The sequence below is a fragment of the Rhineura floridana genome, chromosome 4 (assembly GCF_030035675.1).
Source record: "Rhineura floridana isolate rRhiFlo1 chromosome 4, rRhiFlo1.hap2, whole genome shotgun sequence".
Lineage (NCBI taxonomy): Eukaryota > Metazoa > Chordata > Lepidosauria > Squamata > Rhineuridae > Rhineura > Rhineura floridana.
The window spans coordinates 159,641,244-159,773,645 of record NC_084483.1 but is presented as its reverse complement, the minus strand read 5'-3'; the positions used below and the strand labels follow the sequence as shown (position 1 = coordinate 159,773,645).

At 41.3% G+C, this 132,402-nt stretch overlaps 1 protein-coding gene, 2 long non-coding RNA genes and 1 pseudogene across 5 annotated transcripts in view; 3 read left to right on the top strand and 1 right to left on the bottom strand.

Annotated features, from left to right (window-relative positions):
* Positions 1 to 15,598: 15,598 nt before the first annotated feature.
* PPP1CB (protein phosphatase 1 catalytic subunit beta) lies at positions 15,599 to 60,465 on the bottom strand. 3 transcript variants are annotated; one of them, XM_061624952.1, is made up of 8 exons: positions 60,002 to 60,465; positions 33,655 to 33,786; positions 31,067 to 31,297; positions 30,700 to 30,804; positions 21,873 to 21,944; positions 20,389 to 20,540; positions 19,542 to 19,676; positions 15,599 to 18,696 (listed from the first exon to the last, which is right to left on the bottom strand). In XM_061624952.1, exons 1-8 carry the CDS (start codon positions 60,051 to 60,053, stop codon positions 18,592 to 18,594), a joined length of 984 nt encoding a protein of 327 aa, XP_061480936.1. In that variant the 5' UTR covers positions 60,054 to 60,465; the 3' UTR covers positions 15,599 to 18,591. The 3 variants fall into 3 exon arrangements, with proteins under 3 accessions (XP_061480936.1, XP_061480937.1, XP_061480939.1); XM_061624953.1 differs by lacking the exon at positions 60,002 to 60,465 and adding an exon at positions 59,902 to 59,956; XM_061624955.1 differs by lacking the exon at positions 60,002 to 60,465 and adding an exon at positions 37,993 to 38,062.
* LOC133383724 (uncharacterized) lies at positions 59,673 to 80,189 on the top strand. The gene is made up of 3 exons (XR_009762399.1): positions 59,673 to 59,751; positions 76,686 to 76,795; positions 79,600 to 80,189. It is a non-coding gene; the product is annotated as an uncharacterized LOC133383724 (long non-coding RNA).
* Positions 80,190 to 119,097: 38,908 nt separating this feature from the next.
* On the top strand, positions 119,098 to 119,217 carry LOC133384629 (5S ribosomal RNA; annotated as a pseudogene).
* Positions 119,218 to 125,441: 6,224 nt separating this feature from the next.
* Positions 125,442 to 132,402, top strand: part of LOC133383722 (uncharacterized) — a 67,238-nt gene continuing 60,277 nt past the window's right edge. Inside the window, exons 1-4 of the long non-coding RNA XR_009762398.1 lie at positions 125,442 to 125,588; positions 126,071 to 126,144; positions 127,078 to 127,185; positions 128,138 to 128,284. This is a non-coding gene — a long non-coding RNA (uncharacterized LOC133383722). The remainder of the gene's footprint in view (positions 125,589 to 126,070; positions 126,145 to 127,077; positions 127,186 to 128,137; positions 128,285 to 132,402) is intronic.

Here is a 132,402-nt window from a genome sequence, read left to right as displayed (position 1 = left end):
TAATCTATTAAGAGACAGGTTTGTTATATATTATAGATTTATAGCTGAACTATGATAAATCGGAAGTCAATACTTTTATATGTTTTTTTTCTTTTTTTATTGTATTAGTTATTGATTTGTGTTTTTTCTTTTTGTATTGTTTTGGTTTTGAAAATTTGAATAAAAATTAATTGAAAAAAAAAGATTGAAATAAATTTAGAATATAGAGTAGTTGTGTTAAATTGAATATTGCTGATCCAAAGATGTAGGAACACTGATTAGTAACTGTAAAGGCCATTCAGTAAGTGGTAATACTTAGCACACATTGCTAAAACCTCACATAGTGCCTCTTAGAATGAGTTTCATGCATGCAAAACTGGTAAACATGAACCATACCATGTGAATATTAGTATTTTTTTCCTGCCTAGCTTGCACTTTTATCCCTTGAATTCCTGCGGATGGGTGAAAATGAGAAGAGTTTTAGAGTGACTAGACTCAACTGAGGTCACATCATAAGTGCTCCTGCACTAAATATAACTTCTTTACACCCACATAGCTTTTAGTGTGATGGAGGTGAACATTCCTTGCCAGTGTAAAGCATGAGTCTGTATGTCTTGCTCCTTGTACTAGTTGCCAGTGCTGGAGATTACAAAGAAAATATATTTCCCCTTTATGTTTTTTTTTTACCTAGTTCCTGCCCGTCCCCCCAGAAAACAGTTTGAGGGAGGGAAAGCTAAGAGAAAGTGGTGCAGGGAAAGCTGTATCAACAGCATGAAGAAAGAAGAGCCTCGCATCGAGGTAAACTCCTCAGTGGGAGATTTCCACCCTTTCTGCACAATATCCATTTGTTGTGCTCCAACAGAGAGCTGCATGAGCAGAAGTATGAGTAAATTAAGGTGGCTATTTGTATCTGCCTTACCATTTGCCTCCTTCTGTAATGGATTTTATGTAGATCAGCTGCATTGCCTTTTGGACCTTTCAGCAGAGAAAAGTGTGTGAAATATAGGGTGTGTAAGGGAGGCTATTGCCATGATAAAGTATGACAGAGCTATGCATCCTTCTACTTTACAAGGAAGATTGATAAAAGTTACAATTTTAGGAGAGCCCAAAGTCATTGCAACAGCATTATGGAAAACTTACTTGGAAAAACAATTTAGGCGGCCTCATTGTCTGCCTTAAAATGGCTGCCAGGAGAGAGCAGTGATGGTAGTGGCAGTGGCCATGTTAAAAAAACACACAAACATCCTTTCATATAAAGAACAATCAAATCTGTTAGCTTGTATCCTTCCGTGTTTGTAATATAAGTGCCTCTGTGGACGTCATCCCCTCCTGTTTTGAAGGTAGTTGGTTTGCGCAAGGCCAGGGATTTTGATTTTGAGGGTCAGGTTTCTTTGGCCCACAGGATGGAGTTTTTACACACCTCCCTGTGGGCCACAAGTTCTTAATGCCAATTATAATAGCAAGACTGCAGCATTTTCTCTTATGAGGAGCTTGCACTGTGTTGAATGTGTGTCTTTGACGGAGAAGCCCTACCTACTCTTTTAAAAGGAAGATTATCCTTGCCTCCTTGGTGCTGTGGTTAAAGGAGGCAGCAGTGATGTGAAGGGGCAGAAAGTACTTAAACTTGTTCTGTTGCTCCCTGAAAATAAGTATTAAAACAGGGACATTCCCCATAGAGTTCTCTGGACTTGTCTTAGACAGAAGGTATGATGAGGTCCATTCAAGCCTTTTGTTTTCCTTCATGAAAATCTGTGAGCCAAAGACTAAATTAGGATTTGTGCCTAGTGGCACCTGAAAACAATAGATATCAGAAATGTGTAACAGTTACCTCAGGCTATGCAACATACACAGGGAAAGAAAAACAGGCTAGCTCACAGCCTTGCTCCACCAATCAAAAATCTCCTCAGATTGACATCTTCCTTCGCTATAGAAGTGAAGTCAACATCATCCAGGGTAAGGAACTTCCTTCATTTCTTTTCCATCCAATCAGGACCCAGACATGATGGGTCTCAGCCAATTAAAATACAAGGGACTCAGCACTCTACTCTGGTAAGCAAAGAATACCTTAAAGCACTAGGCCAAAGGGATATAACATCAACCAATCAAGGAAAAGCGAGCTTTGTTGCTAAGATGGGAGACAGACTCAAATGCCGTCCTCAAGTCTGCATGCTAACTGCGTTACTAAGGAGATGTGTGAGTGGAGAAATTTGGAATCCACACAGATCCATCTTCCTGATATGTAATAAATTTATTTCTTTTTTATTTCAAGGATTTATAGGCCACCTTTTAGACCAACCCCTCTCAAGGTGGCTTCCAACATTCAAATTCAGAATATATAATCAATAATCAGCTATGAACATGAAATACCATAGCAATAAAAACAACAATAAGATAGAATTCAATAATAAAAATTATTGTCACTAATTATCTGTAGTCTCATACACAGGGAAAGTAAGGATTGCAAAGGAAATTTAGGAAAGCTTGTTCAGTCACCAAAGAAACACTTCCATCTGCCTATTGTGTGCTTTGCTTGGCCAATAGACCCATAGAAGCAGTCAATTTATCTGCTGCTGGCTTGATGAAAACTATCAAGGAACTAATTGGATGTAAAGCAAAATAAAGGCTGTTATGTTACATGGAGAATTCTCAAAGTAGTTTAACAGTCAGTCTGTCTTCCCAGGGAACTTGAGAACTGTAGCTCTGTGGAGGGAATGGGGTCTCCTAACAACACTCAGCTCCCTTAACAAACTACAGTTCCTAGGATTCTTTGGGGGAAGCTATGATTGTTTAAAGTGGTATGATTCTGCTTTAAATGTATGGTGTTGATGTGGCCTAGAAATTTGTATGACCCCCAACAGTGCCACAGTATGTAAAATATATCTTCCACAGCAGTTAGAGTTGCAATTTTAAAATGCAAAAAAACAGGTGTGTGTTTAACAGAGAGAGAGAGAGATCTGGGAAGGGTTGCAACACTGACAGAAGCAGCTTAATTCATCCAAGGCTGTGGGACAAAAATGTACCCTAGTGCACTTTTAATTGTGCAATTTACACATAAGTCGACCTACAGGGTTGTCCTTCTACAACATTGTCACAAACTGTCACCCATAAAACATCTCTAAATTTCAGCCAGTTACCACTTACTGTTTTCCTTCCACCTGGGGCATAAAATATCCCAGAAATGCATTGAATTTTGCCATGAGGGTATACCCCAGCCAATGAGTGGGGTAGTGAAAATGCCTGATTGGTTTTTCATAGAAAAATAGTCAGGGGACAAGTCTTCAAAGAGCACTGGTCAAATTTCCCCTCCCACCTTTGCAAGAGCAAATGAGTTTGCAGTCACATGACAAAGGACCCATCTAGTTACTATATGTGCAAGTGTAAAGCTATCAGGTGACCAACAGTGCTTTTCTTTAATATCGATGTTGCTGCCATTGGTACCAATGTGCTCTGGGTATTCAACTATCTGGAGTGGAAGTATACATCTCTATGGCTTTGAAGGCACCTATGCTGTTAACTCTGGGGAAAGACCTAATTGGCCCAGAGACAGAGTAAAGGTGTGCCTGCTCCAAACCCAACCATCCGGGCAGTGACATCTATTCTTGGTTATGGAGCCCAACCTCCACCTGCATCATCTTCTCAAACAAGTGGATGCTGCTACTGTTGCAGTAGAGTGGAAGATAAGAAACCCAGCAGATGGTGCAGCAGATGTGGGAAGTTCTGTTGAGGATCTACAGCATGATGGAAGTTAAGTGTGGGGGACGTCAATAGTTTGGCACAAACGATATAATGTTGTTTGGGGACCTTTCTCTAAGGGGTTTCTTAACAGGGTAAGAAAAACACACCACAACACCATTAACATTAGTTCTCAGTTGTAATAAAAGTTTTTTTCCAATAAAGTTTACAATATTTTCATAACATTTTGACTTTAAAAGATACAAGTCATATTCAACAACATACAATAAAAAGAACAAGAATACATTTCAAATACATTTTCAAGATTTCAAGATACTTTAAAATATAGCTTTTGTTGTTTGTAACTGAAAATAAAAATCATAACTTTATTAAAGGAACAGAAATTGTGTTGCAATATGCAGGGGAAGGGGCAAACATTTACTGCAAATAAAAAATCTACCCCCTGTAAATGAATGCTTTCTGGCTCTGGTTGCTTGGGTATTGTCAAGCACACCTCTTCTGACATTAGAGACACAAATATGTGGAGTCAAAATACTACCCACCATACACTGGAAATCTCACTGGAGTATAAATACCCCCCAAGAAACATTAGTGTGATCCCCCCAACACTGAATGAAGGCTTTAAGGGTGCAATCCTATGGTGCTAGGGAGGGCATCCCAGGGGGGTGAAGATTTTGCAGATTTCCCACTTCACTGGCATGAGACTGGCAGGACCCAGGATTTGGTGTTTCTACCACCAGAGATTATCTCTCCCCCATCTCTTTAAGATTGTTCTGTAATTCTGTCTAATTTACCGGTCCTTTCCATGGCACTCCAGCTAGCTCTATCTCTGAAGCCATTAAGGACTCATCTACACGGTGGTTTACTGTGTGTTTGGTGCTACTCTCATCTCCTTTAAATTTGAATGGTTCACATGATGCTACCAGCAAACAGAAGCTATCACACTAACCCACTGATAATACAAAAAGTGGAGGAAAAAAGGCTTGTGTACAGTAAGAGGAACTGAGGGAACAGCTCTAATGGGGCCCAGTAACAGTCTTCATAAAAATATAGGAAGGAAGCCAGGCTGCAAATCACATGGTCTTCGATGTCTGTATACTAATGCCCAGATGGGAAACAAACAGGACGAACTTGAACTCTTAATACAGGAGAGTAAATATGACTTGATAGGTATAACTGAAACTTGGTGGGATGACTCCCATGATTGGAATACAGCAATTGAAAGATATAACTTGTTCAAAAAGAATAGAAGGAATAGAAAGGGAGGTGAAGTCACGCTATATGTTAAAAATATATATCCCTGCACAAAAATACAGCAGGATGAGCTTAGTAGCTCCACCAATAGTATCTGGATTAAAATTAATGGGGCAGGAATAAAAGGAACATGATAGTTGGAGTCTATTATCAACCACCCAATCAAGGAGAAGACAAAGATGAAACTTTAGTAAAGCAAATTGCCAATGTTTCAAGGAGGCATGATATAGCAGTAATGGGGGACTTCAATTACCCCGATATGTGTTGGGAGACGAATTCTGCCAAATATGGCCCCTCCAAGAAATTCCTGACTTGTGTTGGAGATAACTTTCTCCTACAGAAAGTGGAGGAAACAACTAGAGAATCAGCTATCCTTGACTTGATTCTAACAAATAGAGATGATTTGGTGGATGAAGTGGCAGTTATGGGAACTCTGGGGGAAAGTGACCATGCTATACTTGAGTTATTGATTTTAAAGGAAGCAAAAGGTAAGAGTAGCCATACGTGTAGCCTGGACTTCAGGAAAGCTGATTTTAATAAGCTCAGAACAATAATAAGTAAGGTTCTGTGGCAAGTGACCCTAATGAGAAAAAGAGTCCAAGATGGGTGGGAGTTTCTGAAAAAGGAAAGTCTAAAGGCACAATGGCAAACAATTCCATCAAAGAAAAAAAGGGGAAGCCAGCAGAAGCCAGTGTGGCTTCACAGAAAGCTTAGAGCTGACCTGAAATCAAAAAAGTACATATACAGGAAGTGGAAGGAAGGCCAGACCACAAAGGAAGAGCACAGACAGGTAGCACGGAATTGCAGGGATGGCATCAGGAAGGCTAAAGCTGAGAACAAGCTGAGGTTAGTGAAAGATGCCAAAAGAAACAAAAACTCTCTTCAGGTACATCCATAGTAAAAGACAGAGAAAAGAAATGGTGGTACATCTACTCAGTGAGGATGGCAACATTATAAAGAGATGACAAAGACAGAAGTGCTCAATTCCTACTTTGGCTCAGTCTTCTCCCCAAAAAGTTATGATTATTGTTGTTATTTATTAGCCTCTTTTCTTCAAAAAAGTGAACCCAAATGGACAGAGTTCCTACTTGCCAAGCCCATACTACATTATGAGCTTTCATTCTGCAATTTAAACACACACAAAACAGAATTGTTGACCATGATCTGTTAAAATTAATAAAATCTAAAGCCTTCTTATGAAGGGCAGGATCCATGAGGGCAGCCTGTTATTTCAAAATTTGAGGATGTCACCCACACCTTCTAAATTGTGTCAATACTGAATGTGTAGAGGGGCAAGGGATCACTTACATAAGCTCTGCATGTTCAACAGATGGGGTCTGTATGTGCATGTCATCCATGCTGTCAGGAATCACTGTGATAAGGGTTCCTGGTTGCATGGAAGTCCCTATGAGCACATAGTCATATGTGCAGAAAGACCCCTTTCACATAAACTGCTGAACATGAAGGGAGCAAGGGCAGCTGGTTAGCACCTCCTGTGTGTATTTAATACACATTAAACACACAATTTTGAAGGTGTGAGGAGTATCTTGCTATGAAAATCAGTGGGTAGTTTTTCCAGATGTGTTGGAATTCAGTCAATTTGATTAGCTTCCAGTATGGAGCAATTCAGTCATTTTTTGCAGGAGTGGGCAGACATCTATGCCTCCAGAACACTGCCATACAACAAGCGGTCTTCTGTCTGTGACCTCTCTCGAGGCCAGTGTAAAACATGAAATCTAATATGTGCTCTGAAACACGGCATTCAGCCAGTTATCATCTGGAACCCTGCAAGAGCATAAGCAGGAATTCAAGGGGGGAAATAGTGGGTGTGGAGTGGACCGGGTTAAGCACCCCTCCACTCCACCTTGTCACTTCTTTGTTTAAAATACCTCCTGAGCTGCTTGTTCCTTAAAAAAAGCAGCTGTTATCATTAATTTAATACACACATATGTGCAGGGATGTAGCCATCCAGGGTCTCAGGAAAGGGTCTTACCCTTACTTTTTGGAAGCAGGGTCCCAGCAGTGTCCCTATGTCTCCAGCATTCTGTGAGCCAATAAGCATGGAAAGGGAGCCTGTTATCTGCTGAGAAGAGTCTTCCAACATGATTCCTTGTCCTTTCCTTCTGATTGGAGCCAGAGTGAGAGGTGAGTCAGCAACTGAGAAGATTCTTCTCAGTAGCTAACACTCGCATTGGCTCCTAGGGATGTATGTTGTTGTGGGAGAAGGCATTAATAAGGATCTCATTCTTAACCCAGCAGCATATTCTTCCTAAGAAGGGAGCACATCTTTCAGTGCACATATTTGTGTAGAAAAGCAACTAACAAATTTAATAAAAATGGGGAGGGAGTGTGGCTGTGACTAACATGAAGAGACCCTGCACTTCAGAATTTGTCACTACACTACTGCATATGTGTAGTGTGTAGTTTGTCCCAAAGTGATCTATTACTGAATGTATTTTTATAGAATTCAATAGCCAAAAATGAAATGAAATAATCTTTGCAGTGAACTTTACAGTTAGCTGGACACTAGGGGGCAACATTAGATCACTGTTAACATTGTAGCCAAGCTACTAGTTGAAGCCAGTTGGGCCTCTGTAACACAGAAGATAATTAAGTTATCCTCCAGATGATCTCTGTATTTGCCCTTCTAGAAAGACTACCATCCATAATCATATTCATTATCAGGACATAAAACTGCATGGCTAGCTTTCACTACAATAATGCTGCTTTAGCACTGCCTTTATCCTTCTGTCCCTGGTCAGATATTTGTGCTTTCTATACCTCTTAAACAACCTGTATTTATGGACTGAAGCGATTTTTTTCACATCATAAGCAATTTTTAATGTTATCAGCCATTCATATTTTCTTGGGAAACTTCTTTTGTCTTAAGGGATCAAGAATACTATGAAGATCAGTGCAATCTTAGAGACGGTAATATTTCAGTGAAGCCAGGGACTTGCTGAATTGTAATGGTCAAGGCAGTGTCACCTAAACTCAGTTCCTGCATCTATAAAATGATGTGGAGCAAGTCCATTGAAACTATCAGTGCTGTGTATGACCTAAATAGGGTGTGTTGGGATGGAAGGAGCTGCATGTTGCTTATCAGCAATCAGTCTAAACGTTGCTTAAGGCAGTTTCTACAGGGAGAGGACTTCGTACAAAATAATGGATGCAGATTTTATATTGGACAGGACTACTCTCAGCTATCAAGAGGCCATGATTATATGGAAGTACATGTAGGAAATCAATCACAATTGAAGCACTCCTGAACTTTAGGAGGTAAAGTTTTAACAAATGAGTATGTTTGCAATGTGCAGGAAAACTTCATATTCTGCATATGGTATACTATGCAGATTTTGATGAGCTCTTCAGAAATAGTTCCTCTTCAGTGGCTTCCTGACAGTAGCCCCTGCCCCCCAAAAACACCAGGTAAGAAACAATCCAATACAGCATTAGACACTTATATGGAGTTAAGTACAGGAGGCTGTTTTGAAAAATACTTTAAATTTGGCTTATCTACATATATGCAATATTATACTTTGGACTTAAATCTATGAACATGTGGATTATTTCATTGACCTAATACCTTTAGAAAGCATTCACAGAGCTATGTTTGAACAGTATGGAAATGTTGCTTATTGGAATGGGATAGGACAAGAGACTTTCATTAATGTGACAGAATTTGCTCTTCCCCTCCTGTTTCCTCCAGCCCCTTGCACACCCTCAAAATCAGTTCTGGAGCGTTAGGGGACCCTCCATAGCAGATTTTGAGCATGCAGCAGGAGAGGAAACAGGTCTGTTGCACCAGTGGAACCAACCCTAAAAAGAGGCATTCCAGTATAGTTGCTGTTGGGATTACCCTGACCATGAGTACCATATCCCGTGCATTACAATGGTCCTTGAATAATAATCCTCAGGAACAGTCTCTTGTACCTAATAAATATGTGACTTGTTTAGCCTTTTGCTATTGCTGCTAAGACAACTAGAAAAAGATATTTACTTATTTAGAGACAGCTATTAATTGCGCAGAGGATGACTTCAGTTGATAAGATTCTTTTCTTCTGGCTGGAACTGGTGATAACAAATGGTAGTGATATAATTTTTTAAAAATTGTAATTTGTATTTTGCATTTTATATTTTGTTTTTGCTTGTATTGCAAATGTTGCAAAGGCCTTTGGCTAAAAGCAATAAACATTTCTGACTGGCACTGGACACAACATACATCCATAAGCAAAAAGACCTGTGCACACAGTATCTTAAGTATGTATCCATGGGGCTCTTTGAAACTTCACCTATGTTTTTAACCATCATAAATTATATATTGGGAAAATTTATTTTGTGTGGCCTTCGCACCCAGCCAAAATGTGTGGTTGTCACTGACCTTGATCACAGGACAGGTTCTTGTCTGACTTCATGCTAAGTTCTGGGGGCACTCAGAAGCAAGGGAAGGGCTCTTTGTTTCTAAGGCTCAGCACCATTGAAGGGGCAAGCCCTCACCTTCCTTCAAACTTGTAGATGCAGGAGTATAGGAACTTGTCCCTGAGATCCACCTAAGCTTTAGAATGCTTATCTCATCACTGCTTTCAAGTGTATCCAGCTAGCACTGAGTTAAGACAAGCCTTAGCCAGCCAGCCTTTCATGCCAGATACAGGTGCCAGAGTGAATGGCAAGTGCCTTTTTGAAGCTCTAGCGGAGAGTCTTGAAAAAAATATCAAAAAAGACAGTTTGACCCCAAACTAGAGGTGAGAAGATTAAAAAAAAAAACAGAAAAAGGGAAAAAATCAGGAAAAACCGTTTTTTCCAATTTTTCCATTTCTGAAAAAATGACAAAATTCAGAAAAAATGATGTCCAAATTTTCCTTTTTGTCCCCCTTTAAAAAAAAAACAGAAAATAACAGAGCATGCCCCCATTTCCCTCCCAGGCCTTCACATCTCTACCCCAAACACACAATTCTTTGTGAGGGATAGGCAGCTACCAACCTGGGTTTCCAGTGGAGCCCCACCACCATTCTTATCATTGTGTACCTTGGCCATTTTTTCCCTTACATGCCATAATAAACAGATTATGCAATCACATAGTCCCCAACATGAACTGCGACAGACAGAATCTTCTTATGGTCCTTAGCTGCTTTATCAAAAACACAGACAAAAGATTCTTAGGCTGCAACCATATACAAACTTACATACTGGCAACAACTGAATTTACTTCTGAGTAGACATGGATAGGATTGCACAAACTCAGCAGCAGGTTAAAGAGAAAAGTAAAGGGTGATGTGATAACAAGATAACAGGGATGAAGGGCTTAAAAATCCTTTTGACTGTGTCTTAACTGTTCTTGGAATCAGATGCTGGATGGAGCTGACACTGCTTCCTTGGAGCCCATGGTTGACTCAAAATACAACTCCAAACTTCACTGCTGAGCAAGTTTTTATGTTTATCCAAAGACAATCTGGCTGTGTATGGTTAGGAACTTTAAAAACTGGTTGGGTGGTACTTTTGCAATACAACTGAAGGAACACACCTTTACGTAGGCCTCTAGTGATGGAAATGCTTGCCAGAGTGATGTGGGTGGAACCTGGTAGCTAATCATTAAAATCCAGTGAATCCCAGCTTTTTCTTTAAGAAAAACAGAACTATTTTTGTGCTAATCTTTAATAGCACAAATGCCTGTCTAGCACCCTTTTAAACAGGAGTTTAAGATATGCGTGGAGTTAGCACATTTTTTTTTCTAGGCCTGGCTCACATTTCTCCCATTTGAAGGCAAGAGTTTCAAAATGAAGGCATAGCGAAACAATACTTCTGTCAGCTGTCCATGCAGTAGGCATTAACTTTCTTATTCATATATTGTATTCATCAAGGTATATTGCACCTTACAGAGTAACAGATACGTCCCTTTGTACAATCTAAATTTTGACAGGTGAAAGATTAGGACAAGGGGTTGCAGAAAGAGTGACTATTTCAGCAGAGGAATGAGGTCTAAGGGGTTAAGCCAAAGGCTTTACAGAACAAGCAGGTTTTGAGAAGGAATTTGAAGGTACAGTCACTATCCAACAGTTCTAGGAAGGAATTTAAGGACATCAATAGCAGAATTGTTTAAGGAAGGACGACATCTGAGGGTGGCAAAGTTGGAAGAAAAAATCATGGACAAGAATGTATGAGAATGTGAGGGTGGAACAAGGGAGACAGGGCCATGGAAAGCTTTGGAGTTGCTGCTGAATTCAGGAGGAGGGAGTAAACCAGGGAAGGGATTTGAGGGATGTTGCATGATCTGCCCAAGGAGAACTGCATGATTGATCTGGGTGGCTGAGATTGGATAGAGATGAGGGGCTGAAGTGTCACAGGGAATGAACACAGCACGAATCAGATGATTTCCAAAGGGACAAGGGCTGTATTTTGGCTACATAATAAAGGAAGAAGTGGCAAGGCTTGGTTATAGAGAGTAAAGGAGAGAAAGTCTCAACGTTAAAGCCAAGACTTTGTTTGTAGTCAACAGATTGGATGGTGACCTTTGCAATGGGCAGAAAGTGTGAGAGGAAGGCTTTGGAGAAAGATGTGAAGTTTGGTCTTGGGCATGCAGTTTGAGGCAGTGATACAATATCTAAGTATCAAGTAAGAAATACTCAGAATAGGTGATATTTAGAAAGAACCTGGAGTTAGGGATGTGTAGTAAAGTGATCATGTTTGCATATGACACCAAATTAGTCAGGATGATGAAATCCTAAGTAGACTGCAAAGAGCTCAAAAGGACGTCTCTAAACTAAGCAAATCAGCAATGAAGTGGCAAATGGGGTTAAAGGTAAGGTTAAAGTGTAAAGCGATACACATAGGAACAAAAAAATCCTATCATATGTGCACTGATGGGGTCTGAACTAGCAGTGACTGATGAGCAAAAACATATTTAGGATTGTGGTAGATAACTTATCAGCACATTTGTGTGCAGTAGCTGTGAAAAAGGCCAATTCTATTTAGAGTTGGGAAAGATTTTTGTAAAAATATCAGTAACATAGCTTACTGGTTAGCTTAAGTTCTGTTCCAGGAAACGTAAGGAAAGCATTATTAAAGATATTACCAGACAGAAGAACAAGTCTTGCTGAAGAACCAGTATGGCTTCTGCAAAAGTAAGCCCCACCTCACAAACATTTTGGAGTTCTTTGAGAGTATTAACAAGCATAGTATATAGAGGTGGATTCAGTCAACATGCATACTTAGAATATAAAATGTTTGATAATGTCCCTCATCAAAGACTTCTGAATAAGCTTAGCAGTCATGGGTAAGACAGATCCTCTTCAGAATCAGTAATTTAAATAATGAACAGGAAGCAGACAGCAGGAATAAATGGGCATTCTCTCAATGGAGGGAATGTAGAAAATGGAGTTACTCAATAATCAATTTTGGGACCTGTGCTTTTTAGTGGCGTCATTAATGATTTGGACTTAAGGGTAAGCAGCAAGGTAGCCAAGTTTGCTGACATTTATTTATTACATTTGTATACCGCCCCATAGCTGAAGCTCTCTTTACACTGCTGATGTATAAAATTGTTAAGGTTGGTTAAAACAGAAAGGGATTGCAAGATTTCTTCAAACTGGTGAACAAGAATGATTCAATATAAGTGTAAAGTGATGCACATTAGGGCAAAAAAATTCCAATTTCTCATATTTTCTAGTAAGCTCTGAACTGACAATGACTGACCAGGAACAAGATTGTGAGGTCATAATGGATAGCTTGATGATGTTAACTCAGAGCATGGCATCTGTGAAAAGGCCCAGTTCCATGTTAGGGATCATTAATTATTTGAATCTATTCCATATATTGCAGATCTGGCGATGGTCCTGTCAACATAAATGACATATTTGTATACTGCTATTTCATTTAAAAACATCAAAGCAGTTTACAAGTTAAAAATCTTGTACAGTAAGAAACATTAAAATATGATATAAACAGAGGTCAACTACTGAAAAAAGACATCTTATTAAGCCTACATAAGCCTGGCAGAACAGAAAGGTTTTCAGCAAGTGTTTAAAAGTTAAAACAGAAGGTGCCTGCTGAATCTCTGTTGGCAGAGCATTCCAGAGAACTGAGTCGATGACACTGAAGGCTTGATTTCATATCGATGTTGAATTAGCCTCACCAGCCACAACCAAAGATGCTCCTGCAGATGACCCTAGTGATCGAGTTGGGATATAAGGGTTCAGGCGGTCCCTGAGATACCCTGGTCCTAAGTTGTTCAGGGCTTTATAAATACATACAAGGACCTTGACCCTGGCTCGGTTGTGGATGGGTAGCCAGTGCAGATGATTTAAGAGTGGTGTCACATGTTGTCAGTCACGTGCCCGATCAGCAGTCTGGTCACCGAATTTTGTACCAGCTGAAAGTTTTGAACTAGGGTCAAGAGCAACCCCACATAGAACGCATTGCAGTAATCCAGCCTTCAGGTTACCAGTACATGCACTTCAGAGGTCAGGCTATCCCTGTCCACAAATGGCCATAGCTGACAGACACAGCTGGTAAAAGGCACTCCTAGCCACAGAGGATACCTGGGCCTCTAGCAACAAAGATGAATCCAGGAGTACCCCTAAGCTATGGACCTGCTCCTTCAGAGAGAGTGTGACCCCATCCAGAAGAGGTGACTGGCGTATTTCCCAGGAACCATCCATTATGGAAGGGACTAAAAATAAAACTGCCAATATCCAGAGCTTGGAAGAGTACTTTTTAAAAGGAATAAATTACAGTTACATGGCCCCAAAAAGGAGTAATTACTATTACCATTGTTTTGGAAGGAATTACTTTACCGTTACTCAAAAGTAACCATTATGATTACAGTGAAGTTACTTTTTAAAAAACCTTAGAATGCCTACAGTGTGCTGGCCTTGGCTGTTGCACATCTAAATACCCTAAAACAACATTAAAAATAAACACACACACATACAGAGGATAGTACAATAAAAATTTTAATCCGTAAGATAGCAGTGGTGGTCTCCCCGCCGGTAAGGGAGATGGGGAGGGAGAAAGGCCACCACTCAAGAGCTCCACACACCAAACCAAGTGCAACCACACCCACCCACCCACCTATTCTTTCTTAGCCAACAAGTGTCTCTCAGTCAACCACCTCCCGGACCCTGCCCTGCCACTAAGTCACACCCACCTAAGCAAACATTTTCCCCTGGGGTGCAAAAAAGTTAAAAACACTGCAAATGCAGCAAAGTAGCCAGGGAGAGCAACAGAGGCTGCTTCACACACCAAGTGCAAACACAGTATTAAGATGCACGTCATCTCTCACCTCCACAGTTCATCTCCATTCCACTGCTACCTCCTTCATTCACATGCTTGTCCTCCGGCTCCTTTCTCCCTCCACTCCATTCTTCTGCACCACCATCCACTTTAACTTTCCCCCCCCTCCACTCCACAAAACTACTCCTCATTCTAGTACAATGAAAATGTAAAGAAATTACTCACTTGTTCCTCAAAAAATTAGTAAATTATAAGTTATTTATTTTTCCCAATTAATTACTTCCAAGCTCTGCATAACCCCATTATACAAGTTTATGGAGTGGCTACATTTGGAACACTGTGTGCTGTTCAGGTCACCCCCACCTCAAAATAGCATCATAGAGCTGGGAAAGGTGATCAGGGAATTGTAGCACTTTCCCTAAAAGGGCAGGCTACAGCTCTTGGGTTTTTTATTAAGGAAAAAGAAGTCATAATAGATTATAAAATTATGCATGGTGTATAGCTTTCCTTTTTTCATATGACTAGATGAGTCATCTAATGTCATTGATTGGCAGTAGATTCAGAACCTGAAAGTAGTACTTCAACCAAACTACAGTTTGTGCAATTCACAGGCATAAGATGCAGTGATGGGTTAGATATCTTTAAAAGAAAATCAGGCCAACTCATGGTGTATGACTGGTAATCATGATAATTATGTAGAACAGGGATAGACAACATTATGGCCTCCAGATGTTGGAATACAACTCCCATCATAGGCCATGCTGGTTGGGGCTGATAGTTTGCAACCTGATCTAGAACCTTCTGCTAGGGAGTAATGCAAGAGAGTGGTTGCTTCTAGGAAGCCTACAACCAGGGCATGAAAGCATCTGTTTGGTTACTGTGAGAAACAGGATGCTGGACTATTATATGGATCTTCGGTCTGATCAGGCAAGGTTCCTCTTAAAAATTCTTAGATCAGAAATATCACATACATGGTTGGAGATGTGAGATTGGAGAAAGGACCATACCCTGGTAGAGGTAGAGCTGGGTGTCATTGACACATCAATGTTATTAAAACCATGGAATTTGATAAGATCACAGTATGAAGCAAAACAGTAACAGAACGCTGAAAACAATTACTCAACAGGAGTCCTGTAGAGAAGGGACAAGGAGAGGAACAAGATTTTGTAAAACAAAAAAGTACTTAAATTATGCAAGCACATTTCCATAATTTAGACAGGTCATAGCATTCAGCTGGTCTGTCATAGAATTTGTTACCTTGGATCAAAATTGGGTGGTATTCAGTGCTAGTCCTACTCAGAGTAGACCCACTGAACTAATGCAGGTTCATTAATTTCAGTGAGTCTACTTTGATAGGACTTAGTTGAACATAACCTCATGTAAAGGTACATGAACTGAGATTGTGTCAACTACAATATACAAAATAAGAGGCTTGAATGCAGAATCAAGAGGTTTAGTAATGTTTATTCCTAAAACTCAATTTCCTTCCAAGCAAACAGGACATAGCCAACTCAGATGTGATGTTTTGTATCCACAAGATGGTTTTCAAACAATTTCTGTGCATTCACACATGAAAAAATAGGCCACTTATACAATTTGTTCAAAATCTATCCTGTGAACTAATTGCATTTAGGAATCCTGAAGCCTAGCCTCATTTGCACAAGATTGTCTTTGAGCAAGTTGCCTACGTGACAATTGGATGGAACAATGTAGATACTAAAGCTTTCTACCACGACTAATGGTCACTTACAAGTAAAGTGTGGTAGAATGCTACAAAAAAAGGCACACAAGCTTTTGGAGGGATAAGAAGAGAGGTTTGTTTCCTTTTATTCAAAAAAGAAAAAAGGGGGAAAGGAAGGACAGTAAAGTAATATTTAGAACCATGCTTAAATATACCACTATTTCCATTCTGGTTATACAGAAAGGATACCCTTTATTTAACGCAAATTGCAAAGCCAAGAAAATGACACATCTCACTTGATCCCTGGAGGCATTTGTTAGCAAGGGCTCATGCCTACAGGGACTGGCATTTGTATTCATGAGCAGAGTCTAAAAACTGATCATGAGCAGTCTTAAATAGCTTCAAAGAAAATACTTCCAGAAATGTTGTTTATAGGGTAAAGATAATAACTGATGGTGTTAGCCATTACATTTGCCATTGCTTTCAGTGATATTTTAAAATTTGCAGTATGTTATCAGAGATTAAAAAATGACAAGTAAGGTGGTAAAGGGAAAAGAATACTACGTACAGCATCAGTAAAAATGTTACTGTCTTTCAAGATGGCTTCACATGCGTGCTTGTATACATGGGCAATGTTGTAATAGTAATTTCCCAAAAGTTTTTGTAAAACCCAATTTTACTGTCTTTAAACAGATTTTGGGCTCTCATATATTATCTGAAATGAAGAGGCTTCTACAGTGTAAAAATGACGTTACTCACTTTACGAAAAATGCTAGATGTGGCAAAGTTTTGCTACCATCCTGTGACATTCCCAGTTTGGCCATTTGCCTTCTCTGAGGATACTTTTCACATAATAATGACTCAACAAGTTTTATTTTTGTAGTCAGATGATAACAATTTAGACACCACTGCACTAGGGAGTAACAATTGCCAGTTCCATTAATCTGCAGGTGGCGTTTTGTGAGGTGCTTGGCAATGAACATTACATAATCAAATTCTATTATTTCAGAACAGGATAACAGGGCTGCTGTATTTTTAATAATCTATTAATGTACATCTATATTAGGACCAATATTAAGCTTTTGTTCACATGGCACCTAATGTATGCTATCAAGGGCAAATTATTTCACAACGATTGTAATAACCAGTCAGACTTCAAATCAATTAAACAACTTTACTAAATGAAAACTCTACATTGAGTATGTGATTTAAAACAAAATGGAATTAGAAAAGACTTAAACACATTTAAGAACTTTTTACTTTGCCAAAAAACCCTTGTATAGTAAGTGCCAGTTCATTAAATGTAACTCACTAGAAACCTCAATTTAACATTTGCAAAGACAATATTAAAGAGTTCTACATTGATGCACATTGAGAATGGTTTAAATTGGAAGCTTCCCTTCTAAATAATCTTATAAATTTGACCATGTTCAATAAAAAAAATTGAAATCTTCTCCAATCACATCTCTTTCTTTCAATGTTTATCCTCTTACAATCTTTGCACTTTTTTTACACTTTGCCATTTATCAATATGAACGCTTTAAGGAAAGCAGGAAAAGAAATACTGCATTAACTCTTGATCATGTACAGAAATTATTGCTACTATCGTACACTACAAAGCAGAAGTTTCTACAATAGTATATGAACCTTGATCATGAAAATCCAGAAGATATAAATCTTTAGTGACATAAGCCTTACAATCATGTAGAACATTCACATGGCAATATTAGACAGTTCAACCACCACTAGCCATAGTTAACCTACTGCTCACTGATCAACATCCATTTAAATATACCCTCCTGGAGGGTGGGGCAGAGTGCACAGTGGGGGAGAGGGGGAAGGGCTAGCTTTTCCAGGCTTCTCAGAGAAAGATCTTCATGTTTGGTGAGCTATGCAGAATGCACGTTAATGAAAGTATGGCATTACCAGGATTATAAGCATGCCAAAAGGTGTTTCATGCTAATAAAATGTAATGCAAGGTAACACATAATCAAGTTACCAACTAATAAGTAATACCATTCTTGCCCTATTTTAGTTAAATGAAGTGCCATTGTGAGTGTAATGTTAGTTTAAAATGGTGCAGTGCACAAAGTTATTCTATGGCAATCTAAGATAAACAGCAAGATGTCTTGTCATGAGAAATACTGACTGCTGGGCTATGTGGATAAGGAGCATTACTGAAGTCACTAACTTGAGCTCAGTTTGTCTTTAGTCACTAAACTCCTATTAGAGGGGCACACATTTAGTCAGCAAGATTACTGGGAAGAGGGGAAACAGCAGCAACTGCCTCAAAATTCCCTTCCACAACTCATTTTCAGCCAGGTAACATGACTAGATACTTTGCCATCATTCTAGCTACAAAATAATAGAAATAAAAGCAATCAAGCAACAGTAAGACCACATTACACAAATGAAACATCATGCTCTCATCTGATTTAAGTATTACATCAAGCTTAAATTGGGATGTTGGTCAATTTTAAAACTGATGTGAATATGCACCCAAAGGAATTTGTTTAGATCTGATTTTACTCTATGTTGGTTATTAGAGCTTGGAGTATACTTGTTACAATACAGTGTTGCACATCTGTCAACTAGAAAATATTAAAGATCCTTTACCCGTCTCTTTAAGTTAAAGATGTGACATCATAAAGGGTGTCAAATGGCTGGATGGTTTTACAGTGCACACTTATTATATACTGTATATATGGAGTTTTGTCCTAAATAGTTCTGATGGTTCTTCTATGGTATTCCTTTCTTCACCTCTTCTTTGGTGGATTAGCTGTGCGAGGTGGAGTGACTGGACGTCCAGAGTTCAGTCCACCATACTGGTACTTTGCTTTCTTTTCAGATGGTTTCAGAATCTTAAGGGGAAGAAGAAATTTCTCTTATAAGAAGTCTTCAGCCCAACATAACATCTCCTTTAAGTTATGAACCACTCTGAAGATCCAAACTTCTTGACTATTACGTGAGCAGCTTCCAGGAAGCTCTGTGTAGGCGCACATGCGCATGTATGTAAATATAAATCAGCCTTCCTGTTATATATAAATACATAAATTGCTGTCTATCTACGAGGAGGCTTCCCATTTCCAACAGCTTCTGAACATGCACTTGTGAAGTACAAAAGGAATTATTTAGCAGATATAGCTACTCATTCTGCTGACTAATCTAATGAGGGAAGGACAATAGCTCACTGTCACAGCATCATAGTTTGCATACAGATGGTCCCATATTTAATCCCCAGCATCTCCAGTTAAAAGATATGGGAAAGACTTTTGCTGGAGACCTTGGACAGCCACAGCGAGCCAGAGTAGAAAATACAGGGCTAGATGAACCAATGGTCTGAATTCATGTAAAACAGCTTCAGAGAACCAGATACATTCAACCTATCTTGTTCACAGCAACTCATTTGATACATTATTTCTCAAGAGACTCCACCAACAGAGTTCTGCCTTGGCTTGATCCCATTTTATTCAGGCAAATATTTGCCTTGGCTTGGGAATAACCTAGCAACAAGGTATTAGAGAATTACATCAAGATTGCAACATTTCCTCACAATGTTAGCCTTCAACCAAACTTCAAGCACAAACATGCACCTTTAAAGTTTCCAAATATGTTTTCCTATTTTAGTTCTATCCATGCTATACAATGCTAATGATTCTTTGACATATCCTCCTAAAATAGAAATTATAATCCAAGTTTACCATACCTGAAAAGAGCACATCAAAGTTTCATCCACGCTCATCATCCCACCAGCATTATCAAACTCTCCACAGTAATTAGGAGCAGAAAATAAGGTAACCAGCTGTCGTTTAGCAAAGAATTCATAGCCATCTTCAACTACCTGTCAGTGAGGAAAACACATAACCAAGATTAATATAGCTTAAAATATTTCTGTAATCTGCGTTAAAATGTTTACCCCATAACCTGCAGTCTAAGAGTTTTCTGAGAACACATAGCAAAATGAATGAAACCCAACTGTGTGACATCCATCACTGTGCAAGCTGACTTTTGCTGGCGCAATGAGGCTTCTTTCTTCTCTGCTCCCCACACCCTCTCCAAATGTTTGAGGGTACCCCCAACCCTCTAGAGCAATTTTGGAGGTGCATTTGGGGGCTGTAAGAAGAGCACCAGGATAACTCCTAATGCACATGTCTGCTCCATGGTGGGCAGGCAGCTAAAATTGACTGAATTTTTAACTTTGGATAGCAAAATAATTAGAAACATATAGAATACAAATATGTTTAAGGGAATTACTTGTGCTGTCAGACTACACAAAGACCTCCCAATTTTCTGTAACATTTTAGAAACAAAAGACTCAAAATCCAGAGACATCTGTGCAGAGAGGGTATGACAACTTGGACTATATGCAGTAGTTAGTAGGGACAGCTTTGTGTTCAACAGGATATATGCGGCCAGCAGAGGTGTACAGCTATTTGCAGCCGGATCTGCCCTGGCTCACCTGTTTGTCACCTGCAGTGGCTTGTGTGAGCAAAGAATAGATCTCTGAAAACTACAAGGTAAAGAGCCCAAATTAAGAAGCAATAAATTCATACCTGATGAGCTCGACAAATCAAATCCAAATCATGACGATTCAAGAACTTGCTGACCACATCAGCTCCAAAAGTGAAGGAGACTCCACGATCATTTTCACCCCAGCCCTGCACATCCTTGTCTGGATCAGACCACAGCAAATCACAGAGCAACCCTTAGAGATAGAGAGCACTAGTGTTAGAAACTGTATACTTCAAGTGTCCTTCTTGGTAAAAACATTTTACCTACCATGATTAAGATTTTGGTAGGCAGGTTGTGTACACTGGATGCTACAGACATGTAAGTGTTATAGATTTGCAATGTACTCCTATGGGAGACAACAGCAAGATTTCTATTTTAATGAAGCAGGATTGCAGCCCACATTAATTTTCAAAGCCCCATTAGCTTATAAGCATACATAGATATCAAATGACAGTGCAACATTTTTCTATAGTCAGTGGCCTGATCTGTACATCACATTAAACCACGGCTTGTTTTAAAATATGATTTAATGTGATGTGCAAACTGGGCCAGTATCTCTTATTTTCTTCTAACAAGAAAAATAATGTTTAGAATGAATACAATTCAATGAATGTCCATAGATGAAAAGAAAATTATGAAGTCTTTAGCCTATGGATGTCTCATGTTGATGGATCCAGCACTAACCTCACTCTCTTAAATCACTGATTCCTGTTTAATGCTGGAGTAGCATTAGAGCTACAACAGAACGCAAAATTTTCCCCATATTTATGTGCATTTTCCTATCACCTTGCATATCGACTCAGACTGAACTTCAAATCAGTAAATCTTCTGTTTGAATCTCTGGTTCTACAAAGACCTGTACACACATTTATATCTTTACTATATTTAGTTTCCAAGGCTACTACTTCTACCTTACAACCAAATTGTTTCAACCCATGCTCTAGAATGTAATAAGGATTTACAAGAAAGCTGGTAGTACACGCACATGCTAGAAATAACCTCAAATAAGGGTCCTAATTAACAAGGTATCCTGCTTGACTGTATTATAGACACATACACCCCTCTACCTTCTTCAGCATCCAAAAAACAATTTAATATAGGTTTCAATGAAATCAATGGAACTATATCAGATCCAATTGTGTTCAGAACTAGCCAACTTCTACATCGCACTTTCCAGTCTGCACCTCAACTGGAAAGGCAATAACTATTAGTTTCCAAGTAGCACAAATATACCAGGGTTTGAATCCCCACAAAGCCATGAAGCTAACTGGGTGACCGTGGGCCAGTCAGTTCCTCTCAGCCTCAGAAGGCAATGGTAAACCCCCTCTGAATACCGCTTACCATGAAAACCCTATTCATAGGGTCGCCATAAGTCGGAATCAACTTGAAGGCAGTCCATTTCCATTTTCTCAAAAGTCTTCAGATAGAAAGATTCATTATCTCTTTGAACACACTATTGCTACAAGCTAGAAGACAATTTCAAAATAATTTACAGCGACCAGCAATTTGTGCAGGTGGGTCTCACCTGTATCAGGAACATCTGTGGGTCTCATAATTCTTCGAATTTGTTCCATTGATTGCAGATCTGGCGACAGTCCTGTCAACATAAATGACATAACACATTTTCATTGTGTGTAAAAAGAATTTAGACAATACTAGCCTCCTTTATTTTCCACTGTGATAAAGTCCAACCACTATCCATATCTCTTTGGGTTATTTTATAATCAAACCTCACGTCATGGCACAATAGCTACTACAACAAGATAGATACATCTCTAAGGTTGTGCAAATGGATGTAAAAGTAATTGCATCACAAAACTTTGCTGACAGACGACACACAATTGTGTTCTAAACACTTAGGAACAGGCTGCATAAAAACATCCATGCTTTATTTGAACCACAAAGAGCTCGTCATTTAACTACTGCGTTTTTTGATACAGGCGCAGAAAGCTACTTAAGGTGTGCAAGATGCCTAAGGAATACTTATTCCTCATATGAAATAACTTTAAGATAAAATAGTCCTTACTTGGGTTGCATTGTTAAACAGATACATTTTAATTTATTTCTGAGGACAAGAAAAAAAACCCACTACACAAAAAAATCTAATTCAAGTAGCACTCCATCCCCCAATGATGACAATTACTTGGATACAAAATAGCCTCACTAAACCAATATAGATTTTTTAAATTATTTTTATTCTATACCAAACTGTATAAATGTACTATATCTAAACCAACTATTTTGAGGGATGGTTCCATAACTTAACCTATGAATGGGAAAGACTCTAAGCCAAGCCTGTTTAAATACATGTATTTATAAACTGCACTTTCATAGAAAATATAACAAGGTGATATACAAACATGAAAACACAATTACTACAAGCGGTCCTTACAGTACTTTGGACCCAAGTTGTTTAGGGCTTCGTAAATTAACAGAAGAAGCTTGAACCTGACCTGGTAACAAACTAGCAAGGAGTAACATGTTGCCATTAACCTGCTCCTGCGAACACTCTGGCTGCTGCATTCTACACTAGCTGTAGCTCTGGACCAGATACAAGGGCACCCCACGTAAAGTATGTTACAGTAATCAAGTCTACAGGTTACCAGTACATTGACCACTGTAGACTGGTTAGGCTATTCTGGTCCAGGAATGGTCATAGCTAGCATACCAGCCAAAACTGGGAGAAAGCACTTCTAGCTACAGAGTGTCACTTGAGCCTCTTGTGAAAAAGATGGATCAAGGAATACCTTCAAACTGCAAACCAGCTCCTTCAAAGAGAGTGCAACCCCATCCAAAACAGGCAATTGACCTACCTCCTAGACACAGGAACCACCCACTCACAAGACCTCCATCCTTCCAGGATTCAGGCTCAGTTTACTGACCCTCATCCAGTCAACCACTGCATCCAGACACCAGTCCAGGGCTTGCACAGTCTCTCATGACTCAAATGTAAGGGAGACACAGAGCTGGATATCCGCATATTGATTACAAAACCCCTTTGCTCCAAAACCCCTAATGACTGTTTCCAACTGCTTCAATACAGATGCTGAATAGCATTGGGGACAAAATAGTGCCCTGTGGCATCAGGGGGCTGAAGAGGACTCAGTGCTATTCTCTGGACAAGACCCTGCAATTAGGAACAGAGCCATCATAGCACTGTGCCACTGATACCCATCCCACAGTCAGTCCAGAAGGATACCATGGCCAACAGTATCAAAGGCCTCTGAGAGATCAAGCAACAGCAGGATTGCACTTTTGCCATTCTCTCTATAAAAGTCATCCATCAGGACAACCAATGCTGATTGACCAACTGGTCTGAACCCAGACTGGAATGGATCCAGATAATCAATCTCATCCAGAAGTGTCTGCAGCTGTTCCACCACGATCCTCTCAACCACTTTCCCCCAAAAGGGAGTATTAGTGACCAGGGTGTTAGCGACCAGGTCACTGGCTTTTTCAGTAGTGGCCGCATCACCAGGTACCATTCCCTCACATAATGAAGTGTTCACCATACCCTGCTCCCTCCAGCTTGATTTCACTAGCCATGATGGGCAAGCATCCAGTCGAGTGCCATCCCTGCAAGACTATCCCTATTATTGAGCTGCATAAACTGAAATGGTTAGTTATTTTTTAAGAAGTTTTACTGGTATAACTATTTAAAAAGATACACAAGATACAAGACAAGTTAGAACTGCCTGTCAGTGGTTTTTTTTGCATGTCTGTTCTGGCATGCAATGCATGTGTTCCACAAATGTTCTGGGAAGCAAACAAAACATTTGTGGCACTTCATTAATGGATGTATGTACTGGTTTCTCTACATGGTGATTATTTCTACGGTGGGAAGAGCAATGGGCAAAACAAATCCTGAGAACTTCTTCTGAATCTGGCTTCTTCAACATGGGTACCATGACAACAATCCTAGGTTTAGAAGTGAAACAGGTCCACTTTTGTTCTGAATTGGTTTACTCTCCCAAGTTCATTTCCTTTTGACTGAGCAAACTAGCTCGATTGTTCATGCCCAGATATTAACAGCTCAAAGAGATGTGCCTTTCCACCTAGCTGAAAAGAAGCAGGACATCTTGAGGATTTGGTTCTCACTTGTGGTTCCCTAGCTGAGAATCCTCCAAGGATCCATGAAGATGAACAAAGGCAGTACCTACAGTAGACTCCTTACTAGTAAATGCACTTCCTTCTTAAAAGACAGAAGCACTTAGCAAAATTGTCACCCAGGAGCTGCAAGTCACCGAGATAGAATTAGGTAACTTGAAAATTCCTGTTCACTAGAAAATTTTGCTTTACTTCTAGCATCTTTCAGCGGATCCCTAGGCTACTCTCCTATGCCGATGCCCTTAAGGCCAGCAAAGAATAAAAGACATATGCCCTCTTGCCTTGGAAGTGCTATCTAAGATTAGTTATCTTTGTAAATAGCTTGAAAACTGAGGGAAAAACCAATGATAAAGGACTGGTATTAAAAACTTTACAGTAAAATCAGATGAAAAAGGTCCAGAGGTAAACATACCTAACTCTTCAAATCTATAATCTCTGCTTTCTTCAGGACTGGGGAATCATAGAATTATAGAGTTGAAAAGGGCCTATAAGGCCATAGAGTCCAACCCCCTGATCAATGCAGGAATCCAAATTAAAGCATATTTGACAGGTGCCTGTCCAGCTGCCTCTCAAATACCACCAGTACTGGAGAGCCCACCACCTCCCTAGGTAATTGGTTCCATTGTCCTACTCACTATCAGTTAGGAAGTTTTTCCTGATGTTCAGTCGAAATCTGGCTTCCTGCACCTTGAGCCCATTATTCTGTGTCCTGCAGTCTGGGATGATCGAGAAGAGATCCTGGTCCTCCTCTGTGTGGCAACCTTTCAAGTACTTGAACAGTACTATCACATCTCCTTTCAGTCTTCGCAAGGCTAAACATGCCCAGTTCTTTCAGTCTCTCCTCATGAGGCTTTGTTTCTAGTCCCTTGATCATCCCTGATGCCCTCCTATGAACGCCTCCCAGTTTGTATGCATCCTCCTTAAAGTGTGGTGCCCAGAACTGGACGCAGTACTCAAGATGAGGCCTAACCAGTGCTGAATAGAGGGGAACCAATACTTCACTCAATTTGGAAACTATACTTCAGTTAATGCAGCCTAAAATAGCATTTTCCTTTTTTGCAGTGACATCACGCAGTTGGCTCCTATTCAGCTTATGATCAACAACAATCCCAAGAACCTTCTCACATGTAGCATTGCTGAGGCAAGTATCCCCCATCTTATAACTCTGCATTTGGTTTCTTTGTCCTACATGTAGAACTTTGCACTTATCCCTGTTAAATTTCATTCTGTTGTTTTCAGCCCAGCCTATCAAGATCCCTTTGAATCTTGTTTCTGCCTTCCAAGGTATTAGCAATCCCTCCAAATTTTGTATCATCTGCAAATTTGATAGGCATTTCCTATACCTTCATCCAACTCTGAATCCAAGTGTGGTTATAGGACTGAATCAGCCTTGGTTGACCTGATGGATGACCTTTATCGGGAGAAGGACAAGAGGAGTGCGACCCTGTTATTCTTACTTGATCTCTCAGTGGCTATTTATGCCATTGACCATGGTATCCTTCAGGGTCGACTTGGTGTGATGGGTATTGGAGGCACTGTTTTACAGTGGTTCCGATCCTATCTCCAGGGTCATTTTCAGAGAATAACATTGGGTGATTGTCTTTCGTTCCCCTGGCAGCTGTGCTGAGGTGCCACAGGGTACCTTCTTGTTCCCCATGAGTTTAACATCTATATGAAGCCCTTGGGAGCAGTCATCAGGAGATTTGGGGTGAGGTGTCAGCAGTATGCTGATGATACCCAGCTCTATTTTTCTGTAACAACTGAATCAGGAGAGGCCGTGCAAGCCCTGGACCGCTGCCTGGACTCGGTGGTGGGCTGGATGAAGGCCATTAAACAGAGTCTGAATCCTAGCAAGATGAAGATGCTGTGAGTTGGTGGTTCCCAAGTTCAGATAATTGGTCAGTTGCCTGCTTTGGATGGGGTTATACTCCCTCTGAAAGAGCAGGTCCATGGTCTGGGGGTGCTCCTCAATTCATCTTTGTTGCTAGAAGCCCAGGTAACCTCAGTGGCTAGCAGTACCTTTTACCAGCTTCGGCTGGTAAGACAGCTGCGGCCGTTTCTGGACCGGGATAGCCTGACCACTGTTGTTCATGCACTGATAACCTCTAGGCTCGATTACTGTAATGCGCTTTATGTTGGGCTGCCCTTGAGGTTGGTCCAGAAGCTGCAGCTGGTGCAAAATGTGGCAGCGAGACTACTTACTGGGGCAGGGTATCGCCAGCATATCACCCAGCTGCTGAAAGAATTGCACTGGCTACCTATTAGCTACCGGACTAAGTTCAAGGTTCTAGTTTTGAGTACAAAAGCCCTATACAGCTTGGGACCAGGATACCTGAAAGACTGTCTTATCCCTTGTATACCCAGTCGATCACTGTGCTCTGCAGGTGAGGGCCTCCTGCAGATACCATCATATCAGGAGGTCTGTTCTGCACAACACAGGAAACGGACCCTTACTGTAGTGGCACCTACCCATTGGAATCCCCTCCACTTAAATATTAGACAGGTGCCATCTCTTATCTTTCTGGCACCCACTGCAGACCTTCCTCTTTCAACAAGCCTCTTAAGTTGAAATCTTATCCCAGTCTGTGTCGGAATTGCTTTTTAATAGTTTTCAGACCTTTTTTTTAAAAAAAGAAAGATGTTTTGAAAGCTTTTTAAAAAAACGTTTTTAAAGATGTTTTGTATTAATATATTTTAAAGTCTGTTTTTATGATGTTTTAAAGTGTTTTTAGTATTTTTGTTTGCTGCCCTGGGCTCCTACTGGGAGGAAGGACACGATGTAAATCAAATAATAAATTAATAAATCATTAATAAAAATGTTGAAGATCACTGGGCCCAGGACCAAGCCCTGTGATACCCCACTAGTTACTTCTGTCCAGTCTGAGAAGAAACCATTGATAAGCACTCTTACGATTCTGTAGCCAACTGTGGGTCAACCTGATAGCTCTTCACCAGCCCACATTTAGCTAGCTTGCTAATTAGAATATCATGGGGCATTTTGTCAAAAGCTTTGCTGAAGTCGAGATATATTATGTCCACAGCATTCCCACAGTCTACCAGGGAGTTACTAATCTTCTCATTTTTTGATCAGGTCTGGCAGGATTTGTTCTTGATACATCCATATTGGCTTCTAGTAATCATTGCATTGTTTTCAAGGTGTTTACAGATTGACTGCTTTATTTATTTATTACATTTATACCCCGCCTTTCTTTTCATGATAGAAACCCAAGGCAGCTTACATATGGTTCCCAGGCGGTCTCCCTTCCAGGCAGTGACCAGACCTGACCCTGCTTAGATTCAGCAGGGAGCTGGCCTTATGGGCCTTCAGACCATAGCCTGGGACTTTATAATCTGCTCCAGAATTTTCCCAGGGATTGATTGTCAGACTGACTAACTGTAGTTCACAGGTTCTTTCTTTTTGTCCTTTTTGAAGATAGGGACAACATTAGCCCTCCTCCAGTCATCCAGCACTTCATCCATCCTCCACAATTTCACAAAGATAATAGACAGCGGTTCTGAGAGTTCTTCAGCGTTCCTTCAATATTCTAGGATGCAGTTCATTGGCTCTGGAGATTTGAACTCGTTCAAAGTGATTAGGTATTCCTTGACCATTTGTCTATCAATTTCAAGCTGCAATTCTGCTGTATTGCTAATCTCCGCAAGAAATCTAGATGTAAATTGAGGAGGTGTAGAGTGGCATGTGCATGGCCTCTGTCTCATAATTCATGCCTCATACCTGAGTTATTGGGGTGCCGATTGCTTTGCACACTGTAATTGCAACGTATTGGAATGTGGAGAGCTCAAAATGCAGGCTCTCTGACAATAAGTTGAGAAATGCTCCATTCTGTCTGTATTCAGAAACAGCATTTGGGAATGTTGTTCAAGTAACCAAAACAATCTAGCTTGTCCCACACTCCTGCTCTGTTAGGTGGGCTTGTGTATAGCTTTCTCAAGCTTTGAAGAGACAGTGAGCTAATTGGCTTATGAATGTTCTCATTTTGCTTATGTAAACAAAGCACATGATCATCAAAACAAACTGTTATGCCTATGAAGGCAAAGCTGGGGGTGCAGCTGCATTCTCAAGCCAAAGCTGTACCACGTGCAGGGTCAGGAGAGGTCAGCAAAAATCACCTGAGGTGGAAACCAGCAATCTAGGTGCTGGGAAAATAATGATCTCATAGGAATAAGGTGCCCCACCCCAGAGGGTCTGTTGGATATAAATAAAGGACCCCTAGCTCAGGGAGATTAAGACTTCAGGGGTCTTGAAAGCCTCAAAGCAACATCCAGCAAGACGTTTCGGAAGACTCAAGATAACATCAGGAAAAACCAAGCTTAAGCAGAGTTTACAGCAAGAATCCTTGCTGCGCTGTTCGTAAGGCTTCCACCAGTGAGAAAGATAAGAGCACAGACAAGGGGGGAGGGGGAGGCAGAGAGTCATTTGCCATTAGTTCCATTTTAGTGTTTTACTGCTTGCAACTGACAGCAATGTAAACAGCTTGCTTAATAAACTATTTAACCTCTTCACCACCAGTAGTGTTCATTGCCTTTTGAAATTTTCAACTAATTTGTCTTGTGCTTGGCCAGGGCTAGGCATTTGGCAAAACACCTGCCCCTCAGCTTCATGCTTCCCAGGAGGGTCATAGACCCTCTTTTGGGAGAAGACTGAGCCAAAGTAGGACTTGAGCACTTCTGCCTTTGTCATCTCTTTATAATTTTGCCATCCTCACTGAGCAGAAGTACCACCATTTCTTTTCTCTGTCTTTTACTATGGATGTACCTGAAGAGAGTCTTTTTGTTTCTTTTGGCATCTCTCGCTAACCTCAGCTCGTTCTCAGCTTTAGCCTTCCTGATGCCATCCCTGCAATTCCGTGCTACCTGTCTGTGCTCTTCCTTTGTGGTTTGGCCTTCCTTCCACTTCCTGTATATGTACTTTTTTGTTTTCAGGTGGTCCCTAAGCTTTCTATGAAGCTACATTGGCTTTTTCTCCTATCTTCCCCTTTTTTCCTTGATGGAATTGTTTGCCATTGTGCCTTTAGACTTTCCTTTTTCAGAAACTCCCACCCATCTTGGACTTCTTTTCTCATTACGGCTGCTTGCCACGGAACCTTACTTACCATTGTTCTGAGTTTATTAAAATCGGCTACTCTTAGCTTTTGCTTCCTTTAAAATCAAGAACTCAAGTATAGCATGGTCACTTTCCCCCAGAGTTCCCATAACTGCCACTTCATCGACCAAGTCATCTCTATTGGTTAGAATCAAGTCAAGGATAGCTGATCCTCTAGTTGCTTCCTCCACTTTCTGTAGGAGAACGTTATCTCCAACACAAGTCAGGAATTTCTTGGAGGGACCGTATTTGTCTCCCAACAGATATCGGGGTAATTGAAATCCCCCATTACTACTACCTCCTGGAAACATTGGCAATTTGCTTTACGAAAGTTTCATCCTCGTCTTCTCCTTGATTGGGTGGTTGGTAATAGACTCCAACTACCATGTTCCTTTCATTCCTTGCCCCATTAATTTTAATCCAGATACTCTCAGTGGAGCTACCAAGCTCATCCTCTTGTAGTTTGTGGGTTTTTTTGCAGGGATATAAATATATATTTAACCTATATCCCAACCTTCCTTTCTATTCCTTCTGTTCGTTTTGAACAAGTTATATCCTCCAGTTGCTATATTCCAGTCATGGGTCATCCCACCAAATTTCAGTTATGCCTATCAAGTCATATTTACTCTCCTGTATTAAGAGCTCAAGTTCATCCTGTCTGTTTCCCATACTCTGGGCATTAGTATACAGACAGCAAAGACCATGTGATTTACCAACCTGGCTTCCATCCTACATTTTTATGAAGACTATTACTGGGCCCCGTTACAGCTGTTCCCTCAGTTCCTCTTACTGTGCATTAAATGAATTAAACTTCTAAACTCTGTTGGTAATCTTTATTGCTCCCTCCTGAAGGAGCTGACCTGCTCCTTCATCAGGATTTCTCTGGATGGATTCCTGGAAAGCAATGATATTCTAGAAGACAAGTATATAATGCCTTTCAAATCCACATTGTGACCTGAACTTACAAGATGTGAACAAGGTGGCTCATGACAGATGCTATTGGAGGTTGCTAATTCATAGGGTCACCATAAGTCGTAATCCACTTGAAGGCTCATAACGTGACAAAATACTCCTTGGTTGAGTTTTTAATTAAACTTTGAAGCAACAAGTAAGACTATTAGGAAAGGGATTTTCTACTTACCTCCATGACAGCAGAAAATCTTCTCATCTACAATGGCTGCAATAGGCAGGCAATTGAAACAGTCTGTAAATGTCTTCCAGAGCTTAATGTTAAATCTCCGTTTACCTGATAGAATTGAAAGAGTAACACTTGTCACATTACACACTGTAGCTTCACCATTCAAAAAGAGTGCCAGAAAATCCTATTGTCCATCTACACTCAGAAGTTACTTAAATAGTTACTTCAGAGAATGTTGCACAAATTTAAAGAGAATCATAAAATAGTATTTCAAGCTTTTCAGGCAAATTATGTGACCAAGTTTAAAAGCAGTGAAGACAATTCATAAAATGGTTAACTACTGGAAAAATTCACATCAGGTTTTACTTACATTCATCATAGAATCCATAGATGCGATTAATACTAGCACACTCATGGTTTCCTCTCAGGAGGAAAAAATTCTCTGGATATTTGATTTTATAAGCAAGTAATAAGCAGATGGTTTCCAAGGACTGTTTGCCTCTGTCCACATAGTCCCCCAGAAAAAGATAGTTGGCCTCAGGTGGAAATCCCCCATACTCAAACAACCGAAGCAAATCTGTGTATTGGCCATGAATGTCACCTATGAAAATTAAGATTGTAGATATATTTATGAAGCATTTATAATAACAAAGTCATGTCAAAGTGTTGGTAATAAGAACCAAACAGATATACTCTGTCTCAGATCCTTTGGTGGTAAAATGCAACAGGCTGTATTGTATTACGTTCTACTCAGAGTAAATCCATTGAAATTACATGACCAAACTTAGTCATGTCCATTACTTTCAATGGACCTACTCCAACTGAGACTAATGCTCAATACAACCCTAAGTTTATTAAAATATTTCTCTCCCACTCTCTATCTGAGCTCAGGGCAGGATATATATTGCATAAAACAGGTAATACAATGAAATCTATAACAATAAAATCACTATCAACAATGAATTCAGCTATTTCACAGATCCTACTTCAAGCTAGAATTAGCATGAGCCAGAAACCAGTGTAAAAAGCCAGATTTTAATCTGGACACCAAAGAGAACCTACCACTGGCACCTGCCAAGCCTTCAAGGGGAAACCATTCCATAACTGGCATGCTAAAGTGGGAAAGGTCTTCTCCCGCATCCCCACAATGTATAGCTCCCAAAGGAGGGACATAGAGGACACACACATACCCCTTTCCAGGTAGATTTTAATGCTCAGTCAGGACACAATGGGAAAAGAACACTCCCTCAAGTATCTAGGTCCCAAGTTGTTTAGGACTTTGTAAGGTAGTATTAACTCTCCGAAGTCAGACGGTACATGTGTAGGCAGCCAATGTGGCTCCTTTAGGACTGGTGATAAATAGTACATCTTTTAAGAACTATATAACAGTCTTGCTGCTACATTTATAGGGCTGTACCAACCATTATCCTAGTTTACTTTTCACCTTGAAAACTGAAGCTTCTGTACTGATGTATTAGTTTAAAAAGGTAGTATCCAATGTTAGTTCTGCTCAGAGTAGGTTCACTAGAATAAATGGGCATAACTAATTTAGGCCCATTAATTCCAGTGAGTCTATGCTAAGAAGACCTTAGCTGGATACAACTCTAAGTATTTTAAAAAAATCATCACCATATTTTATCAACGTGTTACCTCTTTTTAAGCTCAGTATGCAGTTTGTATTAGAATGTTACAAGCTATTCAGGGACTAAAATGAGCCAAGGGTTTGCTTTGGATCTAAGGGTTCAAGATACAAAACCTTCTTGGCCTGTTCAGGTTTCACTTGGCATATGAAGATTGGTGCACTACTGACCTTCCATAATAGTACCTCTCAAACATTCCTATATCACTGCTAATAGTAAGAGAGCAGTATTGTCTTTCTAGTATTTTGTAATCTCCACGTGCGTAGCTGTTGCACGCTACTAGTTTTCATCATGTTGCACGTACAATAGTTCTTGCAAGACTTCAGACTTTAATATTCAGATTTTATAAAGAATAGGGCTTTATTATTAAAGTCATTTCTACACTGTTTTATATTTTTTAAAAGTGTCAAAGAGGTTTATGATCTAACTTAAAGCATCAAACAACGTCTTCAGCAGCTTGGAAATTGTTGTACATAAAATGTACTTTTAGTTGTTGCATTGTAATGATTTTAATTATGTTGTGTTTATGATTTTGATGGGCTCTTTTGTTAGGGAGGGCAGGATAACAATAAAAATAATACTTCCGTTACAATGCCTCTATTTCTACCATATAATTTAAAAGGACTGAAAAACAGTCAAGCTCTTTTAAACCTAAAATCTCAAGTACTAGTTAAAACTACTGTATTTGGGTTTCTAGTGCATGTACTGTCCTGTGCATCCCCATCCTTCCAGCCTCTCAAAGAGCTGAAGCTCAGTTAGTAGTAGCAGAATTCTCCCTGTTGGATGCTGATTCAGGAGAATGGAAGCATCCAGACAGCAATTGCAGTGGCATGTTGCCATACCTCCAAAACCTCTAAGTTGCCTAGCTATCATTCTGGGACTTTAGATCAAAAGATAAGGCACTCCCTTTTTGGGTGTTACTCAAAACAGAATGCACAAGTAGGCTGAAAAGTAACTGTGAAAAATATGAAGCATTTTAGCACTTAGCCATGTCTTCTAAATTACTTTAAATAAAGTGGAAACTGATCTTAAATCGAAGAGTCGTATTTATTATACATTAAATGCAATATTACTTTGTACAGCAGGTTCTGAATTAACATAAGAGTGTTTAGCAAGAGTATTTAGGATATAAATCACTTAACATAGTAAAAGTGTATAAAATTAACACATTCTAATTGGGTAAGCAGTCCATCATATACAGTTAAATGCTTTTGCTGCTCTTTACTGTTTACATCTTTGAATACATAGCAACATTAGGTAAATATTATGCAAGTTAAACCCTTTTCTTCTTTAGTATATATCATTTATCATCACATACCACAGATCTTCAATGGTGCCTCTAGCTCCAGGAGAATAGGCTGGCTAAGAAAGATTTCTCGTGATTTTATACACAAGCCCCGAACTTCAGCTTCTGTCATCTGCACAATCTTCCCAGGACGACATCCTCGCACTGAAAAGAGACAGTTAAATGCTAAATTATAGGTCTCTAAAAATATGTCAAGGAAAACAGTATGTTTCAAATAGTAAGCCCCTTGCTGTCCTCAGTATTTATAAAGCATATCAAACTGAAAAGTATTTAAACATATAATGAATCTGATATAGGTTAATAGTTATCCAGGTATAAAGTTCATAATATAACTGCTTGTCTGAATCAGACCATACCGATTTATCAAAGAGCCATATTAAAGTATAAATAACATTTAATGTATGCTATTGTTCATCATCCTATTATCTGCAGAAGGTATAAAATGTGCTCAGTGTAGAAGCTATAATATCAAGAACTTGCTGCATATCCAGAGAAGGAAAAGAGAATAAGCTTTCACAGTACAACTTTGTCTCACAGGTCAATGATTTCACAACTGATATACTAATGAACTTCCCCGATTTCATTTCAGCAACCCCTAAGATACTTAAATTGAGTTTAAGTTTGCATGCAATCTTAAACACACTCACTCTGAAATTCCAATGAAATCAACAGTATATTTAGGACTAAAGTGTTACAAGTATAAAATGTTGCAACATAATGCCTATTCCTAGATGAAGTGTTCCAGTTCAGGGCTCCAGACAGCCTGAAAAATGAAACTTGCTGTTAAGCCTGAAGGGGGGGGGGCTGAGAAAAACAAAAGGGGAAAGGGACCTGCAGATTTGTCTCCTGTTGTGCTGAAAGATATCAAGTGACTCTCTGACCAAGACTAATGAACCATTAGTCATTCCTACAATGGTAAAAGCTTAGTTCTGGGCATAGTATTTTATAGCTATAGTTGGGAGAGGTGGGGAAGAGATTGAGAAAGGGAGGAAAGTATCCCTTTTCTTCCTACTAAAGCATCCCTGTTTAGTTCAAAGTAGGGATTTTTTTTAAACTTCATGGCATCCATCCACCCCATCAATAGTTCTACCTCCTTCCCTTGGATACATGCTATCTATCAGCTGTTAGGAGGCTAATTCCCTGTCATACTCTCCTACCTTGTCACCTTCCCCCTCTTCAACCGACACCTCAACGTTTTGTATATACCAGCAGTTGATAGGTCCTTGTCAGGTCACTTTTTAAAAAGTATCTTTTAATTTACAAATGTATACATTTCTGCATATTTAGGGAGTGTGTAGAAATTTCATTTCCAAATTGATAGAGTTGGCCACCTAAGTTTGCTATTAGAGAATTACTGTTATCAAGCAAAAACAGACTGCAGATTTACTTGCTTTTATCTGCGAATCAGGAATCAGCACTAAGGAAAAAGAAATAAAGCCACATAGACCCATAATCAATCTATCATTATTTCACTTGCCAACTTTGCCTTAGTAAGTTTTCCAAGCAGATTGGATAAGAAACCTATGGGCAGGTCCGCCCTTAGCATGTGCAGGGCCCGGGGCAAAAGCATAGTTGGGTCCCCCCACATTCTTTCTGTCTATATATGGGGGGGGGAGAGAGAGAGAGAGAGAGATTTTATTTACGAATATATGTAATTATAATATTTAATTTACATATGAGGCTAACAACCTATTAAATACAAATATGTTTACCTTCACTTCAGGGAATAGGCCTCTAGTCAACCTGTTCCATATCAATTTCTCCACTGGTCTCTCGACATCTGTCTTCCCTTTGTCGATATCTGCTAGATATGGCAGTCTATTTCTAGGCATATTTTCCCATCTTTATCTTCCTAACTAAACAACTGAAAACACTTTGTGCAGAACCATTGTTTTAAATATCGAGGATGACAGAATTTAATCATTTCTGTAAATGTCTGGCTGCTTTGTTGACGGGCAATTACGTTAGGATTAAAATTAAAATAATACAAATATAAGAAACTATACATTTATTCTCAAAAATTTGTTTTCCTTGCTTTCACTTCTGCAAAATCATTAATCAACTTGTCAAAATCTAGATTTTCACACAATATGTTCTATTGATAATAAAGTCAAATTAGACAACCTTTCTTGAGACATCGTAGTTCTTAAATAATTTTTCAATAATTTCAGTTTAGATAAACTTTGCTCTGCTGATGCAGTGGTAACAGGAATTGTCAATAAAAATTTTAAAACGATATTGAGATTTGGAAATGAATTATGAACCTTAGAAATCAGGTTTAAACATTGCAATGATATCCCATTCAGCTCTTATGTGATTGTTTTCAGAGGTTTTTAATATGTTTTTTTTTTTAATTATATATTGCTTTCTCAGGGATGTATTTGCTGCCCAGAGCTCCTTTGGAAGGAAGGGCAGGATATAAATTTAATAAATAAATATAACTCTATAGTCTATTACTTGCCTTGCACCAGAGGGCTTCAACTTTTGTAATTAGCTGTGGAGCAGACAGTGCTGGAACTTTAAGCTGAGTGCATTTCTACCACCAGAATAAAAGTGTGCACAGAAAGATTAAAAGGAAAGCGCCTTTCATTTCTAAAGAAAAACAGATATAGAATACACACGCAAACCCTTAGAATACAGTGCCCCTAAGCATATCTTAAGTGCCGTTATTCTTCAAGGGTTAGCAGCTTTTCAAAAACGGTCTTAAATTGGACGTCTCTAGAGTGTTTCTTCTGAAGAGTACAGTTGTGTTTCAAATGACCCTTATATATATTAGGGTGATGACAATGAAAACATTTCCCCCGTTGGCTGCAGATCCTTCTGGCAACTAGCGAGGAGACTCCAACAATTCTTTTTTTTTTCAATTAATTTTTATTCAAATTTTCAAAACCAAAACAATACAAAAAGAAAAAACACAAATCAATAACTAATACAATAAAAAAACAAAAAAATATAAAAATATTGACTTCCAATTTGTCGTAGTTCAGCTATAAATCTATAATATATAACAAGCCTGTCTCTTAATAGATTATAAAATCACCTTCCTCCAGCGGTTATCTTAATTGGTTTCAAATCTCATTAACATCATATCATTTTATTCTTCCACAAAAAGTCAAAGAGAAGTTTCCAATCCTTGAGATATATGTCCATCAATTTTTTTTCTAGATAAACATGTCAATTAATCCAACTCATCAAGTCTACTAAGTCCAGTAATTTCAAATCGCTCTTCTTCCATTATCCGTATTGGTTCCATCGTCCATCTTTACGCACCCAATAATCTTGCTGTCATAGTCATATAATAAGAGTCTGATAGGAATTTCCTTTATCAGAGATATTTTCTTGCCATCAATTCCGAACGTATCACTGAAGTATTGTTGCAAAGCCGCATCTCTGTTCCTCTTTTTTACATGATACACTAGCACATCTCTTGAAGATTTTTCCATTGACACAAAACAGGGATTAATTCTGTTAACTTTCTCCATTTCAAGTTCCATCAAATCCTTCCAGTCCAGGAATTTTTTTGAACCGATAATATCTTTATCTCCAATCTCTTCAATTCCTTCAGGGACAGCGCTGAGTTCCAAACTGTAATATTTGTCTCCAGGATCCATCACAGCCAGGAAATCCAAATCTTTTTCCATGTCCATATTTAATCCAATCTCCATAGTTTGAACCTTGCCTTTAATTTCTCTTTCATCCTTTTTTGGTTTTCCAGATCTATCTTTATTCTCCTTTCTCATAGAATCCTGAATTTCTTTCAGCTCCTGTCTCATTTCGTCAAATTCAGTTCTCAACGCTTGACTATTATTTCTCAGTTCTTGTTTTATTGACTTAATCCCATTCATTATTTTCTGAAACATGTCTAAAGATAAAGTCCCTTCTTGTACATCCATGATCTTCTTAATTGTCATTCTTAAAGCCAAAGGAACAAAACTCCTTCAATTTTCAATGTCCCAAGCAAAGAGCAGTTTATTTCTTTATCCAGTTACAAAGGAGTTAATCTTTCAAACCAACTGGCGTCACACTCTAGACAGCCCTTATCTCTTATATGCCCAGAAGTGCAAAAACAGCTTTAGTTCACAGCGTCCAAATAACTAGTAGCAGAAAGAATGAGCAGATTCGTCAAAAAAAAAAGTAGATCAGAAAAAATAGTCCCAGACATATATTACACAAAAGTCTTATAAATCAAAAAGATTTTTCTTTTCTCTTCCAATCAGAAACCCCTCATCCATTGTAATCTTTATAATGCTATTTTCCATGTCAGCTTTTTGCAATAAAAAAAAGATAGGCTATTTTTATTTTCTTCCCCCTTAGTTCCGTGAGTAAAAGAGAAGGAAAGTTTTGACTCACCCAGGTTTTCTTAATTGCTGGTTCTTTGACAAATCTCTTTAGCTGTATAGATAAGTAATAAGCGTAGACAGGAGAATGCTTGCCTGTTAGTCCGTTTTTCTTTAAAGAAAAAAAAACAGGTCACTTATTCAGCTGAGCTAGCTAGAAATCCTCGCTCCGTCCGAGCTGCTGGAAGACCTTCTTTCACAGACAATTCTGACGAATTCCAGTCTCCAACAATCACAACAAAGCTGTGTGGGAAATCTCACGTTTCTTCCTTATCCGGAAGAAATTATCCCCAGTCAAAAAAGACCCTTCTGACTGGATTTAAAACTGAAAAAGTTTCATCTAAGACGGGAGCCCGTCTCAGAGGCTGCACAGGCAGAGGGATCCTCCTGGGAAGTCTGAGACTCCAACAATTCTGGCGACTAGTTGCCAACCCTCTTCCTCACCTCTCTGCCCTCTCCAGCGACGACACGCTTGCTAGAGAAGAAAACCTCAATGTCTTTCCTCGCATACCACACGTTGGTGGTACGAAGCTGAGTCAGACAGCGCGCCAGGAGAAGCTACATGGAGCCGGACTCCTCATAGGCCACGCTCATTTGGCACTCGTCTGCCTCCATTATGTGCTAATTTAGCCCCGTGTTGCGCGGCTCGGCTTCCCCGCCTTTCCTCAGCCTGGAATAGCTCAGCAGCAATCCCTCAGCTCAGCACCCGCCTTCCCCTTTTCTCCTCCTTCTCCCTGCTGTGCCTTAGGAAACTATCAGGGCAATCGAGAGGGCGTGCGGCACTTTCCCCACATTTGGGCTTGATACCAGGCGAAAGAAGGAGGGAGGAGGGAGGTAGCAGGCTAGGTTGCGTGGAGCTCTGTGGTCGTTTGCTCACGCAGGTGGGGAAGTGAGGAGGAGGAGAGACTGGCTTGTTGCAGTTGGGAGCGCCTGTCATGGAGGAGCTGCATTAGGAATGGGGCACGGTGACACGGACAGCTTTGCTGTGAGATATGTAGCAGATCGCCAAGTGCGGGCCCCCTCAAAGCGCAGGGCCTGGGGCAATTGCCCCGCTTCCCGGTGCCTAGGGGCAGTACTGCCTATGGGGTTTTTTGCAGTGGTTGTGCGAAATGGATAAAGTTCCTCCTAGTACATCACCATTCACCTCTTCAGGCCCAAGCTGGAAAGTAAGATAGCCATTTGCGTGATGGGCAGCTAAGATATTACCTAGCATCAAAACATAAAAAGCTCCATGTCTGGAATTGGGAGGGGAGACAGGGATCAAGCTCCTAATTGTGCAAGCTTCCAAGGCTTTTAAATATAAAGCAGCACCCACCACTACAGCTCCAAATTTGGATCTGAGAGCAGAGAGGAGGGAGAATTATTCATAAAGTCAGGATCAGCAGCCCAGTCCTATGCGATACTTCCATCTAAACACAGCAGACATTCAAAGGATTGCACAGAAGGGGAGGGACAGGGTCATGGCTAATAAAAATGTTGGCTTAGCTACCAAAGTAGCCAAAATTTGTAGGATCCCATCCATAGCATGTTCTAAGGCGCAAAAAGTGGCAGAGAGGCAAGAGAAGCAAACTGCTTACTAAAAGGAAGCTTGTCATATAACTCCAAGAACCACCATCAAACAGGGATTTTAGGTTACCTAAAAATTTCTTAGCATGCTGTATTTGACCTGACGCGGTGAGATACCATCCCAAATTTTAAAAATCACTCACTGGGAAGATCAGGTATCATCACCCCCAACTCACACATCTGAAGTCTGCCCTCTACTTAATTTGACTGCTTACCCAACAAAGTATAGTATCAGTTGTTAAGTATAATATGTAATAGTAACAAAGACAGCTTTTAAATTCTATTTCTGTATGTGATAATAAGCACTTCAAAACTGGTACAATTTAAGATTTCTGTCTTCATTATCTGAAATATGGCTAGTAGTTCAGTAGTGTGAAGTGAAATTAAGTGGTAAATGATTGATTAACTGTTTCACGTATTTTGACAACTCTGGCAAACACCAGTATCAGACTACCCTGTATTAGATTATATTACTACAATAATTTCCTCATTTTGTCTTCTGCATACTTCATTTAGTAGCCAAAAATTCTTTAGCTAGTCAGGAAGTAGCCAAAACTATAGTTATGATGCTAAAAAGTCTAATAAATATACTTTGTTGAAAAAGTCAACATTTAGTTGATATGAATTAATGACATCGAAAACAAAGGAGATGAAAGAAAAGGGTGAATAAATGTTAAAACTTAACTATAACCAGATCAATCCTCCCCTCAAAAAAAGAAATTAACTAGGGAGCGCTATGTAAGAATCACGGATTCAGAGACTATATATTGGCCCATTATAATTAAAGTGATGAACAGTTGCAATAAATTCCAATGGGGGGAGGGGGGGAGAGAGAGCGAGAGACAGCGCCTTAATACCTCAGTGCTCAAGAGTTTATTCACAAACACATCATCTCCCAAAGTTACCATTAAATCTTAAGAAAAACACACCCAGAGTCAGTAACTGGATACCCAAACGAGAATAGAAAACATGAAGAAAACTTCAACCCCCCAAAGAAAAGGCAAACCCAGGGAAATAACAGAAATAGTGAAACACAAGAGAAAGTACCAAAGTAACGCTAAATTAGCATGTGAAGCAAATGCTTATAATTACTGGAAAGCTGTATGAACACAGAGAGGCCATGTTGTGCTCAATTTTTAAAACAAAACTCCAGTCCTAGGCTACATGTTAGAGGAGCTACAGCATGAATGGCTAAGACCCTGCAAGTCAAGCAAGCTATGGGAGGCAAATAATTCCTAAGGTAATGTAGTCATTCTTGGCAGTAAGACGGCGATCATAATCTCCTCCATTTAAGGGGTGCTGTCATTCAAAACTGACAAAATTCAATAGGTTTATGGTTCAGAGGCCAAGAGCTACAAAAAGAAAAAAACTTTTTATTTAATTTTCTTAAAGAGCTACATATCCATTTATCAGATTTCAGTGTAGCAAAATCTTTTACTGAAAGGGGTAAGTTCTGTCCTAAAAACTGATTCACTTTAGTTCACTTCACCAGTATCAAATTCTTATTTTACATAATATGAAGAATTAGATATGAAGAGTCAAACATTCAGTTCAATGTCTAGAGAACAAAATAGGGTGGTTTACTCTTTAAGTTAAGAAAATAACTGGGTCTCAAGTACAAAAAGAGCTTATCAAGAAAAGTAAATAGTTCTGTTGCACCCAAGACAGAAACTTAACACAGTAAGCTAGTTGGTTTTGCAATGTCATGGCTCTTTTTTCTGCCTGTAAAGACTACAGCAGAAGTGTGGTGTAACTTTTGCAAAACCTTTTTGCACTAGGCAAAAATCACACACACCCCTTTCCAAAGGAATGTGACACTCACTATAGACAGCTGTATATGGATGGGAATGCATGTCTCATTGGTTGTAACACAGTGGCATCCCCATTTCTATCCAGCTCCAACCAGTCATCTGTAACTTTATGTGTTCACTGCTGAACAGTGCAAAAATCTTGCCACCAAGCAACAATAAGTAATGAAATTACTAGCGCAGGAAGGCAAAAAGCTTCAGTCTGGTTGCCTGGACAACTGCAATGTATTTCCTCATCCCCACACTCAAAAGCAACAGCAGCAGCTGACTGGGAAATAATGGCTGTAATAGGTGTGAAAAAACAGCAATGAAAGGTAGGGCTTTCACACAGACCCTAAAATAACAGCTTTTGCAAAAAAAGTCTTCAAAATATTTGAAGGAGCATTACTATAGACTACTCTTCAGTAGCCTTCTCCTTTTTCAAATATATGGTGAGTCACTAATCACAAAAAACTTGGGACGGCTGTTACCAACAAGCTCTTGATGGCTGTATTACAAAATAGTAAGTAACTATCATTCTTTCCTGCTGTCAGTTTAATATGAAATTTGATCTCACTAAAGTCACCAGCAACCAGGGGCCTTTTTAATAAATTCTCACTGATTCCAAGTGTGAGGCAGAAAATGTTCCAAGTATTTTATCTTTCTGCAGAAAATTTTGTTTCGTAAGTAACAATGATTACTAATTCATAATTAAGGAATTATTAATGTGGCATGTTATTTGTACTTGGCTATATCAATACACAGTAGTGCCATCTACTGTTTTTTAAAAAAAACTTTTTTTAAAAAAATAGCAACAATGAATGGATGCCATTGAAAACAAGTATTAGGCTAGTTCGGCAGTTTCAAAGTTTTGTATTTACTAAATATAAGTAAAATGAACAAGATAGATCAAGTCACTCTAGGACATCGGAACATTTTCCAGTGTAAACTATCCTATGCAATTCACCCTAATTTGCTTCCCTAGCCCACAGCACTGCTTCCAAATACCAGTGAAGACCATCACAACAACAGATATTAAGATCCCTCTCTTTTTGTGACAAGACAGGCGTTTGCCAGATTAGCATTTTGGTTACTACTAGCAGTGATGTGAGTTTTCCAGAACGTTTTGGATTAGAATATTTTCTAATGCCCTAAGTGATTCAGATTTGAATTAGTATGCTTGAGTTTTATTTAAAATTTTAGGAGTATTCCATATTAATTTTACTTCCTCAATAACTCAATAAATTTCCAATAGCCAGAAGTATTTAAAGTGAAATATTTGATGGGGGGGATCAATACAGTACGTTGCTGTTTAAATGTTATATTCAAAAGCAAATATTTAATTGGTAAATGTTATTGTAATACAATTTAAATATTTTAAGACACGTCATACATGTCTTTATATTGTTTATGTCTTAGGAAAGAATGAAGATACTAAAAAGTCAAAGCATACCAATTTGAGGACACTTGTTGCATGAACAGGGATAATCACCTCCCCCATTTAATTACACCTTTGAAACTGCCAGTTTTGACTGGTACTGTACCTACTAATTGTATGCATTTTTAGAAATTCTAAGTTTTCAGTGGAAAAATATATCAACAGAAAATTTTCCATCCCCCATTACTGGCCAAAAGCAACCTGGTGAGCTCATCTGTGGATCTGTCACATCTACCTACACTATGTCAAGAATCCCACAACTGATCAGAAGATTTTATTTTAAACCTGATGTCACTGTGAAAAATGGACAGGAATTGTTAACAGAAAATAAATCATTTGTTCAAAAGTTTAAAATATATATTTGAAAACAAATGCTAATGAATTATCAGAAAAATGCAGCTCAGGACCACTATCTCTCCTCCCAATGATCTACAGCAAAATCCTTCTGCATAATAAGCCCCAGTGAGTTCAGTAGAGCTTACTCCCAGGTAAGCCAATATAGGATTGTAAATTTAAGGAGTTTATATTCTACCCCCTTATAAAAAGTGATCCCATTTAAAAAGCCATATATAACTAAGCAGCAGAAAACTATGTTGTCTAATGTTGGTTTCTTCTGATCAAAGTATAAATTAAAAGTTCTCTGCATAGCACATTTTTGTACTATGTGTATTCCTCCATAGATTCCATATGAACCTCCTCCCCCTGTACCTAAGGAAAACTGCTGTCTTTGCCAAAGCTGCTAGTTTTTTCCAGTCAATTATGCACCATCATAGGAATCTTGCAGATTGATTCACCTCTCATTGTTAAATTATATTCTAGATTTGTAATTTCACACTCACCTGGGGCAATGAAGCTTATCTCTATTGCCACTGACCTAATGGCCATTTCATACATTGCTCCAACACTGCTCTGTTTTAATACAACAGAGGATCTCTCATACTCAATCGTACCCAATCTACTAAGCTAGTATATTAGGGAAGAGATTAACCGGTGGGTCCTGCTTCCACTATGCTATGCTGTGTACATTACTCTGTCCTCTACTAGCCCCAGACAAGTACCTGAAATAGCTCCACAGTAGCAACTTGAGAAAGGAGGACTGGGGAGTAGGAGGAAAGGAAGAGTGGGACTGGGAGAAAGAGCAATGGGAAACACTTAACAACTGCTTACATATGGTTCCCAATCAGACTCCCATCCAGGCACTGACCAGACCTAACCCTGCTTAGCTTCAGCAGGGTGCTATTTTTTGGGGGGGGGACTCCAGTCCTCTTAATGTTCAGCACAATAGCAATGCATTCTGCTTACTTAATGCCAGGTTCTTTTGCCAACAAAATTAAAGGTCAATGCCTGAACATCTCATTGGGAAAACCAACAGGAATACTGGTGACCTGGAATGGTGCCAGAATAAGTAGAGTCTTCCGCCCATTTTCAAGGGAAAAGCAATCTTTCTGGCTTTACAAATTTTCCATGAACTAAGGATGGCTAGATGCAGCAACTCATCCTCAGCAGAGGAAAACAGACTGAATATTTTCTTCAGCAGTCCTCACCTGTTGCATAAAGTGAAAGGTGATGATCCCTTAGATCAGTGGTTCTCAACCTTTTTTGCTCCATTCCCCCCTTTCACCATTGTTCAGAATATAATTCCCCCCTCTCATAGTGTGTTGACGTTTCACGAGTGACAGTGGTGTTTCTCATGAGAGAAAAATTTCTTAGTTTATATTATAACAGAATTTCTTGGAGCACTTTCTGGTCTTTAAATAATAATTTAATTTTGCAAATGAAAATAATGCTGCATGTTCAAGAATCGATTTTAATCTGTGACATTCAATAAACTTTATTGAATGTCGCAGATTAAATTAAAAACAAACTACAATTTTACAGATTGTACATAATCTACAGGACATCATACTTTGCTGAATAGTGGTCCCAATTCGCCCCCTAGAACCCTAAAATTCCCCCCCAGGGGGGAATTCCCCCCTTGTTGAGAACCCATGCCTTAGATCATGGGTCACTAACCTTTTGGGACCAGTGCACACATTTTGAATTTTGAGAGAGCGCTGTAGGCCCTAGTCACAAAATGGCTGCCATGGGAGCATGACACAAAATTAGAGTGAGTACAGTCATGATGAAGCTTTCCCCATAATTGTATTGCCATACCAGAAAAAGCTTAACCTACTGAATTTCTGTCTGCCATACAGCTATTAAAGACACAAGAGCCCTATTTCTCCCCCCAATGACAGCCTTTAACCAAAGTCTAGGCTGCCATCCTGTATCCACTTACCCAGAAGTAAGATCCATTAAATACTGTGAGTAGACATGTAAACCATTGTACCATAAGTTAAGAGCTAGAAGATTATTGCCCTTAGAGTGCACTTTCTCGGCAGCTTGCTTCCAAAGCCAAATGCATCTATCTAGCTTGTAGTCCCCAGGTAAGTCTAGAATCTATTAAATGATGTAATTTACCTTCGCCACTCCCAGGAGGCCCAAGGAAGTGGGAAATTGGTACATTCCTCTGCAAACTAACTTTTTAGACCAGCCTTCTCCAACCTAATGCTTTCCAGATGTTTTTGACAAATTCCCATCAGTCCCAGTCAGCATGGCCATGCTGGCTAAAAGTGATGGAAGTTATAGTCAGCAATATAGGTTTTCTAGAACATTTTGAATTGGAAAACTTTCCTATAGAAATCAGAGTAATTTGTATAGAGGTAATTCTCATCAAAATTGTTTTCTGACACCCTAAGAATGACCCATTTTAGCATTTTATTTGTATTTCGTTAATAAAGCTAAAAACATTGGAACTGCCAAACTTGCTTAGTATTTATTTCTTATTGGTATCCATTCATTGTAATTAATGTATGAAATGGAAAATATTCCACAGAAAAATTAAGTACTGGAAAAATTTCTGTTTGGGAAAATTTTCCATCCCACACCACTAGGTGTAGTCTAAAACAGATGTTCCCAAACTGTGGCCTGTGGACAAATTTCATTCAGGTAGTCAACGGCATGTCCACATTAAATATTCATATTGATTTTTAATTGTATAGTTACCATTTTTTTATTTCTTATATTTATTTTATTGTATTACAATTTGAATTCTATGGAATGCAAATTGTAATACAATACAAGAAATAAAAGCAGCAATAAAATTAAAAATATACAGCCCCAACATAACACATTACAACTGCTACAACAGACAGAAAAAATAATTAAGTGGTCTGGCAGTATCATCAGCAATTTTCAAGTGGTCCATGGGGAAAAAAAGTTTGGGAACCACTGGTTTAAAACATCTAGAGATTGCCAGGTTGGGGAAAGCTGTTTTAGATCCTCAACCTGCATCTCAAGGATGCCATTTAAACTCTTTCCTCCACCAGGGCCTGAATACACAGTTCTGCCACATGCATTCTGGCTGGTATTTTATTTAATGGACTTGCATCCTGCTGCCTCAGGATCAGAAGGAAACTTATCTTTGAGTTGTTTGCTGTCAATACCAACTTCTCAAAATAGACACAAGATAGTCCCAATGTTGTTTTTGCCCCTCTTCAGCTCTGATGAAGTAGGAACAGGGACAGCTATAACTTCTCTCCCATCTATGAGAGCAGTTCATCCTTGGAGGTCCCACTGAAAGTCCACACACTCATTTTTAGTAAAAATTATATATAACCTTAACAAGTTCTTCATCTTCCACTCTGGCAGAAGATTTTAAGACTTTTAGATCCAAAAATATTTGCAATGGAACAAATTAAATCTCACAGGAAAAAGTGTTGGGTACTCAAACTGCAAACACAAAATCCCAATTCAAGAGGGCAGCTGTTTTTATGCTGCAGTAGCTGGTGGTGACTAATACCAAGTATCTTGTGGCATCTCAAAAAGTAACAAAATGTATTATGGCATAAACATTTGTAGAATAGATCTTTTCATCAGATGCAAGGAGCGTGATTCTCAGTTATTAGGTGTGTGTATATATATATATATACACATACACACACACACACATATATATACACACACATTACATATAAAGAAAAAACATGAAACTTGGACTTAAATGGCAATGATACACCAACAATTCAATTAGAGCTTAAATATATACAAAAACAACTCTTCAAAACACCAGGATTGTCATAGCAGGTGTTACCAATTTTTTTAGGTTTGTGGGCACATTTGGATTTTTCAGCAGATGCTATTGGCACCATCCTCTTCTCTCCCAAGATGAGCCCCCCCTTAAGATATAAAAGAGAATGTATGTGCATGTGCTTTTCTGTGTAATCTGGGTAAAAGTCAAATCCAGTAGAATTAACCTGAATCTTAAAAAACTCATAGAGCTGAAACAGGAAATGTATAACTTTCCCAACTCCTTCCTTCAGCTATATGCACTTGAGGGAGAGAAGCGTAACCACCTCACGACCAAAAGGGCAGGGGGGAGCAAGAGCATTCATGGGCATGAGAGGAAGGCCTCAAGTGTGTCATGGGACTTGGGTATCATGTTGGTTATCTGGCCTTAGCGTTTCTGAGAAAATAGACACCACTTTGGGTCTTAATAGAGACAATGAATAGAACCTTTTGATAAGTTGCAATTCAGCATTATCACAATAGTTTCTCTTTGAAAACCCAGTGTTTCCTTCACTAAAACCAAATATTGCTTTTTTTGTAGCAGTTCTTAAATAAATATTCTGTCTTTAAATTTCTGGATTTTGTCAGAGCCAAGTCAGACAAAACTGTTTAGATTCAAATCTTGCAACAACTGTGGCTTTACAAAAATGCCCACACATTTTGAACAAACTCTCTCAAGTATGACAGCTGATTCACAGGCTAGATGTTCCATAATTTTCTACGGTACAGATAATTTGCACCAGATGGCACTAAAGCAGACAGTACTCTAGGTATTTAATAAAATACGTCAGAATTTTATCTTTAAAAAAGCTCTAATACAGCCAACAAATCCCCCTTTTTAAATAAAGCAATCAGCTTTCGCACACCATTCAATAAAAACAGAACAGAGCTCAGCAGAAAACCAGCAAAGATAATCTTATTATGGAATCATCAAACAGGACAGGACCTACCTCAGATGCTCAAGAGAGCTATGTTTCTATTGACCACAGAAGGTTAATAACTGAGCCAAGTATGGCATATTTTCTTCTCAGGCACATGTGAAAGAACATGCCCTACCATTCCAGAACAACTTCCTCTCCTCATACACACTTGAAAGCTCATATTCCCAGTATGGAGTCTGCAGGAGCAGCTGCACTCAAGTTCTCCCTAGTGCTCTCAAGGCCTCTATGCTCCCCCCTCCAGAAGTGAAAAGAAAGCAATCGCTGCCTGGAAATGTACACAGAGGTGGCGTGCCCAGTTCCACTTTTAACTCTAGGCACTTTTCTAGGCTGACTTCAGCACCTGAGTAGCCAAGCAGAAAGTAGAGAGACTGAGATGGAAAGTGTCTGGTTAAAGTGTTTTAAAAGACAGTCAGGAAAAGGAAAGGGAGACTGATGAGATCAGGAGCAGGGAGAATGAAGTAATGGGGGGGGAGAAAGACAGAAAGTCCATATTTCTCTGTCTGGGTCTACGTTTGTATTTTCCTTTTTCCCTTCCCTTTCTCTAGGTTTCTGTTTTTCTGTTTCCTTCTCTCTCCATGTCTGTGTGTGTTTGCCTTCTATAAAATTAGTGTTTTTGTGACTGGTCATGACCACTATGGTAGCCATAGTGAATGCTAGGCCAACCGCAGCATCCAGAGGACTTTCTCAACATTCCAAATGTGGTCATGGATCCAAAAAGGTTGCAGACTCAAAGCGTGTTCTGAAGCAGGTTTTAAAGAACCCTTTGGTCTGTGACAATTACAGACCGGTCGCAAATACCCCCTTGTTAAGGAAGGTGATTGAGAGGGTTGTGGCACAGCAATTGCAAGTACTCTTGGATGAAATAGATTATCTTGACCCATTCCAGTCTGGGTTCAGGCCCAGTTACGGGACTGAATTGGCTTTGGTTGCCCTGATGGATGACCTTTATCAGGAGAAGGACAGGGGAAGTGCAACCCTGTTAGTCTTACTTGATCTCTCAGCGGCTTTTGATAACATTGACCATGGTATCCTTCTAGGTCGACTTGGTGAGATGGGTATCGGAGGCATTGTTTTACAGTGGCTCCGATCCTATCTCCAAGGTCACTCTCAGAGAACAGCATTGGGCGACTGCCTTTCGGCCCCCTGGCAGCTGTGCTGTGGGGTGCCACAGGGTACTATCTTGTCCCCCATGCTGTTTAACATCTATATGAAGCCCTTGGGAGTTGTCATCAGGAGATTTGGGGCGAGGTGTCAGCGGTGTGCTGACGATACCCAGTTCTATTTTTCTGTAACATATGAATCGGGAGAGGCCGAGTAAGCCCTGGACCGCTGCCTAGACTTGGTGGTGGGCTGGATGAGGGCCAATAAACTGAGTCTGAATCCTAGCAAGACAGAGGCACTGTGGGTTGGTGGTTCCCGAGTTCAGATACAGGCATACCCCGCTTAATGTTGCTTCACTTAACGTTGGCTCGCTATAACGTACATGCTCCATACGTCCCCATACCCCGCTTAACGTTCACGCGCTTCGTAATAACGTACATTTTATTGGCATGACACCGCTGCCATCTAGTGGTGATTGTGTGCAGTACAAGTGAAGACAATTGCTTCACTTAAAGTAGATTTTCACTTAAAGTATAGTCTCCAGTCCCATTGCGAATGTTAAAGCGGGGTATGCCTGCAATTGGTCAGTTGCCTGCTTTGGATGGGGTCGTACTCCCTCTGAAAGAGCAGGTCCGCAGTCTGGGGGTGCTCCTGGGTTCATCTTTGTCACTAGAGGCCCAGGTGACCTCCATGGCTAGCAGTACCTTTTACCAGCTTTGGGATAGCCTGACCACTGTTGTCAACACACTGGTAACCTCTAGGCTCGATTACTGTAATGCGCTCTATGTTTGGCTGCCCTTGAGGTTGGTTCAGAAGCTGCAGCTGGTGCAAAATGCAGCGGTGAGACTGCTCACTGGGGCAGGGTATCACCAACATGTCACCCCGCTGCTGAAGGAACTGCACTGGCTGCCCATTTGCTACTGGGCCAAGTTCACCATAAAACTGTGTTTGTGTTATCTCAATGACCTGTTTACAACATTAAGCCCCCAACTGGAAGCACCTTCAGCTTACACTATCTCACAGAGTTGTTGTGAGGACTAGAGGTGAGCACCCCATGTATATTGCCCTAAGTTTTTTAGAGGAAGGGCAGGGAGCAAATGTAATAAATAGACAGAAAACATTGAAGGAACATGTGCAAATTGTATGCAGTCAGAAGAAATCAAGTGTGCATTTTTATTGCAGTAAGTTGATTGTACAGAAACTGTTTGATTTCTTGAGAGCCTTTCTGTGGTGGCAAAGTGATACATACACCAAGGACAGGACATTAAAGTAAAGTTTTGGGATACATGAGTCCATTAACAATTTCTGAGGATCTGGACTCTAGTAATGCTGCCCTTCTGCATATGTACTAATATAAATTGTTTGCATTTTTACATACATTTTTACATGGCTACCTATTAGCTACCAGGCTAAGTTCAAGATTCTAGTTTTGGTGTGCAAAGCCCCATACAGCTTGGGACCAGGATACAGTAGGGCCCTGCTTTTCGGCGTTCCACTTCTTGGTGTTCTGCTAATACGGCGGTTTTCAATTACATTAGGGCCCCACTCAAATGGGCTTGTTCCACTTTTTTAGCATGATGCAGTCCGAGAAGGGCGTCGAGCATCATTTTATTGTTTGTGTTCCACTTTTCAGCACGGTCTGGAACCTAACTCGCTGTATGAGTGGGGCCCTACTGTACCTGAAAGACCGTCTTATCCCTTATATACCCAGTCGGTCACTGCGCTCTGCAGGCAAGCGCCTCCTGTAGATTCCATCTTATCAGGAGGTCTGTTCTGCACAACATAGAAAACAGACCTTTAGTGTGGTGGCACTACCCTGTGGAATTCCCTACCCTTAAATATTAGACAGGCACCATCTCTGTTATCTTTTCGCCATCCCAGTCTGTGTTGGATTTGCTTTTTAATAAGTGTTGGTTCTTACCTATAAAGCCCTTAACGGCATCGGACCGCAATATCTGTTGGAACGCCTCTCTCGCTATGTACCTACCCGTTCACTGCGCTCGACGTCTAAGGCCCTTCTCCGGGTCCCAACTCATAGGGAGGCCCGGAGAACAGCAACTAGATCTAGGGCCTTTTCAGTGGTGGCCCCCGAATTATGGAATGCCCTCCCAGATGAGATACGCCTGGCGCCTTCTTTGTTATCTTTTCGGCGCCAGGTAAAAACGTACCTCTTTGCCCAGGCATTTTAAGCTTAATTTAATTTTAATTTTAAACTTAATTGTATTGTAATTTTTATTTTAATTTGTATTTAATTTTGTTCTTAAATATGTTCTATAATCCACACTTGTTCGTATTTTAATTGTGGTTTTATCTTATGTACACCGCCCTGAGAGCTTGTTGCTATAGGGCGGTTTAAAAATGCAATTAATAAAATAAATAAATAAATAATATGTTTTTAGAACAATATGTTTTTAACCTTTTTTAACATGTCTTGAAAGCTTTTTAAAAAGTGTTTTTTAAAGATGTTTTGTTTTAATGTATTTTAAAATCTGTTTTTATGATGTTTTAAAGTGTTTTGCTGCCCTGGGCTCCTGCTGGAAGGAAGGGCGGGATATAAATCAATCAATCAAACAAACAAACAAACAAAGGAGAAAGGGTTGCTTTAACATCTTCAAGAATGTGATTAAGCCCCAATCCTACCCAATGGTAAAGAGTGGATAAAATAGGTAAAAGTAGGGCAGTTGGAATATCTGAATAATGGGAGGAAGGCTTCTAACATCATTGCTTCCCCAGCAACTCCTTCATCTGCCACCAGAGCTAGGGGTTGCAAGAGACAGCAGCATCCCACTGAGGCAGCCATGGCCTGTAGAGCCAGTTGCAGGTAGGAGATTCAGCTGCAGATTGGCACTTGCTGGAAATAAATATAATTTGACTCACTCTAGTAGTTATTGTATCATTGCCTATTTTATTTTATTGTTTAATTTTACTGCATTTTAAATGTATTGTAAATACAAATGTATACTATTTTATTACATTTTTATTTTATTACATTTTAAATATATAATATAAACATATACAAATAAATAAAACAGATACATATATATGGTAAATACATCGGTTAGCCAGAGTATAAATGCTTCAAAATAAACAAATGGCCTTGAACTGGTATAGGTGTGGTAATCTTAACCTTGATCAGATACACCTTGATCTAAGTTCAAGGTGATAGTTTTGGTCTACAAGGATACCTAAAAGATCATCTTACCCCTTATATACCCAGTCGATCACTGCGCTCTGCAGATGAGGGCCTCCTGCTGATATAATCTCATCAAGAGGTCCATTCCGCACAACACAGGAAGCAGACCTTTAGTGTTGTGGCACCTACTCTTCGGAATTCACTCCCCTTAGATATTAGACAGGTGTTATCTGTTGTCTTTTTGGCGCCTACTGAAGACCTTCCTCTGTCAACAAGCCTTTTAAGTGGAGACCTTAAAAGATATTTTTAAAGATTTTTTTGTTTTTAAGATGTCTTACAGATTTTTTAAAATGTTTTATCGCTTGTTGCTGCCCTGGTGCCTTCTGTGAGGAAGGGAGGGACATACATTTAATAATCAATAAAATAAATAGTGCCAGAAGTTCCATTCTGCTACATCACAGAAAGAAATTTAGGCATTCCGGCCACACCCATGCAACCACTGAACTGTGCAACACCTTACACAGATCCCTAGTGGAAACAGCATGCAAGACTCACTGTTACTCCATACTGAGATCCTATGTGTTTGCATCCTTGCAAGGCTGCTATTTAAAAGTCATAACTCATGCCACAAGCCTAGTGCATAAGGCAAGCAGTACATACATGCTTACCTCATATAGGGAAGGAATACAAAGTATATTAAAAACAAACCCCACTGACATCTCCTCTCAGATTGGACACCTCAATGTTTCTCCATAACAAGGCATGTAACAGTTCCCACAATGATGACATTCCTACAGCAGAAAATAAACTAATGAGGAGAAACACAAAGTACACAGCAAACAAAGAGAACACTAGCCCAGCCCCAGTGTAAAGGGGCCATGCACAATGGACAGACTGGAAACTAGCTTGGTTGGAGGATACTGACTAGCTCACATAGGACAAAGAAAGAACACAAAGAAGAAGTCTTAACAGGAGTGTACATTCGCCTATCAGTGTGTTAAGAGGAATTTATTGTAAAATCATTTGTCCTGTGTATCTGCCTTAATTATAGCATCTATTTCAGCAACATTTGCATTTCAAGGGTTCAGTGCACATCACATATATTATAGTAATCCTTACAAGAACCATTTCATTCAGTATTAGCCCAATAGATTAACTGAAATACAGTGGATTGCCTAAGCAGCAACCAAGAGAGTTTATGGGAGAGAAATTTGAACAGGTTTCCTGGTTCACAACTTAGTGTTGCCATTGCTAGTCTGCACTAGCTTTGGGTATAACCCCCCGTTAGCTCCCAGCATGGGGAAAGAAGTTGAGTTCAATATTTTGTGGAATAAGATATCTAGGGAGAAGATTATCAGAAGTCGCAGAGGACCTCTCCTAAACTCTTCTAGAAAAGCATTCAAATGCCAGAACCTTGCACTTGTTTTTGTCTTGAAATTCTGCCACTATGTCCATTCATGAAAGCAAGATCAGTTTCTTTTTATCACACAGATTTCAACAGTCCTGTTGCAGAGAACACAATTTATGAAGTGTAGGCTGGTAAAGATACCTTTTATTGGACTAACAAGACAATTATTAAGGCTAACAAAGTCTTACATAGCAGCAGGAAGGACAGCAAGCAAAAGCTGCTTGAAAACAAAAGTTCAAAAGTTTAAGGCTACAATCCTAACCCAATTTACCCAGGAGAAAGTCCCACTGAATTCATTAAGACTTACTTCTGAGTATACATGGTTAGGATTGTAGTGCAAGTACAACAGTGTACATTTTCAGTCACTTCAAACAATGTCTTAACATAATATAAGCACATCCTAATAGTGATTCACTAACTTATGTTTCATAGCTGTTAGTTTTTAGAATCAAGTACAATTAATAATCTGTGCCACTGCCTCTCAGAGAGTGGAAATCCAAGAAAATATCAGTGTAGTATTGACAAGTACAGCTGGTATAGCACAGTGGGAAGGAGAGCCTGGCTGGGAGTCCAGAGTCTGTGAGTTCAAATCCCCACTCGTGTCTCCTGGGTGTCAAGGGCCAGCTAAAGATCACCCCCACAGTGAGTGGCTCAGGGGTCACGTGCCCTGCCATCTGTGCAGCCGTGGGCAAGCTGCATAGTCCCAAGGAGCCCAGTTGCCTCCTAGCTGGCAGTTGCGGACAAGGAAGGGGCTGGTTTGTGCAGCTGTGGCAAGCTGAGCACGCCCTAGCTGGCTGGGGAGGACTAGCCTCAGAGAGAGGCAATGGTTAACCCCCTCTGAACACCGCTTACCATGAAAACCCATAAGTTGGGATTGACTTGAAGGCAGTCCATTTCCATTGGCAAGTGGCTTCTTGCCGCATTTTGTATGTACTGGGCATAAATGAGTACAAAACTTGAAAAGTGAAAATGAGAATAATCCAGCACAATGGGTAAATGCATGGACCGCTAGGTTAGCATCCGAAGATGAGATATGAAGCAGTTATCCAAGTCTGCATATGTATTGGAAATTGTTCTGAAGATGTTTAAAAGACGTTTTTAGTGTTTTATCACTTGTTGTTTGTCACCCTGGGCTCCTTCTGGGAGGAAGGGTGGGATATAAATGTAATAAACGAGTAATAGTTATTGAAAGGACCATCGACACAGTTGCTCAAAATTAAAAATAATGATGCCACTGTAGTAAATGAGGCTTCTACAGTTTTAAACTAAATAATTTAAACTAAACTTTTTGAGAAAACTTATCTGGGAGAAAACATTAATCTGTAATAACAGAACTGGAGTGATGAAGTATCTGGAAGAATTTCGGAGCCACCAGAAATAAGGTAGGAGCTTCTACATAGCTGGGGGACTTCCTAGAGATACATACATACATAAACTGGTAAAGAAAAAGCAATGGTTGTATCCAGTGTTAGTCATACTTGAAAATGGAAATGGACTGCCTTCAAGTCGATCCCAATTTATGGCTACCCTATGATTAGGGTTTTCATGGTAAGTGGTATTCAGAGGGGGTTTACCATTGCCTCCCTCTGAGGCTAGTCCTCCCCAGCTAGCTAGGGCCTGCTCAGCTTGCCACAGCTGCACAAACCAGTCCCTTCCTTGTCTGCAACTGCCAGCTAGGGGGCAACAGGGCTCCTTGGGACTATGCAGCTTGCCCACGGCTGCACAGGTGGCAGGGCACGTAACCCCTGAGCCACTCACTGTGGGGGTGATCTTTAGCTGGCCCTTTACACTCAGGAGACATGAGCAGGGATTTGAAGTCACAGGCTCTGGACTCTCAACCAGGTTGTCCTTCCCACTGTGCTATACCAGCTGTAGTCATACTTAGAGCAGACCAATTAAAATTAACAGGAGTAACTAACTTAAGTCCTTTAATTTCATTAGGTCTACTCTGAGTATAACTTGGATGGATGCCACCCAATGTTTTAAAGACTCTAAAGTATAAAATGTCAAGAAACCCATTTAGGAAAAAAAGGGGAAGTGGGAATTGGGGGTGTGTGAGAGAGAAGAATTAGTCACCCCAAGTCCTAACAGCTTTATATTTCAAATCACAGCAAAAGCATCATGTACTACAAATTATCTAGTCTCATTCAATTCCAATTTTGTATAAAATTCATTGTTTCCTAAAGGGCTGTTGCCTCAGTTATCCTGTCCCAAAATTCTATAACAAATGTTTATTTGTAAGCATAATAGTCTAGATTCTACACTTCTACCTTTCAACAGATAGAAGCTGAACCAATCTCCAGGGTTTTGCCAACAAAATCTGAGCTATTAACATATGGGTCACCATTACTGTTATATTGTGTCATACTCTTACCCCTTCAAAACATTCCCGAAGTACAATTAAGTGATGTAATTAAAGCTCATATCCAACAATAATACTTTTAAACAATATTTTACTAATCATTCTTAACATATCTACAACCCTATGTAAGCCAACATTCTTCTAAAGCAGCCTCCCACAATGAGTGCCGTCCAGATGTTTTGGACTACATCTTCCATCATCCGCAACCACTGGCTATGCTGGCTTGGGATGATGGGAATTGTAGTCAAGCACACCTGGAGGGCATGGAGATGGGGAAGGCTATTCTGATGTTTCCACACTTCCAACATAGATTAGATATATTTGCATACATTAGGGGTAGGGAACCTCAAGTCTGGGGGGGGGAACACGGCCCTCCAGGCCTCTCAACCATCCCTATAAACTAGGTGTGAGGAACCTTTGGCCTTCCAGATGTTGCATAACTACAATCCCCATCAGCTCCAGCAACCACAGCCAATCTGGAGGGCCAAAGGTTCTCCAAATCTACTCTAGACTCCCCTGAGCAACACCCTGTCCCCAGGCCATATCCCTCACTGGCCCTGCTTTGGACCTTCTGTAAGTGGGGTGTTTTTTCTCTGCGCATCTGGCTACAATAAGTTGTTGAACTCTGATAATACCTCTTGCTTGACAGGATGGAGGATAGAGATAGGTGTGCAAGTGTGTGTAGTAAATAGACTACTGTACAAATTACAACATTTACATACAAATGATCTGCCAATTTTTGCCTCTGGCTCCACCCACCACTGGCATGTGGCCTCCAGAAGGGAATGGGGCCCTTGGGTTGAAAAAGGTTTCCCATGCCTGGGATACACTGACAATTTTATCACAGTGTCATATCACCTATGCAGCAATCCAAAATATTATTTGGAGGCAACTTCAATATATTTTACTGATGCTTTATTATTGTTATAATTTATATACCACCCTTCATTTTGAGAAAAAATACTAAGGCGGTTTCTTTACAGATGAGAACCAAAAGCCTAGCAATATTAATCTGGACCTCTACTAGGAAAGCCCTATAAATAAAAGCACAACAGTTACTAGCCAGCACAAATGCTTAGTAGTTTGCTGAGGGAAAGTAGTGAATGGTCAGGGGGAGCTCTGTTCCTCCTGCAGCAGCCCACTGCATTTCTACACTATGTGCAGACAAAGGGGATTCTTCCCTCTGGAAGCCTGCTTGGTTTCTATGCTGAATGCAGAGGACAGACAGAGTGGTCCACCCCCCTCCACCTGCCTCCTCACACACCTGCATAGAATTCTTTGTCACCTATGGCTACCTAGTAAATACAAGGCTGTAGGTGAACATTAAAAAAACCTTTCATTTTAAAAACTCAAAAATAATGTGTAAAAGTAAAGGCCCCCAACAGTTTCTATATTAAGTATCACTGGGTGGGATTTGGTCAGGAATGAGGAAAAGGAGATCCCCTTTCTCACTTTCTAGAAATGAATCACCAACAACAACCCCCCCCCCATACACACACAGGCAACCCTCCAATAAAATAAAATATTCAGTTTGGGGACATTAGTCTCAAATCATAGTCATATCCCTCCTCAGTTGTGTTCCTAAGCTAAGACCATCCATTTTTGTTTTTTCCTCACATATGTTCACTCAGAACATATTGGCTGGTCATTTCTGCACCTTTTCCTGCTCTATGATACCCATTCTGAGATATTGTACAGTTTATAGTTCTGGCTGTTGTTACACATGTTTCAGAAATACTGAAAATGTCCGTTTCAAGTCTTCCTACTTAAAGCTCATTTTACCATAACAACATTTGTCAAACATCATCAGCCTGGATTACATAAAGCGAATCCTTACAGCTAGAAACCCTCTCTATCCAGGATGCTCTACATTGTACAGTATAGCAAGCAGGACAGGAAGTTAAATGTGAAAAGTAAACCAAATACAGACAAAGGAAACCTATCCAATATTTTGAAAAGTCAGAAATAGAATCCTTTATCAAAACTAAGCTTTGAATAGCAGTATCTATGCTGAAGCAAAGATGTACTGCTTGCAACAGTATTCAGTTAGTAGTTATAACTTACAAGTAAACCAAAACTCTGAAATTTCAGTATAAACACCCTCCAGTTAATCTGACAAATACAAATGGCAACCTAATCATAAATATACTGGCATCAATCCAGAAAACTGCAAGGGTTTCAGAACATTGCATGACTGGTCATATATTCAGAGTTGAAGAGCAGAAGAAGCCTTTTACAGCCCCAGTAAGTTTTCAGGCAGGAATTGTAAAGATGGTATGCCTTGATTTAGTTCAGGTTCTAGCTCTCTCCCCCAACTCCCCCATTATATGTAAGTATTATGAAAATGTCTCACCTCAGTGGATAGTAAATGCTATCTTGCTTCTGGTTGCACACCAAACAGTTGTGATGGGCTTCTGAGTGGAGCCCCTTACACTAATAAAATATGGGTGGTGCCAAGACAATGCTAAACAGATTGGCTACAGATTCCAAAGATTGTGCCTCTTTACAGCAGGCTGTTATGATACTATTAGAAGGGATCCATGTGCGGAAAACTCTTGTCACATTCAGATCACCACCACTGGATGAGAGATAAGGAGAACTGTGCAGAAGTCACATTACATTTCACCATTCTTCAGTTACGCTATATTTTCTACAGTTCTCAGTTGTACTGTATCAGTTGTATTAGCACTTAATATATTGTCAACTTATTTCTACTGAAACTACAAAACCTACTTTTATGATACAAATGACTATAAAGATATTGGAATATAATGAATCCACCAGTGTTTTTACTGCATGTTTTTAAACTATTTTAAATAATGCAACACCCTTGAAACTACATCAAAATTTACTGGCCTGCTAGGGCCTGGCAGAAGGAGGACAGAGAATTCTCTTTCCTGCAGCAGTCTAGTGCATTTCTATGCTAGGCACAGAGGAGGGGCAGAGCACTCCATCCCTCCTCCACATGTCTGCTCACACTCCTGCATGCAATTCCTTCTCACTCACAGCAACCAGGCTTGTGTTTAATTTAAACACAAGGCTGCAATGTAAAAACCACCAAGTTTTACAGACATTCTTAGAACTACAGAAACTATTAAAAAATAAGCAAGACTTCAGGAAAATAAAACTAGATAAGGCAAGAGGAGTGTGTGACGGAGCAAGAGAGACACAGAGAGAAAGCCAAGTAGGAAAGACACATGGAATTGATTTCTAAATATACCTCAACAGCTGCGAGAGAGAAAAGTTACGAGTTAAGCCCTCATTCAATATAGTAAAGCACAATGAGTTTGAAAGAATCAGCTTAAAACCAAGATAAGTAGTAGTCATACAACCCTGATTTAGATGCACGTTATCTTTGCCCGCCAAGCAGGAGGGCCAACTAGAATTTTTAAACAAAAAAGATGTCCGAGAAAGCAAACAATTATGGGCTGTGTGTTTAACTATTATCAAAAGATATAGGATAAAGATCCCTCCATAAAGGCAGAAGAGCGATACTGGCAGCGACTGAAGTGACAGCGCCGGGAGAGGGTTGGCGGCGGCGGGGACTGAAAAGGGGAACCTCCTACTTCTACCTACGCTTTTGTACCTCATCCATAGTATGTAAGCAAATGGAGATAGGTGGTGGCGGAGAGAGCGAAGGAAGGCTATGCAAAGTCTAGTGTAAGGATTTCTGCATGTTTTGAAACACATAAATCATTTCTCAGGAGGAGGAGAGGAGGCGGCGGCGGGGGGAGAGAATAAGAGATAAAGGCTCACAACTTTACCCAAGGTTGCCACCACTCTTTCCACACACCCATTAGGGCAAAAATAAGGAACACCTGAATGAGTTTACACCTGTATTAGTCATTGGAGGGGGGGAGAGCAACGAGGGCTGTTCTTACGGCACGGCATTCATAAGACTAAAGACGACACCGACACTTTTTCCTCAGGTACTTCCCCCGAAGATAGAGTAGATGCGTTTGCATAATAACAGACGTGTCCTCTCCTCCTCAAATCTCCCTTAAAAAGCTGGAGAAACCGTCTCATCTCCATTGCCGGGGGTAAGAAAAAGAGGGAGAAAAAGGAGGCACTTTACTTGCCAGGTTTTAGAAATGCCCCCTCGCCTCTTAACTCGGGCATTCACACTCCGCCACTGCCAGTCTCCCGAGGTGCCCGAGCTCGCCAAGGACACGCACTCACCTTCCAGCAGCCTGGTGATCAGACTATCCACATTCAGCTCCCCGTCCGCCATTTTGTAGCCAATGGACTCAGTCCCGGGCGGGGACAGAAAGAGAAGGCGCTTGAGGGAGAGGGAGGAGGAGGCGGGCGGCAGCGAAAGGAACAGCTCCTCCTTCAAGGACCTCCCGCGGGCAGCTCCGACTCGCCCAAGAGCGACACCTCAAAGCGCCCAGCCCAGCGGAGGGTCTCCCTCTACTTTCACTCGCTTTCCGGCTCCGCTAAACCGGGAGGGGAGGGGGGGAAGAGAGGCACGAAACCGAGACTGCCAATCCTCCTCACCCTTCTGTCTGCCTTAGGCCTCGACGCGCATGCGCCGTGAGATATTTCCACAACCCTTCCTCCCGCGCCTCTTGCCGCTCTTGCTTTTACTTCAGCAACTGCGCGGGAGTATCTGGTTCGGCTCAGAAAGGCTCGGCCGAGGAAGAATTGCGCAAGCGCAAGGGGCTCAAGTCTTGCTCTACGCCAAACGTTCACGTGGGCACGCACGCGCCCCTATTTGCCTTTTCTTTCTTTTCTTCACCCACCCCCTTTCCCAGCTTGTGTATCTTAGTAACGGATCTAGGGCCTAGTGCTTAAATGCGAAGTTAGAGGCTTAAGCTGGGTTTTCCTGCTTTGTGTGGAAGACTGTGCAACTTTTCCATACCAGCTTACCGCATATAGGAAAGAGCCAAGAGGCCCACAAGACCAGAATTGTGTTTAAGTTGTTTTCAAACGTTGGTTCTTGCCCACAGTTTTACTTAGCATGCAAAAGGCAATCCTGTTACTCCATGAGGAAAAAAAGGGGGTCCTCCAAAATTCGTTGTCGGGCAATATCTTTATTAGGACCAACTAAAATATTACCACATAGTGAGCAAGTTTTCAAGTTCTCTCAAAATCTTAATTGCTATTTTGTGACATTTTGGTTGGGCATTTATTGGTTGGTCCTAATAAAGGTGTTCCCCTAAGTTTTTACGTAGGGTTGCCCACAGGTCAATTGTATTTGCCTGGCCCGGTATCAGAATAGAAGGTGGTGTGTGTATAAAGATGTGTGCAATTATGTTTACAGATAATATTTCATAGATGTTAATAGTACTTTTAACAGGTTGTGGCTCGGTGATAGAGCATATGGTTTGCATGCAGAGGGCCAAGGTTCAATCCGCTGCAACTCCAGATAGGACTGGGAGAGGCCCTGGTCTGAAATCCTGGAGAAGTCACTGTCAGTCAGGGTAAACAATACTGAGCTATAGACGGACAGAGAGTCTTGACTACCTATAAGGCAGCTTCCTATGTTCCTAAAGGAAAGGCAGGCACTTTGCCCATGCTCTGAGACACTTTTACTATATGTATTTTAAAAGGAAATATCTCAAGGGAAAGGCATATTGTTAAGGACAGTCTGCTCAAAATGCCAAAAAGCTGGAATTCAAAGCTTACCGTATTTTAAATTAATGCTCAACTAGTAAAATTAGTACTCAAGTTTTCATAATTGCTCTCTGTCTGAAGCTCTCCCTTGTAATTCACAATTTGTAAGAACTGGCTGTGATAGTTTACTGAGGGAGCAGCTATTAGCATATGCTGAATTACCCTCTTTTCTAATGCAAGAAGAAAGATCACTTTCCAGTTTTAAGGACTTGTTAGACACAAATTATTAGAAATGGATAATTTTTTATCTGAAAAAAAAATGTTCTGCAAGAACTGTAATGCTGTGGAGCAAACAAGGAACATACCTCAAAAAAACAGGAATCTGGCAACCCTGATGTGCTGTTGTTATGTGCCTTCAAGTCAACTACGACTTATGGCGACCCTATGAATCAGCATCCTCCAATGGCATATCACCCTGTTCAGATCCTGTAAGTTCAGGTCTGTGGCTTCCTTTATGGCATCAATCCCTCTCTTGTTTGGCCTTCCTCTTTTTCTGCTCCCTTCTGTTTATCCCAGCATTATTATCTTTTCTAATGAATCATGTCTTCTCATTATGTGTCCAAAGTATGATAAGCTTAGTTTCATCATTTTAGCTTCTAGTGATAGTTCTGGTTTAATTTGTTCTAACACCCAAATATTTGTCTTTTTCACAATCCATAGTATCCACAAAGCTCTCCTCCAACACCACATTTCAAATGAGTTGATTCTTTTCTTACCCGCTTTTTTCACTGTCCAACTTTCACATCCATACATAGAGATCGGGAATACCATGGTCTGAATGATCCTGACTTTAGTGTTCAGTGATACATCTTTGCATTTGAGGACCTTTTCTAGTTCTCTCACAGCTGCCCTCCCCAGTCCTAGCCTTCGTCTGATTTCTTGACTATTGTCTCCATTTTGGGTAATGACTGTGCCAAGGTATTGATAATCCTTGACAAGTTCAGTGTCCTCATTGTCAGCTGTAAACTTACATAAATCTTCTGTTGTCATCACTTTAGTCTTTTTGCCGTTCAGCTGTAGTCCTGCGTTTGTTCTTTCCTCTTTAACTTTCATAATAATAATAATAATAAATAATAAACTTTAATTTATAAGCCGCATATCTGGCCGATGGCCACTCTAGGCGGCGAACAATAAAACACGATAAAATACAATAAATATAGTCAGTACAGTACAATACAAAGTTTACAGTATGATAGATTTATCAACATTTTAGTTCAAGGCTGATTCACCTTAGAGGTCTCAAAGGTTGCGAAGTCCTGATTAAAAAGCCAAGTCTTCAGGCCCCGGCAAAATATATCCAGGGAAGGGGCATGACGAAGATCTATTGGGAGGGAGTTCCAAATTGAGGGGGCTGCCACAGAAAAAGCTCTCTCTCGAGTCCTCACCAACCTAGCCACTTTAGTTGGTGGGACTGAGAGAAGGCCCTGCGTGGCAGATTTTGTAGGGTGGCTCAATTTGTGACGGTGGAGGTGCTCCATCAGATATACTGGGCCGACACCGTACAGGGCTTTAAAGGTTAATACCAACACCTTGAATTGAGCCCGGAAAGCAACTGGAAGCCAGTGTAGATTGTAGAGCACTGGAGTAATATGATCATAACGGCAGCTATTCGTAAGTAAACGAGCCGCCGTATTTTGTACCAGCTGTAATTTCCAGACTGTTTTCAAGGGTAACCCCACGTAGAGCGCATTGCAGTAATCTAAACGACAGGTGACCAGAGCGTGTACTACGAGTGGGAGCTGATGTACAGGAAGGTAGGGTTGCAGCCTTCGTATGAGACGCAATTGACCCCAAGCTGCTCGGCACACCGATGAAACCTGGGCCTCCATAGTCAGCCCGGAGTCAAGGATCACCCCAAGACTGCGGACCTGGTCTTTCAGGGGTAATCTTACCCCATTAAGTATCAGGTCTATGTTTCCCAACCTTCCCTTGTCTCCCACGAGCAGTACTTCAGTTTTATCAGGATTCAGCTTTAGCCTGTTTCTTCCCATCCATCCACTCACGGATTCCAGGCACTTGGACATGGTTTCCACAGCTGACTCTAGTGAGGACTTAAATGAGAGGTAGAGCTGAGTGTCATCCGCATATTGGTGGCACTGCAGCCCAAACCTCCTGATGATGGCTCCCAGCAGCTTTACATAAATGTTAGATAGCATGGGAGAGAGGATAGAGCCCTGTGGCACACCACAATTGAGAGGCCAAGGGTCTGAAACCACCTCTCCCAATGCCACCTGCTGTTGTCTATCGGAGAGAAAGGAACGGAACCAGTTTAATACTGTGCCTCCTATTCCTAATCCCTCCAGACGGTCCAGCAAGATACCGTGGTCGACGGTATCAAAAGCCGCTGAGAGATCCAGGAGGACAAGAAAGGTGAATTCTCCCCTATCTAATGCCCTCCTCATATCATCCACTAGAGCGACCAAGGCTGTTTCAGTTCCGTGTCCAGTCCTGAAACCCGATTGGTATGGATCTAAATAATCCGTTTCATCCAAATGCGCTGACAGCTGATTGGCCACCACTCGTTCAATGACCTTGCCCAGGAATGGTAGATTTGAAATTGGGCGAAAGTTGTTTAAGTCTTGGGGATCCAAGGAGGGCTTTTTCAAAATAGGTTTTATAATTGCCTCCTTGAGGGCTAATGGCAATACACCCTCGTTCAAGGATGCATTTACCACTGCCTTGATCCCCTCGCCCAATTTCTCTTTACAGCTCATTAAGAGCCATGACGGGCAAGGATCAAGAAGACAGGTGGTAGGTTTCACAGTTGACAGTACCTTGTCCACATTTGTTTCATTTGAAAACATTTTTCAAATGAAACAGTGGGTTCTGCTAGTAGTATGGTATCATCTGCATATCTTAAATTATTGTTATTTCTCCCTCCAATTTTCACATCTCCTTCATCTTGCTCCAATCCCTCTTTCCGTATGATATGTTTTGCGTACAGATTAAATAAATAGGGTGAAAAAATACACCCCTGTCTCACACCCTTTCCGATTGGGAACCAATCGGTTTCTCCATATTCTGTCCTTATAGTAGCCTCTTGTGCAGAGTATAGGTTGCGCATCAGGACAATCAAATGCTGTGGCACCCCCATTTCTTTTAAAGCATTCCATAGTTTTTCATGATCTACACAGTCAAAGGCTTTGCTGTAATCTATAAAGCACAGGGTGAAATTCCTTGCTCCGTTCCATTATCCAACGTATGTTTGCGATATGATCTCTGGTGACTCTTCCCTTTCTAAATCCAGCTTGGACGTCTGGCATTTCTCGCTCCATATATGGTAAGAGCCTTTGTTGTAGAATCCTGAGCATTACCTTACTTGCATGGGATATTAAGGCAATCGTTCGATAATTACTGCATTCCCTGAGATCCCCTTTCTTTGGAATTGGGATGTATATGGAACGCTTCCAGTCTGTGGGTCATTGTTTAGTTTTCCATATTTCTTGACAGATTTTTGTCAAATTTTGGACAGGTTCAGTCTCAGTAGCTTGTAGCAACTCTATTGGTATGCCATCTATTCCTGGTGATTTGTTTCTTCCAAGTATGTTAAGAGCAGCTTTCACCTCGCATTTTAAAATTTCTGGTTCTTCATCATATGGTTCCTCCGTGAATGAGTCTGTCATCCTGGCATCTCTTTTATAGAGTTCTTCAGTGTATTGCTTCCATCTTCCTTTTATTTCATCTCTGTCATTCAGTGTGTTCCCCTGTTGATTATTCAGCATCCCTACTCGTGGTTTAAATTTCCCTTTCATTTCTCTAATCTTTTGGAATAGGGCTCTTGTTCTACCCTTTTTGTTGTCCTCTTCTATTTCTATACAGTAACTATTGTAATAGTTCTCTTTGTCCCTATGTCGCTGTATTGTTGCATTTAGGGTTCTGACCGTGTTTCTATCTCCTTTTGCTTTTGCTTTCCTTCTCTCTCTTAACCATTTTAAGAGCTTCTTCAGACATCCGTTGAGGTCTTTCTTTCTTTTTAACTAGAGGTATTGTCTTTTTGCATTCTTCCCTGATAACGTCTCTGACTTCATTCCATAGTTCTTCTGGTTCTCTGTCAACTAAGTTTAAAGCCTCAAACCTGTTCCTTATTTGATATTTATATGCTTCTGGGATGTTATTTAAATTGTATTTTGTTATTATGATTGCTTTGTTGGTCTTCTTTAGCTTTACTCTGATTTTTGATATGACCAGTTCATGATCTGTACCGCAGTCTGCTCCTGGTCTTGTTTTTGCAGAAAGTATGGAACTTCTCCATCTTCTGCTACCAATTATATAATCAATTTGATTCCTATATTGACAACCCTAATAAACAACCCTAATAAACAGGGTTTTTTTCCCTTAAACCTCATACTCAAATAATATCTAATAAATGAATAGCCAATGTACTTAATATTTAGAACAGGTGAAGAGGAATTCAGAACCCCTGGGTTTTACTAGTGGATTCATTGGTGATGTTGGGTAGCTAAATTCCCTGAACCTATCTTCAAGTTAAGCCTTCTGGACAAGGGGATTGTTCTTAAAGTGATCAGATCTGTTGTTTTCTAAAGAGGCCTATCTTTGTTTCTTAAAGGGCAGCAGTAATAGGTGAGGTTTTTGAAAAACACTTCCCCCATCATCATTATTGTGTGTTGATCATTGTGCGCCAGTCTCCCCACATAAAACAAATTCACGCACAGGCGTCTTCTAACCAAACCACAAGTCCCATGGCAATCGGAGAATGTCGATGGGGGCAGGACTGTGAAATCCGGAAGCTCCTAGTCATGGACCGGCACATTGGCAATGGATACAGACTCAGTCGTCCTGGCTCAAGGACCGAAGCAGTTGAGTAGTTTGGCAGCTATATCCATGACTGAGCAGTCCTATTCAGGATCCACTTTGCTCACCCCGTATGGGGAAGGGGTTAGAAAAGGCCCTAAACATAGTCTGCCTCATCTCTCTCCCTGACTCGATTACCGCGTCCAGTGGGGTCACCACTTAGTGATTGCAAATCAAAGGTGCTATGGACGAAGGCACATCAAATCCTCATCGCGACCATCTTCCATCTGGAAACCTATGTCATCACTGTGGGAGGCTGTGTGGATCCAGAATTGGCCTCCACAGTCGCTTACGGACCCACTGTTAAAGACCTTATCTTGGAAGACAATCTTACTGGGCCACAAGTGATCACCAATGAATGAATGAATTCTGTTCTGAATCTCTTCTCCAAACCAACAACAGTTTCCCAATAGGGTAAAACATTGAGCACTTCTACTATCATATTGCAGCACAACTTTTTATTTTGTAAAAAAAACAGGCATTGGGAGGTGATGTGATTAGATTGCGACTGTGGCACTGAGAGGGTTTTTCTAATGTTTTTGCTGATGTTGCCTTCGTCGTTTGCAACTATTACATTTCTTGTAATTGATGGGGTGATTTTGTTTTGTATTTTGTTGATACTGAAATACTGTATGTGAAATAAATTCTTAAATTTTGTTAATATATTTTTAGTTGAGTTGTTAAAAGATGGTAGTGTTATTTCTGAAGCATATTTTGTAATTTCTATTGGTTATAAATTGTCTTGACAGTACTATCTATAGTAAAAATTTAATAAATGAAATTAAATGCAGCCTGGCCTAATTTCATGCAGGTAGAAATGGGGGAAATAGGGAGAAACAGATGGCAGAAGAAGAAAAGAGGGTGACCCACCCTCTTCTCACTACTGTCTCACTCACCATCAGTATGTGGGCCCTGAGGGAAGCTTGTCGTCAACAGAAAAAAGATTGCCCATCCCAATGTACTGGCTTAACAACCCTCTTTTCATTTCATAAGTGATAGCAATGTCTTCTACATAGAACTGCAGAAATAGGAACCTTAGTGGCTACACAGCTACCTATTTCAAATAAGCTCCAATTATAGGCAGTGGGAAGCACAGCCTTTTTTTTAATGAATAGAAACACTCCACCTATTGCCACTGCTAGCCAAACAGTCTGACTTATTCTTCCTTGCAGAATCAAAGCCAGGGCACATGGAACAGATAAATAGAAACTGCAGTGCAGACAGGTGCTCCCTATGTGTCTGTTGTCCTAATGACCGCATGTCATGGACAGGAAGAGGACAGTGGCCCTTTTATTAATTTGTCTTCTGATTGTTCCTGCAGTGGTTTAATGGGGTAGGGATGTGCAGGGACAAAGCACTGTCACATATTTCACAGCAAGGATTATGACATTTGTATTGGAAGCATTTCTATACCGCCCATCAACCAAGTTCTCTTGCCGGTTTACAACTTTGGAACTGGAAAATACAAAATAAATCAAAAGCTTACAAACAGTATACTATAACATGAAAATCTGCACAACAATCAGAATTAAGAAAAGTACAGTACAAAGCAAATATATTCAACTAAAAAGCAGACATACTTTCCAGAGGTGCTATTTGCCAATTATCTGTGTGCTATATAATTAAGGTTTTCTGAGAAAAAGAAAACTGAATAAGCTGAGGAAGAGGCAGGCTGAAGAGGAAGATTACAAGGTTTGCTTGGGAAAATGTGTCCCTGAGGTGGTATTTTGTCCCACTTACATGAAAGTATTGCTCTCAAGAACTACTAATCCAATGCGGCCAGCCCAGCTCTGCTGTCAGCCCAGTAGCTCCTGTGATATATCTAGCCTATTGCTGCACATGCAAACACACTACGTATTTCACTAGTTCTAAATTTTTCTCTTGTGAGTGCTACAGCTCAGTTGGTTATCTGACTAAAACTTAGCATCTCTACCTCTCCTCCCCCCCCCCAGCTGTTTCTGTTTTTCCTTCTTTCTCTTCCTTCTGTATCTTGGCTTTCTAGCTCTTCCCTTTTATCCTCCGCAACATCCTTTTTCCTCCCCTTAAGCTTAGGTTCTCATTGATTAAAGGAAAGGTTCCAGGTTACTCCATAGACCAGGGCATTACAGTTCTCCTGCTACTTCATATACATTTTCATTTTTTATTTAACTCTTGTGGCATACTAGTAATAGGCTGACCAAGAAGACAGGGCTTCTAGGCTTGAAATAATTGGGGCAGAAGAGAGGGATTTCAGAAGGCACAGCTTTCCTCACTCCTGTTGTACTTGCCAAAGTTTTTTCTTCCACATGACTAGCAAGCTGGAAGAACCATACTTTTTATTTTCTAACTGTATGCCCATCCCATGTGTTGCAGAGCTTGGAAGATTACTTTTAAAAAGTAATAAATTACAGTTACAATTACTTGGCCCAAAAAGTAGTAATTACCGTTACAATTACAATTGCTCTGAAAGTAACTGATTACTTTACTTTTTCTCAAAAGTAATCACTACAATTACATTTCAGTTACTTTTTAAAAAAAACTCCTACAAGGTGCTGGCCTTGGCTGCTGCACATCTAAGAAGCCTAAAACAATATTAAAAATAAACACACACACAGAGGGGGTAGTAGAATAAAAAAAATTATCCATAAGATTAACATAATGGCATAACAGAATCTCACATCCCCCCAAGCAATGAAGATACCCCAACTCTTGAAATCAAATTTTACACTTGAAATGCTTTTATAATATGTTTCTGTTATGTCTCAAAAGAACAAGATGCTCAAAGAGCATGTCAGACAAGGAATGTCTTTTTACAGTCATTACGTTGCCACCAGTACTGAACAGGCGTTCTACTGCGGCGCTTGAAGGCATGCCTGTGTTGTGCTGCAAAAAACACCGCAGCACACGTGGAAAGCCATGGAGTGATGACACTTCCCTGCTGGGAGACCTCAGGTACCTCACCAGTTCCTCCTCAGCAGTGTCCACTGCTGACTTCTTGCCCTGGGGCAGAAAGTTAAAGAAGTCATCTTCTAAGTCATCTCTTTCCTGGTCTTTATCTGAAGACTGATCACTGTCCTCATTAAGTACACCCATCTTTATTTCAGCTTTCAGCAAGGCTTCCATTGTGTATCTAAGAAAGAGAGAGGATATGTTAACACATATATGTTAGGAAACCATCATCTGCTCTTCATTTCCTGATGGTTGTCATGTCCCCTGGTTCAGGGTCCAGCCTGAGCCTGTGGATGATGACATGGAAGGTAGGAAGGTGACCAAGTCACCACACTCATGGGGCAGCACAGCAGACCCTTAAGGATTACCTGCAGCAACCCAAGGTTGTGATGAGGAGCCCCAGGAAGAAAAGGACCAGCCCCTGCCTACCACCTTAAGCCCTCTGATGCCTCCCTTGAGACAACATTTCCCTTGGAGTAATCCACCCAAAGGGCTTCCCTAATGTTCTTACTTGTTGGTATGGGTGGCGGCCTGACACGATTCCAGTCAATCTAGTTTGAAGCGAGGGTGTAGGCAGGCTGCCAGAAGAAGCCTCTTGTCCTCCCAGATAGCTGCAAACCGCTTTCTTAGGGCTTCGCGCACACCTCTCAGCAGCTGAAAACAGTATGTGTACCTCTCAGGTTTGTTTTCCAGTCCTTCTAACTTGCGGTCCAGATTGCAGAGCGTTGGTAGCAAATACCCCATGAACATGCCGTTCTCCCATTGCAGGATATCTAGGGACTGGGCTAGTGGCTCCATAATCTCTGTGTATTCCTGTACCACTTCAATCTCAGCAGCTGTGATCCTGGACAAGGAGCAGCAGTCCATTATGGCATGCATTTTTAGTGGCACAGTTGACAGGAGCTCATGTAGTTGCTTCAACGCATCAAAGGTGGAATTCCACCTGGTCTTATTCGGTACCTTCAGATACACACCACATTGCGCATGGATATACTCAGCAATCTGGGCTGAGTGGTTCTGCTTGGACCACAACTTGCTGCACTTTCCCATCAAGGAACAAAACTGTTTCTTGAAAGGACCAAGAAGACTACTTTTGGAGGAGTCAGAAAGCATGGCCTCTATGTCTTGTGTTGCCACAAGGTTGAGGGTGTGGCTAGCACATCTCTGGTGTGGTGGTAAAACAAAATCCTCTCCTGAGTCTGCAGCTTCTTCCTCTGCCTCAGGTCCTGTGTCCAGGATCTCACAGATAGGCACAAACTCCACCTCAGCCTCCTCCTCCTCCTGGTTATCACCATCATCGTCACTGGTGCCTGCAGCTTCCACTGGTTCTTTGGCCATGAAAACTCTGAACGCTTTCACAAAGTTGGAGCCATTGTCTGTAGTAGTGCACATAACTTTGTTGTGGATCCTGTACTGCACATGTACATCATGCAGTGCTTTTGAAAGGACATCGTATGTATGGCGCCCCTTCAGACGCTTACAAGCCAAGGCCCCGACCTCACGTTTCAGGGTAGTTGGGTTGATCCAGTGGGCTGTTATCCCAAAGTAACTCTTCTTGCCATTGGTCCAACAATCTGCAGTGGTTGCTATATATGCCACAGCACCCATTGGGTTTGCAAGAGTTTCTCTCATGTGGCATGCTCTCTTCTCAATTCTGTCTCTCAGAGTCTTGGCACATATGATGGTGAGATCTTTGGGGAGTCCAATGCGAACCAGATTAATGAATGATGGTTTGTCCACAGTCTGAAGTGGTAATGTCTCCTCTACAATGAAATCAATGATTCTCCTGTCGAGATTGCTCTGGGTGACAGGCTCCCTGCCAGATCCCCACCTCTCAAGGGTTGTCTGCTGCTGCTTCAGCATTTTGGGAGGAGGGGTGTCATGCATTGGTTCAGGAAGGCCACGTCTCCTTGCCTTTATTGCTTCTTCAATTGCTCTCAGCTTCTCAGGGTGTGCCCTCTGAGGAAGAAGAACAAAGCATGAATCCAAGAAAAAATGGAAGAGGAACTTCACAATTTAAACATAAATAGACAATGGACACTCTTTGAGGACCAGCATGACAAAGGCTTACCTCAAAATGTTTCTTCACATTGGATGAGGAGGAAACAGCTGATCTCAGAGTTTTGATCCTTGGAAGGCAGTAATTGCATCGTACAACATTTTTCCCACTCTGGCTCACAAATGTACAAGCTTTCTCAAAGCCAAACCATGGTACTTGCTGTTCTGCAGATGTGGCTGTGGGCAACTGGCACTGCTTCATGCCCTCCTCCTCCTCGTGCACAGGGCCTCCTTTCTGAACCTCACTTTCTAGTTTTGCCTCCTCAGGATCAACAAGCTGTGACTCAAGTGGCCGCACTAACTGACTGCTGCTCTCAGCAGCAAAACCTGCAACAGGCGTCTCTGTAATAAACAAGAGATAATGCTCCTATATGGGTGAACTTCAGCTGTGATGTGCCCCCATCTCTTCCCCATGCTGCAAGATCCCCCAGTCAGAGTGGAAGTAAGCAGGTCAATAGCACAATTAAAAGAGATCCTATTTGCATCATTTTTGCTCACTAAATAACCCTGCCTGGGCCAGTCTAACCTACTATCTCACAGGGTTGTTGTGGGAACAAAATGAGACTAGGGTTCAAATCCCCACATAGCCATGAAGCTCACTGAGTGACCTTGGGCCAGTCACTGCCTCTCAGCCTCATGAAAACCCTATTCATAGGGTCACCATAAGTTGGAATCAACTTGAAGGCGGTACATATATTTTTTATTTTGAATATGATGATTATGATAATAAATATGCAGCATTTCAAATTAATTCTGTATGAGAAGCATTCCATACCAAGCTTGGAAAACCAAGGATGAGGTATAAAATGTAGACAAAAATACTTTTGACAAAATGCCGTTTATCTTTTATCTTTTATATATATGAGCCTGGATAGGGAACATTTAATCTAGCCTACTTGCTTTCAGCAAGAAGGGTTAAGTGCCTTCAGGCTAGGGCAGTCACCAGAAGGCCACAGCAGAGACAAAGGAGCCTAGTGTTGTGGAGATGTTAGATGGGAGCTTTGGGGAGTAAAGATGGACGCTCCTGAAGGCTGCAATTCTAAACACACTTACTAAGGGATTAAGCCCCATAGAACTCAACAGGACTGACTTCTAAGTAGATGTAGTTTGGACTGTGCTGTTGGTAAACCTTGACTAGGGTTCTTCTGCAAAGACATCCATATCCAAGCAGGGTTGGCAACCCCCTGCCTGGAATACCCTGCCCTTATCTTTTAATGTGGCTGCTCCAAATGTTTTTACAGATTTGACCCTTTACTTCAGAAAGAGGTCTGAAAAATGAGTAAGAGCAAGAAGTATCTTTTAAAATTGTTCTTTTCAATTCACTCTTGAATGAACATCATACCTAGGGCAGATCCACACCATTCCTTTAAAGCACATTCAACACCCATTTGAAGCACATGAATCCTACCACAGAATCATGGGAACTGCAGTTTGTTAAGAGTGGTGAGAACTATAACTGTGAGGGAGAAATGACACTTCCCAGAATTCTTTAGGGGAAGTCATGCGCTTTAAATGCGAGTTGGATGTGCTTTACACATATTGTGTGAATCCGCTTAATAAATTTTGCCTGCATGTAAATTGTTTTAATTAATTTTTCAAATGGAAATGACCTATAAACTGTAGTGGGTGACCATGGGCTACTCACCATCTCTCAGCCTATCTGCCCCTCACGATGAAAACAATGGAGAACCATGACTACCCAAGGCATACTTAAAATGTAAAGGAAGTATTGTACAACCATAGTGTGAAATCGGATACTTATAGGGACACAGTATGACAAAACTGGGTGGAAGTAATGAGTGGGGTACCACAGGGCTCGGTCCTGGCCCCAGTGCTCTTCAACATTTTTATTAACAACTTGGATGAGGAGGTACAGAGCATGCTTATCAAATTTGCAGATGATACAAAATTGGGGGGCATAGCTAATACCGTGGAAGATAGAAACAAAATTCAAAGGGACCTTGATGGGCTGGAGCATTGGGCTGAAAACAACAGAATGAAATTCAACAGGGATAAATGCAAAGTTCTACACTTAGGAAAAAGAAACCAAATGCACAGTTATAAGATGGGGGATACTTGGCTCAGCAGTACGACATGCAAGAAGGATCTTGGAATTGTTGTTGATCACAAGCTGAATATGAGCCAACAGTGTGATGTGGCTGCAAAAAAGGCAAATGCTATATCAGGCTGCATTAACAGAAGTATAGTTTCCAAATCATGTGAAGTATTAGTTCCCCTCTATTCAGCACTGGTTAGGCCTCCTCTTGAGTGCTGTGTCCAGTTCTGGTCTCTGCACTTCAAGAAGGATGCAGACAAACTGGAACAGGTTCAAAAGAGGGCAACAAGGATGATCAGGGGACTGGAAACAACGCCCTATGAGGAGAGACTGAAGGAACTGGGCATATTTAACCTGGAGAAGAGAAGACTGAGGGGAGATATGATAGCACTCTTCAAGTACTTGAAAGGTTGCCACACAGAGGAGGGCCGGGATCCCTTCTCGATGATCCCAGAGTGCAGGACACAGAATAATGGGCTCAAGTTGCAAGAAGCCAGATTTCAACTGGACATCAGGAAAAGCTTCCTAACTGTTAGAGCCATACAAAAATGGAACTAATTACTAGAGAGGTAGTGGGATCTCCGACACTGGAGGCATTCAAGAGGCAGCTGGACAGCCATCTGTCGGGAATGCTTTGATTTGGATTCCTTCATTGAGCAGGGGGTTGGACTTGATGGCCTTATAGGCCCCTTCCAACTCTACTATTCTATGATTCTATGAAAATATTTATATAAGCATGACTATCAAATATGTTTATTTATATAACCTGTAAAGATATTTATAGTGCAATCCTATGTTTGTTTACTCAGAAGCAAGTCCCAATGTATTCAATGGGGCTTACTCAACCAGGGAAAACTGCAGCCTCAAGTGATAAGGAACTTGTTCTTTTAACAAGTCCTTTAAGTTGAGACCTTATCCCAGTCTGCGTCTGTGTTGAAATTGCTTTTTAATATGTTTTTAAACTTTTTCTTAAAAAAAATGTTTTTAAAGCTTTTAAAAATGTTTTTAAAGATGTTTTGTTTTAATATATTTTAAAGTCTGTTTTTATGATTTTTAAAGTGTTTTTAGTGCTTTTGTTTGCTGCCCTGGGCTCCTACTGGGAGGAAGGGTGGGATATAAATCAAAAAATAAAAATAAATAAATAAATAAACTTCATTCATTTGTTAAAAAAATGAGTATTAGTTTCCTACATAATAAAAACTGTGATAAACCCTGCCTAATTTCTTTAAAAATAGGGTTGGAGGGAGAGAGATTTATAACACAAACACAAGTCTGCACTATGTTTACTCACAAGTCTCATTAATTTACAGCACAATCCTAACCATGTCTACTCAAAAGCAAGTCCTAATGGAGTTCAATGGGGTTTACTCCAGGTACATGCTTTACTCCCAGAAATGGCTTTACTCCCAGAAAAGCAGATATTGGATTAAATACTTTCATATTTCATAGCCCAGGGTCTGACTCTTGGACAGAAGAGGAAAAAAAACATTAAGCCATATTACTTACGCAAACTGCAAAAAACTCAAAGCCACCATATTCTGACGTTCAGCCTAGGCATGCCTGGATCAACAAGTCACAACTCTGGCGTCATTGGCTACAATCATGAAAGGGCGGGGTTACAGCCAGAGCTTTGGAAAGTTACTTTTTTAAACTACAACTCCCATCAGCCCCAGCCAGCATGGCCACTGGATTGGGCTGATGGGAGTTGTAGCTAGAGCATGGATCTGTTTTAAAAAAAGTTGTGTGGGGGGTTTACGTTTTGGTGTATATCTCGGAAATTAGACCACCTAGAAACTTACTTTTTTTTTAAAATTGAAGCTGAGAGTCCGGAGATTAAGGGGTGGTAGCCAGAGAGCCGGAGCCCCCCCAAACCAGAGACTCCAGCCGAAAACACACACACCGGGGCGCACACACACACACACACACACACACACACACACACACACAGACAAATCATCGTCACTCACCTCCACAGCTCTTCGCCATTCTGCTGCTGCCTTCTCTGTTGTCCTTCAACTGGCTTTTTCCTCCGGCGTCCATTTTGTCCTCTCAGACGCTAGCAGCAGGCCCTGCCTATTCACCTCTTCCCTCGTGCCTCCTAACACAGATCATGAGGGAAGAGAGAGTCTGCGCAGAGGTCCAATCAGTGTGAGGCACATGTCTTGTGTTAACCAGTCACAGCCAGGAGCTGACTTCCCCTTGTTCCTGCCCCAACGTAACGTCCAACCTAACGTGGAAACGTTAAAGTTGCAGCTGAAAAGTAGGGAAATTACTAGTCGTTCCTTTACTTGCCAAATGTAATGGAATTACCCACTCGTTATTTAAAATTGTAACTAATTACAAGTAACTCGTTAAAAATAACGAGTTACTTCCAAGCTCTGATGTGTTGGCATACAAATGATTCCATGTATCACTTGTTGATAGTATTCTTAAGATCATTATGACCATCTGAGGACTGGGAAGGGCTTGCTCCCCCAGTGCCCCTTGCATATGCTGTCAGGGGACAGAACCTACAAGAAATACTAGCAGTAGCAGCCTAGGGCCATCTGTCACCAAGTGCTCCGTGTGAAGGATACTGGGTGAGAAATGGAGACAGATGAAGACCAAGTCAGACCCTCCTCCTTCACCCACAGAGCCTTCTACCACCAACTGCCCTGTGAGGATACCAGGAGAACAAGAAGATTATCAGGGCCTGCTCCACCTAAACTATCTATTTCCCCACCCACAAGACAGGGTCACCTACGACCAATTCCCGTGGGAAGGATACCAGGAGAGCAAACGAGGAAGGAGAATAAGATATCAAAGACCTGTACCTATTCTAGCTTGACTGTCCTCTCCACCCACAGGGCCATCAACGACCAACTGCCTTGTGTGAATAGAAGGCAGGCAACAACAAAAAAAGACATTAGGGCCTGCCCCAGCAGGACTGTACAATCTCCACCACCTGTCCAGTGTGGAGGATCCTGATTAACTGTCATATTTTAATATTGTTACTGTGATTTTATTCATGTATCTTTATGTTAACTTGTAAGCTACCTTGAATGATTTGTATCCTGAAAGGGGGGATATAAATAACGAATAAATAAATAATTTAAATGTGCATTTTTAAAATTCCCTATCTTTATTTCCATTTCATTTTCTAATTACCTAGACATCCCACCCAGCACAAGAATGGGTCCTGTGACATCAATGGACTAAATATTAAATAACCATAAAACACTTGGAAAGCCTTCAGCTTTTTTCTTTTCTTTATTTTCTTTTTTTGCCGTGTGAGCCTCACAGTTCCATAGAGCATAATGGATATTTTTTATTTTTGTACCAACTTCCAAAGGCTCACTTGTTTTTCAGACTTTTGATGTCACATCCGTATTCTCCGTTTTCTCTGTTTCCTAGATACTCATGTTTACCCAAGCATCACAAGTAGTACTAGTTTCACAGGAATGTAAACAAAACAAAACAAAACCCTATCCAGGAGGCTCCCATAAACAATGAAAAGCTCTCAGGTAAGTTATGTACATTTGTAACAATCAATGACTAATGTCTAAGCTGTTTAAAAGTGAGATAAGTTTTTTTTAATTAGAGTAGTGTTGTGCGCCTCCCCAATCTTCCAGTGGTGAAATTTCAGGGGTCCCTGTGCTCATCCAGGGTTTGGTTTCCTTTGGGAAGAAAGTCAACAGAGACTGTGGTGTCTTTATGAAATATGGTTTGTTTATTTACACACATTCCAACCTGAGCTTAGGATGGAGGGGTTCAAGGCATCAGCAGTCCAATATCCAGCTTTTCCATCAGGGTTACAGGAGGCATCCTAAAGCCATGGTGCAGAGTGGCAGTCTCTCTGCCTGCCTCCAGTTCCCAGCCTTTCTCCCGACAACTCTAAAAACACTCAAAGCACAAACTTCTGCTAGCCGCCAGGAGGGGCAGGAGGCTCTCCTGCAGAGTTTAAATGACCAAAGGATATTCCTGGTCCATTCACCAGTTGCTAGGCACTTGAAAGACCCATTAGCAAACTGGCCACTCTATTAGCTTAACAAAAGAAACTAATCTAGCCAGCAGAGCCAGCTCCTCCCCCAAGGCACAGGATTCCAAATCAGAGGCTAGAAGGGGACCCAAAGGAATCATCCATTCCAACCCCCAAACTCACAACAGTATGATACATTCTCTTGTCCAACAATATCATGTATAAAGAACATGCTACTGAGTTACTCTCCAAGCAAAGGGAGGAGGGATGCATTTCTGGAGTCAGTGTAATGTGGCGGTTAGAGCGGACAAGGGAGACCAAGGTTCAAATCCCTGCTTACCTATGAAGCTCACTGAGTGACTGTGAGCCAGCTATAGCTTTTCAGCCTAACTGAATTCAAAGAGTGGACAGGAGAACAATATGTGCTGCCCTGAACTCCTTGGAAGAAAGATGGGATATAAATAAAGCAGAAGACATCAGCTCAGTTTGCCCTGGGCAGTTTCAATACAATCTTATCAAGTTATACTGGCTGGATGATGATGGGGTTTCATGGGCATAGTGAGATTGCAGCATCATTGCCACTTTGTCACTTTGCTATGTCACTCTAAGATGACACGAGGGAAGAAATGGATGTTGCAGAGAATGGCTGACAACGATAGAAGTGACCAGTTTAGCTAAAATCCCCTTGAGCTGGTACGGACATGACACTAAACCACAGTTTAGCATTATGTGCACATTCCTGTTTCCCTACCCCATTTAGTTTGGGGCTGCCATGAGGAGGAGATCATAAATATTTGCTTAATTTTTAAATTCATAGTTTTATCGTACTGCTCAAAATAGGAACTACATTTAGTTTATGAAAACAGGGAGGTGGGGAGGGAGGCAGAGGCCACTACTCAGATATTTGCACGTCAACCAAGTACAACCCCCCTCCCACTCAGCCAGCAAGCAAGCATAATCTCTCTCACTTAACCACCTCCCGGACCCTGCCCTGCCACCAACTAAGGGACACTCAAGCAAACATTTTCCCTTGAAATGCAAAAAAGTTAAAATACTGCAAATACAGCACAGTAGCCAGAGAGGGTGGTGGAAGCCACTTTGTGTGCCAAGTGCAAACACAGTATACACACACACACTCACATTGTCATCTTTCACCTCCTCCACAGTTCTTTATCTCCATTCTGCTGCTGCCTCCTTCTCTTCCTTTATCCATGTTCTTGCACTCCGGCTCCTTTTCCCCTCCATTCCATTCTTCACCACCACCATCCATTTTTTTAAACAACTGTTTTCTCCACCCCACCCCATCTCACTCTCCACCTCCTCCCTCATCGCCTCCTACCCACCCACAGAGCATAAGGGAAGAGTGATGCTGCACAGAACCCCAGTTTGAGGCACATGATTTTCCTCTACAAATCAGAGGAGCAGAAGACTTCCCCTGCTTCCCGCCCCCCAAGTAATGCCCAAAAGTAATGCTGGAAACATTACAATTACTCCACAAAGGTAATAAACTTACTCCTAGTGCTATTACAGTTAAAATATAAAGGAATTACCCACTCATTCCTCAAAAAAGTAATGAATTACAAGTAATTCGTTACTTGAAACGAATTGCTTCCAAGCTTTGTGTCTTTCTGATGTGGCCCTCACACTTGCAAAATCCCATCTGCACCCTGAAAAAAGAGAGGAGTGTTGTTGCAGATTAGCTACATCTCTCTGTGTGTGTATTCAACTGTCAGGTTTACCCTTTTCTGTAAGGGCAGGAGCAATGAATTAAGCACTACTTTTGTATACAATAGATGGTGTATTTGTACATTGTTTTTGTATTTTATGTACCCTGCTCCTGATTTTCCCCTACCTTATTTCTTATTTACTGTTGTTGGTGTTATATTTGTACTATGTTTTACAGCTGAATCTAAGATTTTGTATTTTATTATATATTTCTTATTATGATAATTGCTTTAATTTTTGTATGGTAAAGATATTATGTCAATTATTGGCATATATTGTTTGTTATTTTCTATGCTGTAAACCACCCTGGAGTCTCGTGATGAAGGGTGGTATAAATATATTTAAATTTTATTGCTTATTTTTTCTTATATTGTGTTTTACTGTATTACAATTTGTATCCCATAGAATTCAAACTGTAATACAACAAAATAAAAAAAGAAGCAACAAAAATACAATAAAAAGCAATATGAATATTTCATGTGGACACATCACAGGCCACCTGAATGAAGCTCATGGTCCACAAAGCACAGTTTGGGAACCGCTAGTCTATGTCATTGGGCCAGAAACAGTGTTTTGTTTTGTTTTACAGAGGAAAGCATTTTATTCTTGTGCCTTTCTCCACAGCCATCACATTCATCTGCTTCACCGCTGTTGGAAATAGAAGACTGCATCATGTTACCACCAGCAAGGTGCTGCTGTTCTTATAGTTGCATTGCTAGTTGGTTCAGCTCTTGGCCTCCTGATAATCGTAACTCACACTGAGGAAGACTTCACATACCTCCTAAAAAAGGTAGCCAAGCTGGTCCAAAAGAAAACAACTCCAAAATCCACAGTTGGACAATATATTTATTACGACCAACTAAACTGTCACAAAATAGTGACAAGCTTTCAGCTTCTGTGGAATGCTTCATCAGGCAAGATATTACACAAAGCAGGAAGGGGAGAATGAGAAAAAATAAATAGCTTTTCACTACCACCTTATTTTCTCAAATACTTTGAGAACCAAACTTTGTAAGATTTTTTTACTGAACTAACAATATACTTGAGAAACACAACAGTATGCTATGAATACATAGCAAGTATGAGTGATTTGGACGTGCATGAAAGACTATGAGTATTAGAATATGTGATTATCATGTTTTTCATAACAATTCCACAGACCAACCTCGTTTGTGATGCTTCACAGCCATGATTAGTTAATTAAAACGTACAATAAAAAGGCAAGTTATTTTCATGCACTGAACAAGCAATACTTAAATGAGTTTTCCATTACCCAAGGATACACAGTTATCAGCAGAACTAGAAGAGAAATCTAAGAATCCAGAATCTTGGTGTTCTTAAAGGTTTCATTAAATTTCTTAAACAATGAATTTGAAATTTCTCCACTTCACTGAAAACTTTTTAGTGAGTTCTGATTTGTACAATATCCTGATCATTAGAATTGGTTTCAGTGGGATTTAATTCCACATATGTATGTTATGGGCACAACACGAGTCTTGGTGTTTTTTTTAAAAAAAGGTTTTATGGGGCACTTACATCCTACAGCCAGTTTAAGATAATTCAGTGTCCACCACAGAATATACAAATGCCCCTGGAATTGTTATCCAACACACCATATGTTTTAAGCACATGACTTCCCCCCACAGAATCCTGGGCATAGTATTTTGATAAGGGTGCTCAGAATTATTGCTATGTGAGGGGTAATCAACAGTTTCCATGATTCTTTGGGAGAAGGCATGACTGCTAAAGTGGTATAAATGTGCTTTAAATATATGGTGTGGGTGTGACTGTGTGTCATGGTAGGAATGGCCCTACTTTCAGCAAAGCCCCCAATCAGTTACACCAAACTATACTTAGATTAAGGGCTCGTCCAAACTGACCTTGATAATCCATGTTTTCCATATGCGCTTTGTCATTTGACAGTCCTCACTAGCCTGTTTGTTCGCTCTTTGCCAATATAAAAACAATGCTTTTTTTGCACCCACACATGCAGCAGGGAGGACCCGTACTCGCTTTTTCCCAGCTCCGCTCCTGATTGGTTCACTTTTCCCAGGCTTCTTCCCCCAGACATTCGTGTACATGCGCAAAAGTGATTGGATGACAGAAGGGGTGTGGGGAAATGGCCAAGGACCCCCCATGAACCACCTACATCGCTAAAGTCCGGGGTATTGCATCCTAGCACTATGTTGAAGCGGGTGATTCCCGGTTTAAAAAAAGGAAATCACATTTTTTGCAATACTGCAGATGCGGATTTAAACGCTATAATATCCGCAAAAACGGGCGACGTCATATGGACCATGGAAAATTAATGAAGACACAAAGCAATCATATAGCTGATTAAATAGTCATTTGGACGAGCCCTTAAACTGACCTACAGCCTGATCCTTGAGCTGCTGACAAGGTGACTAGAAGTGATTAGAAGGCGATTAGAAACTCTAACGATACCTGGAGGCCAGGGAGTGCCAGGCCTTGATGGCATGTTCTTTCCAGGACTGATACAACTGCAGAAGCAGAATAATTTCAGCAGTCCACAGCCAGGACATAGAAGTCCTGGGTGCCCTATTCTCTGGCAGAGTGGGCTAAAGTGGTTAGAGAAGTCACGTAAGACTCCTGCTGATGAATTCATTTTAATGATTAGAATTCCTTGCAGTTCCTAACTCTTCATAGCTGCTTAGGAAAGGAGCACAACAGTTAATTACAACAATCCCTTGACCCTAGATATGGTTGGCATTTGCCAGAGTATGGGAGGCATTTTCATCTACAAAGCTAAAGAGCATAAAGAACTGTAGATTTACCCTTATGCATCAATATAGCAAGTCCAGTGGATCAGATACTATTTGAAGTCTTATTACAGTCAGTTAGATGGCTGATCAAGCAAACGTTAAGTTAGTGCTTGAATCAAATTATTCCGAATTATGTAAAAATTCTATATTTTCTGAATTAAAGCTATATATTATGCTCATTATCTTAATTGTACATATCAGAAGGAAAACCTCAGTATATTTAACTCCTGTTGAGCATAAGCTGTCTGTCACACACGATTATTTAGGCTGTTGATCCTAAGCACATCTTGGTGAAAAATCAATGGAACATCTGACTTATCTAAGATCAGCACAGGTTTAAAATAAGGAAGAACAAAATGCATATATATTCATAAAATACCGAATAAAAACTACGTTGTCTGAAAACAAATGTGGGTATCAATTAGTATGCAGGTAACAAGCTTTGAAACTGGAAGATCACAGTGTTTTTAATTTTTATGCTTTTATAGACCAAATTAAATGCTTCGTTAAGCTTCAACAATTGAAATAAAACACACAAAAAGAGGGATAAGGGTGAATGTAGATAAAGGAGATGAATCATTCATATAAAGTAGGTGACACAATATCTAATATTTTTTACATAAAAGATAACATGTTTCGATTTTTAATTCTGACAAACATGTTCTGTCTCCATAAACTTTAAAATTTAAGTAACTCTTTGAAATAAAATCAAAAGGATTTTTTTAAAAAGCCAAACATGAAAGCAACAAATTAATCAAATAACTTGACCCTTGCAGAATGCCTACACATTCTCATCATCATTTTTGTGTGCTTTAACTCAGGGGATTTGGTTATGCTATCATTTCAATAAATTCCTCATGCAAGAGGACATGTACAGCACAGAAGACTGCAAAGTTCATGGTCTCTTGATTACAAAAAAAAAAAGTCAGAGAGCTTCTAGGAATAGGAAGATAAACAGATAACGGGCTACACCTGGTACAATACACATGGTTCTCAGGTTTGTTGTTTGTGGAACTGTACTAACCTGCTCGCTGGCATACAAGAGACAAAGACAGGAGCGTTATGACATAAGAATTGTGGCAGCTTCTTAGCATGTATCCAATGCCAGATTCCTAGCGGACTTTGTACCTGAAACTGCTGTACTCAAAAACTAGGAAATATCTGCATTCCGCCAGGTGTGCCCTAACATCTGTCTTTACAGTAAATTAAATACTTACTGTTAGTTGCCCCTGTGTTACACAGGCCTAACTGGCCTCAAACAGAAGTTGCTAGTCCCATACTGCAGAAAACTGTTGCAGCAGAGATTCAGCAGGCATCCTTGCTTTTGACTTTCATGCATCTCTTGAAGACTTTTTTATGCCTAATAGGCCTAAGCAGTTGTTTAAAATGTCCCTTGGGTAGCCAGTCATTTTTTAATTATTGTTTTGTATTGCTTTTAAATGTTTTTATGTTGCTGTAAACTACCCTGATATTTTGTGAGAGGACAGTATATAAATACTTGTATAAATGAATAAGACATTCTTCCTTCCAGAAGGCGCCCTAGTTATTTAGTTACTGTGGCAACACATCACCTGTACTTGGCTATCTCTGTAGTTAGGCAAATACCCATTCTCCCAACAAAAGGGTATCTGCCATGCTATACTTGCCTACACGGACTGACTTTTTTTAGCAATCTCTTTTTTTCAGGCAGATTCACAGGCTTAGAAGAGATACCAAAACCCATTTAGTCCAACCCCAACCCCAGTCTCACATAAAGTTATTTGTTTTATCTTTATTTTATTATTATTATTATTATTATTGAAAGCCAGTGTGGTGTAGTGGTTAGAGTGTTGGACTACGACCTGGGAGACCAGGGTTAGAATCCCCACACAACCATGAAGCTCACTGGGTGACCTTGGGCCAGTCACTGCCTCTCAGCTTCAGAGGAAGGCAATGGTAAATCACCTCTGAATACTGCTTACCATGAAAACCCTACTCATAGGGTCGCCATAAGTTGGGATCGACTTGAAGGCAGTCCATTTCATTATTATTATTATTATTATTATTATTAAGATTTCTTACTCTCCCTTCACCATAACATCCCAGGGCAAGTTACAACAATGTAAAAATACAATACTGAAATTAGTTAAAACAAATTACAGTCAAGAAAATAGAATGGGTCCTAAAATATATGTTTCAGCCAGGGCAAAGAGGTGCATCTTAAGTGTATGCCAAAAATTATATAATGAATTATATAATTAAGAATTTTAATTATGGATTTATGATTTTTGTATGTTTATGTATTTTTAAATCTGTGTGTGGTTTTACATATGCTTTGTATTTTTAAATCTATGTACTGTAATCTGCCCCGGGACCCCATTCTGGGTGAAAGGCAGATAACACATTATTTATTTATTTATTATTATTATTATTAAGATGCGAGACACACCTCTGCAATCCCAGTTGTCTTTCTAAAAGAGCCTGACCCCTTCCTTTTCCCACCCCTTGCACCTTGACAAAATGTGTAGCCCCATTGCACAAAGACACACGTGCAGAGATGGTAAACATCTATGCTTGTGTAAAGGGCGAGCAGAGATTTGGCAGGCTAATTGAAAGCTAATGTTGTGACATTGCATTTGTATACTTGAGGAATCATACTGATGGTTTCAGAGCCAAGGCTGCTTCTCACACAACTCCAAATTAGTCTGTCAGAGGCAGCATGCTTCTGAAAACCAGTTGCCGGAAGCCTCAGGAGGGGAGAGTGTTCTTGCACTCGGGTCCTGCTTGCGGGCTTCCCCCAGGCACCTGGTTGGCCACTGTGAGAACAGGATGCTGGACTGGATGGGCCACTGGCCTGATCCAGCGGGCTCTTCTTATGTTCTTATGTTCTTATGTTCAAATTAATCTGCTGGCTTTGGAGTGACAGATGAACAAGGAAGGAGAGTAGCTGCTGACTGGACAACTTTTTGCCAGCTTGCCCCACACAGGGATCAGGCAGCCAGGCCGCAGCCCTGGAATGGCCTTTTGGCAAGGACAGTGAGAAGGTGAAGACACATGCCACCCTGGGCTCCTGCTAGAGGAAGGGCAGGATATAAATAAATAAATAAATAGTTGTTTCCCTCTTTCTTACAGACAAAACCAAGGCTGTATCTAGGCAGCCGGCTCTCCTGTCCCAACCTTTTTATTCACAGCATTCAATTTTTATATTGCTTCTTTGCCAAAAGATCTCAAAATAGCTTGCAGTAAAATAATATGCAATATACAAAACAATATACTTATTGTATTGTAATAAAATGTTACAATACAACTATTAAAAATTGTGATAAAAAGAAAGTTTAACAGTCCTAAAACCAGCAAAAATTACAGGGCAAAGAATCCTACAGCCTTATTTTATTGATCAGGAGAGGATCCTCCATCCAGCTTCATGCGGTTGAATTCTGGAGCAGCAAACACTCTCTGGAGGGAGCTGTACATTTAAAATAGAAGCCGGGGGGAGGAACCTCAGCTAGAAATAGCAATTATTGTATGTGTTGTTGCCCCTGTTTAGGGTGGCCATATGTTCTACTTTACAGAGCATATTCCTGTAGCACAGGTGTGGGGAAACCTTTGATCCTGCAGTTGTTGCTGAACTACCACTCCCATCAGCCCCAGCAAGATGGGATGATGGGAGCTGTAAGGTTCCCTGCACCTAAATCTAGTGAAGGATTGTCAGAGGGCAGTCCTCTGTTGGAAGGGGTACCCAGTCCAAATTCACTTCACAAATAAAAAACCATAAAGAGTAGGAACTATGGAACTGCCCATCAGCAGTTAGCACCTGGGCAACACCCTGAGCAGGCACACAGGCCACCTGATCTCAGTCTTCTTCACTATAGTGAGATGTATTGTATTTCTATTTAAATGATAGGAATGATTCTGAATTTGTATATATTTTAAATTTTATATGTGTGTGTATAAATAAATATACTTTTACATAAATCCGTGTCATATTTTCTCCTTTTTCTTGATAATTTGTAAGAGGACACCCTAGTTTAGAACAGTTCTCCCCCCTCCAAAAAAAATAAAACTAGAACTCTTTTAAACCCACTACCACCTGCACTAGCAATGATCAACACAGGGATTGAGAGAATAAAATCTCACTGTAGCTTGCATGATCACCAGTGCATTTGACATTCAAGGAACCCTCCATCTGGAAGTGCCCTACTTATGGCTCACTTCATATATTCCTTATTTAATTCACACACTTTCTTCAGTGATGTAGTTTCGTACCAGACCATGGGGAAGTGGCTGCCATACTATGAATCTACATCTCTGGAGACTGTGAATGAAGTGATCTTATAGGCGGAATAATACATTACTGTCTCTCCCAGCTGGGCAATGATTGGATATGGAAGATCCCATAAACTTACTCCCCAAGTGATTGACATTATAATGAACCTGCTCACCTATGGAAGTTTGACCCCGCCTCACACACACACACCCCACTGCCAGGGTCTTGTGATATCAGACAAAAGTCTCTCCTTCTGAGGATTTATCACAGATTTGCATCACTGTATCAGATGCCTATTGACTATCTCTACCAAGATAGGGATTCCATTTGGAAAGAATCCTGGGACTATGTATGTTGGGTGGAGGTTTGTGATACCCACCCACCCCATCAACACATGCACGTTATCTAGGTGAACACCTTTTGAATCTCACTGTATATACACCTCTCTTCAAACTGGTAAATTTCCTCTAGGGATGTGAGGTGGTGAATATTACTGAATTTGCAGAATCACACCAATTTAGAGCATTTAAATTAAAACTGCTATTTTTACTGCTAAATGCAGTCAGATAAAAGCACCAACAGCACATCAAACAAACAACACAAAACAAAAGCAAATGGAGAAGGAAAGGAATAATGGTGAAGATAGGGTGCTGAGAATTGCTATTAGTGTCACAGAACTACAATACCCAGAGTTCCCTGGGAAGAGGGATTGTTAAATCACTCTGAGACTTGTAGAGGAATAGGAGGCTCCTCTCCCCACCCTTAACATGCCCTAGTTTCCAGGGTTCCTTGGGGGAAGCTGTGAGTGTTTAGAGGTATGAAACTGCTTTAAATGTATAGTGCAGATGGGGCCAGGGATGCTATTTAACAGTCATTGCTTAGCTACGTACATATCAACCTGGTTGGATGTGCAAACTCATTCTGGATCCTTATGTAGCTAAAACAGCACCATCCATGCACATAGCTGAGGCATCAGAAGACTCAGGGGAAATACAAAATACAAACATCTTAGCAGAGGAGAAAAAACTCTTATGGGAGTGGGAACCCAAAAAAACAGCCCAATATGGACTGAACATTGGAGATTCTAAACTGTTTTGCAGAGGAAGTTCCTCAAAACACGGAGTATAAATTTTTAAATAAATATTGGGAGGGGGAAATGGAAACCCAGGGGTTTGTGTGTGTAAAAGAGAGGAATGGAATAGAATCGAGTGTCCTGGAAATGGATATGGATAGATGGCTGAAATGCTGAACACTACCCTGAATATTTTGTTGTAGGTCCCACTCCACTTTTTTTGAAGAGGCAATAGGTGGAGAAGGCTATTTCTTGAACAGTGATTCCTCAGTGTGCTGTCTTGGTAATTTGGCAGCCAGCTGTTTTCTCTTTTAAGAGGTATACTATTTTAACAGGCACACTCACATAGGCTCCCTTGTAGTGCAATCCCATACCAGTGGGAACCAACTTCCATACTGCTGCGGCCTGCAGACACATGTGAAGGGGGGTGATGTGCATCTGGAAGCTGTGGTAACAACAGTGGAGTGAGATGAAGACGATAAATAAGGTACATGTTCCACTGGTGTATTTGCAGTAGAGCTGTGTATGAATGGCCTCTCAAAATTCTCCATCCTATTTGTAGGCTGAAAAATTGTGGGGAACATTTCCATACCTTTTTCTACTGGAAGGAGAAATTCTGCAGCAGTTTCTTAGAAGTAGCATTAGCACTGACAGCTGCATATCTTCTCTCTTTTTCACTAACGGCTTGTATGTTAGTTCATTTGCAAACCCGGGAGCAGCAACATCTGTCTTGGCAGCCTGGTCATCATTTTGCATATCCCACAATGATCTGGACCTAATGTCTTGCTAGAGTGCTGTAGGGCATAAATGGCAGCCATCACCAAAAAATGGCATAGAATATAAGAATGTAAGAAGAGCTTTGCTAGATCAGACCAAAGGCCCATCTAGTCCAGCATCTTGTTCTCAAAGTGGTGATATTGGAAGTCATGCATAGGTGCCATGACTAGTAGCCACTGATAAGTTTAGTCTCCATGAATTTGTTTAAGGCTGCAACCAATACACACTAACCTGGGAGTAAGTTCCATTGAACCCAATGGAGTTTACTTCTGAGTAGGCATGTATTGGATTGCAGCCTAAATCACCTTTAAAGCAGTCCGTTAATGACCATCGCTAGACCTTGGAGCAGCAAATTCCACAGTTTAACTATGCACTATGTGAAGAATATTTGGAGAAGATTTTGCACAGTCTCCTAGTTTTTCTAGGGGGGAGTGGGAAAAATAAAAATATCAGATATTTTCTCTGTAAAATGTCTTGTGAGAAATTTCAGCTTGCCTCCAGTTTGTAGTACTGTAGGGTGTAGATCAGAGCAATTGAAGTGCTGCCTTGTCTGATTCTGTGGTGAGGACTTGCCTTGAACAGACATGACTGAAAAACAAAATGTACAGCAGGCAAAATCAACAGGCAATGTTTATTATTAAGGAGGAGCACCAATAAGCTTATATTTATTATTAAGGAGGAGGTGCTTACAGGCATCTCAACATCAATCCCTGGGCTGATACTTGTGGTGTGTTCACTGGTTTTGCTTGTACTTGATTTAAATTCTAAATTTTGAATCCTGTCTGTTAACTTCATGCATTTATTTTCTGCTGCAACACTAGTGTCGGGTGGATGAGCTGGGCTCCTGGGGGGTTGGAAGGAGAGGATTCAGATGGCTGGCAGAGGGAGGAGGGAGGAACTTACCCTCTGTGGAGCGAAGCCGAAACAGAGGACATGCCAGAGATAGGGTCGCCTAGCAACGGGGAGCCTGAGAGCCTTGAAGTTTTAGAATCCCCCCCAGACATTCCCAGGCCCTCCCTTCTCCGCAGCTCAGAGCAAGAGGGAGGGCTGATCACAGCAGAAAGGCGGAGAGATGGTTTACCCTCAGCTCCTTCTTTATCACCCATAGTGGAATCGGACACTTCAGAAGAGGAGGAGGTGATGCCTCCCCCCTCACCACGCACACGCAGATGGTTGAAAAGACAGGAGAGAAGGGGGGGAAGGCGGGCAGTACCTGAGGGGGAGTTAAGGAGGAGCGAAAGGTTGCGTGCCCGTTTAGCCCCTTCTTAAAGAACAAGCGGGAAGCTTGCTCTGTCAACTTTCTCCCAAGGTCGCAGGACCTGTATCCCTGTATTGCTTCATGAGAAAGCGCAGTCTTTGTTTGGACATTACCCTAATAAAACACGAATTAACTACAACCTCTGGTCTGTTTCCTGAGTCGCATCCTGGGCCTGACAGCTTGACAGAGCAAACCTAAATCACCCTCAACGCTCTCTTCACTTGACTGGGACAAGATGTCAAAGGGAGCAGCGGGGGGCACGAACCCCACTTCTGAGACGGAAGAAGTGAAACTCTTGAGGACTAAGGTAGCTGAATTGCAGACGGATGTCCAAGCCCTGCTAGCAGCAGTCAAGGCGCTGAAGACGGATAATCAAACCTTGAAGGCCACGATAGACCAGATGCAAACAGCCCCTCCAGCTGCCGCAGTAAAGGTTCCCATTGGATTGCCCCCAAAATACGCGGGACAAAGTGATCAGTTGGCAACTTTCATGGCTCAATGTGAGTTATATCTGGATGTCAGGCACATGGAGTTTCCAGACGATGGGGCTAAAGTGGCCTTCGTGATTAGCCTCCTGGAGGGAGAAGCTGCAAAATGGGTGACTCCGTATCTCGTGAGAAAAGATACTGTCTTAAGAAGGTACAGAGGATTTATACAGGAGATGACCGAGATGTTCCAAGACCCGCAAAGAGCTGAAACAGTAGCGCGGCAACTAGGCGCTCTGAAGCAAGCTAAAGGGACCATTTCCGAGTACACTAACGCTTTTAAAATTCTGTCCCAGGAAACTGGTTACAATGACGCCACCCTGATGTTTATGTACCGGAGTGGATTAAATGCTGAAATCCTGGATAAGTTGGCCAGGACCTCCCCCCCCGCTGACCTACCAGGGCTCATCCGGCTATGCCTACAGATAGATCACCGGATGGAAGGAAGGCGCCTGGAAAGGAAGCAGGAGGTCCCGAGATACTCAGCCTCGGCATCTCGCAGCAAGACCCTTCCCTCTGCAGGAATGGCAGGTAATGCAGCTGAGGGACAGGGAGGGGCTAGGCCAAGACTGTCGGAAGAAGAAAAGGAAAGACGCCGCCGAGAACGTTTATGCTTTTATTGTTCAAAGCCGGGCCACATGGCCAGAGACTGTGGACTAAAAGGGGGGAAGGCTGAGCCGTCGGGAAACTAGAACACCCAGTCCACGTGCAGGCCGGTGGACTGGGGGCAGCGTTGTATAAAGGCCCCCCAACGATCCAACCTCCCTCAAAGGGGGCGTTGGTCTTGCCTATTCGGATTACAACTTCCAGAGGAGTGGTGTTTAATTCCACTGCCTTAATTGACAGTGGAGCCTCCACAAATTTTATTGATGCAAAGTTAGTGAAGCGTCATGGAATTTCCCGGTGGAAACTGAACGCTCCCCTAGCTGTGGAGATTATCGATGGGAGACCCCTGAAGTCAGGAGGGGTGACACAAGCCACGGAGGAAGTGAAACTTCAAATCCCCGGGCACGAAGAGTTCATTTCGCTATACGTGTCAGATCTCTCGAACTTTGAGGTGATTCTGGGAATGCCCTGGCTAGCAAAGCATGAACCCACAATAAGTTGGAAGGAGGCGGTGGTGTGGTTCACCTCACAGTATTGCCAGGAGAACTGTCAACCTGAAGGAATCAAGAACACCTTAGCGGGGGCAGTGCAAGAGATCGAGCAAGTGACCCTGCCGCCAAAGTATGAAGAATTCAAAGATGTGTTTGATGAAAAGGAGGCAGAGACTTTACCCCCCCACCGCCCTTACGACTGTGCGATTGATCTAGTGCCAGGAGCCAGCATTCCATCAGGGAGAATCTACTCTCTCACAGAGATTGAGAGGGAGGCCCTGAAGGAATTCCTGGATAAAAACCTGAGACGAGGATTCATACGCCCCTCACAATCCCCTGCTGGAGCGCCACTATTGTTTGTGAAAAAGAAGGGGGGGAACTCAGACCCTGTAACGACTATCGCGCATTGAACCAGATCACCATCCCCAACAGCTACCCGCTGCCCCTGATCTCAGAGTTGTTGGACTGACTGCGCTCTGCAAAAATCTTCACGAAGTTGGATTTGAGAGGAGCGTACAATCTGATCAGGATGAAGCAGGGAGATGAATGGAAAACAGGATTCTTGACCGCTTACGGACAGTATGAATACCTGGTCATGCCGTTCGGACTTTGTGGAAGTCCAGGAATTTTTCAAAAATTCATGAACGACGTGTTTAGAGACTTGTTGGACACATATGTAATCTGTTACTTAGATGATATCCTGGTGTTCTCAAAGAACCAGGAAGACCACGACCAGCATGTGAAGACGGTGTTGCAGAGACTGAGAGAAAATCACCTGTATGCTAAATTAGAGAAATGTGGATTTGACCTCAAGTCTCTAGACTTCCTTGGATATCGAATCTCAGCGGAAGGCGTGGAGATGGACCCAGGGAAAGTAAGCTGTATATTGGACTGGGGCCAACCTGTCACCCAAAAGGATGTACAACGGTTTTTGGGGTTTGCCAATTATTACAGAAAGTTCATTCCAGGGTTTTCCAAATTGACAGCTCCTCTGACTGACTGCTTAAGGGGAAAGAAGAAGTTTCAATGGACAGAGGATGCCACCCAGGCCTTTGAGGAGCTGAAGAGAAGGTTCGCTTCCGAGCCCATTCTGCACTTTGCTGACCCGACCCGCCCTTTCATCGTGGAAGCAGATGCTTCAGATTTTGCTATCGGGGGGGTCCTTCTGCAATTAGACCAAGAAGGAAAGGAGCTGCACCCCTGTGCGTACTTCTCTTGGAAGTTAAAGCCTGCAGAGAAGAATTACACAGTTTGGGAGAAGGAGCTGCTGGCCATCAAGGACTCTTTTGAAAACTGGAGACAATACCTAGAGGGGGGCCCTCATCAGATCGAAGTGCGCTCCGACCACAAGAACCTGGAAAGCCTCCAAACTGCCAGAAAGCTGAACCAGAGACAAATAAGATGGTCCCAGTTCTTCACCAGGTTTAACTTCAAGATCACTTACCAAGCCCAAGCCAAAAACCAGAGAGCTGATGCCTTATCCAGACAGCCACAGTACAAAGAAAGTGAATCCGAGGACCAGCCTCAGTACGTGATCCCGCCAGAGAAATTAATGTTGGGATCATGCCAGTCTTCGTGGGAAGAGGAACTCAAAAAGGCACAACAAGAAGATGCAGACGTACTAAAATATGGGCAGGAGACGGGACAAAGTCAAGACTCAGAAGTAACCTTTCACTGGAGGAATGGACTATTATGGTTCAAAACAGCCAGATATGTGTCAGAAGGAGAATTAAGGCTCAGAATCCTACGCCAGTGCCATGATTCCATCACAGCGGGACACTTTGGGATTTACAAGACCATTCAGAACGTGGCCAAGGACTTCTGGTGGCCTAAAATGCGTAGGGATATTGAAAGCTATGTAAAGTCCTGCTCTGTCTGTCTGCGGACAAAAACACAAACAGGAAAACCAGCAGGACTGTTACAACCGCTACCTGTCCCACATGAACCCTGGAAGGATCTCTCCATGGATTTTATAACTGATCTACCCAAATCCCAAGGAATGACAGCCGTTTTAGTCGTGGTAGATCTACTCACCAAAATGGCGCATTTCCTCCCTTGTGCAGGGGCCTTAGAGGCTAAGGAAACGGCCAAGTTATTCATCAAAGAAGTCTACCGACTGCATGGGTTGCCAAACAGTGTAGTCTCAGACCGAGGAACTCAGTTCACAGCCAAATTTTGGAGAGCAATGTGGAAACAGTTGCAGACGGAATTAAAACTCTCCTCCGCCCATCACCCCCAGACAGATGGGCAAACGGAACTCTTGAACGCCGTTTTGGAAAGATATTTAAGAAGTTATGTGTCCTATCAACAGACTGACTGGGTATCATATTTGCATTTTGCAGAGTTCGCCTACAACAATTCTCTACACTCCAGCACTCAACAAACCCCATTCTTCGCGAATTATGGATTCCATCCTAAAGTCTTTCCAAGCAGCTCAGAAGGAATGCTGGTACCGGCAGCTGAGGACTTCCTAAAAGAATTGCAAGCGGCGCAACAAACACTGAAACAGCAGTTAAACGAAGCCAAAACAGAGTACAAGCGAGTTGCTGACCTGCACAGGAAGGAGCCCCCCCCCTTCAACCAGGAGACCAGGTATGGCTGTCCACCCGTTTCCTCCAGATGCCAGGCAAATGTAGAAAATTACAAGACAAAAGGGTGGGTCCTTTTGAAATAGAAACTCAAATTAATCCCGTGGCATACCGGCTGAAGCTACCTGACACGTTTAAAATACATCCTGTGTTTCATCGATCCCTCTTGACGAAAGCTGCCCCTCCCAGTGAGCTGTGGCCGGAGGAGCCTCCCGGAGCTCCACTCCTGATAAATGAGCAGCTTGAGTTTGAAGTTGAGGAGATCTTAGATTCCAGGATCAGACGCCACAAGCTGCAGTATTTGATTCACTGGAAGGGCTATGGAGTGGCTGACAGATCATGGGAAAATGCAGATGATGTGCATGCTCCAGAGTTAGTAAAACTTTTCCATCAACGTTTTCCTCACCGCCCCAAGCCAGACAGGGGGAGGGGGGCACAGCTTGAGAAGGGGGATGGTGTCGGGAGGATGAGCTGGGCTCCTGGGGGGTCGGAAGGAGAGGATTCAGATGGCTGGCAGAGGGAGGAGGGAGGAACTTACCCTCTGTGGAGCGAAGCCGAAACAGAGGACATGCCAGAGATAGGGTCGCCTAGCAACGGGGAGCCTGAGAGCCTTGAAGTTTTAGAATCCCCCCCAGACATTCCCAGGCCCTCCCTTCTCCGCAGCTCAGAGCAAGAGGGAGGGCTGATCACAGCAGAAAGGCGGAGAGATGGTTTACCCTCAGCTCCTTCTTTATCACCCATAGTGGAATCGGACACTTCAGAAGAGGAGGTGATGCCTCCCCCCTCACCACGCACACGCAGACGGTTGAAAAGACAGGAGAGAAGGGGGGGAAGGCGGGCAGTACCTGAGGGGGAGTTAAGGAGGAGCGAAAGGTTGCGTGCCCGTTTAGCCCCTTCTTAAAGAACAAGCGGGAAGCAGCCCCTTGCTCTGTCAACTTTCTCCCAAGGTCGCAGGATCTGTATCCCTGTATTGCTTCATGAGAAAGCACAGTCTTTGTTTGGACATTACCCTAATAAAACACGAATTAACTACAACCTCTGGTCTGTTTCCTGAGTCGCATCCTGGGCCTGACAACTAGGGAGCCAATGAAACCTAGCAACAGTAATGTAAATTGGAAATACTACAGCCCCCTAGACTACCAAACTCTCTTAAGACTTGAATTATTCACCATTAGCAGAACTTGCATAATTGTAGGTTATGCTATCACTTAGGGGCTCAGTATTCATCTTCTCCAGTGCCATGTGTTATCTCATCAACTGTATTAGGAGCACCAGTCTGCTAAATTAAAGGATAGCGCCTCCAATTAGCCTAAATTTAACATTTAAGAATATGTCTTTAGCAGGAACTCCTGTGGGTCTACAAGCTGGCAGCTAATTTCAGTCACACATTTGAAACTGCAATAAACAGAATGTGAAATTCGATTTTTTTAAAATCATGGAGAATAAAACAGAAATATTATGCTGTTATCTGGCAGGAGATTAATACTGTTGCAAGTGGACATCCTGATTGATTATTTTAATCCAAACTACAATCATAAGGCAAAGGTTGTGGAAGTTCTATTGTCCCCATTTACTACTTTGTGGCATCTGTTGCTGCTGGCCAATCACTGTCAACTATTTTGTCCCTGTTTTTTACTTTTTAATCAAAGGCCCTGTTGTGTAGCTGTCTGGTTGTTATTTCAAGAAGGTTCAGATGACACACACATACACACGGAAAGAATGTGTATATGGGGAGAGCTACACAAGCTAGCTCCATCCCACATTTAATCTATGGCATCTCCAGTTAAAAGGATTAGGTAGCAGCAGCAGGTGATGGTAAAGAACTCTGTGAGAGACCCTGTGCAGCCAGTCAGAAGGAAGGAAGGGAGATTTGCAGTTCAGGAAAAAATCATATTACTCTGTGGACTGGGATCTAGGTTTCCTCTCTCATGGCTCAACGCAAGCAACTGAAGGTCATTTCACACATTGATTTTAAACGGTTGGGGCAAAGTGCACATGTTGCATGCAAAAGGTCCGAGGGTTAATGTCTGGCATCCCAAGACTGGAAAATTTCCCATCTGAAACCCTGAAGAGCCGCTGCTAGTTAGTGCAGAGTAGAAAATACAGAGCTAGATAGATCATTGTCTGACTCAGTGTAAGGCATTTTCCTGTGTTTAGAATGCTATTTGTTTTGCTGTGCCATGGGTGTAGCTAAAGTTAAACACCTTTAAGTCCCAGTGATTTCAGTGGGAGAGGTTCAAACATGAGCGTAACTTTCTCACTGAAATCAGTGGGTTTATGGTGCAATCCTGAAACTATACACACTTTCCTAGATACAAGTCCTATTAAACTCAAAGGAGTTTCCTTCTGAATAGACATGTAAAGGATTTCACTGTGTGCATATTTATTCAGAATTGAGTCCAAGTACTTTTCCATAATACTCAGTGCCATAATCTTTTAGTTTAATGTAAGAAAAAAAATAAAACAAATTGCTGAAGCTAAGCAGGTCTGGGTCTGGCCAGTCCCTGGATGGGAGTCTATCTAGGAACCAAATGCATGCCACCTTGGGTTTCTTTGATGAAAGAAAGGCAGGATATAAATGCAAGATAGAAATAAATAAATAAATAAATAAATAAATATTGCAATTAAATAAACTATACTATATTATCAGCAGTGTACAAAAATCCAGTAAAATTTGAATAGGTTTCATACTTGTTTTTTTAAAAGAGATATGCTCTATGTTCCTGGTTGGGCTTTCACAGTCCTGTGTAGCTTGGAAGAATTTTGTAACATGTGCCTCTGAGCATATGGTGAGTGATGGAAACACCTGCCATCTCCAAAGATGGAGAATTATATTTTTGTATGTTTGTTGGTGTTCTTCTTACTTTGCTTCTTTCCTGTGTTACTAATGTTTCTACGGAGAATCTAATCTAGAAAATTTTATTTCCCTCATTATTCATCCTAGAAATCTGTGTCAAATTTATATTTATTAATTTCAAAGCCTTTTTATTGGTCAATGTCATATGATGGTGAAGACAGCCTTTTGTATTGGAGGTTATGTTCTATTTCTATTTTGGGTGCATTAACATTGGAATCTGAAACTGCAGTTTGATGTAAAACCAGACGGATTACAATATGTTGCTACTTCAGTAATGACTCTAGCTGTTGGAAAAAAGAGGATACATGTTTTCAGCCTGCTATGTTTAAACCACTTCATTTAAGGCAAGGTGGGCACGGTCAATTAAAAACATAGAGCACACCTAGAATTTTGGTAGAATATATTTCACCTCACACTGTTTTATCTTGTGCAAATTGAGACACTCCTGATGGCCACTGGAGACTATTCTGCAGAATAGTGCCATTATTCCACAATTATTTTTGGAATTTTATTAGTGTATATTTTTCAAAGTGTTGCTGTACTTCACATATTCACAGAAATAGAAACAAAATAAAATTATTTTCTATAGGAAACTTCACTAAAATTGCAAAATAAATCAGACATATTTAAAGAGACCATCTGAACTGTATCAACTGTCTTAATAATGTTACTTCCTCCCTGCTAAAACAACATCAGCACAGCACATGTCTACTTTCTATTATTTGGGCTGAATGCAGGTGTTGCCACCACTCACCATATGCTCAGAGGCACATGTTACCAAATTCTTCCAAGCTAAACAGGAAGTGGACTGTGAAAGACCAACCGAAATGGTGTTTGCATTTTGACCAATTTGTAGGGCAGTCCAATATCTCAGAGAGGAGGTCAGGAAAACATTGTGAACAGTATAATTGCTTTTCAGCATTTCCACCACCTTTTTATTCTGCAGCAGGTACATGTAGCCTCCCACCCAAATTTTAACCAAAGCTGTCCCTGGCCATATCCACACCAGGCCTTTATTTCACTTTGGACAGTCATGGCTTCTCTCAAAGAATCCTGGGAAGTGTAGTTAGTGAAGGGTGCTGAGAGTTGCTAGGAGACTCCCTGTTCCCCTCACAGAGCTTCAGTCAGAGCGGCTGACTGTTAAACCAGACTGACCACTGCAGCTGTCAGGGGAATAGGAGTCTCCTCTCAGCACCCTTCACAAACTACTTTCCAGGATTCTTTGGGGGAAGCCATGACTGTCTAAAGTGAAATAAGGGTCCGGTGTGGGTGTGGCCGCTGATTAGACAAGCCCAGCAGCGGTGAGTCTGGCTTTTAGAACACTGACAGTTGCTTCTTATTGAGCATGCCCGACTCTGTCATTCAGTTCAATGCAAAATTTCTTAAATTAATTAAAAATCAGCCAGGCATTTTTTAAAACTTTTAAACTGCAGAAGATGAAGGTCAGAGTATGGGACAAGGTCAGTAATAGGATTATAGGTACTCTGTGAACATGGCTGATTTTTAATGAATTTCAACAGATTATGAGAATTCTGACAGATAAAAGTCCAAAAGGGCTCTGGGTTTTTTTCTCTTTTTAGACTTTGAACTCTATTCTCTCTGACTGTTTTGTTTATCACCATGAAAATTTAGAGGGTTGTTAAGCAAGCGTTTCTGAGTTCAGGACGATAAGATTTGTAAGGTTTTGTTTTGAAATGAGCTTATGGGAAGCATCAGAATGACATGGGGGGTATTTTCAATTTAACATTGTGGAATATGAAAAATCCACACTGGCTATAGTGTACAGCCACTCTTGTGTCTGTATAATACAATTTAGAACAATTATAATGTTGCTGTAAATCTCCATAGGAACGCCTTGGGCAGTGAAAAAAATTGACGAATTTCATCATGTTATTTAGAATGGCATTGCTTCAGAGAGACAAAGAGAGAGAGAGGTAAGCACTAACTGGACATGGGCTATTGAAAAGCAAACAAAGAAATAGAAATTGTTCTGTGCGTTTGGTCACAGCTTTCCTAGGACAGAGCTTCATGCAAAGCCTAGATTTTAGTGAGGACAAAGACAAGCAGAGGATTACATGGATTATGCCTTCTTTCCTACTGAGCATATTACAAATGTAAAAAAAAAATAACCTTGACATAACCAGCTTTTTCTTTCTCATGTCTGCTTTCACCTAAAGCATTTTAATATGATGCTGGGGTTGAAACATTAACAAGTAAAGACGGGAGAATCGTCATTCTTGGGGCCCTCAATTCCAAATAACCAAAGGCTCCTGAGGAAATGTAGCCTGCTAACTCTGCTAAAAAATACTTTCCACCAAAAAAAGCTTCTTGTATCATTTTCTTCTCTCTGGACTGGGCTGACACTGTCATTCTAACTGCTCTCCTTCTGTTAGGTGTGTGTTCCTGTCTGATGACCTGGAGGAAATAGCCTGCACATTACAACTTTGGCGAATTGTTTCTTTGATCCCACTTAAGAGATGCTTGGAAATCTGTTATTACTGGAGTACCTCAATGATGTAGATATTAGCATCACTGTGTGGTTAGAGTGTTGGACCAGGATCTGAGAGACAAAGCTTCAAGTCCCCGCTCATCTATGAAGCTCACTGGAGGATCTTGGGCCAGTCGCAGTCTCTCAGCCTAACCTACCTCACAGGGTTGTTGTAAGGAGAAAATAGGAAGGAAGAGAACTTTGTATGCTACCTTAAGCCCCATAGAGGAAAGGTGGAATATAAATATGATTTTAAATAAATCATTATCACTGATCATAACACAGCAAGCTTCATTTTAAGCATATTTGTTTCTGTTCTTAGGAGCACTCTAGTGCCATTAGCTGGTGATAGAAATTCAGAACCAAGAACAGTTCAGACTAGCATTGTGATGAAATCTGACTTCCAATTTCTTAAAGGTTTCCTTAATCTGTGAAAGAGGTTTGCATTTTTCTTCCTCTTTTGCAGGTTGCTTTAGAATTTCAGTAGGTTTAAGACTGAGCTTGTTTTATCTCATTGCAAAGTGACCAATAGTGTATGTATGTATGTTTTCTTCCCATTAAACATTTCTTTAGTGCTCTGCAGCTTTCTGAGCTGCCTGTGCTTCCTGACCTTAAAAAGTCCCATGGGAGGAGTTACCTCATGACTTCTTCCCCTAAGTTTTCAGTGTGGGAAACTCAGGAGAGTGGCTGCAGATTGCCTGAAATTGGTGTACTCATTTTGGTTTTTTTATTTTACAGTAAAAAGATTTTATTGTGAAATAGAACACACATCAAAGAAACATACAAACAAAAAAGAACCCCAGTACCCCACCCCCCAACATACATAAAGTCCCTGTCCCACCATATTGCATGAAACACAGAATATAATAACCTCATAAGCCACTGCCAAAGATGTCTTTAACACAAGAAGGACCCCCTAAATTTATGCATGGTTCACTGGAAAAAAGGCTTGCAATGATTATAAAAATAAACACGTTGCAGCAAAGTTCAGATAACACAACTTAGTGCTTTGCCAAAAATAAAAGGTGAGCTTGAGCAAGTGAGGTTCATTAAGGTTATAGTTGATAAAGGAAAGGAAAGGCAACCAGTCCTCAAAAAAATGGTCTTGCTTGCTTAATTTCTCTTCCAGCTAGTTTGCATTGTTATGTCAGTTTGTCTGGTAGGGCTGCATGCCATACTTTTTCATACCACTTCTGTATAATAAACAGTAGCGCAGTTCAGAAGTGCAGGGTCCCTACATGATAGTCACAGTCACAGTTACACCCACACCCCTCCCACCCTTTTTTGCTGCTGGGTTGAGAATGAGAACCTTGTTAATGCCTTTTCCTGCAACAACAGATGTCCCTAGGAGCCAATAAGCATGAAAAGGGAGAGCGTTACTTACCAATCAGCAGGAAATGACAAGGAAGCAGGTTAGAAAACTCTTCCCAGCAGCTAGCACACTGCCCTATCATGCTGCCTGGCTCATAGGATGCTGGAGACATAGGGACCCTGCTGGTACCCTGCTCCCAAAAAAGTGAAAGGTCTAAGACCTCCCAAGACCCTGGACAACTACACCCCTAATAATAAAGGTTGAGCACTCTTCTAACATAAAGCAATTTCCATACGAGCTGCCACTATAAGATGAACTGTCAGTTTTAAGGAGGATCCCCTTATTATGATCCCTAAAAATCAAGAGCAATGCCAATTCCAGATCCAAATCAACTTCAAAATGAAGAATCTCAGAAATTATGGTAAAGACAGTGCTCCAGAAATCCTTGGCCAACCGGCACTTTCACCAAAGATGTAACAATGTGCTATGATTATTGCATCCCCTCCAGCAGAGAGTGGAGACAGTACCACAGATGTGATGAAGTTACGCAGGGGTTAAAAGACACCTGTGAACCAGTTTAAGAGTCTGCTTCCTCACCTTCACCGAAACTGACTTAAACGGGGGGGGGAGAGGGGTGTCCACATTGCCTTCCATTCACCCAAGGTTATTACACCCTTCACTTCCATTTCCCACATTAACCTCAGCCCCCCTTTATCTTTATATTGTTGGTAAAGAAGCATCTTATAAATGTCCACTGCACTTCCCTTAACTTGTCTCAAATAATCCAAGCACAGTTTTTCAAATATCGTAAGAGACCTCAGGGATCCCCATCGCCTATTCTAAGAGTTTCCAAATAATACAACTTTCAGCTTCAGAAGCCAACTAACAGGAACATCATTCTGTGTCGTTCAAGTGTTGCACTGTAACAGGTTTACCCTTAATAAATAAATCCTGCATCCTACAAATCCCTTTCACCTCCCACTTTCCATATTGACCATATTTGAATGGATGTCTAAACTGTGGATGACTGATTTTGCTTTGAAGGGAACCCTTTCTTTTTACTTTATTTTTTATTTTTGCTATTCTTTAAAAAAAATACTTCACTTAAAAAAGAAAAAGAAAGAAACAGCAGCCATGCACATCGTAGGTAGTACCCCAGCCTTCTGCACTTACAGAAAAGGCTGTCAAGGATATCATTGGTTTTTCAGGAAGCATGCGCTCCTGGGAAGGCTGCAGAGTGAAGATCACTAGAGACATGACTTACAGTACAGACGGGGACCTGTGGCCTTCTAGATTTTGTTGAACTAGAGCTCCCATCATCTCTAACCACTGGCCATTCTAGTTGGGGTTGATAGGCATTGGAATCCAACAATATAATGAGAGCCACAGGTTCCCTATCTCTACTTACAGAATGAAAGAAACTATATAAACACCCCTTGGCCCCCTTCAAAATAGACTAGTCACAACAATAAATCTGCACCCCACCCATGAGAATTTCACCAGATTTTTCTTTCCTCTTTGCTAATTTTTGCATGCAGTTTCTTTTCTCATTAATTGATGGTAAATGAGTGGAAAAATGCAGGAGAAATTTTTGGCACAGCACTAGTTCCAATCCAATTTGGTGTAAGTTTCATTGCATGGTTGAGAAAATGTTAATAAAGCCTGATTTTTTACCCCGAGTCATTCTGTCCATCAGAACAGATTGCTACAATGAAATTAAAACAGTAATTTTTGGCATGCCCAACACTGAGATGGAATGAAATCACTTCACTAAATTCATCATGATAGGGTTTTATTTAAGAATGTCAGAAGTGCAAGGCTTTTTATACTAACAAATTGCACTTACCACCTTTTATCTTTTTATCTGAGATGCATTCAGTATACTGGACCATAATGATTAGGAAAGCAGCTGAAACGAAATGAGATTCTGAGTTTTAGGAATCTGAAGCCAAACAAGCTTCCTTGACAATCTGTGCCTCTAAGTTTTTTTTACTCAGGAAGGATAAGCAGTATCAAAAATTAATCATGAACATTACATTGAGCTGACCTCTATTAGTATAAGAGTGAGCCTTCATGTTACACAGAACTCTTCATAAGGCATAATGAAAAGGCAGCTAATTATCTGGTATATCTAGTGCTTTTTTGTGATGGAACTTACCACTGTGGAGTACTGGCACTTCTTATTTTGCTTCCCATGACAACAGTTTTGTGCTGGTTGGCACTCACAGCAATTTTATGAAGGTACGAGTACTGACACCTCATGTTTTTATATATAAGTATGAGTATATCACATATCAGAGTACTATATTCAAATATTTTTAGTGGCAAAAATCACTAAATCTGGTCACTTTAAATTCTTGTAACTTAATATTTCAGTTACATAGGCTGTAACTCTATCACGGCTCCCAGAGGCCATATGATACATCAGACCTCTCTCTCTCTCTCTCTCTCTCTCTCTCTCCATCAGAGAGGGAGGTCCTATGTTGGTTCCCTTCCTCCCTACCCCAGAAACATCCCTAGCCCTGGCCCAGCAAAAATTGAGGCGCCAACAATCTTCAGAGGAGGCCCTGCTGACCATATAGTGGCTGCCTGTATCACAAAAGGAAGTATTGTCTATAGTGGCACTGACTCTCTGGAACATCCTTCCTCATTCAGTCTAAGAGGCACCCACTGAAGCAGGCTATAAGCAACTAACGAAAATACACTTGTTCCATCAGGCTTTCCCAGGCTCTTAACTTTCTGATCAAATGTTCAGGATTTCTGCATTAATGTTTTGCTTAAACTATTATTGTATTTTGTTCCATTTTGATATTCTGAATTTTCTTTTTGCTTATGATTTTATTATTGTAATTTGTGTAGATTGCACGCACGCACGAGCACACACACACACTGGAGAGAGAGAGAGCGCAGTATATAAGTTACAAAAATAAATAAATGTTAATAGGGCCAAAAAGGGGACATGTCTGGGAACGCGTTAGGAATAACCAGGAAAAGGCTTGGATCCAAAGGAACCAACGTTTTCTCAGACACCTGACATGCCGCTAGGATTTATGCCAGCTCAACAGTGAATTTCCTTCTTACTGTTTCCACTGGGGCAGAAATTTATTTATTGTATTTATATACCGCCCCATAGCCTAATCTCTCTGAGCGGTTTACAATAACTAAAAACAACCAACCCTACCCCCCCCAGTAAAAGGATGGAAGAACACAAGAACTATCTGTATTCAAAGTACATGGTTTTGTGTCTACACACAGTTATTTTCTTGAAGTGACTAAAATATTTATATTTGTTAATAAGCCTGCTTTCTACATTAGGGTTGCCATCTTTTTCTTTTGTCAGGGCTTCTCTGCCTTTAACGTCTTAATGTTAAAGCTTTTCCAACATGTATGGAAATTCTGTCCATCACACAATCACACAGTACTCAGGATATCTACCAGAAAGTAAGGAGTAAGCATAGCCCTAAGACCATTGTAAGAAACTAGAAGGGGAACTCTTGTTCTTTTAACAACATGCATGCCCAGCTTCCTACTGCCTGCTTGAGGCAGCTGCTTTTCAGATAAAACAAAATTACATCACATTTTTAGTTCTGCATGCATTGCCTATTTAAGGTCCTGTCTCCAAGGCTACTGTGAGGCCAATCACCATGTATCAATCAGTATTACTGCAGGACAATTGCCTCCTTTTCTTTTTATTCCCCATTTTCAATGAGTTCCTGCCACCATAGCACAACTCATTTCCCAACAGAGGTTTAAATAAGCAACCATAATGCCAAAAAACAATTTAAATAACATCCCAGAAGAATATAAAGATCAAATAAGGAACAGGTTTGAGGCTTTCAGCTTAGTTGACAGAGAACCAGAAGAACTATGGAGTGAAGTCAGAGACATGATCAGGGAAGAATGCAAAAAGACAATACCTCTAGTTAAAAAGAAAGAAATACCTCAATGGATGACTGAAGAAACTCTGGGTAAAGAAAGAAGGAAAGCAAAAGCAAAAGAAGATAGAAACACAGTCAGAACCTTAAATGCAACACTACAGCGACTAGTACGTAGAGACAAAGAAAACTATTACAATAGTTATTGTACAGAAATAGAAAAGGACAACCAAAAGGGAAGAACCAGAGCCCTATTCCAAAAGATTAGAGAAATGAAAGGGAAATTTAAACCACGAGTAGGGATGCTGAATAATCAACAGGGGAACACACTGACTGACCGAGATGAAATAAAAGGAAGATGGAAGCAATACCCTGAAGAACTCTATAAAAGAGATGCAAGGATGACAGATTCATTCATGGAGGAACCATATAATGAAGAACCAGAAATTTTAGAATATGAGGTAAAAACTGCTCTTAAAATACTTGGAAGAAACAAATCACCATGAACAGAGTTGCTACAAGCTACTAAGACTGAATCTGTCCAAATTTTGACATAAATTTGTCAACAAATATGGAAAACTAAACAATGGCCCACAGACTCGAAGAATTCAATATACATCCCAATTCCAAACAAAGGGGGTCCCAGGGAAAAGAAAGAAATACCTCAATGGATGACTGAAGAAACTCTGGGTAAAGAGAGAAGGAAAGCAAAAAAGCAAAAGGAGATAGAAACACGGTCAGAACCCTAAATGCAACAATACAGCGACTAGTACGTAGGGACAGAGAACTATTACAATAGTTATTGTATAGAAATAGAAGAGGACAACAAAAAGGGAAGAACAAGAGCCCTATTCTAAAGGATTAGAGAAATGAAAGGGAAATTTAAACCAAGAGTAGGGATGCTGAATAATCAACAGGGGAACACCGAGATGAAATAAAAGGAAGATGGAAGCAATACACTGAAGAACTCTATAAAAGAGATGCCAGGATCACAGATTCATTCATAGAGGAACCATATGATGAAGAACCAGAAATGTTAGAATGTGAGGTGAAAGCTGCTCTTAAAATACTTGGAAGAAACAAGTGACCAGGAACTGATGGCATACCAATAGAGTTGCTACAAGCTACTGAGACTGAATCTGTCCAAATTTTGACATAAATTTGTCAACAAATATGGAAAACTAAACAATGGCCCACAGACTCGAAGTATTCAATATACATCCCAATTCCAAACAAAGGGGGTCCCAGGGAATGCAGTAATTATCGAACTATTGCCTTAATATCCCATGTAAATAAAGTAATGCTAAAGATTCTACCACAAAGGCTCTTACCATATATGGAGCAAGAAATGTCAGATGTCCAAGCTGGATTTAGTAAGGGAAGAGGCACCAGAGATCATATCGCAAACATACGTTGGATAATGGAATGGACCAAGGAATTTCAGAAGGAAATCACCCTGTGCTTTATAGATTACAGCAAAGCCTTTGACTGCGTAGATCATGAAAAACCATGGAATGCTTTAAAAGAAAGGGGGTGTCACAGCATCTGATTGTCCCAATGCACAACCTATACTCTGGACAAGAGGCTAGTGTAAGGACAGAATATGGAGAAACTGATTGGTTCCCAATCGGAAAGGGTGTGAGACAGGGTGTATCTCATCACCCTAATTGTTTAATCTACAAGCTGAACATATCCTGGAAAGCAAGATTGGACCAAGATGAAGGAGGTGTAAAAATTGGAGGAAAAATTATCAATAATTTAAGATATGCAGACAATACCATACTATTAGCAGAAACCAGTAATGATTTGAAACGAATGCTGATGAAAGTTAAAGAGGAAAGCACAAAAGCAGGACTGCAGCTGAACATCAAAAAGACTAAAGCAATGTCAACAGAAGACTTATATAACTTCAAAGTTGACAATGAGGACATTGAACTTGGCAAGGTTATCAATACCTCGGCACAGTCATTAACCAAAATGGAGACAATAGTCAAGAAATCAGAAGAAGGCTAGGACTGGGGAGGGCAGCTGTGAGAGAACTAGAAAAGGTCCTCAAATGCAAAGATGTATCACTGAAGACTAAAGTCAGCATTATTCAGACCATGGTATTCTTGATCTCTATGTATGGATGTGAAAGTTGGACAGTGAATAAAACAGATAAGAGAAAGATCAACTCATTTGAAATGCGGTGTTGGAGGAGAGCTTTGCACATACCATGGACCACGAAAAAGACAAATAAATGGGTGTCAGAACAAATTAGAAAGACAATAATGCTGGGGGAAACAGTAGAGAGTAGAAAAAGAGGAAGACCAAACAAGAGATGCATTGATTCCATAAAGGAAGCCACAGACCTGAACTTACAAGATCTGAACAGGGTGGTTCATGACAGATGCTATTGGAGGCCACTGATTCATAGGGTCGCCATAAGTCGTAATCGACTTGAAGGTACATAACAACAACAACACCCCCTCAAAAAGAGACAGAAGGATACATTTTGCAATTCTCAGCAATAAATCTTCTTCATAATATATGCCTCAGAATTTCACTTTAACAGAAGATTTTAAAACAGCACCCTTACAAGATTAGAACAACAGTTAATCTAATCATGTATCTGACAATGACAATAGCCCGAATCTCATAGAAATAATTTGTAATGGCACAGGGCACTAATGAGCCACATCAACCCACATCATTCATTTTCAGTCGCCTATTATTTGTCTGCCCACCCAGCAAGAGGATGCACTCTGACCCCCTTTGATAATTGTCATCTAATAGAACTTTGTTTCATGATTTTTATCTTGCTTTTCTTCTTTGAAACCACATTCTGACTATCAACAGAAACATTTAGAAATTGGCTGTCAAGATCAGAGAGGTGTTCTGTGTGGAATATTAAAAAAAAATGTTGATTTACAGTTTGTTTGCATTTCATTTTAATTTGGTGTGCATTCATTCTGCAGTTCTGTAAAACAGGCAAAACTGTTCCCTAATTTCTTTTCTTTTCACATAATAAGCCTGAAAGGAAGCCCTTGATAACCTGTACAGTATAATGCATCTGAAGTGTGATAATTACAGTAATTAGAATATAAAACTAAGGATATATGACACAGATAATAATTATAATCATAATTATTACTATTACTGTCATGAATAACCTTAGTCCCATATCATTGGACTGAATCTTTTCAGCTTATTAAGATATGGAAGGCATTTTCTGTATAACTCATTATTTTTAATAATTCATAACTTTTATTTGTGCATATGAAAATGTATAGCCAAATCTGTAACTGTCATACTTTTTTCCCTTTGGTGGATCTGAACACAATTAATCATACTGTCCTTAGAATTGCTTTTTTAACTCTTGCATGCCGTGTTGGACTATGCCGTGGGGTACCAGGATTCGAATCCCCACACAGCCATGAAGCTCACTGGGTGACCTTGGGCCAGTTAGTGCCACTCAGCCTCAGAGGAAGGCAATAGTAAACCACCTCTGAATACCGCTTACCACGAAAACCCTATTCATAGGGTCGCCATAAGTCGGGATCGACTTGGGCAGCTCATTTCCATTTTTTCATGCCACCATTTGGTTGGGAAAACCTCATTATATAATGGAATGAAATATTCTATATATATTTCATTTTGTAATCCAATGGGGGATATGTTATCTGTAGAAACTGTATAGAAAATATTAAAAAATCACCCCAACCCCACTAAGGAGCTGTATATGCCATTAAAATATGACACGTACAGGGCATCATTTTCCATACTCTTATAATTGGATAATACTGCAATGTACTGGAAAAGTAATAATTCTTGATATTGTTTGGCAATATACTTTATAAATACATAATAACTAGCATAATAACCAGCTTGTTGATGAATGAGGCAAGTACATTAAGCTTTCTTCAGTCTCATTTTGACATGCAGTTAATCACATCCAGTATTTTTTTCTATTCATTCTGTATAGAAGTAGAAATTACTGTAATTAATTAAATGCAATTAAAAGTTTAAATGAATAGGTAATTTAGTAAAGGCATGATTTGATAGAGTGTGGCTCACTGAACTTATTCAAAGTATGAAGACAAATATAGAAGCAGCAGACAGTGGGGAGCATGGCAGGGGGTGGAACTGCAATGCACTGTGGTGGTGAGGGGGCAAAGCTAGGCCACACAGCTTTACTGCCCTCCTCATGTATTCATTCAACACATGGGGTGGTGGTGATGGTGTGTGAATCACACTAATATTGGTGTTGAAAGGACTCTCTCAAGAGAACCTATAGGAAACCACAGAGAAAATTGGGTGAAACCTGTGGCATTAACCTGATTGTGATATGTTGAAATGTTTTATTATTTATGTATTTAGAACATTTTAATACCACCTACTAAGAACATAAGAGAGAGCCAGTGTGGTGTAGTGGTTAGAGTGTTGGACTACAACCTGGGAGACCAAGGTTTGAATCCCCACACAGCCATGAAGTTCACTGGGTGACCTTGGTCCGGTCCCTACCTCTCAGCCTCAGAGGAAGGCAATGGTAAACCACCTCTGAACACCACTTACCATGAAAACCCTATTCATAGGGTTGCCATAAGTCAGAATAGACTTGAAGGCAGTCCATTTCCATTTTCAAGAACATAAGAAGAGCCTACTGAATCAGGCCAATGGTCCATGTAGTCCAGCATCCTGTACTACTTCAGTCTTGAGCTGTTGTACAACAATTTAAACATCGGTATTAAAATCAAGATGCAGAATAATAGAGCTAACATACAGCTAATAACCAACGCAGAGTTCAAAATAAAATAACCTATTGGAATATTCATTTGTTTGTGTGCAAAATGGTCCAAACATACTTGAATTCTCCATATAATAAATTATCTTTTTGATATAGTTATTTGTAACATGCTACATTTATATCCTCCCTTCTTGCAAGGAACTGAAGGCAGCCTATATGGTTCTCCCCCCATCACACATTATTATCTTCACAACAGTCCTGTAAAATAGATTAGGCTAAAATGGTATGAGTGTCCTAAGGTTACCCAGTGAGCAGAGATCTGGACTTAGGGCTCCCCAGTCTTTAACTACCAGCTAGTTGAAACGTTTTCCCTTGATTGTCCAACAGGAAGGAAAATCTGAAGGTAAGGAACAAGACCAGAAGGAGCAACTCTCGAGGAGAAGTTAACAAACACACCCTAAAATATTTGTTTTCTGCCTGTCCTTCCCTAAACTTGTATGGACAAGTTTGTTTTTCAAGTGGAATCTAAAACTGAGATGCCTAATGCACCATTAAAGTCAAACTCACGAGTTCACTGTCATTACCAAAGTAGTTCAGTTCACAACGAATCAGAACACAGCAACAGATAACAGGTGAAATAGGACTTTTGAGTTGGATGTTCCTGGGGTTCTCTTTAAAAAAGGATGAGACAATTCAACAGATTAAACTTCATTCATACCTGAAAAACAGTGAGGGCCATAATTTCCAGCAAAAATGGTTCCAGAAATATTAATGGTTCAAGAATTCTCCATCAGCTGATGCAGCTTTCTGCTATGCTTGTCAAAATTTCCAACCAAATATGTCAAAACAAGATGTCTTTACTTTTAAAGGTTTCAGCAACTAGAAGAAAGCACTTAAAATATGAAGAGGATTTCATAAGCATCCACCCATCTTTCAGCAATGTTTATGAGGCACAAAAAAGAAAGGCAACTTTTACCTGCAACCTCTGTGTTCCACTTTAACGAATACTACAGTTCTTGAAGGCAACAGATATTTGTTAAAATCAATTGTTGATGGTAGCTCTCTTGTCCTCTCCACCAGTAGGAGGGGGGATTGGCTAGCGCTATGCACCTCTTCCCCTCCATGGCACACACACAGGTCTATCCTACAACTTCTCACTGCTGCTGTGTGCCCCCAACATCTGCCATCTGAGGTAGCTGTCTCACTCTGCCCAATGGGAGGGCTGACCCTCCACCCCTCCCACCACTGCCATCCTCATCACCCTGTAAAAGTTAGAGGCAAATGTCTGCAGCAAAGAGCCTGCTCTACACTGGAGTTTTAGGGTTCTAAGTCACACAAGCCTGCATGAGTAGAAAAGGCTCCCCACTTCAGCCATTCTTACCCTCAAGCTTGTAGAGGGTAATGGGGATGGTAGTTCTAGTATACTTGCCTACAATGTCCCCATTGCATGGGAGGTTAGAACTCTTGAAGACAGCTAGAGCAGAATACAGAAAGAAAGGAATCTAGCCAGGTGTCTAGGTCTAAGGTGTATAATTCTCTGGTTTCAGTGGGTGCATTTTGGCAACAACATAGGGTTGTGATTTTGGCAGGCTGTAGTGTGGTGTAGTGGTTAAGGTGTTGGACTACGACCTGGGAGACTAGGGTTCAAGTCCCCACATAGTCATGAAGCTCACTGGGTGACCTTGGGCCAGTCACTGCCTCTCAGCCTCATGAAAACCCTATTCATAGGGTCGCCATAAGTCGGAATCAACTTGAAGGCAGTACAATTACATTACATGGTCACATAGGCCAACTATGAGCCCTTTATAAGTTCATAAGCTTTGTTCTGTGTTGAAATATTACACTTTATAATTCATATTTGACATAGTGGTTCCGTTGTCATGGACAGATCACTACCTGGTCGGGTTTAGACTCACTGGGACTCAGAACCTCTGCAGGGGTGGGGGACCAATTAGAATGGTCCGCCCCAGGAGGCTGATGGATCCGGATGGTTTCCTGACGGTTCTTGGAGATTTTCCTGTCACCTTGGCAGGCGATCCTGTCAAAACCCTGGTTGACCTCTGGAATAGAGAAATGGCCAGGGCGGTGGACACGATCGCTCCCGAGCGTCCCCTCTTTCGGAGTGGAGCCAAACTAGCCCCATGGTTTTCCAAGGAGCTGGTGGTGATGAAACATGTCAGATGGGGACTAGAGCGACGTTGGCGGAAGACTCGGAGCGAAGCTGATCGATCTCGGGCTACAGCCTATTTGAAGGCCTACTCCGAGGCAGTGTGGGCTAAGAAGAAATCTTTCTTCTCGGCCTCCATTGCGTCTGCTGAGAGCCGTCCAGCGGAACTGTTTCGAGTGGTTAGGGGGCTTTTAAGTTCCAGCCCCCCGTGAGGGTAATTCTGACCACTCAGCAGACCGCTGTCAAGAATTTGCACGGCACTTTGCAGACAAAGTCGCTCAGATTTGCTCTGACTTGGATGCAAAAATTGATACAGTCTCTGAGGATGTAACTTTGGTGCCTGTTTGTCCAATTAAAATGGATTCTTTTCAACTTGTCCTGTCCAAGGATGTGGACAAGATCCTTGGAGCGGCGCGTGCCACCACTTGTGTACTGGACCCTTGCCCTTCCTGGCTCATTAGAAGTACCAGAGGGGGACTGGTCAATTGGGTCAGGGGAGTAGTTAATGCCTCTCTACAACAAGGCAGAATTCCATCATGCTTAAAGGAGGCAGTTATAAGACCACTGCTGAAAAAGCCCTCCCTGGATCCCTCTTTACTAGGCAACTACCGGCCAGTCTCCAATATTCCATTTTTAAGCAAGATAATAGAGCGTGCGGTGGTCGCCCAACTCCAGAGATTCCTGGATGATACGGATTATCTGGATCCATTTCAATCTGGTTTCAGGCCTGGCTATGGGACAGAGACAGCTTTGGTTGCCTTGGTGGATGACCTACGCAGAGAACTGGACAGGGGGAGTGTGTCTCTGTTGGTTCTACTGGACCTCTCAGCGGCTTTCGATACCATCTATCATGGTATCCTTCTGGGCCGCCTTGCTGAGATGGGACTTGGGGGCACTGTGTTACAGTGGCTCCAGTCCTTCCTGGTGGACCGAACCCAGAAGGTGGTACTGGGGGACTCCTGCTCGACCCCCTGGCCATTGACCTATGGGGTCCCTCAGGGTTCAGTTTTGTCCCCCATGTTATTTAACATCTACATAAAACCGCTGGGAGAGGTTGTCCGGGGTTTTGGGGTTCGGTGCCATCAGTATGCCAATGACACTCAACTCTATTTCTCTTTTCCACCTGAAGCCAAGGAAGCCGTACAGGTCCTAAATCAGTGTCTGGCATCAGTGATGGACTGGATGAGGGCAAACAAGTTGAGATTAAATCCTGATAAAACAGAGGTACTCCTGGTCAGTCGGAGGGCAGATCAGGGAATAGGGATTCAACTGGTGCTGGATGGGGTTGCACTCCCCCTGAAGTCTCAGGTTCGCAGTTTGGGTGTACTCTTGGACTCAGCTTTGAATTTGGAGGCCCAGATTACTGCTGTATCCAGGAGCGCCTTTGCCCAATTAAAACTGGTGCGCCAGCTGTGCCCGTTCCTGGAGCTGCCTGATCTGACTAGGGTGATGCATGCCTTGGTTACATCCCGCTTAGACTACTGTAACGCGCTCTACATGGGGCTGCCTTTGAAGACTGTTCGGAAACTTGACTTCCGGGAAGGGTGACTTCGCCTGTGCCTGCCTTTGAGACGAGCTCTCATCTCAGAGGAAGCTTTTTCAGTTTTAAAATCAGTCAGAACGTTTTTTTTGACTGGTAAAGACTTTCTCCCGGGCAGGGAGAAACGTAGAGATTAACCACAAAAGCCTGTGTTTGTTGGGAGGACTGGATTTCATTAGTTTATGAGAGAAGGTTCAGCCAGCAGTGCCGGACAGACTTCCAAACAAGCTCTAACTGATTAAGTGACACGTTTATCTTTTCTTTAAAGGAAAACGGATTTTAACAGGCAAGCATCCTTCTTTCTATTTTTATCATCTGGTTTAAATTGTTGCAGCAAAAAGAGATTTGTCAATGAATCAGCTATAAAGAATCCCTGGGTGAGTTATAACTCTTTCATTCACGAAATTAAGGAGGAAAGAAATTGAAAAAGCTTATCTTTGTTATTATTGCAAAAAGCTGGCCTGGAATTGTGCATTTTAAAGATACAAACGGATGAGGGATTTCTATTCCGAGGAGAAAAAAAATAAATAAATCTGATTTATGAACTTTGGAGTATTATATGTCTGGGACTATTTTTTTTGGTCTATTTCATTTTGACGAATCTGCTTGTTCACGATGCCACTAACTGTTTTGATGTTGTGAACTAAATTTGTTTTGCATTCCTGAACATATAAGAGATAAGGCAGGCTGTGCTGTCTACACTGTGATGTCATCAGGCTTGGAATATTAACCCAATTGTTGCTGGAATAAGAAGTGTTTTTTTTTTCTTCGTGGTTTTAAGAATGGCAATCAAGAAAGTGGCTGAGATCCTGGAAGTAATTATGTTTCAGAAAATAATGGATGAGATTGAGATAAGAACATAAGAACATAAGAAGAGCCTGCTGGATCAGGCCAGTGGCCCATCTAGTCCAGCATCCCGTTCTCACAGTGGCCAACCAGGTGCCTGGGGGAAGCCCGCAAGTAGGACCCGAGTGCAAGAACACTCTCCCCTCCTGAGGCTTCTGGCAACTGGTTTTCAGAAGCATGCTGCCTCTGACTAGGGTGGCAGAGCACAGCCATCATGGCTAGTAGCCATTGATAGCCCTGTCCTCCATGAATTTGTCTAATCTTCTTTTAAAGCCGTCCAAGCTGGTGGCCATTACTGCATCTTGTGGGAGCAAATTCCATAGTTTAACTATGCGCTGAGTAAAGAAGTACTTCCTTTTGTCTGTCCTGAATCTTCCAACATTCAGCTTCTTTGAATGTCCACGAGTTCTAGTATTATGAGAGAGGGAGAAGAACTTTTCTCTATCCACTTTCTCAATGCCATGCATAATTTTATACACTTCTATCATGTCTCCTCTGACCCGCCTTTTCTCTAAACTAAAAAGCCCCAAATGCTGCAACCTTTCCTCGTAAGGGAGTCGCTCCATCCCCTTGATCATTCTGGTTGCCCTCTTCTGAACCTTTTCCAACTCTATAATATCCTTTTTGAGATGAGGCGACCAGAACTGTACACAGTATTCCAAATGCGGCCGCACCATAGATTTATACAACGGCATTATGATATCGGCTGTTTTATTTTCAATACCTTTCCTAATTATCGCTAGCATGGAATTTGCCTTTTTCACAGCTGCCGCACACTGGGTCGACATTTTCATTGTGCTGTCCACTACAACCCCGAGGTCTCTCTCCTGGTCGGTCACCGCCAGTTCAGACCCCATGAGCGTATATGTGAAATTAAGATTTTTTGCTCCAATATGCATAATTTTACACTTGTTTATATTGAATTGCATTTGCCATTTTTCCGCCCATTCACTCAGTTTGGAGAGGTCTTTTTGGAGCTCTTCACAATCCCTTTTTGTTTTAACAACCCTGAACAATTTAGTGTCGTCAGCAAACTTGGCCACTTCACTGCTCACTCCTAATTCTAGGTCATTAATGAACAAGTTGAAAAGTACAGGTCCCAATACCGATCCTTGAGGGACTCCACTTTCTACAGCCCTCCATTGGGAGAACTGTCCATTTATTCCTACTCTCTGCTTTCTGCTTCTTAACCAATTCCTTATCCACAAGAGAACCTCTCCTCTTATTCCATGACTGCTAAGCTTCCTCAGAAGCCTTTGGTGAGGTACCTTGTCAAACGCTTTTTGAAAGTCTAAGTACACTATGTCCACTGGATCACCTCTATCTATATGCTTGTTGACACTCTCAAAGAATTCTAATAGGTTACTGAGACAGGACTTTCCCTTGCAGAAGCCATGCTGGCTGTGCTTCAGCAAGGCTTGTTCTTCTATGTGCTTGGTTAATCTGTGCTTGGTTAATCTGTGCTTGGATAACGAAACAAACCCTGAGACAGGGTAGACAGGAGATGAAAATTGAATTTGGCAAAATGAAGCAGGAGCTTAAAGAAATAGGGGATCTTGTGAGAGCATTAGAAGATGAAAAAAGTAAAATTAAAGGGAAGATGCAAGCCCTGGAGATTGGAACAAATGTGGAACTGGAAAAAGACTTGGAGTTTATGGATATTAGAGATAAAATTTACTGTTTGGAATTCAACGTTGTCTCTGAAGAAATTAATGAAGATATTAGAGATAAAGTTATCAATGTCTTGGATAAATTTCTGGACTGGAATGATGTGATGGAGCTTGACATAGAAAAAATCTATGGAATTAATTACAGATATGTGACAATGGAAAAACTCTCAAGAGATGTGCCAGTGCATTTCGTAAAAAAGAAGAACAGAGATATGACTTTACAACAATATTTCAGCAACACATTCAGAATTGATGGCAAGGAAATATTTATGATAAAGGAAATTCCCATCAGACTCTTATTATATGACTATGGCTATGACAGCAAGATTATTATGGGATATTGATAATGGAAGAATGGCTACTGAAATTACTGGACTTAACAGGATTATTGAAGATGGAAGATGGAATTAACATTGATAATGGAAGAATGGCTATTGAAATTATTGGACCTAACAGATTTGATGAGATGGATTAATCGACATGTTTATTTGGAGAAAAATTGATAGATATATTTCTCAAGGAATTGAAACCTCTCTTTGACTTTTTGTGGAAAGAATAAAGTAATGTTTATGAGATTTGATGATTAATTAAGATAACTACTGGAGGAAAGTGATTTTGTAATATAATTTAAGAGACAGGTTTGTTATATATTGTAGACCTATAACTGATCTGCGACAAATCGGAAGTCAACATTTTATTTTATTGTTTAATTATTTTTGTTTAGTTTTGTTTTTGAAAATTTGAATAAAAATTAATGATAAAAAAAAAGAAGAAGAAGACTGTTCGGAAACTTAAATTGGTACAAAGAGCTGCAGCCAGAGTGCTAACCGGGGCTGGTTACAGGGACCATACAACTCCCCTGTTACAACAGCTCCACTGGCTGCCAATTTTGTTTCCGGTCACAATTCAAAGTGCTGATTTTGACCTACAAAGCCCTATACGGCTCAGGTCCAGGCTATTTGACAGATCGTATCTCCCTACATGAACCTGTCCGGGATTTGAGATCTTCAGGTGAGGCCCTTCTTGTGCTCCCCACACCTTCGCAAGTACATATGACGAGGACACGAGATAGGGCCTTTTTGGTGGCCGCCCCTAGGCTATGGAACTCCCTTCCAAGTGAGGTACGATTAGCTCCCTCCTTGCCGTCTTTCCGGCGACAAGTAAAGACTGTTTTATTTCAACGGGCATTTGGGATAGAGAACGACCAAGATTAAATGTCATAGGATTGGTGACTACAGTATATGATTTTATTATTTTAAATTGTCCGCTGTTTTTAACGTATGTTTTATGGTTTTTAATTTTTCTCATAGTTTAATTCTATTTTAATTGTATATTTCTGTATGTTTTAATGGTGTTGTTTTTAGTTGTAAGCCACTCTGAGTCCTATTGGAAAAAGGGCGGGGTAGAAATAAAGTTTTTTATTATTATTATTATTATAGTGATATTTATTTGTGTCAATCTTCGTGTGTTTTATCCTATATTATTATTTTGTTTTGAATAACTTTGTTAGAATTGCATGTTTGCTGTGAAATTATTTTATACATTTTGTAGTAATAAAAAGGCTTATCCTGTTCTACTCCCTCCCAGCTTGCCACACCTCCTCTCTGCCCACTTTTTGCCACTTGCGCTCAGTGCTCAGTTCCTAGCAGTATTCTGCTAGGACAATAGTAAGCACAATAGTATTCTGCTAGCACAATCATTTCCCCACTAGTATAGTGCACTAGTGCAGGGCTACTCAGGACAGAAGTGATTCTGTTCCACTTAACAGATATGACTGGAGGATGGGATCACTGTGTTAATAGTTTGCTTATCTGCTCAGGAAACAAGGCACAGTAGTGGTAGCTTCACTCACCTGAGAAGTATATTTCCATTCCAAGTTTCAAAGATTTACAGTTTCCAGTCACTTATCTACATGAATTAGCACGGGAATCTTCAGTATCCATCTTCTTCTAAACATTACAGACAGCACATAGATGAGATGAGACAGAGAAATAGATCTGGGTTTCCTGAGTGTACAGATTCTGGTTTCATTGAAATAACTGTGTCTTCCTGTTAATAGTAAGTGGCAAGCTTAGCTTTTCCCTTTCATTTTTGCTGCATACTTTTCAGTGCTCATGGAAATTAATAACAAAAGTCACTTGTTCCATTTCCAAAGGTGGGTTAAAATTATATTCCTGCCAGAACAAACTCTGAAGAATCTTAGTGTCTTGTGAGTTTGCTGTTGCTACATAGCCATGTTGTCAACAGTTTGTTCCTAGAAGGAACAGTGATCTCCAAAAGCATACCACATTTTTTACTGTCTCTGAGGGTGATGACAGTGAAATAAAAATCTCATGTGTTGACTTTTTCACTGCAAAGTATCATGCCAAGCAGCTTCTGGCAGATTTTCATTAATAAACTTGTGGGCCCAATTATGCACAGCTAGTGATTGGCGAATCAGTTTCTCTTCATTTCTTATTTTTCCAGTCTTAAATTCTCCACATTTCCACATCAGTGTGCAATTTTTTTTTAAAAGGATGACAATTCATCAGCATTTTAGTGTGAATTTCTCCTAATCTGTGGCCCTCCAGATGTTGCTGGACTACAGCGCCCCATCCTTCCTGATTATTATCCATGCTGGCTGGGGCTGATGGTAGTTGGAGTCCAACAAAATCTTGAGGGTCACAGGTTGGCCACTTCACTTCACTAAAATGCCCTTCTGGCTATATATATATTTTAAATATTATCAAAATATTATCAATATACTACTTAAATGAAACACTGTTACAGTGCTACAACTGTATATACTAATTTTTAAAAATGTTGGAAAGAAACCCTTTCCAGTCATGGCCATTTCCCACATTGCTAAAATGACAGTGACTAGAAAGATGGGGCAGCAGGCGGGTTTCATCTCTAGCCTTTCTGTGATCTGAGAAAAGATGGTAGAACCACAGAGAAAATGTAAGATGACAATGACTGGACTGACAGTGCCTTGTAGATGCCCCGTGAAAAGTGAGTAAATGAACCAGCGAATCCCACACTAAATGCTTCATATGGGGGCACCCTAGATTTCAGCATACATCGAGATTTTTTAAAAATAATGTGCAGGAAGGTTTATTTGTAGGGGAGAGCATTCAAGTCATGCAGTCTCCAGCACTGCAGCCTAAATCTCTACAGTTCAGGAGCACGGGGAACTGCCTTAGACCAAGGCAGACTATTGATCCATCTAACTCAGTACTGCCTACAGTGACTCCTATTGGGAGGAAAGGCGGGATATAAATTTAATAACAAAGAATAATAAATAGCTCCTTAGCCTGGAAATGCCGGGGATTGAACTGAAGACCTTTTGCATGCAAAACATATTTTCTACCACTGAACTACATCCCCTCCCCTAACTATAGGAATAGGGTAACCATGCGATGTGCAGTTTGTATAAACTGGCTGCACTAACTGTGCTGAATGTACAACTTGCCCTTAGCCCCAAATTATATGCAGTGATCACTGGTTCAGTTGCATCCTGTGTCCATTCCCCATGTTCCAATAGGACTGTTTCCCAGCCTGGATGGATACTTCTCATGTCCTCAACAAATGTTCCTGGCAACATTTTCTGAAATGGTCTTCAGTGTTGCATTTCTCCTTTTCTGGAATGTTTATCTTGGGCAAGCAGGGTGGGGTGCTTTTCACAGATGCCGAGTATTCTTAACTACATTGAATGAGACAAATGCATTTATTAAGGTCTGAGGCAGAATGCCAAACAAAAGGAAGCTGGGAAAGATGCTAAGGCAAAGACAATCTGCACTAAAGCAGAAAGAAGTAATAAATAGGAAAATAGACAGAGGCTGTATACCAAACTGTGTTTGATAGATATTGTTATAACTTGATGTGAGTTGTGCCTGTTCATGTACTGTTTGCAGGAGTGTTCACTGGTCCCAAATATCAAATTGTATTTGTTACTGATCTGAAGTATGTGCTGAGATTCCACCGCAGGTTGCATTGCAAATGTGATATCATCAGAATCCACCTCCTTCTTGACAGACTAATGCCTTTTTCAGTTCATGGTCTTTGGACCTATTTCTTCTGCACCCAGGTTTGGCTATATATTTACAAACTGTGGGTATGGGGGGATTCATATCTAACAGTACAATTATATGCATGTCTGCTCAGCACTAAATCATACTGAGTTCAAAGGCGCTTTCTCCCAGGTAAGGGTATATAGCGGGGAAGGGGAGGCTTTTGAGCCGGAGGGCCACCTTCCCTTGTAGGCAACCTTCGGAAGGTGACATGCCAGTGCTGGGTGGGGTCAGAGGCAAAAGTAGGCAGAGCAATGAAAGTAAATTTTACGTCTGTACAATAGGCTACTACGGCCATACAACCCTGAACACGCCCGATCTCGCCTGATCTCGGAAGCTTAAGCAGGGTCAGGCTTGGTTAGTACTTGGATGGGAGACCACCTGGGAAAACCGGGTGCCATAGATTTAGAGGAAAGCAATGGTAAACCACCTCTGAATACCTCTTACCATGAAAATCTTTTTTCATGGATGGATCCCCATCCCTGACTTAGGACACAGTGCAAGGATGAGGAAGCGGTGGCCCTCCTGGTGCTGTTCGACTCCAACTCTTACCAACCTCATCCGCACAGCCAGTGGTCAGGGATGATGAGAATTGTAGTACAGCAACATCTGCAGTGCCACAGGTTCCCCACCCATGGCATTATGGAAAACAGAAAAAAGCTTTGCCTCTTCTAGCCTTCTATAATGATGGAACTGTAAACAGCAACCCTTTGGTCATTCAGTGCTTTTACACTCAGGTCTGGCATCAGCAACTACGGTAGCTGCCATGGCCCTAGCAGGCTTCATAGCCGTGGTTCTTGCCCTGGACCTTCCATATCAGGCAGCTATGCCTGTGACCCTGCATATTAATTTCCCCAATGTCCTGGAATAACACCAGTTTGGGCACTCTGGGGTCTTGTGGGAAATTAAAACAACAGGCCCCAGCTAATCCTGGAGTGCTGCTGATGTTATCACCTGGTACATTAACACCTGGGGGGACATTAACATAAAAAGGGCTCCATCATAGGGCACTTTGCCCAGGGGCCCCTCAGCCTGGATCTGGCTTTGCTCCATTCCACTTAGCTCATGGAACTTGCAGTTACTCCAGTCTTCCAAGGAACAAAGATGAAGGTGCTTAAAGGGTGTTTGGGTGCAAGTATTATCAGTTTTAATTTAGCCTTGTGCTTTGGTTAACTGGTTGTCTCACAGTAAGTGAAGGCTGATAGAGGTATCAGGACTAGAGAGGAATAGAAGTATGAAAAAATATTGTCATTTTGCATCATATATGGCAGTTGTTTAGACCAGATGTTGGGGCCAACTGCCCTCAGCCCTAGTCAGCATGGACAATGGTCAGGGATGAAGGGAGTTAGTATCCAACAACATCTAGACAGTCATAGATTACCCTTCCACAGATCAATGTTTTTAAAGGTTCTTAACATTTAAAATGTTTTATTTGTTTTTCAAGTTTTAAATGTGTATTTTATTTTATTTTTAAGATTATTGTTTTCCTTGTTTGCTATCCAGGGCTTCTTTAGGAGGAAGGGTAGGACAGAAGAATAAATGACGGATCATCCCTGGTTTAGACCCATGATTCCCAGATGGTGTGCTATGACAGGGTCTGAAAGTGGGCCTTGAAAAATTAGGCCACCATGTCGGATACATCCACCACTCTTAAGGCAGGAAGATTCTGTGAAACATTGATCATCCATCTCTCTAACAGTACGTGGAGGAAACCTCATCCCCAAGCAAGGGAGTAAGGATACACTGGGCTTTCCTTGTGTAGGCCACACTACAACTGCTAAGTTGCAAGACGATCTCTGAGGGCTTATCCAAATGGAGCGGGATAATCCACGGTTTCCATATTCGGTTTGTCATCTGATAGTCCTCACTTTGCCTTTTAGTTCGCTCTTTCCCAATTAAAAAAACCGCTTTTTTGCACACGCACACGCAGCGGGAAGACCCCTACATTCTTTTCGCTTTTTCCAAGCTCCGCCTCTAAAACCTCCCCCTATCAACCAATTGGTCAGCAAAAAAATTACATATGCTCCTCTCTCCCTTTGCAACGAAGCACAAAGGAGTTCTCGACTCGGAAGGAAAGGCTGCTGGTCAGTTTCATGCCTGCCTTGTTTGTATTTGCGATATTATGCTTAAATGAATGTATGCTTTTCCGCCTTTATTGATATTTAAGGAGATACACACGCTGGCAATTGCACTTATTTCTCCAAAAAAGCAAGAAACTGTCACTCCCCCTCCTTCTCCCTTTCCTTCCCACAGAGAATGAAATTGACAAAGCTTTCCGGAGCAGGCTTGAAACCGCCTAGAAGCCCTTTTCTTGTTTGTAATTGCGATATTACACTTAAAGGAATGTATGCTTTTCTGATTTGAAGCAAAAACTCCAGCAAGTAGAATGAAATTGACAAACCTTTCGGAGGCAGGCTGAAACTGACCACCCCCCCTTTCTCGCTTGCTGTGCATTGCAGATCTCACCCAGAGCGGCCACTCAGTTTGCAGGCGCAGTAGTTGCAGACCCCCCCAACACCCCACCATTGCAATGATTGGTTCAATTTTCCCGGGCTTATTCTCGCACATGCGCAAAAGTGCAGATACGTGATTGGCTGGAATGAGGAGAAGGGGCAAGGGGAAACGCCCAAGAACCGCCAATCAGCTGTAAAGTCCGTGGTATTGCATCCTAACTCCTGAAGGCACAGCGGATGATTCCCAATTTTAAACAGCAAATCGCATTTTTGCCGGTATTGCAAGGAGCAGATTTAACCTGCAAAAATGCGTAACAGCACGAGACGTCATTTGGATGACCGAAAAATAATGAACACACATAGCGGGCATGTCCCACATTTTGCAGTCGTCTGGATGAGCCCTGAATCATAGAAGAGTAGAGTTGGAAGGGGCCTATGAGGCCACTGAGTCCAACCCATTGCTCAATGCAGGAATCCAACTTAAAGCACACCTGACAACTGAGTCATTAGTAATGCCCAGAATCCATGGCACTGACTGACTAGATAAAGGTGAGTTGGGATATTGGGAGGCTATATTAAGTTACACCAATAGTTTAAATAATGAAATAAATAAAATGAGTTATCTCTCAGTTGCAAGGAAGATGCTGTACCATTGTTCTGGGAGTTAATTGAGAAAATTAGTATTGTTGCACACTCCTCAGTTCCCAAGCAATGTTTTTGAGAGTTTTAATACAATATACTGTACCACACATATTAAAACTCTGGAAAATGTCACTTGATACAGTATGTATTTAATTAATTAATTAACAATTTATATATCACTTGATTTTAAAAAAAACACTCTTAAGTGGTTTACAAGAAAGGTCAGCACCTGAGAGAGATCTCAGTCAGAGCCAGCCCAAGATATTTTGTTATCTGAGATGAAGGACAAGTTGGTGCCTCTCTGTTCCAGGTACAGAAGCTAATTGGATTGGCTGTGAAATTTTCCTTCAACAATGGTAACAACATGGTGTCCAAACCTGAAGGAGGAAGGCTAGTTTAGGGTGTACTGAGCTAGTCACCAAACAAACACACAGAGCTCTGTCCTACATCACCTTGCCACTGCTTCCACCACCTAGCACTTCCTGCCTGAGGCAACTGAGATCTCCCTCTGGTAGGGCAGTTCAAATTTGCTCAAGAAGGAGAGCTGCCAACTTTTGTCCTTGAGCTCTCCCTGTGAATCTAAACAAATATCAGAGTGGTGGTGATTGGCACCCATTGGGACTGGTGCGGCAGAAGGCAGGTGACCAATAATAGATGAAGCCAGCGTGAACGACAGGTGGAGCCTACTAATTCTTGTTTTGTCCCCATTTCCCCCTCTGTTGAGTTCTACAGGGACTAAGGAGGAAGAAGCTGACAGCCAATGCCACCCCCTGGGCTGGTTACAAGCAGGCAGATTGGGGCTCATTGAAGGCAGGCTGGGGTTGGTGGGGCAGTGCCCCATTGGTCCTAATGGATCAGCTCTGCTGTATCAGAAATAGCTAAGCTTTCCACACACCCCTTCATTGCCTATTGAGCTTAACACATTTTGGGGGTGATTTTCATGAAGCTTTCTTCCATGCAAGTATGTCTTCAGTTTATTAGCAACCACTGAAATACTACCATCTTCCCAGTGTATCAATCTGGCTGGTTACATTTAGGAATTTACCATATGCCTGTAATCTTCTGTACTGTCACCTCAAGAAGAAACATTACAGAAATAGAATGACTTGGTACTTTCTCTTCATTTATTGTTCTAATCAAATCAATCATCCAAGGTCCAGCTCCCCAAAATCTGCACAATGCAACAACCCCCCCCCCAAGGATAATATTTTTTCATTGGCATCAAATGGACCAGATAATGAATCACCACAAAAGGTTAGACAGAAAACATACATGACTTTGAACTTGCCATCAACTTTGAAAAATCATTTCTCACTGGATATATTCCAATCAGCAGCTGGAGAGTGATTGGTTGCAGTATGTATCTGTCTAAGCTGTATGCAGATGTGTATAAATTCACTGCTTATCAGGAAGAGACCTGTACACTAGTGGAGTAATAACAGTCCCCAGTATGGTCTTATTGATGACAGACTGCTCTGTGTTATCAGCCATTTGTGCAATTAGATAATGGGCTCAATGGTTTTACAGAGGGGCCCTTTTAGAAGGTAATGTGTATTATTTCACTTGCTTTGAAATTTGGCAAGCCAGCCCTGTTGCATTTGGGGGCTTTCCTGCTTATTCTGCTGAGTGGAGCCTTGGACTTCTGCTCTAAAGCCCAGCGCTGGCAGCATCACTGTTACCACCTGGAAGACAAGCGAAGTGAGTGGCTGGTCCAATGACAATGTGGAAATAACTTCACTATAAGCATTACTTTAAATGTTTAAACTAGAGCAGTGGTTCCCAACCTGGGGGCTGTGACCCCCATAGGGGGCCGCAAAGTAATCCAAGGGGGGGCCACAAACAGTAAAGAAATGAATTATTTATTATTATTTTTTAAAAAGTCTTCACTATCTGGATGCTGTCTGCTCCTCACTGCTGCTGCAGATGACACCTCCCCCTTGCTCCAAACGAGAGGGGAGGACTTTGCTGAAGTGCCCGAGCATCTTTCAGGTGAGCTCAGGGCAGGCATCTGCCTATACCATACATGATCAATGCCAAAGGAGGCTGAGGAAGGTGCTACCAGGAAGAAGAGGGAATTATTATCCTGACTCCTCACTCTTTGCATTGCCGCTGCTGCTGATGCCCTTACTCAGAACGAGAGGAAAGGGCTTTTCGTGAAGCAAAAAGAATCAAGGCTGCAGAGAAAGGCTACTTTCCCCCTTCCTTCCTGACAGTCAGCCTGCCTGCTTGCCTTTCTTGACTCCTGCTTCGCTACCATCTCCCTTTAAAAATTATTCTTATTTGCAAGGCCGCCCAGATCTTGCCTTCAGCTCAGACAGAGCCAAGGAGCAGTGAGGAAGCTCAGGACTTGCTCACCCCCCATCTCTAAGGCTAAGTGTGTGTGCCAGTGTCCCCCCCTTTTCCCACCTACATTCTGCCCCCCCCAACCTCTCTCTCCAAGATGCTGCAGCACTTGAGGGTTTCCCCTCATGTGCCCAAAAGCATGCACACCTGCAGATGCTTGCAGAAGGGGCGGGTGTGTTTGTGTGTGCGCGTGTGCTAATCTGTCTTCTGCTCCACTCTAATTCCCCAAGTGCACGCTAAACAAGTTACCAGTTCTGATGATCATCCCAAGGCCTAAAAGCACTAACCTTCCTCCTCAACGTATCCACCCTTTTGTCTTCACAATCTAGCATCCCCACCACTACCACATTGCTGCTTTTTGATGATGATGATGATTTTAAAAAAGCTCAGCAGGTTGGCTGAGGCTGGGGTCCACATACTGCAGCTGAAATGTATTTATTTATTTATTATTGCATTTATATCCCACATTTCCTCCAAGTTGCTCAAGGTGGTACACATGGTCCCCCCCTTCCATTTTATCCTTACACCAACCCTGTGAGACAGGTCAGGCTGAGAGACTGTGGCTGGCCCAAGGTCACCCAGTGGGCTTCATGGCTGGGTGGGGATTTGAACCAGGATCTTAGCCCAATACTGTAAACCACTGGTGTTCAGAGACAGGACTGTACATCTTCAGACTGTAGGGGAGGAGGAAGAATCCCAATTTGATTGGACCTTTGCATAAAGAAAAGAAAGCAACACCTCCCTGTCTGCGAGGAGCTTTTTATGGAAAGGGATATTTGGATATGTGATTTTGCCACACGCCATTTGGATATGTGATTTTGCCACACGCCATTTTTTCAATTAACAGACACTAAAATTACAATTAGTGGGGGGGGGTCACGAAATCTTTTGAGCTTACAAAGGGGGTCCCATACTCATAAAGGTTGGGAACCACTGAACTAGAGAACTGGGGGGCCAGTGCAGTATTTAGCAACATTATGCTTTCAGTTAATTTTAATATTGTGAACTACAAAGATTAAAACATTTTTTGTTAAAACATCTGCTTAAAACATTTTTGGTTAGGCAAGCCTGCCCAGACACACAAATGTTGGTGTGTTACAGAGCAATCCAACTTGCCGGAGGCCGGCAGGAACAAAGCTGGTGGAGGCTGAGCTGGCGGAAGGGGCTGCCACATCCAACTGCCGCTCAGAGGCCTCTTGCAGGGAGAATGCAGGCTGTGCCAGCAGGGCATGGTGGAAGGAAGCAAAATGCATGTTTCCTTCTGCCACCCCTTTTCCCGGCATACTGGCTGCCACGATGGAGGGACGCAGGAGGGAGCTGAATGGGAACTGGATATTGCGTAAGTCTGCCTCCTTGGCCCCTGCTCCAGCATGCCCCTGGAATGCCCCTTTTGCAGGCCTTCTCCTGGCTTCTGTCAGCTCCCCTTACACAGAGCTGGGCTTCCCTGGCGGACCTCCAGCTGGGCCAGTTGGGTTGCTGAGCCAGGATGAGTGGCTTATGACAGCATAGCCCAGCTCAGCTGGGACCCAGCCGGCTCACCCAGAGATCCACCATATCCAACTCACCTCAGCCCAGCACAAGCAGGAGCTGGATTGTGCCCTTAATCTCTTTTTAGTCTATTGCTGTTCTAATTGTTTTTAAAATGTTTATAATTACTCATTTTTAACTGTTTTTATTGTTAACGTTAATGCTTTTTTGTAAACCACTTGGAGGTTTTCTATAATCAAGTAGTATATTTTGTTAAATAGTAATAATAAAAAAATTAATACCCCCTCAAACCACATCTCCTTATTCAAAAATCTGTTTGTTGTTTTCAAATAGGTACTACCTTGGCCTGGCTATTCCAGTTTGTAACATGATCCTCTGCTTGCTAAAGAACCTTACTATGGCATAAGGTATGTCTGGAGGTTTTCTGCACTCCCATCTGAATACTACGGTGGGGAGACATGGCAAATATCCATGGGAACCATTTCCCCAGGAAAGGGAAATGTACATAGGATGCTGTTTTTCCCCTGGGACAGCCCTGCACCCACAATGAGAAACCAGTTGGAAGAACTCTTTACAGTCTGTGCAGATTCTATTGTAGAGACCCCTATAAGCTATGAGGACCAGTGGGTATGCGCACCCTCCAGTTCAAGTGCTTGGATTATGAAATCATTAAAATGAAAAAAATTATAGAGTGGTCTGGATGTGCTTTAATGGCTATAGTTCACTACGGCTGGCCCTACTATTAGACAGAGGGAGGCAGCTGCTGCAGACAACAGCTGCTGGGAGGCAGCAATAGTCCCCGAACCATTGCCCCCAAATTCCCTAAGCTAGCTTGTTCTGCATCTTCTAAGCTACCCTGTTGCCTCAGATGCTGTGGCAGATGTTGTCCCACTGCCAGTATCAAAATAAGATTCAACTGCCAGTCCAGTTGGATTCTGTGTGTGGAATGTGGGAGGTAAGGGGAACCATCTTGTCCTTTGCCTCAGGCAGCAAAATAGCCCTGTGGCTCACCCAGATTCATTCTGACTTCTGAGTCAGCTTAGAAGCAACATTATCTGAATGGACTAAATGCTGAATGATGCTGGTTCATGCCTCTGGATGTGTAGGATTCACAGCAGTATCCTGTTAGCAACATATCCATTAGGATTTGAATCTCCCCATTCTCTCACCACTTAGCCACTCCCTATAAAAATTAGCCCTTCTTTCTCATGATGCAATGCATGCCTTAACAAACCTGTTTTGCAGTGTGTTGAATGTCAACAATAAATTAAGGGCCTGAGTGCTAATGCTCAGATTCGCCTACCATTAATTTCCTGCCTTACTCTGCTTATTGATTTCAGTGGCACTATTTATGGATTCGTTATTACTCATTGTGAGGAATGGCAGCACAATCTAACCCTGAGACATGTGAAAGAGCTGCAAATGTTATGAAAAAAAGAAAATACAAGGTTGGCTTGGAGACCTGTTCTGATTTTTGGTTTGACTGCACAATGGAGATTGATAGCAATATGATATCACATGGTTCTGTCAGCAGCATGAAGAGAACCTGAACCTTATACCACTGGCTAGATCATAGAAAAATGAGGTTGGAAACCCCTATTAGGCAGGAGTCCTTGTGCCCATGGCTGTTTGATCACTGCATATTTGGCAATTTGCTATACAAGTATAACACAAAACATGGCTGAACATTAAAAAAAAACATACACATTTATTGTTTAGGAAGAATGTTTGGGAATGTGTGGGCAATATTGATGTGCCCAGTGCCAGAGGTTATCTGAATTAGGCATCTGCCAGGGCCCAAACCATCTAAGGGCATCATTCATCAGAGCCAACACCTCCATTTTGTTTCTTATTTGACACAGGAGCTTACCTGGTCAGAGACTATGTGCACAATCTCTGATGTACTGAGCCCCATATATGGTATGGATGTCAATCTCTGTGATGGTGTAAAAGCCTCTGAGATGTTCTCTTTGTTCCTATGGCCTGCTCCCCATTCCCAGCCACACCTTCACTATGCCTAGAGAGTTATGGGGCTCTTAATAAAAAACCCTCCCCCCCCACACAAAAAGCTGGCACTTCTAACCCAGAGTATTTAGCGAAGGCTTAAAAAACTGAGTTTGGGATTTTATGACGTGTGGTACCTGTGATAATCTTGCTATCGATCCTGGTCTGATGTTTGGATGAGGATTGGCAGCCTCCATGTGACAAAATTTCAAGTTAATAGTGGGGTGGGTGTGCTTCATGCATGCACGCTTTTGTCATCAAAATGCCAGCCCATATCCAACCCCCTCCCCCACTTAATCCAGATTTACCTTTTCTGGGAGAAATCCAATAATTTTTTTCAAACAAAAAAAACTTGCTGACAACCCTTTTGCAATTATCTCAACAACCCATTTGCAGCATTAAGCCCATCTAGAAGCATCCTCAGACTCTCTACCAACACATGTTCCATCTGGAAGTCCCCTAAAGAACATGAAGCTGCTGTAATGGAGGAGGAGAGAACACAATGGGAAGAAGGAGCAGTGTGGCATTTTGCTGCTGTCGGAGGTAAGCAAAGTCTAAAGAGCCATTCTGGAACCATAATGAAACTCTAAATATTGTTGGCTATTAACAGGTGCCACTTATTATTTTATTAGTCAGAGATGGAACAAAGAGTGCTTTCCTTTAATCCTCTGACAAGCATTTGGATTCACGCTTGGCTGGTTTCAGAACTTCCTCATTTGCTGCAGCTGAAATATTTCCTGGAGAACTCTGCTTTAACATCCAACAATTGTCTGACACAACATTATTGGCAGCAACCCATATGGGTGCTTCCAGACAGGGGCTTTACATTGTAAACTGGTCATTGGCAACAGAGTTTTTTAATCTATTGGATTTTTCCTGGATAAAGTAAATCCAGATTAAATTGGAGGCAGAGCGGGGGAATACAGGGTTGAATTTTTGAGTGATGCTGTGGCTAATGTTTAAGCAAAAAAATTAAATGCATGAACACCACCGATTCCATATTAAACACCCATCTGGAAGCATGGTGTTGTTCCTTTTTGCTCCTGATAGAGGCTCAGTATCTCAAACAGCTTGAGAACAGGCAGAAATTCACCAGGGGCAGACACTTCTCAGTACACACACTCAAAAATTATGCCTTGTTTGGATCTAACCCTCATAATACAGCTTACAGCAGTGAATAAATACAATATACCAAACAACAAAACCTTTAAAATCAAGCCAGTAATTACCCAACTTTTTAAAAACAATATTACCTTTTTATCCTGCTGTTCCTCCAAAGAGCTCCAGGTGGATTACATGGTCTTCCCCCTCCCAATTTTATCCTCTTAGCAACCCTGTAAAGTAGGCTAAGCTATGAGACAATGGCTGGTCCAAAGTTTTGGTGAGTGGGGAACTAAAACAGTAGCAGCTAAAACATGAAGCCAGCTTAAAACCATCAATAAAAGCTAAGCGGAACCAAAAAGTTCTAGAAAGCCCTCAACAAGGGGTAGTGCATGCATTTCCCGGGGAAGGGAGTTCAAAAGATGTGGCACTACCACTGAAAAGGTGGGGGACCTTTCCTCCTCCTAGGGCCCCCTGCATTCCTTGGGGAAATTCTGATGGAGCTTCCACCCCCTCCCACTGCCCCCCATCATTCTATTTCTTTCTCTCTTACCCACTTTTTATTTTCTCCCCTTTCCTGCTTTTTCTTTCTTCCCCCTTCTCTCCCTTTCTCCCCTCCCCACACTTCTTTTCCTCCCCCCTAACCTGTCTGCAGTACAGCAATGACACTTTAAAACAGCATCCTCTGGCACCAATCCAAGCTTTTGAAAGCCTCATAGCAGGCCTGAGGGAAGGCTGCAGGCCTCACAGGCGGTATCTGGCCTGTAGCATGGACTGGAAGTTCCCCACTCCTACTTGAAAGGTCAAAACCATCACTTTAAACCGAGCACGGAAACAAACAGGGAGCCAATGCAATTGATACAAAACTGATGTCATATGAACAGAATGTTTGGCCCCCACAAACTTCTTGGCAGCTGCGCTCTACACTAGTGTAAGGATCTGAATTATCTTTATAGATGGGGATGGACGAGGAATTCGATTCAGTTTGCATTTCAAGCCACTGATCAATTTTGCACTTTCCGAAACAATATGAGAATCGAAACACAGCCATCCTTTGAAACACACTAATTCAAGTGTTGCAATGCAGTTCACTGACCAATGAATATTTACAAAAATGTATATGTTAGGGGAAAGTGTCCCCCTTTAGGATGCACACCTTAACGTGGTGAGGGGGTTTGAGATTGTTGAAGAAGCTGAGAGCAATGTCATCAGGAGTCTAGACCAAGAGGCTAGACTCCTAGCAGGGGCACCCAAGGCGAAATGGTCAAAGCTGAGACACCAGACTAAGATGCATCCAAACTCAGAGGAAGGCAGTGGTAAACCACCTCTGAATACCTCTTACCATGAAAACCATATGAACAGAGTATCCAAAATGCAACACGAAATAGTGCTGGAAGATGAGACCCCCAGGTCAGAAGGCACTCACTGAGCTACTTGGGAAGAACAAAAGACAAGTACGAGTAGTGCTGTGACTAGGGTTGCCATATTGCCCGGATAGCCGGGTTTTACCCGGATTCTAAGCATGCCACCCAGCGCCCGGCTAGCCCCTTAGGTGGCCCGGATTCTCAGCTTTCATTTAAAAAAAAAAAAGTTTCTAGGTGGTGCGGTTCTCGAGATATATATAAAAACGTCAGGCACCCCCCCGTTAAATTTTTTTTAAACTACTGTATAGCACTTCGTAGCTTTAACCCCGCCTGTTCAGCATTGCAGCCAATCAGGGATTGTGTTTCAGTTGCATTGAGCTGAGGCAGGTCTAGAAAACGAAATGGTGGTTTCGCCCCCTGTTTATCTGAAAATCTCATAAATTGGGTAAGTATATACATTTCAGTTTTTCCCCCTGTTGTGTGTAGGAGTCAGATCCTGGGCAGTGTTTTGAAAACCTTCCCAATACTTGCTTTTGTGGGGGTAAAAGCATTGCTAATCCCATATGTCCAGAGTAAATCCTATTAAATTCACTAGGAATTACTTTTGAGTAGACATGATTATGAGTGTGCTGAAAATCAATGGGACTTTGGAGTGAATGTAAAAAAGAATTGTGTTTGTGTTCTCTTTCTGTCCCCCCCCCCCAGTCCTATTTTAAAGCAAGTAGGCAGGGCTTACGTAGGTGTTACAGTTTTTATTCTGTAGGAAGCTAATACTGATTTTTTAAAAAGTAATACTGATTTTTCTGCAATGACCAACTGGTTTGACAATAAACTATTATATGGGCTGTATGTATTTATACATCTGCAGTGTGTGCGTGTGTGTGTATGGAGTCTTTCCAACACCCCTGTGAGGTAGGGTTGGAAACCAAAGCAGCTCACAACAAGAAATTATTTATTATTTTATTTATTTTATTTATTATTTAATTAAGCTTATATACCGCCCGACTAGCAACAGCTCTCTGGGCGGTGAACATTAAAAATACAATAAAAATAACACAAAACTGTACACAAAACTGTACAGTCTAAAATCAAAATATAATAATTTACAATTAATAGGAATTAAAATGCCTCAGAGAAGAGAAAGGTTTTAACCTGGTGCCGAAAAGATGATAGTGTCGGCGCCAGGCGCACCTCCTCGGGGAGACCATTCCATAGTTCGGGGGCCACCACTGAGAAGGCCCTAGATCTTGTCACCACTCTCCAGGCTTCCCTATGAGTCAGAACCCGGAGGAGGGCCTTCGTAGTAGACCGTAGTGTACGGGCCGGTTCATATCGGGAGAGGCGTTCCGACAGATATCGTGGTCCCGCGCCGTATAAGGCTTTATAGGTAAGTACCAACACTTTGAATCTGGCCCGGAAGCATATTGGAAGCCAGTGCAAACGGGCTAGCACAGGTGTTATATGCTCAGACCGCTTAGTTCTTGTTAGCAGTCTGGCTGCCGCATTTTGCACTAGCTGTAGCTTCCGAATCGTCTTCAAAGGTAGCCCTACGTAAAGCGCATTGCAGTAGTCCAGACGCGAGGTTACCATAGCATGTACCACTGATGAGAGGTCCTCCTTACTCAGATAGGGACGTAGCTGGGCTACCAACCGAAGTTGGTAGAACGCATTCCGGGCCACCGAGGCTACATGAGCCTCAAGTGTGAGGGAAGAGTCTAAGATGACTCCCAGACTACGCACCTGTTCCTTTAGGGGGAGTGTAACCCCATCCAGGACAGGGTATATATCCACCATCCGATCAGAGAAACCATCCACCAACAGCATCTCAGTCTTGTCAGGATTGAGTCTCAGTTTGTTAGTTCTCATCCAGTCCATTGTCGCAGCCAGGCAACGGTTCAGCACGTCGACTGCCTCACCTGAAGAAGATGTAAAGGAGAAGTAGAGCTGCGTGTCATCAGCATACTGATGACAACGCACTCCAAAACTCCTGATGACCGCCCCCAGCGGCTTCATATAAATGTTAAAAAGCATGGGAGACAGAACCGAACCCTGCGGGACCCTACATTGGAGAACCCACGGTGTCGAGCAATGTTCCCCAAGCACTATCTTCTGGAGACGACCCGCTAAGTAGGAGCGGAACCACTGCCAAGCAGTGCCTCCAACTCCCAATTCCGCAAGCCTCTCCAGAAGGATACC

Bases quoted from the DNA above. Each gene is read 5' to 3' on its own strand.
- PPP1CB (XM_061624952.1), bottom strand. From the start codon at position 60,053: ATGGCGGACGGGGAGCTGAATGTGGATAGTCTGATCACCAGGCTGCTG. The intron at 19,677-20,388 runs GTATGAATTTAT...CCTCACTGACAG, and splicing joins TGATTTGTCGAGCTCATCAG to GTAGTTGAAGATGGCTATGA. The intron at 18,697-19,541 runs GTATGGTAAACT...CTTCCCCTTAAG, and splicing joins CTTTGATGTGCTCTTTTCAG to ATTCTGAAACCATCTGAAAA.